Source organism: Polyodon spathula, chromosome 12 (genome assembly GCF_017654505.1).
Source record: "Polyodon spathula isolate WHYD16114869_AA chromosome 12, ASM1765450v1, whole genome shotgun sequence".
Lineage (NCBI taxonomy): Eukaryota > Metazoa > Chordata > Actinopteri > Acipenseriformes > Polyodontidae > Polyodon > Polyodon spathula.
The window spans coordinates 21314876-21459054 of record NC_054545.1 but is presented as its reverse complement, the minus strand read 5'-3'; the positions used below and the strand labels follow the sequence as shown (position 1 = coordinate 21459054).

The 144179-nt window shown below is 39.0% G+C and overlaps 1 protein-coding gene across 3 annotated transcripts; it reads left to right on the top strand.

The window, feature by feature from the left end:
• The first annotated feature begins 70654 nt into the window (after positions 1-70654).
• On the top strand, positions 70655-130593 carry LOC121324107 (SH2 domain-containing protein 4A-like). 3 transcript variants are annotated; one of them, XM_041265580.1, is made up of 6 exons: positions 70655-70947; positions 72247-72588; positions 88771-88915; positions 91251-91332; positions 102739-102880; positions 103550-103737. In XM_041265580.1, exons 2-6 carry the CDS (start codon positions 72408-72410, stop codon positions 103564-103566), a joined length of 567 nt encoding a protein of 188 aa, XP_041121514.1. In that variant the 5' UTR covers positions 70655-70947; positions 72247-72407; the 3' UTR covers positions 103567-103737. The 3 variants fall into 3 exon arrangements, with proteins under 3 accessions (XP_041121514.1, XP_041121512.1, XP_041121513.1); XM_041265578.1 differs by lacking the exon at positions 103550-103737 and adding an exon at positions 127560-130593 and having other exon boundaries at positions 70659-70947; XM_041265579.1 differs by lacking the exon at positions 103550-103737 and adding an exon at positions 127560-130593 and having other exon boundaries at positions 70659-70951.
• Positions 130594-144179: the final 13586 nt, after the last annotated feature.

The window sequence follows — 144179 nt, the reverse complement described above, 5'->3', positions numbered from 1 at the left end:
TCAAGATCTCTGTTATTTCTTTATTAAACTATGTACTCATCCAGGTAATCCTGGCACACACGCAATGAAAGCCTTGTTCAGGATGTCTGTTATTTCTTCATTAAACTCTGTACTCATCCAGGTAATCCTGGCACACATGCAATGAAAGCTGTGTTCAGGATCTCTGTTATTTCTTTATTAAACTTTATTAACCTCTGTACTCATTCAGTTAATCCTGAATGCACGCACACACGCAATGAAAGCCGTGTTCAGGATCTCTGTTATTTCTTCTTTAAACTCTGTACTCATCCAGGTAATCCTGATTGTGCACACACACGCAATGAAAGCAGTGTTCAGGATCTCTGTTATTTCTTTATTAAATTCTCTACTCATCCAGGTAATCCTGATTGTGCGCACACATGCAATGAAAGCCGTGTTCAGGATCTCTGTTATTTCTTTTTTAAACTCTGTACTCATTCAGTTAATCTTGAATGCACGCACACACGCAATGAAAGCCTTGTTCAGGATTTCTGTTATTTCTTTTTTAAACTCTGTACTCATCCAGGTATTCCTGATTGTGCGCACACACGTTCAGGATCTCTGTTAAAGAAAGCCGTGTTCAGGATCTCTGTTATTTCTTTATTAAACTCTGTACTCATCCAGGTAATCCTGATTGTGCGCACACACGCAAAGAAAGCCGTGTTCAGGATCTCTGTTATTTCTTTATTAAAATCTGTACTCATTAATCCTGATTGTGCACAAACATGCAATGAAAGATGTGTTCAGGATCTCTTTTATTTCTTTTTTAAACTCTGTACTCATACAGGTAATCCTGATTGTGCGCACACACGCAAAGAAAGCCGTGTTCAGGATCTCTGTTATTTCTTTATTAAACTCTGTACTCATTCAGGTAATCCTGAATTCTTTTTAAACTCTGTACTCATCAAGGTACCTGCACACACGCAATGAAAGCCGTGTTCAAGATCTCTTTTATTTCTTCTATAAACTCTGTACTCATCCAGGTAATCATGGCACACATGCAATGAAAGCCGTGTTCAGGATCTCTGTTATTTCTTCATTAAACTCTGTACTCATCCAGGTAATCCTGGCACACACGCAAAGAAAGCCGCGTTCAAAGAAAGCCGTGTTCAGGATCTCTGTTATTTCTTCTTTAAACTCTGTACTCATCCAGCACGCACACACGCAATGAAAGCCTAATCCTGAATGCACGCACACACGCAATGAAAGCCGTGTTCAGGATCTCTGTTATTTCTTTATTAAACTCTGTACTTATCCAGGTAATCCTGGCACACATGCAATGAAAGCTGTGTTCAGGATCTCTGTTATTTCTTTTTTAAACTCTGTACTCATTCAGTTAATCCTGAATGCACGAGGTAATCACACACGCAATGAAAGCCGTGTTCAGGATCTCTGTTATTTCTTCTATAAACTCTGTACTCATCCAGGTAATCCTGATTGTGCACACACACGCAATGAAAGCAATGTGTTCAGGATCTCTGTTATTTCTTTATTAACTCTGTACTTAAACTCTGTACTCATCCAGGTAATCCTGTGTTCAGGATCTCTGTTATTTCTTTATTAAAATCTGTACTCACACATGCAACACGAAAGCCGTGTTCAGGATCTCTGGTATTTCTTTATTAAACTCTGTACTCATTCAGTTAATCCTGACGCACACACGCAATGAAAGCCATCTAGGTAATCTTGATTGTGCAGCCTGTTCCGGATATCTGTTATTTCTTTATTAAACTCTGTACTCATCCAGGTAATCCTGGCACACATGCAAAGAAAGCCATATTCAGGATCTCTGTTATTTCTTTATTAAACTCTATACTCATTCAGGTAATCCTGATTGTGCGCACACACGCAAAGAAAGCCGTGTTCAGGATCTCTGTTATTTCTTTATTAAACTCTGTACTCATCCAGGTAATCCTGATTGTGCGCACACACGCAAAGAAAGCCGTGTTCAAGATCTCTGTTATTTCTTTTTTAAACTCTGTACTCATTCAGTTAATCTTGAATGCACGCACACACGCAATGAAAGCCTTGTTCAGGATCTCTTTTTTAAACTCTGTTATTTCTTTAATAAACTCTGTAGTTATCCAGGTAATCCTGGCACACACGCAAAGAAAGCCGCGTTCAAGATCTCTGTTATTTCTTTTTTAAACTCTGTACTCATTCAGTTAATCCTGAATGCACGCACACACGCAATGAAAGCCGTGTTCAGGATCTCTGTTATTTCTTTATTAAACTCTGTACTCATCCAGGTAATCCTGGCACACACACGCAATGAAAGCAGTGTTCAGGATCTCTGTTATTTCTTTATTAAACTCTGTACTCATCCAGGTAATCCTGATTGTGCGCACACACGCAAAGAAAGCCGTGTTCAGGATCTCTGTTATTTCTTTATTAAACTCTGTACTCATCCAGGTAATCCTGATTGTGCGCACACACGCAAAGAAAGCCGTGTTCAGGATCTCTGTTATTTCTTTATTAAACTCTGTACTCATCCAGGTAATCCTGATTGTGCGCACACACGCAATGAAAGCCGTGTTCAGGATCTCTGTTATTTCTTTATTAAACTCTGTACTCACACGCAAAGAAAGCCGCGTCCAGGTAATCCTGATTGTGCGCACACACGCAAAGAAAGCCGTGTTCAGGATCTCTGTTATTTCTTTATTAAACTCTGTACTCATCCAGGTAATCCTGATTGTGCGCACACACGCAATGAAAGCTGTGTTCAGGATCTCTGTTATTTCTTTATTAAACTCTGTACTCATCCAGGTAATCCTGAATGCACGCACACACGCAATGAAAGCCGTGTTCAGGATCTCTGTTATTTCTTTATTAAACTCTGTACTCATCCAGGTAATCCTGATTGTGCGCACACACGCAAAGAAAGCCGTGTTCAGGATCTCTGTTATTTCTTTTTTAAACTCTGTACTCATCAAGGTAATCCTGATTGCAGTAATCGCACACACGCAATGAAAGCCGTGTTCAGGATCTCTGTTATTTCTTTATTAAACTCTGTACTCATCCAGGTAATCCTGGCACACATGCAATTGAAAGCCGTGTTCAGGATCTCTGTTATTTCTTTTTTAAACTCTGTACTCATGAAAGCTGTGTTCAGGATCTCTGTTATTTCTTTATTAAACTCTGTACTCATCCAGGTAATCCTGAATGCACACACACACGCAATGAAAGCCGTGTTCAGGATCTCTGTTATTTCTTTATTAAACTCTGTACTCATCCAGGTAATCCTGATTGTGCACACACACGCAATGAAAGCCGTGTTCAGGATCTCTGTTATTTCTTTATTAAACTCTGTACTCATTCAGTTAATCCTGATTGCACGCACACACGCAATGAAAGCCTTGTTCAGGATTTCTGTTATTTCTTTATTAAACTCTGTACTCATCCAGGTAATCTTGATTGTGCACACACACGCAATGAAAGCCGTGTTCAGGATCTCTGTTATTTCTTTATTAAACTCTGTACTACTTATAACGAAGTAACTGATTGTTTCTTGCACAACGCCGTCGGGCCGTAAATCTACCAGTTTGATACTTTCTGTATGTAAACTCTTGTACTAATGGTAATCCATGATTGTTGGCGCCACACGCAAAGAAAGCAGAGTGTGAGGATCTCTTGTTATTTAATTAAATCTGTGGTATCATCAAAATCCTTGCGCACCACGCTAATCACGCCAACGAAAAGCGTCTAGAGGAAACAAGAAATAATTAGCGACATGAGTAGGTACACACTACTATATATGATACTTCCCGATAACTCATCCAGGTAACCGATTGTGTCGCAGACACGCAATGAAAGGCACGTGTTAGGCTCTCTGTATTCTATTAAACTCTGTACTATTCAGTTAATCCTGATTGTGCGCTACACGCAAAGAAACGGCTGTGTCCGGATCTCTGTATTTCTTATTAAATCTGACTCAGCCAGTAATCCTGACTTGTGCGTCACAACTCCGCAAAGAAAGCCGTGATCGGATGCTCTGTTATTTCTTTCATTAAACTCGTACTCATCAGGTAATCTTATTGTACCCCCAACGCCAATGAAACACCGTTCAGGATGTCTCTGTATTCAGTTATTAATCTCTTCTAGTATCCAGGTATCTGATTGTGCACGCACCGCAATGAAAGCTGCTGTTCAGGACCCTGTATTTCTTTTTCAAACTCGTACTCATCAGGAATCTGATGCGCTAACACATCGCACAAGAAAGCGGTGTTAGGTCTCTGTTATTTCTTTATAACACCTAGTACTGTATGTCCAGGTAACACCTTGGCCAGAACGCAACAGAAAGCTGTGTTTCAGGATCTCTGTTTTTCTTATAATATCGTACCATCCAGTATCCTGATTGTGCAACACACGCAAGGAAGCAGGTTCAGGATACTCTGTATTTCTTTCTTCAACCTCTGTACTCATCAGTAATGATGTGCACACACACGCAACGAAAGGACCGAACGTTACCAGACTCCGTATCCACACATCTGTATAAACATCTTTATTGCCCTCCTTCCCACACTGTAGTGCCATTCCGGTAATCCACTGCTACTATAGAGTGTCGACACGCCTACACACAAGACGCCGTAATAGACAAATACAATTTTGGTGTTTCGAAGAAATCATCTGTTATTTGTTAACTGTCTAGTGACACTGTCCTCCTAGTCGACTAAGCTGTTATTATATGCAATTAGTAGCTTGCCACCACAGTATCGCATGACCGCAACCAGCACAGTGTCCACCGGTTTGACTGCATCGGTCGTTCATGTCCTTTAGTAGAGGGGCATCGCTACGTACGTCGATGTCAGACAGAGTAATCCGCGAAAGAAAAAGGAAAATGAAGGAGTACAGCACGCACCTAACAACGCATGATGTAAAGCCAGTCGATCAGAGACTAGTCTCAGGGTGATTTGACTTTATTAACGCTGTACTCATTCAGTTAATCTGATTGGGCACCACGCAAAGAAGCCACGTTCAGGATCACGACTGATTTCTTATTAAACTCTGTACTATCCAGGTAATCCTGATTGTGCGCACACACGCAAAGAAAGCCGTGTTCAGGATCTCTGTTATTTCTTTATTAAACTCTGTACTCATCCAGGTAATCCTGATTGTGCGCACACACGCAAAGAAAGCCGTGTTCAGGATCTCTGTTATTTCTTTATTAAACTCTGTACTCATCCAGGTAATCCTGATTGTTATTTCTTTATTAAACTTTTTACACAGTTAATCACGCAAACACACAGCCGTGTTCAGGATCACTCTGTACTCATCCAGGTAATCCTGGCGCACAATGCAAAGAAAGCTGTGTTCAGGATCTCTGTTATTTCTTTTTTAAACTCTGTACTCATCCAGGTAATCCTGATTGTGCGCACACACGCAATGAAAGCCGTGTTCAGGATCTCTGTTATTTCTTTTTTAAACTCTGTACTCATCCAGGTAATCCTGATTGTGCGCACACACGCAAAGAAATTTCTGTTATTTCTTTTTCAAACTCTGTTATTTCTTTATTAAACTCTGTAGTTAAACTCTGTTCACTCATCCAGGTAATCCTGATTGTGCGCACACACGCAAAGAAAGCCGTGTTCAGGATCTCTGTTATTTCTTTATTAAACTCTGTACTCATTCAGTTAATCCTGAATGCACGCACACACGCAATGAAAGCCGTGTTCAGGATCTCTGTTATTTCTTCATTAAACTCTGTACTCATCCAGGTAATCCTGATTGCACACACACGCAATGAAAGCCGTGTTCAGGATCTCTGTTATTTCTTTATTAAACTCTGTAGTCATCCAGGTAATCCTGATTGCACACACACGCAATGAAAGCTCATGTTCAGGATCTCTGTTATTTCTTTATTAAACTCTGTACTCATCCAGGTAATCCTGATTGTGCGCACACACGCAAAGAAAGCCGTGTTCAGGATCTCTGTTATTTCTTTATTAAACTCTGTACTCATCCAGGTAATCCTGATTGTGCCCACACACGCAATGAAAGCCGTGTTCAGGATCTCTGTTATTTCTTTATTAAACTCTGTACTCATCCAGGTAATCCTGATTGTGCACACACACGCAATGAAAGCCGTGTTCAGGATCTCTGTTATTTCTTTATTAAACTCTGTACTCATCCAGGTAATCCTGATTGTGCACACACACGCAAAGAAAGCCGTGTTCAGGATCTCTGTTATTTCTTTATTAAACTCTGTACTCATCCAGGTAATCCTGATTGTGCGCACACACGCAAAGAAAGCCGTGTTCAGGATCTCTGTTATTTCTTTATTAAACTCTGTACTCATCCAGGTAATCCTGATTGTGCGCACACACGCAAAGAAAGCCGTGTTCAGGATCTCTGTTATTTCTTTATTAAACTCTGTACTCATCCAGGTAATCCTGTTGCTCATCCAGGTAATCATGGCACACACATGCAATGAAAGCCGTGTTCAGGATCTCTGTTATTTCTTTATTAAACTCTGTACTCATCCAGGTAATCCTGATTGTGCACACACACGCAATGAAAGCCGTGTTCAGGATCTCTGTTATTTCTTTATTAAACTCTGTACTCATCCAGGTAATCCTGATTGTGCGCACACACGCAAAGAAAGCCGTGTTCACACATTAAACTCTGCTCAAGGTAATCCTGAAAGCATGTGTTCAGGATCTCTGTTATTTCTTTATTAAACTCTGTACTCATCCAGGTAATCCTGATTGTGCGCACACACGCAAAGAAAGCCGTGTTCAGGATCTCTGTTATTTCTTTATTAAACTCTGTACTCATCCAGGTAATCCTGATTGTGCACACACGCAAAGAAAGGATTGCTACATGCACAATGAAACAGCCGTGTTCAGGATCTCTGTTATTTCTTTATTAAACTCTGTAGTCATCCAGGTAATCGTGAATGCACACATGCAATGAAAGCCGTGTTCAGGATCTCTGTTATTTCTTTTTTAAACTCTGTACTCATCCAGGTAATCCTGATTGTGCACACACACGCAAAGAAAGCCGTGTTCAGGATCTCTGTTATTTCTTTATTAAACTCTGTACTCATCCAGGTAATCCTGATTGTGCGCACACACGCAAAGAAAGCCGTGTTCAGGATCTCTGTTATTTCTTTATTAAACTCTGTACTTATCCAGGTAATCCTGGCACACATGCAATGAAAGCCGTGTTCAGGATCTCTGTTATTTCTTTATTAAACTCTGTACTCATCCAGGTAATCCTGATTGTGCGCACACACGCAATGAAAGCCGTGTTCAGGATCTCTGTTATTTCTTTTTTAAACTCTGTACTCATTCAGTTAATCCTGAATGCACGCACACACGCAAAGAAAGCTGTGTTCAGGATCTCTGTTATTTCTTTATTAAACTCTGTACTCATCCAGGTAATCCTGATTGTGCGCACACACGCAAAGAAAGCCGTGTTCAGGATCTCTGTTATTTCTTTATTAAACTCTGTACTCATCCAGGTAATCCTGATTGTGCGCACACACGCAAAGAAAGCCGTGTTCAGGATCTCTGTTATTTCTTTTTTAAACTCTGTACTCATCCAGGTAATCCTGATTGCACACACACGCAATGAAAGCCGTGTTCAGGATCTCTGTTATTTCTTTATTAAACTCTGTACTCATTCAGTTAATCCTGAATGCACGCACACACGCAATGAAAGCCGTGTTCAGGATCTCTGTTATTTCTTTATTAAACTCTGTACTCATCCAGGTAATCCTGGCACACATGCAATGAAAGCCGTGTTCAGGATCTCTGTTATTTCTTTATTAAACTCTGTACTCATTCAGTTAATCCTGAATGCACGCACACACGCAATGAAAGCCGTGTTCAGGATCTCTGTTATTTCTTTCTTAAACTCTGTACTCATCCAGGTAATCCTGGCACACATGCAATGAAAGCTGTGTTCAGGATCTCTGTTATTTCTTAATTAAACTCTACTCATGCAATTAATCCTGATTGTGCGCACACACACAGTGAAAGCTGTGTTCAGGGCTTCCATGTGTTTGTAAAAGTAGCGGTTACATGATTAGGGAGTGCCTTAAGCAGAGTTGTTAGTATTTCCGTTTTTTTTTTTTTTTTTTTTTTTTAATCTAAAATGTAGAATCTCCAATTATTTTAAATTTTCTTACAATTTGGAATGCCTAATTTTTATTATTTTTCCTTCACCGTAGTGATTCCCCACACAGCTCAGGGACCCGAGGCTCAGTGGATGTCCTCCGATCCCATGAGCCAATAGGCATACTTTTTACACCCAGGAACTTGACAGCGGATGCCCGCAGGCTACCGGCCTCTAGAGGACAAAAACCAGCCCAGCAAATCTCAGCCCCCTAGCTCACTCGGTGCCTGGTCTGTAGGGGTCGCCACAGAGCGGTGAAGAGAAACAGTCCAAGCCGGATAGCACCTCCCCAACCCCGGGAGCCAAAGCCAATGTGGTGCCTTTTACTAGGCGAGCCATTCGCGGACCCCTAGTGTTTCCGTTTTGATGATGCTTGGTGTTGACTAAATACGATAAATAGCAGTTCACGTTTACAATCACAGCTGAACTGAAATTTACTTTGGCTTTAAAAAAATAAAAGACCACCAATGTAGATGTATAACAGAGTAAGGTAATGAGACAAGCTTGTTTATTTTGTTTGCCAAAAGTAACTTTAATATTAATACTCCCATTGAAAATCGAACGTATTACCTCGTTATCAACAAAAGTAATATTATTATAGTAACGCAATACTTAAGTAACAATTTACCCCAACTAATAATAAACCAATGGATTGACAACTAGACTAGCATTAAGTGTTAATATTAATACATATATGGAGATAATAAAATACATGTAATAAATTAAATGAAAAATGTTTCGACTAGAAGTCTTTCTCAGTGTCTTCTTGAGAAAGACATCTAGTCGAAACGTGTCATTGAATTTATTATGTTTCTATCAGTGTTTGTGAATTTAGCACCACTGACTGTTTTGGATGGAGTACTATTGTTGTATAATTACTAATATTTGAGTTCTTCATAGTTCTGGTTGATAATACCATTGCTGTATAATTACTAATAAAAAAAAGTATTTTTATTCTGGAAGGGCAGGGAGAAAGTTTAAACTCAAAAGGACGAGTAAATGAAAATTTCAGCCCACGGGATTGTAAAGACCAAATACTTAGAAATACATTTTGTTTTAACAATAAGTTTAAATATACCAAATGTTTAGATAGATGAAGATTTCCCATTGTTTTGAAAATCAGTATTTGGTGTGAGTGAGTGTTAATATTCACTGGGGTTCGTGGAAACTGAAAGATTCAGCATGTTTGTCAATTTAAAATACATGTCTGTGATTACTATATGCACTACAATATTTGTACACAGGATTGCTATATGCACTATACTATTTGTATACAGGATTGCTATATGCACTACAGTTTTTATATACAGGATTGCTACATGCACTACAGTATTTGTATACAGGATTGCTACATGCACTACAGTATTTGTATACAGGATTGCTACATGCACTACAGTATTTGCATACAGGATTGCTCTATGCATACAGTATTTGTATACAGGATTGCTACATGCACTACAGTATTTGCATACAGGATTGCTATATGCATACAGTATTTATACACAGGATTGCTATATGCACTAGAGTATTTGTACACAGGAGTCCCAGACTTGCTAATACAGACACCATCATGCCATACATTCGGATATGCTGAACACAACTTCTGTCCTTGTAACAGGGGTGCTCTGTTATGAGTGTGGGTATCCGCTGATAGATGAGAGAGACGCAGGTTGGAGTTGAAAACGGCTCTCAGGCGTCCAGGTTTTATTAACAGTTTACAGGCGTTTGCAGGAGGTCGGTGGCCACCACTTGAGTACCAGCACTGGCAGCCCTGGTGCAGGAGGACATGCACACCAAATGTACATGTATAGAAAAATACAAAACAAAACACAGTGGGCAAAACAGCTAAAAATAAAAGCCCTCATGTGTTCAGTGCTGCTCCCACTAAAAGGGAGGTCTTGCTCCAGGAACCCATTTTATAATCCCCTAAAGGAATCCCTGTGCTACAGTAGAGCCCAAGGATCCCCATTAAACACGCAGTGGTCCTCGGTTTTGGTTCACTCACCCTGGATATACATGCAGTCATGCACTTCAGGCTAGTAGATGAAGAAAAGCAAAGGACTGGCTTTTCAGCCCCTTTTTAAAGGCATGTGGTCAGGGTTAATTGATAATCACTTAGTCCATCAACACCTGGCCATATACTACACATGAAGTTCAATTAAGCAGGGAGGCAATTTTAACTTCCCAGCCCCGCCATATCGACCACAGACTTTATTAGTAAAATTAAACAAATTATATTCAGCAAAGACAGGACAGAAATAAACAGAACAACAGATACAAGTTAGCTACTAAATCAGAAAAAGTAGGAATATGAGTAAAAGAGTATATATAAACTTATATTCTACAGAGATGAATCTAACTGTGATTGAATGGTTTGACTAGGGAGAGAAGCTTTCAGTAATACTGATGGACTCCAGTGGTTCCAAACGCAAGATGTGGATGACAGCAATTGCACTTCTCAATGTGAAGTCTTTAATTGCTTTTTTCAAAGAAGGGAAAGTCTGACTCATACCAACAGATAAACAAGTAGCAGGTATGCTACATGTTTTACTTGCAGTCATACATACACTAAAATGTTCTATGTAAATTAACAACTAACAAAAAAATCTGTAAAGTGTGCACAGCATATGCAAGGTACTATATAGTATCATAACACGTCAATGCGGCACCGCGAGCTGTTTTATTGTGTACTAAGTGGGCTACGGTATTTTAGCTATGCTAAAATCATTTAGTTTGAATTTAAAATAATCTTCTATTATTTTTGCATTACATGGTAATGTCTACAATGCAGCAGCATGATTTATTCTGTGTTATCTGTAGCCTATAGGCTAAAATAAAAATTAGATTTTGCTATGCTATACTGTACTACTGTACATATTTATATTTTTACATAATGTGTGCAGAGAACACGCTGTTATTTCTATGCAATGATTTCAAATAAATTGAGCATTATAAATATGTGTGCGCACATTCTTGTTTTAAAAAGAAAACACCATGTTATTTCTGACAACCTGTCTGTCTCTCGACATGTTCGGTTTAGTGAGGGACTGCTGTAATAAAATATGTCACTTGTTTCACCGCTAAAGTATGAGTGTCTGTTGAAGCCATTTTGTATCCATTGGCGTAGCAGTTTGTATACATTACCTAAAGCAGTTTAGACCGCATGCACACACCCTTCTTCAATCCTTAATGCTTTCTAGCCCTCCTGTGAAATAAACACCCCCATTCTGCTACGACATGGGCCTGCTGCAGCAGAAGGGAGACAGTAATGCCACATCTAAGATTTGAGTTAGCTCAGACAAGCAAAGCATACATTTACAAAAGCAAATGGGATACTTCTTACATCCAGTGAGGGGCAGAGTTGCAGGGCAACAGGTTATTGGTGCATTCATGTTTGCTATAATGTGTTTTTTTTTTTAAAACTGCACATGAATGTAGCTAATGCAAGTGTCTTTAATGTATGGATACTATCTGATGTATCAGAATACGCCTTGTGTATTTCATTGTAAGAATATGAAACTGTCTGAATCTAAAGCTTTAGTTTAGCTTTTACTTGTTTAAGAGCCTGCTCATACCCAGACATTTACTCTATAGCATTATATAAACATGTCAATCAAGGGTCAGACAAATCCAAAGGTTTGATACTGTATAAATGGATTGCATATGTACAAAGCATCTATGTTGCAAAGCATGGAGTGTTAGAGGACAAAACTATACATAGCTGAAGGCACGTCATCTGTCATTTACAATCTGCCTAAACTAAAATTGTTCATCCAATCAATAACAAATCCTCAAATGGTATTTTATTTTATGTTAGATATACAGTACATAGTTTATAGTATAAAACTGTGCAGGATTCCATTTTAAAAATCCTTGCATAGAATGTAGTTGGAGGGGCTGTGCTCCTCCTAACACTATTCCTATATTAAATAAGGCACACCTTGGCAACCACAACATGTTGTTCTCCCATGTGTCCAGCAGATGGCATGTCATGCTTGTGTTCAGCATTGGAGTTGAGCAGAATTTCATCCTGGCTTTGTGTGAATGCTCTGTGATTTCACACTAACTCAGCCAGTACAGAAAATATTGCCTTTGAAATGATCATTCTGTCACAGCACACATGTTTCTAAGACGTCCAGAAAGTTCAGGAGCAATATGATAGATAATAAGAAATGTAATGGAAACAATTATGAGCACAACATTTCAACTTCAAAAAGAGCAAAGAGAAGACCAACATAGGTTTTACATTATTGATACAAAAACATGTTGTAATTTATAACCATGTAAAGCAAACCAAAGATCATGAATTTAAGCATTCAATTAAAAAAACAAAGGGTGCCTGATGTCATATGCCATTGTCTATCCTTAATGTATGTTTATATTCAAATATGTTTCTAATATCTAAAAAATGAAAGTACTGCTGTAATATTTTAACCATAGGGTTTCTTCTCTACATTTCCGACACATGCATTAGACAACGGCTTGGATTGAAGCTTAGAAACTTATCTCTCCATTGTCAAGAGAATATGACATAGCACACCCAGTAGGAGGCGCAGACAGTGTCTGAAAAGGAAGAGTACATTCCAACCAAAATGCCATGCAATCTTGTTGGTAGTTTTTTTTTGCATGTCAAGTCCAAAATCTGTATCATATTTTTACATGACTTCTGTAGTGAGATCTCATCGCAGCTTCAAAGTAACAAAAAAGCAAGCAGCTCTTTCCTAACAAGTGAAAAATGCAAAAAAAATAAAAGAGCACTTGCAAGTTTCTTTGACCAAATCAAGAGAAGTAAGCATACACAATGACTAGGGCTACAGACCTATTCACATTTGTTTCATGACATATACTGTGACAATGTGGGGTATATCAACTTGCATGAAATCACAACATATAAGAACATAAGAAAGGTTACAAACGAGAGGAGGCCATTCAGCCTATCTTGCTTGTTGGGTTGTTAGAACCCTGGTCCTTGTTTCTTTTTTCAGGTCGTCCCCTGGGTTGTTTTGAATGGTTGATCACTGCGTTCTTCTTTGTTCAAACCTGGATATGCAGCTGTGTGGTCCAGTGGTTAAAGAAATGGGCTTGGAAGCAGGAGGTACCTAGTTCAAATCCCAGCTCAGCCATTGACTCATTGGGTGATCCCAAGCAAGTCACTTCTTGTGCCTCTGTCTTTTGGGTGAGATGTTCTTTTAAGTGACTCTGCAGCTGAGGTCTAGTTCACACATCATAGTTTCATGTCTTGTAAATCACTTTGTAATGGTGGTCCACTATGAAAGGCATTATATAAAGATTATTGTTATATGACATTCCTTTTAAACCAGGAATAATTCTGGTCACTCTTCTTTGCACTCTTTCTAGAGCAGCAATATCCTTTTTGTAGCAAGGTGATCAGAACTGAACACAGTATTCTAGATGAGGTCTTACTAGTGCATTGTACAGTTTTAACATTACTTCCCTTGATTTAAATTCAACACTTTTCATTATATGTCATTTTGTTAGCCTTTTTTATAGCGTCCCCACATTGTCTAGATGAAGACATTTCTGAGTTAACATAAACGCCTAGATCTTTTTCACAGGTTCCTTCTTCAATTTCAGTATGTCCCATATGGTATTTATAATGTACATTGTTATTGCCTGCATGCAATACCTTACACTTTTCTATATTAAATTCCATTTGCCATGTGTCTGCCCAGTTTGAATGCTGTCTAGATCATTTTGAATGATTTTTGCCTCTGCAACGGTGTTTGCCACTCCTATTTTTGGGTCATATGCAAATTTCACAAGTTTGCTTACTATACCAGAATCAAAGTTATTAAATGTAGATTAGGAATAGCAGAGGACCTAATATTGATCCCCGTGGTACTCCACTGGTTACCTCGCTCCATTGTCAGATTTTTTGCAGAGATAATGCAGATTTTTATTGCCTGAATGCATATCATTTTATTATATATATATATATATATATATATATATATATATATATATATATATATATATATATATATATACACACACACTCTGAGCACTCTGAGCACTCTTTTAAACTCAGGGGAGATGTTCAAGGAGGTCAGGTCCTGTAAGTGGGCTTGCAACATATCCAGATGACTTTTTAATAATCAAGAAAAACACACAGACTCTTTTAATTTGAGGTTTTAACAAAACAGAGCAGTACAAGTGCTCTTTTTGGTTTATTAAATACTTTAAATGGATTGAGTAGTTACAAGTTACTTTGGATCCCTGCTAATTGGCAGCCTGGGTGTTTTCAGTGTCTTTACAGGTTTAACAGCATTAGTACTTCAACATAGTAATACGAATATGGTTATTATATTAGCTCTTAGGCTATAAAATGCAAAAAGCTAAAAACACCCACCGCTAAATTCTAGAACATTTCATATATATGTCACTCTCTTAAGACTAAAGCATAATCTCTATACCTTATAGTAAAGAGATATTAAATTCAAATATATTCTTACCTTCCAGTATATGGACGTGTAGTGTAGGATATATTGAAAAATAAGGACTGTCTTCAAAAGGCAGAGTCTTGACTTTGACCAAACAGCAATCAGTTTTTCAGAGATCCTCAGAGCATGGCTCACAGAACTTGTACTTAACAGGCTGAGTGATATCGAATGGAGTCTTGCTCTGGGCTTATATAGGATTTTGCCTCCATTGAATACATCGGAAGTCCCAAGTAAATCTAATCATCACTCTGCCTTGACATCTTTGAGTTAATTATATCTAGAATGTATAATTATCTTTGAGTTAATTATACTTTCTAGAAGGATCTGGTCAATTCATTCTTCAAAACTGATTGGATATAACTTCTTGCCAAAAAATATTAGAACATGATTTCATTGCTTTTTTTTTCCCAACTCTTCCTGTTTCTAAAAATAGGAGGACCAAAGTTCACAGAATTCTTGCTATAATATAATACAAGTATATGTGTATATATGAGATATGTTTTTAATATGTAACACCAGCTCTATTTGATTATAATAAGCTGGGTCAAAAAACATATGTCCCTCTTAGCCACATATTATGTTACCTTTTCAGTGTGTTGTCAATGGACCAGTTTAACTTCATATACAAATGTGTGTTAACAAAGTATGGGACAAAGACTGCCTTTGAATAAACACACAGTGGTCAGCTTAGTTAGATTAATTTAAATTCAGGCTATATTAAAACATGTTAAATACAATAGCCTTATATTAACTTGTACCATGCTTCGACTAAACTTGACCTCTCTCTCGGTTTCTAAAAATTCCCCTGCACAAGCAGATTTCAGACACCCGGTTTACTTGCCAAGCCCGGTGTTTTAATTAATATGAAACTCCACTGTAAGCACTTTCCAAATTCACCACATTAAGTCATTTTTTGGCCAGTTCAAGAGATGCCTGGACCGGTATCTTTTCAGATAATACAAAAAAGCGCACATCCTAATTTTTATAACTAAATTCTCATTATTTTCTTATAATATAATGAGATACATACTCCTGTCTTTCTTAAAGCTCCTTCCGTTGGTTAACATTCAAGGCTGGCAAATCCTGCTTTCAAGAGTGTTACCTGGGCTGAGTGGCTTGTTTTGGCTTGCCAAAAAGGATGACGGACCTGTTTAAACATTAAATAAACCTAAGACAGTATTTCAGAACACCTCAAAGCCAAAAGCTTGATACCTGCAAAAACTTAAATCTTGTTAGCTGACCTCCCATTTCTACATTCTCATTCCCGTCGTCAGTGGGCAAAAACATTTTAACTTTACTCTGAGTGCCAAAAAGGATGATAACTTCACCAGAATTAAATTGCAAAAAAAAAACAATTTATTTATAGGAAACAAAAGAAAAACTAGAGAAAGAAATATGCCATGTGTCTCTCCAGCATCCACCTTCAACTTTAGCACTCCACCCCTATCTGAGCATTCTCAGGCCCTTATATATATATATAGAATAAATTTCCCATAAAGCAACTCATTTAAAGATACAGCTCATTTTTTTTAAATAAAAAAGAATACAGGTACAAAAATGCTTCATTAGCACCAGCAAAAAAAATGTTTTGGCCAGATTCACACACATAAGTTTAACCATACACGATATTCAATATATATTAGTGAACTGATATACAAATATATATATATATATATATATATATATTATATATATATATATATATATATATATATATATATATATATATATATATATAGATAATATATGATAAAGAAAAGTGTACTTTTAAGTATTAGCTATGACCTTTAACCTCCAAGGTCAGCAACCATTTTGTTTCTGCTGATGTGGCACTATCAGCCATCTTTACATGCTGAGGTATAGCTGGTGGCCATCTTTTATACAATGCTGACTGGCTACTATCAGCAACAAGGATTTTTGCACACATGAATGAAAAATACAAGCTTTGGTTTTTTAATTATATTTTCTCTTTGCTTTCTTTGCTGTTGCTCTCCAAGAATGGGGGTACACTGCAGTGATTTGGGAAAATAGGGGAAATGGTATGTAAGAATTCATTCATCATGCATATCACAAGCACACACACTTTTCATACAAGAAGAGAAGTAAGAAAGGTTCTTGGAGTCAACAAAAATACCTTGGTACCAAAATAAATTAAAAACCACTGTCACAAAGAGCCAATACCAAATCCTGTTTTGAGGTGCCAAAGACTAAGCCTCATCTTTTGAATATCTAATCCCTTCAAGAATTATACTGTGTGTCTGAGACAAACATCTTCAGAAAAAAATATTTATTTCACTTTCAAAATCTACAGCTTTTTCTGCAAATTACCTCTGTTTATTACTGCAGTAAAACCTTTATATAAACTAAACATGTATATTCATTGGTTTAATGTCTAAACGACACTTTATTTAGTTGGAGAAATTTATCTAATTCTTAAATTGATTTAATTAAATTAACATTATTTCAAATGTGTCTTAACAATATATTTACAATATTTTCAATGCCATGTTTCTGTTATTATAGCGTCTATGTTCTTTCAACAGTTTAACTTTAAATGGCATTATAAGCTGTATTACTAATTAAGTTACTTCATTATAACAGTTGCTCCTAGAAATGGTAATTTTATTTTAATGGAAGGTCCAGTTATTTGAATGGAAGGTCCAGTTATTTATATCTAAATACAGACTGGCATTAATACACCAGAATGCCATAATGATACAGTGACTGAACTAAGTCTGACCATCTTCACTGTTCATACAAAATCCATTCAAGGCAGGTTTTAAGACAACCTCTGCTTTATGCCAATTTTAGGATTGATTAACACTATCATAAGCATTTTTCAATACTCACTATTTCAAACCAATATCTAACTTAATGTATTAACATGTCCTATGCTTTCCATTCCCATCTCTTCATAAGAACATAAGAACATAAGAAAGTTTACAAACGAGAGGAGGCCATTCGGCCCATCTTGCTCGTTTGGTTGTTAGTAGCTTATTGATCCCAAAATCTCATCAAGCAGCTTCTTGAAGGATCCCAGGGTGTCAGCTTCAACAACATTACTGGGGAGTTGATTCCAGACCCTCACAATTCTCTATTTAAAAAAGTATCTCCTATTTCCTGTTCTGAATGCCCCTTTGTCTAAACTCCATTTGTGACCCCTGGCCCTTGTTTCTTTTTTCAGGCTGAAAAAGTCCCTTGGGTCGACACTGTCAATACCTTTTAGAATTTTGAATGCTTGAATTAGGTCGCCGTGTAGTCTTCTTTGTTCAAGACTGAACAGATTCAACTCTTTTAGCCTGTCTGCATATGACATGCCTTTTAAGCCCGGAATAATTCTGGTCGCTCTTCTTTGTACTCTTTCTAGAGCAGCAATATCTTTTTTATAGCGAGGTGACCAGAACTGCACACAATATTCAAGATGAGGTCTTACTAGTGCATTGTATAGTTTTAACATTACTTCCCTTGATTTAAATTCGACACTTTTCACAATGTATCCGAGCATCTTGTTAGCCTTTTATATAGCTTCCCCACATTGTCTAGATGAAGACATTTCTGAGTCAACAAAAACTCCTAGGTCTTTTTCATAGATTCCTTCTCCAATTTCAGTATCTCCAATATGATATTTATAATGTACATTTTTATTTCCTGTGTGCAGTACCTTCCTGCCAGGTTCTAATTAATTTCTATTATATATAGATAGGGGTCTACTTAAATTGCGGTAAATTTATGCATTTTTCACGGATAAGTTAAGGAATAAATTTAGGATTTCGCGGACCTGTTTAAACATTAAATAAACCTAAGACAGTATTTCAGAACACCTCAAAGCCAAAAGCCTGATACCTGCAAAAACTTAAATCTTGTTAGCTGACCTCCCATTTCTACATTCTCATTCCCATCGTCAGTGGGCAAAAACATTTTAACTTTACTTTGAGTCCAATAAAGAACCACACACCCTTGCAACCAAGGCCTTCCATGCAAAAGGATCTAATGACTTACAGCACAAAACGAATGTGCCAGAACCATCTGTGACACCATTCTTTACAGAGATATTGTGGCGTATATCAGCTTGCATGAAATCATTATATGAAATGATGCATGAAAGTTACAAAAAAGCCCAGGTGCATTGTACAGTTTTAACATTACTTCCCTTGATTTAAATTCAACACTTTTCACAATGTATCCGAGCATCTTCTTAGCCTTTTTTATAGTTTCCCACATTGTCTAGATGAAGACATTTCTGAGTCAACAAAAACTCCTAGGTCTTTTCCATAGATTCCTTCTCCAATTTCAGTATCTCCCATATGATATTTATAATGTACATTTTTATTTCCTGCGTGCAGTACCTTACACTTTTCTCTATTAAATGTCATTTGCCATGTGTCTGCCCAGTTCTGAATCTTGTCTAGATCATTTTGAATGACCTTTGCTGCTGCAACAGTGTTTGCCACTCCTCCTACTTTTGTGTCGTCTGCAAATTTAACAAGTTTGCTTACTATACCAGAATCTAAATCATTAATGTAGATTAGGAATAGCAGAGGACCTAATACTGATCCCTGTGGTACACCGCTGGTTACCACACTCCATTCTGAGGTTTTTCCTCTAATCAGTACTTTCTGTTTTCTACATGTTAACCACTCCCTAATCCATGTACATGTGTTTCCTTGAATCCCAACTGCGTTCAGTTTGAGAATTAATCTTTTGTGCGGGACTTTGTCAAAAGCTTTCTGGAAATCTAAATAAACCATGTCATATGCTTTGCAATTATCCATTATCGATGTTGCATCCTCAAAAAAATCAAGCAAGTTAGTTAGACAGGATCTCCCTTTCCTAAAACCATGTTGACCATCTCCCAGGACCCTGTTACTATATAGGTAATTTTCCATTTTGGATCTTATTATAGTTTCCATAAGTTTGCATATAATAGAAGTCAGGCTTATTGGTCTGTAGTTACCTGGTTCAGTTTTGTTTCCCTTTTTGTGGATCGGTATTACGTTTGCAATTTTCCAGTCTGTCGGTACCACCCCTGTGTCAAGAGACTGCTGCATGATCTTGGTTAGCGGTTTGTAAATTACTTCTTTCATTTCTTTGAGTACTACTGGGAGGATCTCAACCAGCCCAGGGGATTTGTTTATTTTAAGAGCTCCTAGTCCCTTTAACACTTCTGCCTCAGTTATGCTAAAGTTATTTAAAACTGGATAGGAACTGGATGACATGTGGGGCATGTTGTCAGTATCTTCCTTTGTAAAAACTTGTGAAAAGTAATCATTTAATATATTTGCTATTTTTTTTCTTCATCTACGATTTTGCCATTTGTATCTCTTAAACATTTAATCTCCTCTTTGAATGTTTGCTTGCTGTTGTAATATTGGAAAAACATTTTGGAATTGGTTTTAGCTCCCTTAGCAATGTTTATTTCTATTTCTCTCTTGGCCTTTCTAACATCTTTTTTGACTTGCGTTTGCAGTTCTGTGTACTCTTTCTGCGTACTTTCTTTTTGGTCCTTTTTTAAAGCTATGTAAAGTGCCTTTTTTTGCTGAATATTTTTTTAATTGATCTATTAAACTATTTTGGCAATTTAGTTTTACATTTAGATTTGTCTACTTTAGGGATGTAATTGTTTTGTGCCTCTAGTACTACATTTTTGAAGAACAACCATCCTTCTTCTGTGGGTGTTTTCTCTATTTTACTCCAATCTACTTCTGTTAGTCTCTGTTTCATACCTTCATAGTTTGCTTTTCTAAAATTGTAAACCTTAGCTTTAGTCATTACTTTTGGGGTTTTAAAAAACACTTCAAATGAGACCATGTTGTGGTCTGAGTTTGCCAGTGGTTCTCTGGCCTCTCTTTTAGTTATTCTATCTTCGTTATTTGAAAAGACTAAATCAAGGCATGCCTCCCCTCTAGTCAGTGCCTTGACAAATTGTGTTAGGAAGCAGTCATTTGTCATTTCCACCATTTCTATTTCATCCTTCGCGCTACCCACCGGGTTTTCCCATTTTATTTGGGGGAAGTTGAAATCCCCCATTAGTATGGCTTCTCCTTTGCTACATGCATTTCTAATGTCATTGTATAACAGATTATTTTGCTCACCTTCTTAATCTGGTGGTCTATAGCATGGTCCTATTATTATGCCCTTTAAATTTTTGTCTGTTATTCTGACCCATATTTATTCAGTTTTATTTTCTTTGTCCAGTTTTAACCCCTGGTCTTCAAGACTGTTTCTTATGTATAACGCTACCCCTCCTCCTCTTCTGTCCTGCCTGTCTTTCCTATACAGTGTATTTCCACAAATATTATATTCGTCCCCATCACTCTCAGACAACCACGTTTCTGTAACACCTATCACATCATAGTTACCTGTTAGTGCAGTAGCTTCAAGTTCTAGAATTTTGTTTCTGATACTTCTAGCATTTAGATAAATACATTTAATGGTTGTCTTACCTGAGTTGTTGTTCTTGTTTTGATGCGGTCTCCCTTCTGTTTTTTTGTTGATTTCTCTCCCCTTCCTTTCTAGTTTAAATGCTTCTGAACCTGCTCGAGGATCTTTTCTCCAAGTACAGTGATTCCCATGTTATTTAAGTGCAGTTCATCCCGTCTATACAGACAGTCCTCGTTGTAGAATGCGGTCCAATGATCAAGATAGGTGAAGCCTTCCCGTGTGCACCACATCTTCAGCCATGCGTTTTGATTAATTATTTCCAGCTGTCCATATGGTCCTTTGCAAGGTGCCGGTAGTATACCAGAAAATACCACAGTTTTGGTTTTCTCTTTTAATTTCCTTCCTAGCTCTCTGAATTTGTTTTGCAGGGATTTTGGTCTGTCTCTTCCAATGTTGTTTGTACCGATGTGGACGACTACTACCGGGTCGTCTCCTGTTCTTTCTAGGAGCCTGTCCACGTTCTCAGTGATGTGCTTGACCGAGGCTCCCGGAAGGCAGCACACTGTTGTAGTAAGGGGTTCCAAATTGCGAATTGAACTTGCTGTGTTTCTCAATATGGAGTCCCCAACAATCATGACCTCCCTTCTTTTTGCTTTCTGGTCACCACTGTCAATGGGGTCCTGGATGTTGTTCCTTTCATTCTCTTGTTGTTGGTTCTGCTCATCAAAATTCTGAAGTGACTCAAATCTGTTGGTTGTTTTGATTTCTGTTGGTTGTGTTTGACGAAATTTCTTTTTTTCCCTGCTTCTGCCTACCTGAACCCAGCTGTTCTGACCTTCTATCTCCCTGGTGGCTTTCAGTCTGTTAGGGGTGATGCAGACTTCCATGAATTGTGGGTGTGCCAGTTCCTCAATATCCTGTTGCTGTCTCACTTCTTCCAGCTCCATTTCTAGTATACTTACTAGTTTATGGAAATCCTGGATCGCGCAGCACTTTACGCACACTTGGTTTAGCTCCGTTGGGTTTTCTCGGATTTCCCACATCAAGCAGGTGTCGCAGATTACTGGCTTGAAGACCACGTTGAGGGTTTTTTTTTTTTGAAGTTTAGTTTCTTCTGCAGCCGTCAGCCTGCTTTCAAACTGCTTCTAAACTGCTCTGTACTTTTCCACGCCTGTACTTCTCCCACTCGCTGTCACTTCCACTCGCTGTCGCTGGGAAGCATTCAAAATGATCTAGATAAGATTCAGAACTGGGCAGACACATGGCAAATGACATTTAATAGAGAAAAGTGTAAGGTACTGCATGCAGGAAATAAAAATGTGCATTATAAATATCATATGGGAGATACTGAAATTGGGGAAGGAATCTATGAAAAAGACTTAGGAGTTTTTGTTGACTCATAAATGTCTTCATCTAGACAATGTGGGGAAGCTTTAAAAAAAGGCCAACAAGATGCTCGGATACATTGTGAAAAGTGTTGAATTTAAATCAAGGGAAGTAATGTTAAAACTGTACAATGATTAGTAGACCTCATCTTGAATATTGTGTTCAGTTCTGGTCACCTGGCTATAAAAAAGATATTGATGCTCTAGAAAGACTGCAAAGAAGAGCGACCAGAATTATTCCGGGTTTAAAAGGCATGTCATATGCAGACAGGCTAAAATAATTGAATCTGTTCAGTCTTGAACAAAGAAGACTATGCGGCGACCTAATTCAAGCATTCAAAATTCTAAAAGGTATTGACAGTGTCGACCCAAGGGAATTTTTCAGCCTGAAAAAAGAAACAAGGACCAGGAGTCACAAATGGAGATTAGACAAAGGGGCATTCAGAACAGAAAATAGGAGGCACTTTTTTTACACAGAATTGTGAGGGTCTGGAATCAACTCCCCAGTAACGTTGTTGATGCTGACACCCTGGGATCCTTCAAGAAGCTGCTTGCGATTCTGGGATCAATAAGCTACTAACAACCAAATTAGCAAGATGGGCCGAATGGCCTCCTTTTGTTTGTAAACTTTCTTATGTTCTTACACAATATTTCAACTGCAAAATGAAATGTCAATCCACATGTCTAATTACTGTTTTGTAAGAAATAAAAAAGAATGAAAAGTATGCTTATTAAATGTTTATAACATTATCATAAATCAAAGGAAGGTGAACTTCTACTTTCAGTTGCTGCTGTGGCATTTAGAATTGCACTCCCCAGTTCTGCACCAATCCCTGGCAGGTGAGGGAGAGCCTCCAGGAGGCTACACACAACTCCCACCTCCATTGCCAGGAGGCTACACTCCGCTCCCACCTCAACCGCCAGGAGCACAGCAGCAGGAGCTGCCTCTGCCTCCGCCACCTCCTCCAATAGAGGGTGAATGCCTGCTGGATCCCCATCCACCAGCATAGGGTGAATGCCTGCTGGGTTCCCGTCCCCCAGCAGAGGGTGAATGCCTGTTGGGTCCCTGTCCACCTGCAGAGGAAAAATGCCTGCTGGGTCCCCGTCCACCGGCAGAGGGTGAATGCCTGCTGGGTCCCTTTCCACCAGCAGAGGATGAATGCTTGTTGGTATCACTTCCCCCACCATCACGGGGAGAGGAGCTGGAGCTGCCTCTCCCTTCACCAGGACGACCAGGACTAGATGCTGGTTGTCCCCAGCAGCCTATGCATAGGCTGTTGAGGGAAGCACTGGGAAGAACCGGCTGGACGCAGTGGCCGAGAAGAGGGCCAAAACCCGCACCCCAGCTTGTCCTTACTCACCGCACATCTTTGCCCAAGGATGCCTGCCTCGCTTCGCCCAAAGATGCCTGCCTCGCTTCACCCAAGGATGCCTGCCTGCCTCGCTTCGTCCAAGGATGCCTGCTTCGCTTCGCCCAAGGATGCCTGCCCGCATCACCTGGGGTTGTCAGCCGCTCTGCATCACCTGGGGCTGCCTGTTGCTCTGCATCGCTTGTGGCTGCCAGCTCTGCTTCGCCAGGGGTTGCCGTCAGCTCTACTTGGCCGCAGGGGTCAGTGTGGCCAGAGCCCCACCAGAGGGAGCTGCTGGCTATGAAGAGAGGAAAGGTCAGGAGACCACCTTGCTCAGCAGCCTTTCCGCTGCTGGAATTGCCTCGGCTGAAGAAGTCAGTCTGGGAGCTGTCAGCATGCCTGCTTACAGCCTCACCATTGGCAGCATTTCCGTTGCCATTGGTACAGCGGGAGGAGACACTCGCCCCACTGTCAGCACGTTTGCTGACAGCATGGCCACTAGCAGCCTGGCTACTGGCAACATTGCCGCCCATGGACCCCTTAAAGTCCCTGTTCTTGTCCCAGGACTTTGAGCAAGAGTTTTGGGATTTTAAGGGGGGAGGTGGCCATTGAGGCCATGTGTGCTAACAAGGTGGGGGGGGGGGGGGGGGGGGGGGGGGGGGGAGATATGTGTCAATGTTGCCTGCCCCTGTGTGTATTTCGATGTTGTTGTTGCGTGTTGTGTGTTAATGTTGGTGTATAGTCATTGGTACACAGAATATAAATGAGTCTGTGGAACATGAGTTGTTTAAAATGTATATTTGTATTTAGGCACAAGGATTGCGCAGCATTTCAATTTCCGCCTGGAGGGCTATGGCTTTAAATAAATCACATTATCTATAGACAGCACAGGCATGGTTCAGGGCTTGAATTCATGGTAACCCCCTGGCCATCAGGACTAAAACCTCAGATTTGATATAAGTCTTACTCAGTACCACACTGGAAGGAGATATCCAGAAAAAAAAAAACCCATAAAAAACAAGAAATGCTTTTCATTTGTTTATATTCTATCGTAATTTTTCACCTTGTAGCACATGAAGAGAGCCAGATTTTTTTCCAGTGCTTCCCCAACATGTCTACTACACTGGATAAAAATTTGATTGAATAAAGGGATCAAATTCTACATGCGTTTCCCAAGGGTCCCCAAAACTCTCCAAAAATGAATATTGTGTAAATCTTTATGGCCAGTTATACACTAGTTTCTTGAGCAAGATCTAAAAGGGAGGTTACCTTCTGGTACCTCACATGCTATATATTGCCACAGGAATTAGATTTTGGAATCCTCTTTTTTACTTATTTGTCCAATATTTCATTCAAAAGGTGGCCTTTTTGGAGAGCTTTGGGGCGCCCAAAATGTATCCATGATGAGTATGCATGACAAATACTCTCAGTTCATATGCCACAACTGTCAGGCACATTGCTCTCACATAACTGTGTGTTTGTGCAGGAGAATGTTGCTACTGAGATTTTTTGTAGCTCTGAATTTTCAGTACCTGACTGTATTTTTGTTACTCACTTGCTTGAAAGTATGTAAATGTCAAGAAGCAAAATAATGAGGTGATTTTTTTTTTTTTCAAAATAGTGGTTACACTCATTCAAGCACTGCTGACAGGTGAACATATGTTGATTATTGGATAAAGGCATCTGCTAAATGTCTACAATAATAATAATAATAATAATAATAATAATAATAATAATAATAATAATAATAATAATAATGAGATTGCAGACACCTTTGCTGCTCTAAATCAGGCTGCCAGACTTAAAACACCTTGGTTCCTTTCATCTTTACTTTGATTGACATTTGAAAAACAAATGAACTGAGTGAGTGATTGTTGGAGCAGGCAGACAGCTTATCTTGAACGGCTAAGAAACCTACACTGTCTCTAGGTGAGTAACATCACTCCTTGTAATCATGGAAATATAAAAAAGTTTGATAAATCAATGAACATCATTGAGAAAATAATAAAGACCACTGGGAAGCAACAATTACTTTTGCAACTTGTATTGCATTGTAAAGATCAGGGACCGTATACAGCAGCACAGATGAGACATGGTGTTGCTCTTTACTATGCAATAAAAATTGTTAAAAAAAATGTTATTTCTATGTGCCCCTTGAGTCAAATGGTTGCATTTTCTAATAACATTTACAGTAAAAATGCATATTGAAAATTACAAATAATAATAATAATAATAATAATAAATAAATAATAATAATAATTAATTCACATGCAGTTGTGCCACCAATTGAATGATTGATTAGCAATCGAGTCTTGGTACAGCTGCATAAAAGCAGCATGTTTTCACTCACTCTGGGTTGTGTGTTCGGTGAGTGGAGAACGGGATTGGAGACAGAGGTAATAATCGTAGTAATAGTTAAAATACAAGCTCACAGTTTTTTGTCTGTATAGTCCGTATTGTTTGTCTCTATTTTGGCAAAAGACCTGTGAGTTTTGTCTTTACAACCTTTTATTTTCTGTCTTTTTCATTAAATGCTGAGCGAAACCAATCGCTCAGCTTCACCAAACTCCACCTCTCTGTTTATTTCCTGGTTCCTGGTTTCTGGTCTGATGTCACCCACTACAGCCGTCTTTGTGACAATCACCCATATTGGGCGTTTAATAGTTATGGATGATATATTCTGAGTTCCACGGCAAAACAGGGATATGGTTTATCAGCACTTCAGTGTTGCATATTCTCTAGGTTATTGATAGTCAGCTCGCTTATTATCACCATTTTTGTTCATCTGAAGTGATATTAAATGGGTGTCCTCACAACAAAGTGCCTTTTAAGCCAAAACACAAATGAAGCTCAGTACCAGTGGAATGCCATGCTTTAAAAAGACATTTGTGGAAGACTGCACATCCTTGACAGGTGTCCCTTGAACACACCCTTTGTGCTAGGATTTCAGTCACAGCTCCCTCACTGGCATACTTAATGACAAAGAACCCCTGAACAACTGATGTAGGTTTTCTCTGCGGCTTCCATGGCTTCTTTTCAAACAAAGCCTGTCTGCTGTATCATTGTGTTGGCACACTTCACCAGGAAGAAAATGAGGTTACCCTTGGAAACACCTTGTGAGGAATACAGCACACCTGCTATGCATATCAATGAAATGGTAATTGAATAGCTTGGAAAGTGTTATTTGGTTTATCAATATGTTATTTTTTTTCTTTAATGACAAAGAACAGCAGCCCCTGAACAACTAATACACTTTTCCTGAAGTTCAGTGAATAACTTACTGACAAAAGACTAGTTCAAGATCTGTAGTTAGCAAAGCCATGGAAGTCCAGGTTTGTGTCTGCAGCTGGAGCAAGGCAACAACAGTCAGGGGTTTGAAGATTCATCAAGGAAGAATGAAATGCTTGAGGGAGAAGGCATAAGGGCCTCGCATTGATCAGTAGTTCTTACGAGGTCGGTCAAGTCAGTCGAATGAAATCCAGCGACAGGAAGCAAACCACAGCTCGCAGGATATCACCACCCCTGTCATAGATGTGAGGAGTACTTGTGTGGATACAGCTAATGATGAACCTGGTGACTCTTGCAAAACCGGTCAGATGAATCAGCGTAAGAGAGAAAAGAAACTCAATGGGCACAAGCCTGGAGTTACATGGCCAAGAGCTTGTGAAAAAACTGCATAGGATACAGTAAACACGGATCTCTGTTTTACTAGAGAAAGGTTAAATGGAACAGTTGAAAAGAAGCTGGATAAATTTGAGGACATCATCTACGCATATGGAAATGAGAAGTTTGTGACTGAAAAAAGGAAGGAAAAAGTACAAATTCTTGGAAAGTCTAGATGGCAGCAAGAGATTGAATGCTTAGTTAGACAAAGGAGGCAGTTGAGGAAGCAATGGTGAAAAGCAGACAGTCAGAAGGAGGGACCCGATCTGTTACAAAGGGTCATAAAAGTTAAGCTTGCAATATTACACAAAGCTGAGTGCCTACGGAAATGCTACAAAAAGAAAGAGCATGCAAGAACTAACTTTTATAAAGATCCATTCAAATTTGTACAGAAGATATTCACCAGTGAGCACACTAAAATCCCCTAAGTTTGAGCTGGTGAGATATTTGGAGGAAACACATACAGATTCAGAAAGGCAGGAGCCTAAACAAAATTCTAGAACTTGAAGCTACTGCACTAACAGGTAACTATGATGTGATAGGTGTTACAGAAACGTGGTTATCTGAGAGTGATGGGGACGAATATAATATTTGTGGGTATACACTGTATAGGAAAGACAGGCAGGACAGACGAGGAGGAGGGGTAGCGCTATACATAAGAAACAGTCTTGAAGCCCAGGTGTTAAACCTGGACAAAGAAAATAAAACCGAATCAATATGGGTCAGAATAACAGACAAAAATTCAAAAGGCATAATAATAGGAGCATGCTATAGACCGCCAGATTCAGACGTTGAGCAAAATAATCTGTTATACAATGACATTAGAAATGTGTGTAGCAAAGGAGAAGCCATACTAATGGGGGATTTCAACTTCCCCCAAATAAAATGGGAAAACCCGGTGGGTAGCGCGAAGGATGAAATAGAAATGGTGGAAATGACAAATGACTGCTTCCTAACACAATTTGTCAAGGCACCGACTAGAGGGGAGGCATGCCTTGATTTAGTCTTTTCAAATAACGAAGATAGAATAACTAAAACAGAGGTCAGAGAACCACTGGCAAACTCAGACCACAACATGGTCTCATTTGAAGTGTTTTTTAAATCCTCAAAAGTAAAGACTAAAGCTAAGGTTTACAATTTTAGAAAAGCAAACTATGAAGGCATGAAACAGAGACTAACAGAAGTAGATTGGAGTAAAATAGAGAAAACACCCACAGAAGAAGGATGGTTGTTCTTCAAAAACGTAGTACTAGAGGCGCAAAACAATTATATCCCTAAAGTAGACAAATCTAAATGTAAAACTAAATTGCCAAAATGGTTTAATAGATCAATTAAAAAAAAATATTCAGCGAAAAAAGGCACTTTACAGAGCATTAAAAAAGGACCAAAAAGAAAGTACACAGAAAGAGTACACAGAACTGCAAATGCAAGTCAAAAAGGAAGTTAGAAAGGCCAAGAGAGAAATAGAAATGAACATTGCTAAGGGAGCTAAAACCAATTCCAAAATGTTTTTCCAATATTACAACAGCAAGAGAACATTCAAAGAGGAGATTAAATGTTTAAGAGATACAAATGGCAAAATCATAGAGGAAGAAAAAAAAATAGCAAATATATTAAATGATTACTTTTCACAAGTTTTTACAAAGGAAGATACTGACAACATGCCCCACATGTCATCCAGTTCCTATCCAGTTTTAAATAACTTTAGCATAACTGAGGCAGAAGTGTTAAAGGGACTAGGAGCTCTTAAAATAAACAAATCCCCTGGGCCGGATGAGATCCTCCCAGTAGTACTCAAAGAAATGAAAGAAGTAATTTACAAACCGCTAACCAAGATCATGCAGCAGTCTCTTGACACAGGGAAATTGCAAACGTAATACCGATCCACAAAAAGGGAAACAAAACTGAACCAGGTAACTACAGACCAGTAAGCCTGACTTCTATTATATGCAAACTTATGGAAACTATAATAAGATCCAAAATGGAAAATTACCTATATGATAACAGGGTCCTGGGAGACAGTCAACATGGTTTTAGGAAAGGGAGATCGTGCCTAACTAACTTGCTTGATTTTTTTGAGGATGCAACATCGATAATGGATAATTGCAAAGCATATGACATGGTTTATTTAGATTTCCAGAAAGCTTTTGACAAAGTCCCGCACAAAAGATTAATTCTCAAACTGAACGCAGTTGGGATTCAAGGAAACACATGTACATGGATTAGGGAGTGGTTAACATGTAGAAAACAGAAAGTACTGATTAGAGGAAAAACCTCAGAATGGAGTGTGGTAACCAGCGGTGTACCACAGGGATCAGTATTAGGTCCTCTGCTATTCCTAATCTACATTAATGATTTAGATTCTGGTATAGTAAGCAAACTTGTTAAATTTGCAGACGACACAAAAGTAGGAGGAGTGGCAAACACTGTTGCAGCAGCAAAGGTCATTCAAAATGATCTAGACAAGATTCAGAACTGGGCAGATACATGGCAAATGACATTTAATAGAGAAAAATGTAAGGTACTGCACGCAGGAAATAAAAATGTACATTATAAATATCATATGGGAGATATTGAAATTGGAGAAGGAATCTATGAAAAAGACCTAGGAGTTTTTGTTGACTCAGAAATGTCTTCATCTAGGCAATGTGGGGAAGCTATAAAAAAGGCTAACAAGATGCTCGGATACATTGTGAAAAGTGTTGAATTTAAATCAAGGGAAGTAATGTTAAAACTGTACAATGCATTAGTAAGACCTCATCTTGAATATTGTGTGCAGTTCTGGTCACCTCGCTATAAAAAAGATATTGCTGCTCTAGAAAGAGTGCAAAGAAGAGCGACCAGATTTATTCCTGGCTTAAAAGGCATGTCATATGCAGACAGGCTAAAAGAATTGAATCTGTTCAGTCTTGAACAAAGAAGACTACGTGGCGACCTAATTCAAGCATTCAAAATTCTAAAAGGTATTGACAGTGTCGACGCAAGGGACTTTTTCAGCCTGAAAAAAGAAACAAGGACCAGGGGTCACAAATGGAGTTTAGAAAAAGGGGCATTCAGAACAGAAAATAGGAGACACTTTTTTACACAGAGAATTGTGAGGGTCTGGAATCAACTCCCCAGTAATGTTGTTGAAGCTGACACCCTGGGATCCTTCAAGAAGCTGATTGATGAGATTTTGGGATCAATAAGCTACTAACAACCAAACGAGCAAGATGGGCCGAATGGCCTCCTCTCGTTTGTAAACTTTCTTATGTTCTTATGTTCTTATGTCAGTTCCTTCAGATATCCCACCTATCAATCCACGAATACCAAATGGAGGACTGTGCACCTAAGTGGAAAGAAGTAGAGCAAGTTGTGGAAGGACATCATCATCTCCATGGCCTAATGGAGTTCCATACAGTGTGTACAAGAGTGCTTCTGGAGTTCTACAAATCCTGTTGAAATTGATGAAAGTAGCATGGGAAAAACAGGTTGTACCAAGAGCACAGCGCCGAGCAGGTGGAGTCTTTATACAAAAAGAAAAAGATTCTACAAGCATCGGTCAGTTTCGTCCTATTTCCCTATTAAACATAGAAAGCAATATTTTCTTCAGCATTATTGCTGAGAGATTGTCAACCTACCTATTAAATAACTGCTTCATTGATGTTTCAGTACAAAAAGCAGGCATTCCAAGCTTCCCAGAATACTTAGAACACATCAGCATAATCTGGCAACAAATTCAATCAGCAAAAAAGGAGAGGAAGGAGCTCCATGAGACATTCTTGGATTTGGCTAATGCATATGGTTCAGTGCCACATGAACTTCTTTGGGCAGCATTTGATTTTTTCAGTGTACCGATGACAATAACAAATTTAGTGAAAGCCTACTTTGGAGATTTGCAATTTAGTTTTTCAACTTCAGAATTCAGCACTACATGGCCATGCCTAGAAGTTGGAATAATGGCAGGATGTACCATTTTTCCACTGGCTTTTACCGTGACAATGGAAGTAATTACACCGTGTAACAATTATTATTATTTTTTTTGTTCCTGGGTAGTAAGTGTTATTTCCTAATTGCTTATACCTCAAAAGTATAGAAAATGGCTGTTATTCCCCACAAACTTTGCTTTTGTGACCAGGACAGTGATATTTCAAAATATCACTATTTCCAATGGAAAAACGGGCAAATGTGTGTCTTTTCGTTCACATAAAGTCAGAAATAAACAACATATGAATCCAAATTAACATGTATTTATACTAAAGTAATACAAAAATGACTACAAAAGATTTAGAAGTGAGTAATTTTTCGAGATTTATGATTATATTGTATTTACAGTATAATCGTAATCTCGAAAAACTACTCACTTCTAAATCTTTTGTAGTCATTTTTGTATTACTTTAGTATAAATACATGTTAATTTGGATTCATATGTTGTTTATTTCTGACTTTATGTGAACGAAAAGACACACATTTGCCCGTTTTTCCATTGGAAATAGTGATATTTTGAAATATCACTGTCCTGGTCACAAAAGCAAAGTTTGTGGGGAATAACAGCCATTTTCTATACTTTTGAGGTATAAGCAATTAGGAAATAACACTTACTACTGGAACAAAAATTGTGTTACAAAGTGTTATTAGGACATCAAAATCGGTAGTGGGAGGAGAGCGCTTGGCTTCTGGAATGCGACTACCACCAATTCGAGCATACATGGATGACATGACAACAATGATTACAACAGTAGACTGCACTAATCAGTTATTGGGCAAATTAACCAATAACATTGAATGGGCACAAATGCAATTCAAGCCCACTTAATCAAGGAGCATCTCTATAATTAAAGGTAAAGTAGTAGATAAAAGGTTCTACATTAATGGTGAGGCAACACCAACAGTGTCCGAGAAGCCAGTGAAAAGTCTACAGAGATGGTACGACAAGGATCTAAAGGACACAGTTCATGTGGGAGAAGTTAGACAACAAGCAGTGGAAGGGTTGAAGAGCATAGACAGTAGCTCTTTACCAGGCAAACTGAAACTCTGGTACTTTCAGTTTGGTCTACTACCAAGACTGCTCTAACCACTGACTGTGTATGAGGTTTCCTTGACAACAGTTGAGAATCTGGAAGCTTTAATGAATTCATTCATCAAGAAATGGTTGGGAGTTCCACGCTGCCTCAGCAGAGTGAGACTTCATGGTAAAGGAATACTGCAGCTACCAATCTCTGCTCTAACCGAGGAGTTTAAGTGCACCAAAATCTGACTGGAAATGACATTAGTAGATTCACGTGACAAATGCGTAAGGGAGGCAGCACCTGTGTTGAAAACTGGAAGAAAATGGATGGCAAAGAAAGCTTTGGAAGATGCTAAGGCTGTCCTTTGAATCGGAGATATTATGGGGCATGGAAAGTTCAGCATGGAAAAGGAGATGTTGGTCTCAGTTCAGCTCCCCCTACACGGCACAAGGCAACCTCAGCTCAAAGGAGGAAGCTGGTAGTCAATGAAGTGCAAAAGCAGGAGGAGAGGATCAGGTATATAAAGGCCATTTCCCAGGCCAAGCAGGGAGAATGGATGAGACGGGAGAGTTTCAAACAACGCAAGATCGGCTGGCAAGACCTATAGACAATGGAACAGAGCAGGATAAGTTTCCTCATCAGATCAGCATATGATGTTCTCCCATCACCACAGAACCTAAACCTCTGGGTGGGTGAGGATCCCTTATGTCCTTTGTGTTTACAAACCATTCGGCAACTTGCTCGTTTGGTTGTTAGTAGCATTGATCCCAAAATCTGATCAAGCAGCTTCTTGAAGGATCCCAGGGTGTCAGCTTCAACAACATTACTGGGGAGTTGATTCTAGACCCTCACAATTCTCTGTGTAAAAAAGTGTCTCCTATTTTCTGTTCTGAATGCCCCTTTACTTGGACCCAAGCCTTGTTTCTTTTTTCAGGCTGACCAAGTAAGTTGCCAATACCTTTTAGAATTTTGAATGCTTGAATTAGGTCGCCACGTAGTCATTACAAGACTGAAAGACAATGACATGCCTTTTAAGCCCGGAATAATTCTGGTCCCTTCTTTGCACTCTTTCTAGAGCAGCAATATCCAGGTGACCAGAACTGCACACAATATTCAAGATGAGGTCTTACAAGTGCATTGTACAGTTTTAACATTACTTCCCTTGATTTAAATTCAACACTTTTCACAATGTATCCGAGGAAGTTAGCTTTTTTATAGCTTCCCCACATTGCCTAGGACATTTCTGAGTCAACAAAAACAACATTCCTTCTCCAATTTAATATCTCCCATATGATATTTATAATGTACATTTTTATTTCCTGCGTGCAGTACCTTACACTTTTCTCTATTAAATGTCATTTGCCATGTGAAGTTCTGAATCTTGTCTAGATCATTTTGAATGACCTTTGCTGCTGCAACAGTGTTTGCATCTGTTGTGTCAAATTTAACAAGTTTGCTTACTATACCAGAATCTAAATCATTAATGTAGATTAGGAATAGCAGAGGACCTAATACTGATCCCTGTGGTACAGATTTCTGAGGTTTTTCCTCTGATCAGTACTTTCTGTTTTCAGCATGTTAACCAGCTCCCTAATCCATGTACATGTGGTTCCTTGAATCCCAACTGCATTCAGTTTGAGGATTAATCTTTTGCACAACTTTGTCAAAAGCTTTCTGGAAATCTAAATAAACCATGTCATATGCAACCATTATCGATGTTGTATGCAAGTTAGTAAGACACGATCTCCCTTTCCTAAAACCATGCTGTCTTGAGGGTAATTTTCCATTTTGGATCTTATGAGCAACATTAAGGCACATTTTGACAGGATGTAAGATGGGTCTTAGCCAAGGATGGTTTACTTGGTGCCGTGACCAGGTGCTGCAATGTTTTGCCTTAGCATTGGAAGACAAGCGTAACCTGACCAATAAGAGGTGTCCAGGGCTAGTTGACACACAAAAGACAATATTCCTCTGTCCAGGAGAGCAACCATCAAGAAAAGGTGTTAAAACGAAGCCTTGCCCAATACAACTGGAAGCTGCTAGAGGCTGGAAAATGCTGGCAAATGTTGGTCAACGGTTTATTTTTCCACCTGAGATTGCCATCGTCTTGTGGTCTGGATCAGCACGCCTTGTTCATCTGGTAGAGTTAACAGTGCCATGGGAGGATTGTCGGATTTGTGTCACACAGTGAAAAACTTATCTAAGGCAGCAGAAAGGAGCAGCAACTGGCTGTGGTTGAGACGGAAAGATTCTGGATGGGGATCCAAGCTCAATAGAAAGAAAGCAACGATGATGTATGGGTAAGTAAGCTGAGTTGAGCTGAGTGGGGGATGGAGGGGGGTGATGCTGGGACACCAGAATCACTGTTGAACCCTCTTGAGGTCTCGTCGGCTAGTTGACGAAACACTGAGGATGTAAAGTATCAACCTGTAAACCACCATCCTGCTGTAAACTACCAACCTGTAAACCACCATCCTGCTGTAAACTACCAAACTGTAAACTACCACCCTGCTGTAAACTACCAAACTGTAAACTCCCATCCTGCTGTAAACTACCAACCTGTAAACTGTAAACTACCAACCTGTAAACTCCCATCCTGCTGCTACCAAACTGTAAACTACCACCCTGCTGTAAACTACCAACCTGTAAACTCTCCAAACCACCTGCTGTAAACTCCCAACCTGTAAACTCCCATCCTCCTGTAAACTACCATCCTGTAAACTCCCATCCTGCTGTAAACTACCAACCTGTAAACTTCCTCCCTGCTGTAAACTCCCATCCTGCATTTTTCTTTTTGGGAATATTTACTATAATCTACGTGGTAAAGGTCAACAACTACAATCAGCTGTAAAGGGTAGCATAGAATATAGAGGGTAGAGTGGTTTTAATAGAGCTGAGAATTGCAGGCCAGGTTTCACGACACCTGCACGCAGTACCCCCCCCCACCCCCCTTCCCCACCAATGTTTCAGAGAACCATTTTACACAAAAAGCGCAATCTGTGTATTCTTATGTTATTTGATCATTTTTCTTAGCGTATTAGTGTATGGAGGACATGGTAGTGAGGTAGTGATTGATTGATAGATGTCAGTGAATGTTATCCACTGTGGTGTATAGGTTGGGCAGGTATATTGCTGTAACTATTCCGGTATGATTATTGTGCTTACAACCGTTCAGACAGCAACCTCAACAGTGTACATTGTACTTGTACCATATTAGATACGAAATGTACTGTCCCCAGAGTGAAATGGTCTAACGCCAAAACCCCTTAAAAAGATGATTCAGCTACTTCACATGCACTGAACAGCTCCCAGATTCTTCACTACATAGGATAGGTGCAATATTCAAACATTTTATTTAATTGTTAGCTTAAACAAGGTGTTTAGTCTGAATGCCAATGCTACATACAATATCCACAAACACAAATGCATTTTCTTGAAATCACTCACCAAATGTTAATCTTACAGGGCCCAAAATCATCTTCAAAAAATCTACAAATGTTATGATATTTAATGATATTAAAGGTTAAAGGTAAAAGTTTCGATATTGCCTTTATCAGGGCATGCTTTTTTAACAGCAGTTTAGATGAGTTTCACTTTGAGCATCATTTAATGGTAGATATATAATGGTATGTATATAATTTATACTGTATATACAGTGCCGTGAAAAAGTATTTGCCCCCTATCTGATTTTCTGCATTTTTGCATATTTCTGACACTGACTGTTATGAGATATTCAACCAAAATCTAATATTAGATAAAAAGGACCCTGAGTTAACAAAAAACAGAACATTTTGATATTTATTTCATTTATTTATTAAAGAAAGTTATGCAACACCCAATGCCTTGTGTGAAAAAGTAATCACCCCATTAGACTCAATAACTGGTTACGCCACCTTTAGCAGCAATAACTGCAACCAAACACTTCCTGTAGTTATTGATCAGTCTCTTACAGTACCATGAAGGAATTCTGGCCCACTCCTTCATGCAGAACTGCTTCAACTCGATGACGTTTGTGGGTTTTCGAGCATAAACTGCTAGTTTCAGGTCCTGCCACAACATCTCAATGGAGTTTAGGTCTGGACTTTGACTAGGCCATTCCAAAACTTTAAATTTCTTGTTCTTCAACCATTCCAATGTAGACTTGCTTGTTTGTTTGGGATCATTGTCTTGCTGCAGCAAAGCATCCCCAAATCATGACACTACCAGCACCATGCTTGACCGTTCATATGAGGTTCTTACTGTGGAATGCAGTGTTTGGTTTTCACCAGACATAACAGGGCCCATGTTGGCCAAAAAGTTCCACTTTTGACTCATCTGTCCATAGAATATTGTTCCAGAACTCTTGAGGATCATCTACGTGCTTTTTGGCAAACTTGAGCCAAGCATTCATGTTCTTCTTAGTGAGCAGTGGTTTCCACCTTGCTACTCTGCCATGAATCCCATATTTGCTCAGTGTGTTTCTGATAGTGGAATCATGAACACTGACCTTAGCCGAGGTGAGAGAGGCCTGCAGATCCCTGGATGTTGTTCCAGGGTTCTTTGTGACTTCCTGGATGATTTTTTCTCCATTTGGACAATATGGCTCTGACTGTGGTTAGGTGGAGCCCCACAGCCTTAGAAATGGCTTTGTAACCCTTTCCAGACAGATAGGTATCAACATTTTTTTTTGTTCCGGTGGTCTTCAGAAATTTCTTTTAATTGTGGCATGATGAGCTTATAGAACCTATGTGCTGACAACTTCACTCTGATGGTAAAGCCAAAGTTAGTCAGATTTATATTGGGCAGGGCTGACCCAAATCAGCCTGATTGTTAACCAAAGTATTCAAACAGCTGTCCCTAATTAACCCTTGAGTTAACTAGGGGGGAGGGGGCTATAACTTTTTCATACCTGAAGATTGCATGTTTGAATACCTTGCTCTCCAAAGAAATGAAAGAAGAACCAACTCCCTCTATATACTACTACAACCCAGAAAAAGATCTGACCAAATTCAATAATAATAATGTGCAAAAATACAGAAAATCAGACAGGGCAAATATTTTTTCACTGCACTGTATTAGGAGTAGAACGACTAATTTAACGAATGGTTGAGGTAAAAACAGACAGAGGTTGACTAATCACCACACAAAAATAAAAAAGTCATGAGCTCTAATTGCAAATGTGTTTTATATTGTGGATGTACTGCTATGTGTGGACTATTTATTAATGTTTGTAATCACAGCGGCACTTCCATCCATGTGAAAATCACATGCTTCACAATAACAATTACTTAAAAATCACAGAAAGTGCCATTAGTCGACTATATATGCACAACAATCAATCCAATAACAGATCTTTAAGAAGTCCACAATGTAACAAGAGCCTTGGGGAATTGATTGATATTGATTGTATAATAGCTGTTTCAGAGGCAGCTGCCCTGGCAAAGTGAAGGGGATTTGAAAACTAAACATACTAGCAAACATCCTGTTTACTTGGAGCCAGCAGTGGGCCGCTTGTATGTTAGCCTGTTCAGAAACCTATCAGATGTGCAAATAACAAGCCCGCTAGATGTATACAGACACAACACTCTCTGAGTGATGCTCCAGATCTCTGCCTCATCCTTTAATCTATCATAGTCAGGCTTCTCCAGGAATGCATGCCAAGAGTCCTTCTGACAATCAGCAAAGGGCAAACATCTCTGCACTTCACTCCTGGCAGGCTTGCTGTAGCCTGCTGTCTGCCATTTCAAAATACAGCTTTTCTACCCAGATACAATACAATACAACTCATTTGAAAGATAGATAATTCCTTATGTACACGATACAAAACGATTGTTTTTATAACGATTATATAAAGGCTGTTCCTGTAGGTTTACACTTTCTCATGTTCTGTGGTAAGATTTTAAATGAGCTTTAAAATCTATTGCCTTACTTCTATTAGTAAAAACAAAATCATCATTGGTCCCCACTTTCCTTTCTGGTACCCAATTATTTCATGTGCTGTCAAATTTTGTCCAATGCTGCAATTAGACCATGTGACTTACAGTGCTACAGTGGCTCTCAAGTATTTATCGTATTGCAACACTTTATTTTCTTGCTTTTCTGTAAAATTAGATTTTTTAAGATGAATTGGTGAGGTGAAATCTGCAAAAAGTTGGATAGTAATTTTAGTCGATGATCATAAATTCTGCTTCAGTGAATAATGTTCTATTTATTTCCCACTACATCTAGCTTCAGCTGTTTCTGCCCCTCTGCAGCACACTCATGTCTTTTTTCTCTATCGGTGCTTGCACTGAATTGCTAATATATCTAATGTAGCGCTGTATTGACAAGGCAGTGCTTCTGTAGCTAAACCTAATTCTTAATGTCTGGCTATGGTGTGTGTGTGTTGAGCCCTTATTCTGTTAATTCTTTAAACTGTTAATTGTTAATTTAAGTTAAGTATTAATTAATATCGGGGTAATGTAAGTAATTTTTTTCCACGGGGGCCTCAGGATATTCTGTGACCAGGGCTCTGTGAGTTCTTAACCATGCTGCTTCAAGAATGCTGACAAGTACAAGATGAACTGAACATATGACACTGTCTTGGAAACTTTGCATTGGATACCTTTCAAATATTGGGTTATTTTAAGATTCTTCTGTTGACCTTCAAGGCTGTCCAGGGAACTGGCCCTAAATATTTATTGGACTTGTTGCATTCCAACATGTCAGCTATGCTCTTCAAGTGCAGAGCTGCTGGCTGTTCCCTTGACAAGGTGTGTCACTGTGATGTGGAAGGCAGGACTTTCTCCACTAGTGCTCCTAAACTTTGGAACTTGTTGCCACTAGTTGTGAGAGGCTCTTTTTCTCTTGAGAAATGTAAAGCACTGCTAAAAACGTAGCTGTTTTTCCTAGCTATTGGTAATAGGGAGTATTTTTTTTTTTTTTATGTAACTTGTTTTGTAATGTTTGTAATCATGTTTTTAATTTAGTTATGCATTGTACTTTGTATTTTGTTTTTCTTCGTGTAAAGTGCTTTGGGGCGGCATTGCCATGAAAGGGGCTATATAAAAATACACATTGATTGATTAAAATATTCTGCATCACGATGGGGTCATTCACAAGACAACCCCAAGATAAACATGAAAAGATGTTAAAAAAAAAAACCCAGTTATTATATCAATTCACGGCTCCATCCACATTCCCATGTAGCATATCACTGCCTCAGTAATGGAACTATCTATAGAACTGTCCGAGAAAACCAACAGATATTTAGCATTCTGGTTAACTCTCCTGGACTTCGAGATAGTGTATGTACACACCTGTGCCTGTTTAGAATTTCTATAGGTTTTACCTGACATTTAATCCTGCAATGCTTTTGTATAAAAAGCAATATATATATATATATATATATATATATATATATATATATATATATATATATATATATATATATATATATATATATATAATCGTGTTATTCCTGTGTGCATTTCTTTACTGCTGTGTGTATATATAAAGGATTCACTTTATTCTTTGCTGTGTGCATTATCTCTATAGTTGATGGGGCTATGAGATGCACGCTTTTTTCGGTTTCATTCGGCTCCCATTAGTTTATAACTCGGGCATTGTAAGATTTTCTCTGCTTTTTCCGGAGAAAAAAACACAGAGACCAGTGCTTTACATCTTTTTGATGATGTTGGACAGGGTCCGACATTGGATGGGAAAGGGAAAATTGCAAAGGTTTAATGGTAGTCTGATTTATATGCAGCCTTATTGACTCCAGTTAGGTGGAATATTTTAATTATTAATTGTTGTTGACCTTGTCGCATACAGTCATTTTATATATAATGATTTTTAATGTCTTTTTTGTTGTTTGCCAATAAATGTGTGATGACACTATGTAACACAATTTTTGTTCCTGGGTAGTAAGTGTTATTTCCGAATTGCTTATGCCTCAAAAGTATAGAAAATGGCTATTATTCCCCACAGACTTTGCGTTTGTGACCAGGACAGTGATATTTTGATATTTACCTATTTCCAATGAGAAAACGAGCGAATTTGTGTCTTTTCGTTCACATAAAGTCAGAAAAAAACAACATATGAATCCAAATTAACATGTATTTATACTAAAGTAATACAAAAATGACTACAAAAGATTTAGAAGTGAGCAGTTTTTCGAGATTTACGATTATACTGTAAATCACTTTCACGAATCAGCCCCCAAATGTAATCTCCCATCATGTTCTCGTTATACTGTACTTGGTAGCAGCGTTCAAAGTCCAATATATCCTGGTGGAAGTGCTCGCCTTGCTCCTCCGAGTACGCTCCCATGTTCTCCTTGAAGTTATCAAGTTAAGCATCAAGGATATGGACTTTGAGGGACATCCTACAGCCCATTGTGCCGTAGTTCTTCACCAGAGTCTCAACCAGCTCCACATAGTTTTCGGCCTTGTGATTGCCCAGGAAGCCCCGAACCACTGCGACAAAGCTGTTCCAAGCCGCTTTCTCCTTACTAGTGAGCTTCTTGGGGAATTCATTGCACTCCAGGATCTTCTTTATCTGTGGTTCGATGGAGATACCGGCTTTGACCTTTCTCAGACAGCTTAGGGAAGAAGTCTTGAAGGTACTTGAAGGCTGCCAACTCCTTATCTAGAGTTCTGACAAATTGTTTCATAAGGCCCAATTTGATGTGCAGTGGTGGCATCAGCACCTTCCGGGGGGGTCCACCAGTGGCTCCCATTTGATGTTGTTCCTCCCACAGAGAACTGGGTCCACTGTGGCCAGTCCTGCCTGTGGTAGTGCGCCTTGGTGTCCCTGCTGTCCCAAAGGCAAAGATAGCAGGGAAACTTGGTAAAACCGCCTTGGAAACCCATCAGGAATGCCACCATTTTGTAGTCTCCTATGACCTCCCAGCTGTACTCATCATACTTCAAAGCGTCCAGCAAGGTCTTGATGCTGTTGTAGGTGCATCGAGTGAGCCAGGGGAAGAGACGGGTACTTGTTACCATTATGGAGCAGCATGGCTTTGAGGCTCCTGGATGAGCTGTCAATGAAGAGACCCCACTACCCTCACTGGGAAAGTTGATGCTATACAAGTTCTCATTTTCATCTCAAGTTTCATCTGCAAACATATTAAAGAAAATGGGTGGAATGTGACTCATTTTGTGGCAGTGGTTTTATAACAAAAAAAATAAAATGACAGTTTGTCATGAATTTATAATGTGGAGTGTATTGATTTATACCGTGTGAAGCAGCTCACCAGTATGCAAGCCATGCCCAAACGCTATTTTTCCAGCATGGTCATGCGCTGCTGTTTAATCAATCAGAAGTTGTTATATTTCCAAGCAGTTTTATGAAATATGAATCTATTGTTCAGGCACCAAGACAATGATTACATTGCAACAAATTGTAGCACAAACTGGACAAGCTTTCTCCCCATGGCTAGACTTCATCTTTGGAGGGCTTCCACAGTCTTAGCAACCAATCTGCACCAAACACTATCAAGGTGATATGTATGTAATCTAAAATGTATTGCAGCAACACTATTTACCCACTTCAGCTCGTCACTTGCTCGTATTGATGTATTCGGAACAGTGTATAGAGTTTCTCTTGCAGCATTGCATTTAATGAGAATACATCACAGGAAACCTCAACAGCATCCTCAGGAGAACTATTGTGCAACATTGACTTCCATACATTTAATAAAGGCGGGTATGAACATGCATACCTATATTAATATTCACTTTAATACCAAGAATAATGCTTTTATATCTGTCTGCCTCATCTGTACTAACAAGCGCCAGCCAGCAGGAAGTTTAACATTTAACCCTTTGTGGTCCTATGTGGGACCAGGTCCGACATTACAATTTTCCCTTTCTGGTCCGATGTCAGACCTTGTCTGACATCCTCAAAAAGATGTCAAGCACAGGTCTCTTGTTGATAGCTGCTTTGCATCTAGTGCTCAAAGAATAATACAGACATTTGCAGAACCTTTTGAGATGTTATAGTAATAAAATAATGACTTGGATCGCATTATTGAGGAGTTTGGTGATAAAATGAGTGATCAGGAGATGATTTATCAGTATGCACGTCTATGAAGAGATATGTGATAAATACAGCGGGGTGGGTTGGCTGGAAATGCAGTACTGAGTGTCCTTTTGATATGCAGTGCCTTTTAAACCTAGTGTAACTGGCAGGTATTACAAGTGTAAACGAGCCCCCCCCCACCCCATGCTTTGATGTTCTGAGTAAGACTTAACCTCAGAGTAAGACATACATATCCCAGCATGCACATCACCAATTAGCATTTGTTAGCTCAGTGACAGATATATTTGTTGTCAGTTTACAGCACCGATATGGCAGTAAACATGTCAGCTCTTAATTTACTCAGTGTGGAAGTAAACTGCCATTGATTGGTACTCAGTTGTAAAAAAATAATGTACATTTTTTGTTGTGTATAGTGGCTCTCAAAAGTATTCACCCCCCTTGGACTTTTCCACATTTTATTGTGTTGCAACATGGAATCCAAATGGATTTAATTAGGAGTTTTTGCCACTGATCAACACAAAAAAGTCCATAATGTCAAAGTGAAAAATAAAATCTACAAATTGTTCCAAATTAATTGCAAATATAAAACAGAAAATAATTGATAATTGTCTCTCCTCTGACACTCTCCGCCTTCTGAGCCGAGAGTGGCTCTTTTATATTCGTGGCTGGAGCCTAAGTACCTATTAATAAATGACCTTATTAAGGCTCCAGTGACAATACCAAGGGAGATCTAGGTAAAAGGTTTTAACCCCACCCCCACGACTACACATTATAAGACTGGCTTTTTCTCTGGTCTCAAACAGTAAATAATAAAAGACGGACGGTGCTTGACCGCCCAGACATAAACACAATAATAATAACAACAAATGAATATATACATAATAAAACACACAAGCGGTGGGCACCCTGTCACAAGCATACAGTGCCCCCAGGTGACTGAATCTTGTTAGTGCAATAAGCTTCTGAAAAGGATTTTTATTTCCTGCAGTCCCTTATGGATCACTTTAAAAAAAAGAAGGTTATACATAAGGCCCCGTGAAATCATTTGTATTTTTTATAATTTTTTGTTTTATTTTTTATGTTTGTTTTATTATCTGTTTTATTACAGATACACTTTAATAAAACAACTCAAATAGATGTATATAAATAACAATAAAGTATGCAACATGTTTTAACTACATACATATTTTTTATTAAACATTATCTGCGTTTTAAAAAAAAAAAAACATTTTGATGTAAAAAGACCTCGCACAGAAAAATAATTGTTACCATAATTTATCAGTAGCGGCAGTAACTGTAGCGTATAATCCCCTATTCTTTTGAATTATCTGCCTAATTACAGTAAATACTGCCCATGCCCTCTATAAAAATACAACAAGATAAAATTTAAAATATATATTTACACTACCTTAGTATTGTGGGGCTGTCATGATAATTGCACATACAGCAATCTACCCATTAAAAAACCAATAGGAATTGTATTTCAATCCCACTGGACTGAAGCAGGACTCCAACTAGCTTGGGGGTTCTCAGTATTTAAACACTAAGCAAAGCCAATTAATTCATTCAGATTCATTCAAAACCAAAACAGAATTTGCTCCAATGCAAAGTTTGCAGCACTTGAATAAAAAAAAAGAATTAGCATAAAAATACAAAATATAAGCAAACCAGCCATATTTTCCCCAAAAGGAAAAGGAATAAACAGCTAATGCTTAATGACGGTGTCTTTCGACTCTCATTCCAGCCGACAGTTGCAAAATCTGCACATCATTATTTTGCCACCATCAGCTGCATACATCCCATCATGCTCAAATTCTTTGCAGTGTTGTTTAATTTTTCTGCGCAGTTTAGGCATTTTAGAAACAAACGTCTCTTCTCTTCCATCACAATTTTAATTCCCAAATGACTCGCTTCAAACTATACATCTGTGCAAATGTTAGTTAGAGCTTCCGTTTCCCTTGGACAGGCTCCGGAACTGCAGCCCCTGGCTCCTGTGACAGAAATACAAGGAATCGTGATTGTAAATTTCCCTCCCAACCTGTGAGGGCACTAAGTAGCGAGGACAGCATTCTTTGGACAGGCTGGCCTGACAGTTCTTTCCCCAGGTCAGTCTGGAAGAAGGCGAGAGTTGCAAGAACGTATTGATCTGGAAGGGAAACAATGCAGCAGCCGCAGATTGTAAAGTCAGCTGCGCTCTTTTACCAGGGTCATGCGTGACAGCATATAAAGGGGGTGGAAAATCGTGATCTGTTCCTTCGCATTGGTTTGTAGTGAGTAAGAACCAGAAGGACAGTAACAGTATATTTAAAACTGAAATTGTGAGTGTTGTGTTATTGTTTGCTTGTAATTATCTCGTCTTATCTTGTACGTTACCAGACAGTTAACACAATTCCGCAGCTGTTGCCAGGGGCCAGCACAAAACTGGACAACACTGCACCTTTGTCACAAATATAAACCTGTATCACCCACCATGAGTACTACTGCACGCACCCAGGACTGGTGACCGGTTGTATTATTGTGGGAATGATATTGTTTATTATTTGGGACTGTCTGTTCTTGTTATATTGGTGTGTACTGCCAGAGAACTATTGTTTGTCACTAGACCTGGAAATAAAATTTTAAAAATTCTAAAAACTGGATTAGAATTATCTCTGTCTGCTTCTTTCATGCACTGCATCACCTCTGCACCTGTCTACAATAAATCACTTTGCCACACTCCTTAATCCTCCTCTGCAACAACAAATAAACACTATATACAAAAACAATAAACAAAGCTCCAGCCATCAATTACATTTTCAGTGCAAGGGACTGTGCTCACGTAGCTGCATCCCCTTTGTACTACCCAACTCCTCTCTGCAATCGGTGCCCCGGTGTAATCAATCGTTGCCTGGCCCGCAGCTGATCTCTTGGGAATCATTTTGAGTAGTCGACCCGTCTATGGGGAGGTGTACTACCAACCTTACACAGTGCCGTTTCTGGTCGGAAGGGAGATTTACAGCACCGATTCTTTTTCTCTTTATCATAGGCCCGTAGGGTGTGCTGTTTTCCCTCATTCAGAGGTTTCAATCAACTACAGCGTACTTGTTGGTAAGATTTTGTAAACAGATTTTGTATCACAGTCAGTGATAAGCAGCACCTATCTTGTTGGCATTGTAATGCCAAGAGAGGTATGGTAAAGCATATTAAAGAACATTAAAACAATGATAAACGATGATAACTGCATAGTAAAATCATGAGAAAACTGCAAAATGATCATGGTAAACTTGTATACGAGTAGAGAGAAAGCTATACTGACCAGAACAATGTTAAGATATTTTCCAGGAAGGATATCGAGTTTGCTGCCTTTCTAATAGCTGCATATACCCTGCAACTACAGTAATACCTAATATATGTCAAAGACAAAGGCAATGTGGAACTGTTTTAGCTGCCCCTGTGATACAAAGCTCTCACTGGCTGAGAAAATGCATTTGATTTTGCACTGAAGGACACTGTAGTGAAACCAGAGACCTTGCAGCCCATTGGGTTCCTCCCCCACAATGGGAGACCTCAGAAGCTGAGACCTCACTCCAATTAAGAGAGCAGCTGTTCTAGAGGCTGAGTGCTGGAGACTTGGCACTGCAGTTTCTCTGTAGTATGTGGGTGATTTACTTTGGCAGCTGTTGACATGAAGTTAGAAAGAAAGAAGACACAATGCAGAACTAGGACAGACTGCATATAGGCTCCTGGTTTTAGGGTTCAAAATTATGTCAAAATGCTATTGATCTAAATAGTCATTCAGTACCTCTATTCGGGTATTCGTCCATTAACACTAGAAGGACCAGAGATATACTCATACCTAGAAGCCACGCAGGAGTCTTTCTGATGGCTGTATTCAAAAGACTGTAAATAGTATAACGAAAGGAGAAACAGTCAGATGTAATTCGTTTTATTTATTTTTTTATTAAAAGCATATATATATATATATATATATATATATATATATATATATATTTAATATAAAATAAATAAAAAACGAATTATATAGATGACGAAAATTATTTTTTTTATTTTGCTTAATGTAGACTGTTTTACACAAATGTTTTAGAATGGTTGTTCATGCGACATCAACTAATATATATATATAATTGTAAAATAAAATGTTTAGTTTTGGTCTTTTTACATTTATTTGTAGACTTGTCTGTTGTCAAAACTGTTGTATGTATTAAAACGTAATTTAAAACTGAAACAATTGCAGTACATTTTCAACTTTTTAACAGCAATCAGTTTATTATCAGATAAGCAAAAGCAACTGAACAATGTAGATAAATAAACATTTTACAGAAGCACACAGCACAAGAAGATATAAAAAAAAGTCTAATTTCTTTTACTTTTTTCGACAAAAGGGCATTCCTTTTTCTTGAGTATAAGGCTGTTCACAATCAACACAGATAATGCACTTCTCCACGCCACCTTTCTGCACAGGGCACAGCTGTCCGAAGTTTTATTTTTATTGCGCTTGCCAGCATGGCATTGGCATCTTTTGCGGCTCTCAATGGGGTTGCCAGCTTCAGCTGTGGGTACACGCTTGGCAGTCTCCCTTTGTTCCAAATGCTTCTTGTGAAGTTCCTGTGCTAACTGTAAAATATATTCTCTCCTTGGTAAATTCTTCTCCATGCACTCTTTGTAAAGTGCCCAGGAGTTGATGGCTGCTAGGTCCAATACATTGTAAAACACCTGAACAGACCACTGTTGGGAGCCAGCTTTCACAGAATACTTCCATGCCATCTGATCCAAAACATCCACTCCATATTTTGTTGCATTGTAAAACTCCACAGTCTCTGGTATTTATTTTCACTAGCCCCGATGCAAATCGACTGACCAAAGCAGCGCAGCTGGCAAGCAGACCCCAGCCTTCAAAAGGCTGATTGAAAATAATGAGAGTCAGTCTTTCACTCAGGCAGAGAGTAGAGACTAATCTGATTATAGCTAAACACATTGCAGACTAGTAAATAAAAATTATAAAGTAGAATACCGTTCTGTATAATTAAAACACAGTTGTTTTCTCTGTGGCTGTCAGTGAAACTGCTCCCGGGGCTTTTAGGTATAATGTAATATATCTCCTTTATTTCTGCACTCCTGTGTTTCATGCTTTGTGAGAATATTAACCCTTTCCGGTCCTATGTCGGGCCTGGTCCGACATCACGAAAATCCTTTTCCGGACCATTGTCGAACTCTGTCCGACATTGCCGAAAACCATGATCTAACACAGCATGCGTTACGTTTAAGCCAGAAAAAGCAGAGGCGAGATGTTCCCTAATTGTCTCTGATCGGAAAGAAGGAGGAGACAGCCAAATAGACCATATACAGGTTGAGTACAGCTGAATTAAACAGACGGAGACGCACAGAGTGAGAATGAGGCAGAGAAGGCAGAGAAAGTCAAGGCAGCCTGAAGAACTTGCACAGATGATTGATGACGCAGAAAGTACAGACGAAAGCAGTTTGGATGATGATTTTGATCAATCTAGTGACGAGGAAGTAAATATTTCTCTTACTGAGGACTCTGAGGAAAGTGACCATGAACGATGCGAGTGTAAAACTAACTGGACCGCTGCAAAACCTGTTACGTTACCAGAGATGAAGTCATTTTTTGGTGTTCTGTTGAATATTGGATGAATGTAAAAATGGACATTAAAGAATATTTCTCAGAGGAATGGGCTGACAGAAATTGAATCAAGAGATCACGTTTCTTGCAGATCTTTTGGATGCTACACCTTTGCCCTCCCCCCACCCAGGTGCCTCAGGCTGCTTTTGTTAGCAGAGGACAAAGGGTCAGGAATGTGACCCCCATTCATCCACAACTTAATTATCTGTGGCTCCCTGACAAGTTTTATCTCTGAAATACAGTACATTATTAGACTTACCGCCCGCAACGTGCACGCTCACACACACACACACACACACACACACACACACACATAACGTTGCATGAGCCAGTCACACGCAATGACACCTAATTTATCCACGGATTTCACACATGCATGGACCTACGTCCCCTCTGGCACCTGGATATACCACCAACTCAATATTAATCCAGTTGGGGGAGCTACTGACCTTTATTAATATTACTACAAGCAATTAAAATACAGTGACATCCAGTTATACATGTTAGAGGGCTTGGTACTAAATACAACTACATAGTACCAGGAAGGAGCAGTAACTTCTATACTTTTAGTTTTATTTTGCTTCTAATCAATGGACTACAGAGTTGTTTTCAGTCTGTCCTCTTGCCAGTTGTTAGCTGCTAGTACCCTGTATGTTATTTTAGTTCACTTTGTTTCAGAATACACTGTATGATCATGTATTAGATTTGAGAAAACTTTAACCCTCTATTTATCTATGTATCCTTCCTTAACCCTGTAATGTTTACAATGTTCTCTGTATATTGTTTTCTGTGTTGTATGTGCAAAGTCCTTTATTTGCAGCAATTTCAAAGAAAGTGTTCTGGTTTTTTACAAAAGCTATTTGATCATGTATTACTCATTTCCAATCAGACGCACTTAAGCGCATAAAATGCACATAAACACCAGTAATACTGCATATCATCTAGTATGTCTCCTGATAAACACTCATAAGAGCATGGAGATGTGCAATACCAGAGTGTGTTTTGTAAACACTTCAACCATACGTGTTTGCAATAAACCCCTTTGAACTGAATTGAAAATCAATGTCTTTCCTCGTCAGTGAGTTCACCACCAATCTTTTCTGGTGTTGTATGTTTTTGAATCTGTCCCCGATGAAGAAAGCTGAACAGCTTGCCTCCCGTCTGCCAGGAAATCTTTAAGAAGAGCCAGCCATGCGAAACTGGAGAAGCTCTTGCGGCTTCGTGGACATGCTGGAGGCGGGTCTGTAAAGCAGCCCCCATCTCTTCTAGCTGTGCTCTTTGCCTGAGGTTATCCCTAAGGGAGGCTCTTAGACCATTTCCAATGGTGATGAATATGCACCTGAGATCAACACCACAGAAAATAAAATATTAGCGAATGAACAAACCGTTTAATAGGTTTTGTGTGTCCAGTAGAGGTAAATCATGTTATAGTAAACATTGTAAAACGTATGGTATTACATCTGGTTAAATAAATCATGTATGTTAAGGGAATCCAGGAAAGGGTTCATGTTGAGCCTTGATGTTTGTTCTGTACAGCAATGGTTCCCAACCCTGGTCCTGGGGACCCCCCCTGCGCCTGCTGGTTTAAATTCCAACTGAGCTCTCAATTACTTAACAAGTTTAAGTTACTTATAAAATGTTACAGTTAATTTGAAATCTGCAAGTGTTCAGAGCTGAAAACAATTAAAAATGTCTAATGAAGCAAATGATCGGTTCAATTAAGGGTCTAGTTAATTTATTTAGAGCTCAGTAGCAATGAAAACCAACAGACACATGGGGTCCCCAGGACCAGGTTTGGGAACCACTGTTCTAAACTTGCAGGGGTCGCCACCCCTGGTCCTGGTGAGCTACTGGGTCTTCTGGTTTTCATTTCACCAAGCTCTTATTTACTTAATTGCACCAATTATTGGCTTAATTAGTCAAGATTAACAGGTGTTCCAGATCTGTAGCCATTGATGACATAGACACCTATAAGTTGGAGTCCCCTTGTCTAAAATCTATATAGCTGACCAAAAACTGAAATACAATAAGATACAATGTAAATGCTTGACACCTATAAGTTTGAAGATAATTGCACCAAAAGTGGGGAACCAAGATTTTCTATATAGTTGACTGGTCTAGAAACTAAAATAAATAATAGAAAGTTCCATAAGATACGTTCTTTCTTTTTTTTTTTCTTTCTTTCTTTCTTTCTTTCTTTCTTTCTTTCTTTCTTTCTTTCTTTCTTTCTTTCTTTCTTTCTTTCTTTCTTTCTTTCACAATTGCTTTATTGTGACGTTTGTGTGTGTGTTATTAATTACCTACCTATAACACGGCAAGGTCTATCAATGTTCAAATTTATTTAAATGAGTTTTTGATCAAGGTGAATGTGACAAAGACGGCTGTAGGGGGGACATCAGACCAGAAGAAACATGCAGTACAGAGAGGAAATGATAAATGGATGTGCTGTTGCGCTGTTTATTATTATAAAATAAAACAGGACAAAAAACAGGACACGGCACTGGCAGCCAAAACAAAGAGACAAACAAAAACGAACTACACAGACAAACACGGTGAGCTGAATTTATTATTTACTTTACGTTATTATTTTCTCCTCTCCACACCCGTTCTCCACTCACCGAACACACAAGCCCGAGTGAGTGAAAACATGCTGCTTTTATGCAGCTGTACTGAGACTCAATTGCTAATCAATAATTCAGTTGGAGTCGCGGTACAACTGCACGTGAATTAATAAAGTGCAATTCCCCATGCTCACATATTATTACATTTTACTTGCATGTGAAGTGCTGTGCAATCCTCATGCCTAAATACAAATATACATTTTAAACACTTGTGTTACACAGACCCGTTTATATCCCGTGTACCAATGACTATACACCAACATTAACACACAACATACAACACAAAATACACACAGGGGCGGGCACTTTGCCACAATGAAGCATTACCCATTCCAACTGAGAGAAAAGTAATGTACGTGTTTTAATTATAATCTGTGTAGTTTAATTGTGTTTCCAAAATAAACACCAAGACGTGTTTAATTTCTTGCTTAATGCTGTGGATATTATATATTTTTACAGAAAACTAAATCTAATTAAATCTAATCTAATATGTCTAGCTTTGCCTGGTGATAATGATCTATCTAACACTTTGAATATGCAGGCAAACATGGAATAAAAGGCTAATCAAACCTGTCTCTTTAAGATTTAATTACAATGGAACTACCCCATCTAGTGAGTGAAGGGGGATTAACACATTAAAGCACGCACAGCAAGAAAGAAAGAAAAACAACAATGTAGTTTAAAATCAATTAACACTAGAAGCCCCGTGGTAGTCATTTTGGCTGTTTTTGGTTTTAAAATGTAATTTTCTCCAGTCGTGTAACACATATATGGGGATGCGCGTTCATGTACCTTTCTGAGAGTATGTGTTAAATATTCTCACAAAGCATGAAACGCGGGAGTGCAGAAATAAAGAAGATATATTACATTATACCTAAAAGCCCCGGGAGCAGTCACATTGACGGCCACACAGAAAACAATTGTATTGTGATTATACAGAATGGTATTCTTCTTTATTATGTTTATTTACCATTCCGCAATGTGTTTATCTTTAATCAGATTAGTTTCTACTCTGCCTGAATGAATAACTGACAGTCTATCGTTTTAACCAGCCTTTTGAAAGGCTGGCACCTGCTTGCCAGCTGCGCTGCTTTGGTCAGTCGATTGGCATTGGTACAAAAGAAAATAAATACCAGAGACGGTGGAGTTTTACTACGCAACAAAATATGGAGTGAATGTTTTGAATCATATGGCATAGAAGTATTCCATGAAAGCTGGCTCCCGATGGTGGTCTCTTCAGGTGTTTTACAATGTATTGGACCTAGCAGCCATCAACTCCTGGGTACTTTACAAAGAATGCATGGATAAGAATTTACCAAGGAGAGAATATGTTTTACAGTTAGCACAGGAACTTCACAAGAAGCATTTGGAACAGAGCCAAGCGTGTACCCACAGCTGAAGCTGGCAACCCCGTTGAGAGCCGCAAAAGATGCCAATGCCAGTTTAGGGAAAAATGCCAATTTATTTTTATTTAAGTATAATAAAAATAAAACTTAAAGCTGTGCCCTGTGCAGAAAGGTGGTGTTGAGAAGCACATTATCTGTGTTGATTGTGAACAGCCTTAGTCTCAAGGTAAAGGTATACCCTTTTGTCAAAAAAAGTAAAAGAAATTTGACTTTTTTTATAACTTCTTGTGCTGTGCGCTTCTGTAAAATGTTTTTATTCTAAGTTTATTTATCTACGGTGTTCAATTGCTTTTGCTTATCTGATAATAAACCGATTGCTGTTGAAAAGTTGGAAATGTATTGCTATCATTTCAGTTTTATAAATATGTATGTTGTAAACCGATGTTTTTATTCACAAGGATCATATATATTATATATATATATATATATATATATATATATATATATATATATACACACACACACACACACACACACACGTATGCTTTGACTGTTCAGATGTGGTATACTCAATAAAAACAAAATTACATCGGACTGTTTCTCCTTTCATTATATTATTTGCAGTGTTTTGAATACAGCCATCAGAAAGACAGCTGCAGGGCTTGTAGGTTTGCGTATATCTCTGGTCCTTCTAGTGCTAAAAGAAAACAAGTGATTTGAAACAATTTAACATCATCTTGATTTAAAATCACTTTTCAGGGCACGAGCCAGGGTAATGAAAGGTATTGAAAAGCTCGGATCGGGCTTGAGGTGCCTGTGAAACTTGGGATTGAAAAGATCGGCTCGTGTTCAAGATGCTTTGAGGTTTGGGCTTGAGAGATAGGGCTAGGAAAGAAGGGTCCTCGACCATCGGGGGTCTTTGATTGATGATAACGAGGACTCAGCCTCAGGCCTGTTTCTCGGCAACCTCGAGGACCCAAAAACACATGATAAGCACCATCGGGCTATGAAGCTGGTTCTTGTTTTGATTAGGAACCTGAATGGAAATTACAGAAAAGAGTTCCCTGACTGGTCTGGAGCTACCCTTATATGAGTTGAGGTACTGGTTGCCAAAGCCGGGAGTGGAGAAGCACCCGCAGGGAACCAAGAAGAAGTAGGAAAGAGATGAGTTAGCTTAGGACTCTAGCTCTGGAAGTGAATAGTGGACCGCATCTTGAACATAGGCTGAAATAAGACAAAACCACTTGATTGAGGTGAGATAACGTGCATGAGCTGTGAAAAAATAGAGTGTGGCTGGTGGTCCCCTCTGACTCACACAGTGAGAACCTTCCTTTGAGCCTCGAGGGTGGCTGAAGCCTGACCCGAGGTTGGGAAAGTGTAATCACTAACCCCCTAAGAATGTTTCCCGGCTACCCACAGAACCCCACACCATGAGACAAACAAAGAGTACCAACGTATGACATATAAAAAAGATATAAAAGACAAAAAAGACAAATGGAATGGTTAGTTGAAAAAAAAACTTTATTAGGGGGAAAACCTCTGGTGACCCCAGCGGATTAGGTAGCCCCCCCCCACTCGGGGCATGCTAGCGATGGATTGGTGAGCAAATGAGATATTGGCAGCAGAAGAGTGGATATATGTGTCGACAGCCCAAGACCAAGGACCCATGATTGACTTTTGCTTTGGTGGCAGAACTGGCTGCTCCGGTTCTAAAAGAGTGTGGGGTGTACAACTGGAGAGAAAGACTTCTTTGGATATGAGGTAGGCTAGGGGAGTAGTGAACCAATGTCTTGTTACGATTGTGTGAGAAGGGTCGACAGAAGGAAAGGGCTCTTACAGGAAATATACTTGACCATGGAAGAGTAGGGGCATAAAGGAGATTTGAGTTTTGAGAGCTGGATGATTCATCCTTGATGAAGTTGATCAGTTTTAGAAGTACGTAGGAAGATGAAGAAATGAAGGTTGAGGACCAGGGAGAGGTTGTAGGAATGTATGCCCAGTGAGGGAACTTGGCAATTAATAAGACTGTAAACTGGAGTATCTAAGGAAGCCGAAAAATGCAGTAAAGCACAAGCCTTCAATGACAAGGTCATTGAAGGGAGAAAAACAGCCATTACGAAGAAGTAAGATTAATGAAAAGGGGCGCTCAGAACAATGCAGCTGGGATTGAGTACGCAGACGGGGGTGCTCAGAGCAATGCGGCTGGGATTGAGTACGCAGACGGCGGCACTCAGAGCAATGTGGCTGGGATTGAGTACACAGACAGGGGCGCTTAGAGTGGGACGGCTGGGATTGAGTATGCAGATGGGGGCGCTCAGAGCAATGCGGCTGGGATTGAGTAAGCAGATGGGGGAGCTCAGAGCAGCATGGCTGGGATTAAGTACACAGACAGGGGCGCTCAAAGGGGCACGGCTGGGATTAGAGTACGTAGATCGGGGCGTTCAGAGCAGCACGGCTGGAATTGAGTACGCAGACATGGACACTCAGAGCGGTGCGGCTGGGATTGAGTACGCTGACGGGGTGCTCAGAGCTGCGTGGCTGGGGTTGAGTATGCAGATGGGCTGCTCAGAGTGGTGCGGCTGGGAGCGGTGCGGCTGGGGAGCCCTGCCGTATCCCCCTCTGCACAGGGAAAGAGACACTCAGATCATTGTTTACTTTCACCCGGCTAAAAACATTCTTATAGAGGAGTCTAAAATTAGAAATAAAAACAGGGCCAAAACCAAATACTAATGGTCAACTCTGTCAAAAGTTTTTTCTTGGTCAATTGAAAATAAAACCAATTTCAATATTAAGAAAAGTTTGGACACATTAAAAATGTCTCTTATTAACCTCTTAAACCCCCAGCCTCCCACAGGCAATTTCCACCTGGAGGGCTATGGCCTTAAATAAATCACATTAACTTCCAAAATATAGACAGCACAGGCATGGTTCAGGGCTTGAATTCAAGGTAACCCCCTGGTCATTAGGACCAAAACCTCAGATTTGATATAAGTCTTACTCAGTAGCAGACTGGAAGGAGATATCCAGAAAAAAAACCCATAAAAAACAAGAAACTCTTTTCATTTGTTTATATTCTATCGTCATTTTTTCACCTTGTAGCAAATGAAAAGAGCCAGATTTTTTCCAGTGCTTCCCCACCATGTCTACTACACTGGATAATAATTTGAAACTGATTGAATAAAGGGATCAAATTCTGCATGAGTTTTTACAAAGCTAGGCCCAAGGGTCCCCAAATGAATATTGTGTAAAACTTTATTGCCAGTCATACACTAGTTTCTTGAGTAAGATCTAAAAGGGAGGTTACATTCTGGCACCTCACATGCTATACATTGCCACATGAATTAGATTTTGTAATCCTCTTTTTTACTTATTTGTCCAATATTTCATTCAAAAGGTGGCCTTTTTGGGGAGCTTTGGGGTGCCCGAAATGTATCCATGATGAGTATGCATGACAAATACTCTCAGTTCATATGCCACAACTGTCAGACACATTGCTCTCACATAACTGTGTGTTTGGGCAGGAAAATGTTGCTTCTGAGATTTTTTTGTAGCTCTGAATTTTCAGTACGTAGTTTTGTTATTCACTTGCTTGAAATTATGTAAATGTCAAGAAGCAAAATAATGAGGAGAATTTTTTTTTTTCAAAATAAAGTAGTTACACTCATTCAGCACTGCTGACAGGTGAACATATGTTGATTATTGGATAAAGGCATCTGCTAAATGACTAATAATAATAATAATAATAATAATAATAATAATAATAATAATAATAATAATAATAATGAGATTGCAGACACCTTTGCTGCTCTAAATCAGGCTGCCAGACTTAAAACACCTCGGTTCCTTTCATGTTTACTTTGATTGACATTTGGCAAACAAAGGAATTGAGTGAGTGATTGTTGGAGCAGGCAGACAGCTTATCTTGAAAGGCTAAGAAACCTACACTGTCTCTAGGTGAAATATAAAAAAGTTTGCTAAACACTCCCATGCAATAATCTCAATCAGTGAACATCAATCAGAAAATAATAAAGACGGCCGGGAAGCAACAATTACTTCTTGCAACTTGTATTGCATCGTAAAGATCAGGGACCCTATACAGCAGCACAGCACAGATGAGACACGGTGTTGCTCTTTACTATACAATAAAAATTATTTTAAAAAATGTTATTGTTACTGAAGAGGCTCCAATCCATCTTCAAATGCTGCTTCACAGACACTGAATCAGTGCTCTCCAACCCAGAAAGTCATTTTCGCTGTCACTTTCACACTATTATCCATCTGCTCCAAAACTTCAAAAAGACTGAATCGACTTCTTTTGGGATGCTTTGGAACATTGCTCACCATTTCGTTCGATTTTATAAATTTTACAAATTGAAAAATGATCAGAAAATGGTAAGAAACCTTGATCCTATGTGCGTAACACTGCGCTCTCGTTTGCAAATATGTGTCTTGTTTATATACACACATCGATTACTCTTCAATGGATTAGGCTACAAACATAGTCAAGGTATGAATGGACAGCTTGTGACCTCCCCTACAACGTGATCACCGAGATTTCACCATCAACAGATACATGTAATGCCAGAGCAGCGAAATGCACAGCTAGTCGATCGGAGCTGTTTTTGAACCGTGAGGTACTAGATACATTGCGAAGGGAATATCTCAGCAGTGAAATGGCGAATTCAAAAAATCAGCATTAAAGAGATCACTGAAGAAATCCACTGCTGCATGCTTGAGCTCCACAGGGCTGGAGACTTCTGGGCTGGAGACTTCTCTCCCGCAGGGCAGCCTCAGACAGCTCCTCAGCTTGCGCTCCGCTGTCTTCCTCTCCAGGCTGAAGGCGGCGGCTGTGGGAGCATCCATGTCTTTAAGTTCAGTGAAACACCTTCTCCTCCAGCAGGCTGCCCAGGCGCTGCCATCTCTCCTGCAGGCACCAGTACGCCTGAACATTCAATGAACATTCATCTGCCTCTCAAACTCCACAATCTCACTCCCTAACTCACTGACCACTGCATCTACTGATCTGGTGACACTATGGGTGTATTGCTGACAAAAATCTATAATATGGATTTTTACGATATTCCACCACTGCCTCAAACTTTTTTTTTTCTCCAATTATCCCAAAATGATTTAAAGTAATTGGTAAATTGTTTGTTAACAGTAGTTTTGTGTTAAAGTGCCAGTATGATTTTATTTGTGTGATGACAGCGAGTGGGAGAAGTACAGGCGTGGAAAAGTACACAGCAGTTTAGAAGCAGAAAGGAGAAATTGCATCTTTAATTGCTTTAATCAGAAAATAGAGGACATTCGGGAAACACAGCAGCAGCTCAAAGTCAAACAGCTGCATGTGTTTTTCTGATAACAAACAAGCTGAAACTCAGAGCAGCTGATTCAAATTCAGTGTCGTTTTGAGACACGGGCGAGGGGAGGAGCCGACAGCACAGCAGAACAACGCAGTTAAACGAGGCAGTCTTCCCAGCGAAGCACAGCAGCGACAGCGGGAGAAGTACAGGCGTGGAAAAGTACAGAGCAGTTTTGAAGCAGCACAGCAGCAGCTCAAAGTCAAACAGTGTGTTTTTTCTGATAACAAACAAGCTGAAACTCGGAGCAGCTGATTCAAATTCAGCGTCGTTTTGAGACACGGGCGAGGGGAGGAGCCGACAGCACAGCAGAACAACGCAGTTAAACGAGGCAGTCTTCCCAGCGACAGCGAGTGGAAGCGACAGCGAGTGGGAGAAGTACAGGCGTGGAAAAGTACAGAGCAGTTTCGAAGCAGTTGGAAAGCAGGTTGACAGTTGCAGAAGAAACTAAACTTAAAAAAAAAAAAAAAAAACCTCAACATGGTCTTCAAGCCTGTAATCTGTGACACCTGCTTGATGTGGGAAATCCGAGAAAACCCAGCGGAGCTAAACCAAGTGTGCGTAAAGTGCCGCGCGATCCAGGATTTGCATAAACTAGTAAGTATGCTAGAAATGGAGCTGGAGGAAGTGAGACAGCAACAGGATCTTGAGGAACTGGCACACCCACAATTCATGGAAGTCTGCATCACCCCTAACAGACTGAAAGCCACCAGGGAGATAGAAGGTCAGAACAGCTGGGTTCAGGTAGGCAGAAGCAGGGAAAAAAAGAAACTTCGTCAAACACAACCACCAGAAATCAAAACAACCAACAGATTTGAGTCACTTCAGAATTTTGATGAGCAGAACCAACAACAAGAGAATGAAAGGAACAACATCCAGGACCCTATTGACAGTGGTGACCAGACAGCAAAAAGAAGGGAGGTCATGATTGTTGGGGACTCCATATTGAGAAACACAGCAAGTTCAATTCGCAGTTTGGACCCCCTTACTACAACAGTGTGCTGCCTTCCGGGAGCCTCGGTCAAGCACATCACTGAGAACGTGGACAGGCTCCTAGAACGAACAGGAGACGACCCGGTAGTAGTCGTCCACATCGGTACAAACAACATTGGAAGAGACAGACCAAAATCCCTGCAAAACAAATTCAGAGAGCTAGGAAGGAAATTAAAAGAGAAAACCAAAACTGTGGTATTTTCTGGTATACTACCCGCACCTTGCAAAGGACCATATGGACAGCTGGAAATAATTAATCAAAACGCATGGCTGAAGACGTGGTGCACACGGGAAGGCTTCACCTATCTTGATCATTGGACCACATTCTACAACGAGGACTATCTGTATAGACGGGATGGACTGCATTTAAATAACAAGGGAACTAGTCTACTCGGAGAAAAGATCCTCGAGCAGGTTCGGAAGCATTTAAACTAGAAAGGAAGGGGGGAGAAATCAACAAAAAAACAGAAGGGAGACCGCATCAAAACAAGAACAACAACTCAGGTAAGACAACCATTAAATGTATTTATCTAAATGCTAGAAGTATCAGAAACAAAATTCTAGAACTTGAAGCTACTGCACTAACAGGTAACTATGATGTGATAGGTGTTACAGAAACGTGGTTGTCTGAGAGTGATGGGGACGAATATAATATTTGTGGGTATACACTGTATAGGAAAGACAGGCAGGACAGAAGAGGAGGAGGGGTAGCGCTATACATAAGAAACAGTCTTGAAGCCCAGGTGTTAAACCTGGACAAAGAAAATAAAACCGAATCAATATGGGTCAGAATAACAGACAAAAATTCAAAAGGCATAATAATAGGAGCATGCTATAGACCGCCAGATTCAGACGGTGAGCACAATAATCTGTTATACAATGACATTAGAAATGTGTGTAGCAAAGGAGAAGCCATACTAATGGGGGATTTCAACTTCCCCCAAATAAAATGGGAAAACCCGGTGGGTAGCGCGAAGGATGAAATAGAAATGGTGGAAATGACAAATGACTGCTTCCTAACACAATTTGTGAAGGCACCCACTAGAGGGGAGGCATGCCTTGATTTAGTCTTTTCAAATAACGAAGATAGAATAACTAAAACAGAGGTCAGAGAACCACTGGCAAACTCAGACCACAACATGGTCTCATTTGAAGTGTTTTTTAAATCCCCAAAAGTAATGACTAAAGCTAAGGTTTACAATTTTAGAAAAGCAAACTATGAAGGCATGAAACAGAGACTAACAGAAGTAGATTGGAGTAAAATAGAGAAAACACCCACAGAAGAAGGATGGTTGTTCTTCAAAAATGTAGTACTAGAGGCGCAAAACAATTACATCCCTAAAGTAGACAAATCTAAATGTAAAACTAAATTGCCAAAATGGTTTAATAGATCAATTAAAAAAAATATTCAGCGAAAAAAGGCACTTTACAGAGCATTAAAAAAGGACCAAAAAGAAAGTACGCAGAAAGAGTACACAGAACTGCAAACGCAAGTCAAAAAGGAAGTTAGAAAGGCCAAGAGAGAAATAGAAATGAACATTGCTAAGGGAGCTAAAACCAATTCCAAAATGTTTTTCCAATATTACAACAGCAAGAGAACATTCAAAGAGGAGATTAAATGTTTAAGAGATACAAATGGCAAAATCGTAGAGGAAAAAAAAATAGCAAATATGTTAAATGATTACTTTTCACAAGTTTTTACAAAGGAAGATACTGACAACATGCCCCACATGTCATCCAGTTCCTATCCAGTTTTAAATAACTTTAGCATAACTGAGGCAGAAGTGTTAAAGGGACTAGGAGCTCTTAAAATAAACAAATCCCCTGGGCCGGATGAGATCCTCCCAGTAGTACTCAAAGAAATGAAAGAAGTAATTTACAAACCGCTAACCAAGATCATGCAGCAGTCTCTTGACACAGGGGTGGTACCGACAGACTGGAAAATTGCAAACGTAATACCGATCCACAAAAAGGGAAACAAAACTGAACCAGGTAACTACAGACCAGTAAGCCTGACTTCTATTATATGCAAACTTATGGAAACTATAATAAGATCCAAAATGGAAAATTACCTATATGGTAACAGGGTACTGGGAGACAGTCAACATGGTTTTAGGAAAGGGAGATCGTGCCTAACTAACTTGCTTGATTTTTTTGAGGATGCAACATCGATAATGGATAATTGCAAAGCATATGACATGGTTTATTTAGATTTCCAGAAAGCTTTTGACAAAGTCCCGCACAAAAGATTAATTCTCAAACTGAACGCAGTTGGGATTCAAGGAAACACATGTACATGGATTAGGGAGTGGTTAACATGTAGAAAACAGAAAGTACTGATTAGAGGAAAAACCTCAGAATGGAGTGTGGTAACCAGCGGTGTACCACAGGGATCAGTATTAGGTCCTCTGCTATTCCTAATCTACATTAATGATTTAGATTCTGGTATAGTAAGCAAACTTGTTAAATTTGCAGACGACACAAAAGTAGGAGGAGTGGCAAACACTGTTGCAGCAGCAAAGGTCATTCAAAATGATCTAGACAAGATTCAGAACTGGGCAGACACATGGCAAATGACATTTAATAGAGAAAAGTGTAAGGTACTGCACGCAGGAAATAAAAATGTACATTATAAATATCATATGGAGATATTGAAATTGGAGAAGGAATCTATGAAAAAAGACCTAGGAGTTTTTGTTGACTCAGAAATGTCTTCATCTAGACAATGTGGGGAAGCTATAAAAAAGGCTAACAAGATGCTCGGATACATTGTGAAAAGTGTTGAATTTAAATCAAGGGAAGTAATGTTAAAACTGTACAATGCATTAGTAAGACCTCATCTTGAATATTGTGTTCAGTTCTGGTCACCTCACTATAAAAAAGACACTTTTTTAAATAGAGAATTGTGAGATGGGCCGTTGAAGCTGACACCCTGGGGGCCTTCAAGAAGCTGCTTGATGAGATTCTGGGATCAATAAGCTACTAACAGCCAAACGAGCAAGATGGGCCGAAGGGCCTCCTCTCGTTTGTAAACTTTCTTATGTTCTTATGTTCTTATGGACCGATGAATCAAAATTTGAAATCTTCAGTTCATCATGCAGGGTTTTTGTACGCCGTCGAGTAGGTGAAAGGACGGTTCCTCGATGTGTGACACCAACTGTCAAACATGGAGGAGGAAGCGTGATGGTCTGGGGCTCTTTTGCTGGATCCAGAGTAGGCGACTTGCACAGAGTGAGTGGCACCCTGAACCAAAACGGCTACCACAGCATTTTGCAGCACCATGCAATACCCTCTGGATGAATGCCTAGTTGGTCAGGGGTTCATCCTACAGGAGGATAATGACCCAAAACATACCTCCAGGCTATGTCAGAACTACCTTAGAAGAAAAGAACAAAACGGTAGGCTTCAAATCATGGAATGGCCAGCACAGTCTCCAGACTTAAACCCCATCAAGCTGGTTTGAGATGAACTGGTCAGAAGGGTGAAAGCAAAGCAACCTACAAGTGCAACACATTTGTGGGAACTTCTGCAACAGTGTTGGGAAGAACTTTCCAAACAATATTTGATTTCCATTGTAGAAAGTATGCCACGAGTGTGTTCGGCTGTTATATCTGCAAAAGTTGGCTACTTTGATGAGTCAAAAATTTAGATTAAATTTTGTTAAACAAAATGATTCCATGATTTCTTTTTTATCTTCAATTTTTAATTTGTTCTATGCTTTAATTTCAGGGGACATTGAGACATTAAACTGCGTAAATTTCAATAAAAACTGGAAAAATGGAGGTGTTCTAAAACTTTTGACTTGTAGTGTACCTTCTAGCAAACTCTAGCCAAGATTTGATGTGAGTTTTTTACAACAATGGCTTTCTTTTTGCCACGCTCCCATAAAGGCCTGTTTTCTGAAGCACCCGGGCTATTGTTGCCATATGCACAATGTCACCCAGCTCAGCTGTGGAAGACTGTAACTCCTTTAGAGTTGCCATAGACCTCTTGGTGGCCTCCCTGACTAGTGCCCTTCTCGCCCGGATACTCAGTTTTTGAAGACTGCCTGTTCTAGACAGATTCACAGTTGTGCCATATTCTCTCTATTTTTTAATAATGGACTTTACTGTGCTCCAGAGGATAATCAATGCCTTGGAAATGTTTTTATAGCCTACCCCTGACTGGTGCTTTTGATGAATCTTATTCTGGATTTGCTTTGAATGTTCCTTCATCTTCATGATGTAGTTTTTGTTAGGAAATGTATTAACCAACTGTGGGACCTCCCAGAGACAGGTGTATTTAACCTGAAATCATGTGAAACACCTAAATTGCACACAGGTGGACTCCATTCAACTAATTATGTGACTTATAAAGGCAATTGATTGCACCAGAGCTTATTTAGGTGTGTCATAGCAAAGGGGGTGAATACTTATGCAATCAATTATTTTCTGTTTTATATTTGTAATTAATTTAGAACAATTTGTAGATTTTATTTTTCACTTTGACATTATGGACTATTTTTGTGTTGATCAGTGGTAAAAACTCCTAATTAAATCAATTTTGATTCCATGTTTTAACACAATACAATGTGGAAAAGTCCAAGGCAGGTGAATACTTTTGAGAGTCACTGTATCTATAAACCATGTGATTTCTCTAAATGACTTCCTGTGAAAATGTTCTATGGTTTGAACAGACTTTCCGTCTTTAGAGTTCTTCAGATGAACAGGAAGCTATTTTGTGATGTCTGAAAATGATTTACAGATCTCTTAAATGGACAGGAAGTCTTTTAGAGCTATCTTTAAATGATTTAGAGACATCTTTAAAAACCTTTGTTTTATTTAAAAATATCTTAAATAGCAGTTTAGATGTCTGTAAAATACAATTTGGCATACCATTCTAGCAACACCAAAATGGTTTACAGATATCTACATATTATTTGAGATATCTTTATTTCATTTTTAGATAGCGCTAATTGATATCTTAAAATTAATTTTAGATATCTTAAAAACAGCAGAATGCAGAGATCTCTAAATGTTTTACAGATATCTTTTTATCTATTTAAAACAAAATTGTGGCTAAATGTACAAAAATGCCATCTATTGTATATGATGTGTCACTCATCTGTTGGATATGATGTGTCACTCATCTATTGTATATGATGTGTCACTCATCTATTATGAGCCCGCATCGCAGCCGTTGTGTGTGCTGGGGAGGCAAAATGAGCTGATTCCTGGAGCCAGCATTACACTTCAGCAACCAGCACCAGACAGAAGGATATCTACATCTTCAGATGGAAAGCAATGCAAATGAATGGAGATGCAGACGGATCACATTAGTTTACTGCAAAGCTACGTCTTAGTTGGTGCTTATCTTGGCGAGAGCCGAGTTCAAATCAGCATGAAGTTCAACATCTACTCTCACGTAATGGAAATCATGTATATGCTGTGTCACTCATCTGTTGTATATGCTGTGTTACTCATCTGTTGTGTATGGTGCAGGGTTGCACACTTACTTCAAAATCAAATTACTGCCCCTTTAGGCAGGGTCAGGCAATCTATTATCCGATTATCCTGCCCACATTCTCACATTCTCATCTGCTCCATCATAGGCACCTTTACTTAAACAGGTTCAAAGCAAAAGAAATAGCAGCAGTTAAAAGATAAGCTCTTGTAACACAAACTCTTTGAAGGGAGTGCATGTCTTGGCTGTGGCTAATAACATGCTGATGAAGCTGGCTTAGGTAAATAAAAGCATTCAAATCAATAGCTACAGGCATTTTGCCAACTGGTGTTACAATAAGAGGGTTGTACAGATTAGAAATCACAAAGCAGTGACATCAGTCGAAAAGTCTGTGTAATGTTCAGCCAAGTGGATGTGTGTGTGTGTGTGTGGTTGGGGGGGGGTGTGTGTGTGTGTGTGTGTGGGGGTGTGTGTGTCTGTGTGGGGGGGGGGGGGGTGTTTGGGAGGGGTGTGTGTGTGTGTGCGTGTGTGTGTGTGTCTGTGTGTGTCTGTGCGTCTGTGTATGTGTCTGTGTGTGTGTCTGTGTGGGGAAGGGGTTTGTGTATGTGTATCTTTGTGTGTGTGGCTGTGTGTGTGTCTGTGTGTGTGTGTGTGTGCGTGTGTGTGTGTGTGTGTGTGGGAAGTGGTTGTGTCTACCCCAAGGGGTTTGTGGTGTGTGTGTCAAACAGACACAGTGTGGCTGTGTGTGTCTGTGTCTGTGTGTGTGGGGGGTGTGTGTGGGTGTGTGTGTCTGTGTAGGGGTGTGTGTGGGGGTGTGTTTATGTGTGTGTGTCTGTGTGTGGGGGTGTGTCTGTGTGTGTGTGGGGGGGGGTGTTTGGGAGGGGGTTGTGTGTGTGTGTGTGCGTGTGTCTGTGTGTGTCTGTGCGTGTGTGTGTGTCTGTGTGTGTGTCTGTGTGGGGAAGGGGTTTGTGTATGTGTATCTTTGTGTGTGTGGCTGTGTGTGTGTGTGTGTGTGTGTGTTGTGTGTGTGTGTGTGTGTGGGGTGGGTGGGTTTGTGTGTGTGTGTGTGTTTTGTGTGTGTGTGTGTGTGTGTCTGTGTCTGTGTGTGTGGGGGAGTGTGTGTGGGAGAAGGGGTTTGTGTGTGTGTCTTTGTGGGGGTGTGTGTGAGAGAGGGGTGTGTGTGCGTGTGTGTGTCTGTGTGTGTGTGTGTGTGTGTGTGTGTGGGTGTGTGTGTGTGTGTGTGTGTGTGTGTGTATCTGTGTGTGTCTGTGTGTGTGTGTGTGTGTGTGTGTGTGTGTGTGTGTGTGTGTGTGTGTGTGTGTGTGTGTGTGTGTGTGTGTGCGTGTGTGTATCTGTGTGTGCATCTGTGTGTGTGTGCGTGTGTGGGGGTGTGGTGTGTGTGTGCGTGTGTGTATCTGTCTGTGTCTGTGTGTGTGTGTGGGGTGTGTGTGTGTGCATGTGTGTATCTGTGTGTGTATCTGTGTGTGTTGGGGGGTGGGGTGCAGATGATTGCAGATGAGCCCGTTTTTTTTTGTGTGGGGGTGTGTGTCTCGGTGTGTGTTTCTGTGTGTGTGTGTGGGTGGGGGGGGGGGGGGTGTGTGTGTGCATGTCTGTGTGTGCGTCTGTGTGTCGGGGGGGGTGTGCGTGTGTGCGTCTGTGTGTGGGGGTGTGTGTGTTTGTTTGTGTGTGTGGGTGTGTGTGTGTGTGTGTGTGTGTGTGTGTGTGTGTGTGTGTGTGTGTGTGTGTGTGTGTGTGTGTGTGTGTGTGTGTGTGTGTGTGTGTGTGTGTGTGTGTGTGTGTGTGTGTGTGTGTGTCTGGGTGTGTGTGTGGGGGGGTGCAGACGAGCCTGGTTATTTTGTATAGTGGTTAAGACATTTGCTTGCAGTGTGCAGGGTTGCCAGTTAGCGCAGAGCCTTGTATTATCCTTTAATTATCGTTCATTGTAACACTGCTTTCATAGTAGTATAAACAACAGATGTATTAGCCTACTGTAGACAGTAAGCAGACAGGGTTAGTTTAATAGAATATCCTAACATTCACAGGCTGTCGTGAATATCCATTAGCAGGCGCTCCATTGTCGCGATACTACAGTATTATAGTAGAGGCTAAGCGCTTTGCCATCCACAGACTGCATCTCAATGCAAGGACAATGTGGTAGCTGAAAGCTGAAAGTAACCCTATATGATTTAATTCCTCATAATATGCATTCCTTTTGCCTAGAGCATAGAGCATGGCAAAAACATGAGTTTCTTAAGTGGCATTGCTATACCACAGGACAGATGCTTTCCATTAATAGAAAACCTTCTGTAATCATAGGGTAGATGTACACTGGAGCTTTCATTGTGCTTCCCCACCCTTCAGGCTATAGTGTATATGATAGCCACAACAGTTCACAATACCTCACAGTGCAGTGTGACATATCCAGTGAGGGATAATAATATATGGATTTCAGTTTTGTTTTCTGTCCCTCAGGGCTTCTCAAGTGCTCTAACTCTCACAGTCACAGTATCATACTGTTCACTATATAAAACAAACTATTATTTCAGGTAGGTTTTGCTGTTTGTGGTGTAGGATGTGGTTGGACTAGAACATACTGCACCATTTTTACATATTTAAGATGCTTGTTATTACCTTATAAGGCCACCGAAATAACAGGTCTGCACACTAAGTGTTTCCTGTGGAATGTTATCGGTCTATAGAAACACCAGCAACCTGATGATAAAATGCCTTCATAACTGAACTGAACTGAAGTATAACACATGAGGGTACATGTGTCCCTTACCTAAGAACAGGGCTTGTATCTGATCAAAATATTAAATATTTGTAGTTATCTGTGTAGATTATTATTTGAACTTTTTTTAATAAAGAAAAAAACTGTAAAAAACTCTTAATCTCATTATTTTTATATTGGAATCAGTGCATTAACTCACAATGTGTATATAAACGTACACAACAATTTTGCACATTTTTAACTTAATCCTTATTTGGTGCATATCTATAGAGAGAGAAATATATTATTATAATCTAAGATATATATATATTATATATTTAGGTCACAGTTGAATTTGAGTCTCCACGTTTCTTATATTCTATATCATATAGAATAGAGAGAGAGAGAGGAGAGAGAGAGAGAGAGAGAGAGAAGAGAGAGAGAGAGAGAGAGAGAGAGAGAGAGAGATGAGGGCTATAGTGGAAAATTATTGACCCGAGGGAGACAGGGGGCTATAACGCCCGAAACTGCAGGTTGAGAGTATTGCACCCTGGAGGTAACAATAGTCTTCCTGAGGGGCATTTCATTTTCCACTATGAGCTGAGTCTGCAGTACATATTTAATATATGAATCAGTCAAAATAACGAGAGGGGCAAGGTTGGATAGTAAATATGACTTTATATACTGTAAAGCCATAAATAAGTGCAAGCCTTTTATAATGTGTTTTTTGAGTATGAAAAAAAGGAAACATTTTATTTACAAATATCTTCGTGTTGTACATATAATGAGTTAAATTTATTTTTGCTTTTATGATGAGGTTTTATCTAATCACAGACCAGAATTTCCAAGCACTGACTATATACAGTCAGCGCAGTGTAATTGCTTCTGATGATGAGGTTTTATCTAATCACAGACCAGAATTTCCAAGCACTGACTATATACAGTCAGCGCAGTGTAATCGGGATCCTGATAATCAGGGTTTCTGCTTAAATGGGATACAACTCCGGACGATAGTTCTTCCCAATAGAGCAGATGTGATTTAAGACATTGGGACATACCATGTCACTTCAGTTTAATTGGGACACAGTAGCGCAGTTTTCAAATGATGAATGGATATCGCTTTTCAGAGCAAGACAGAGCAGATACGTGATAACACTGTGAAGACAGACCACGTATCACAGTGCAGTCAGTGCAGTGATTACACTGTGAAGACAGACCACGTATCACAGTGCAGTCAGTGCAGTGATTACACTGTGAAGACAGAACACGTAGCACAGTGCAGTCAGTGCAGTGATTACACTGTGAAGACAGACCATGTAGCACAGTGCAGTCAGTGCAGTGATTACACTGTGAAGACAGACCATGTAGCACAGTGCAGTCAGTGCAGTGATTACACTGTGAAGACAGACCATGTAGCGCAGTGCAGTCAGTGCAGTGATTACACTGTGAAGACAGACCATGTAGCACAGTGCAGTGATTACACTGTGAAGACAGACCATGTAGCGCAGTGCAGTCAGTGCAGTGATTACACTGTGAAGACAGACCATGTAGCGCAGTGCAGTCAGTGCAGTGATTACACTGTGAAGACAGACCATGTAGCGCAGTGCAGTCAGTGCAGTGATTACACTGTGAAGACAGACCATGTATCACAGTGCAGTCAGTGCAGTGATTACACTGTGAAGACAGAACACGTAGCGCAGTGCAGTCAGTGCAGTGATTACACTGTGAAGACAGACCACGTAGCAGTGCAGTCAGTGCAGTGATTACACAGACCATGTAGCACAGTGCAGTCAGTGCAGTGATTACACTGTGAAGACAGTAGCGCAGTGCAGTCAGTGCAGTGATTACACTGTGAAGACAGACCACGTAGCACAGTGCAGTGATTACACTGTGAAGACAGACCATGTAGCACAGTGCAGTCAGTGCAGTGATTACACTGTGAAGACATACCATGTAGCGCAGTGCAGTCAGTGCAGTGATTACACTGTGAAGACAGACCATGTATCACAGTGCAGTCAGTGCAGTGATTACGCTGTGAAGACAGAACACGTAGCACAGTGCAGTCAGTGCAGCGATTACACTGTGAAGACAGAACACATAGCACAGTGCAGTCAGTGCAGTGAGTAATTGATTACACTGTCACTTGCGTAAAACACGTTGATCTCTTGAAGAAGGATGAGTCTACTATGGTTCTCAGGCTGCTGTTGCAAAGAAAGTTGGTGTGTCAACATTCATTTTGTTTAAGAATAAAAAAAAAAAACATGGACTTGTATTTTATATGATGTATTTAACATTTAATCATAATAAAAATTAAAAAAAAGTTTATCTATCTTTATATGGCTATGATGAGTCAAAGGGATTTCGGTCTGTGATTCAGCCTCCCGACAGTAGATGGCATCAAACCAACTCGGGACTTCCCTTACCAAGATCTCGTGACCATGGCAAAAGTCATCTTTTGAGGGGCGGCACCTTGGTGAGGGGCGGAAGTACGAGTATGTAAATTCCAGCCACTGGAGTCAAGTGAAGGATAAGGATACTTGTCAGTTGGGGATTGGTGTTCCACTGACTACAGAGGCGGGACATTACACACTAAAGGGAACGTACTACTGTGTTCGGGGTTGGTCCGAAAGTAAAATAGGAGGAGTAACGGGTGGAGGGAGAGACTGGTTTGGTGCAGCGGGATTTTTAAAACAAAAAACACTAACATTTCTTTTGTCTTTTTTGTTTATGTATGGTTCGCCACGAAGACAATTAAAGACGAGTCATCACGGTTTGTTTTGGATTTCACCCCTGCACTCCTTCCCTCACACCATTTTGTTTTCTTTTGTTATTTAATTATTTTGTTGTGTATAGATAATAAAAATAAATTATTTTATTTCTGTACACATAAATTACTGTCTGGACATTCCATTTAATACACTCTCGCCTCACAATGGCAGTTTATGTTTAATTTATTTATCTATCTTTATATGGCATGCTAGTTTGTTGCATATTAATCATTAATTCTGGTCATGAATGTTCCTATTCTATATTTAAAAACATATTAAGAATATATGTACATCAATATATGGATATGCTATGCAACAATCAAGTGGAATAAGATTCTATGGTCTGATGAGAACAAAATAGAGCTTTTTGGCCTCAACATTAAGCGCTATGTTTGGCGCAAGCCTAACACTGCACATCATCCTGAGAACACCATCCCTACAGTGAAGCATGGTGGTGGCAGCATCATGCTAGAGGTATGCTTCTCTTCATCAGGGCCTGGAAAGCTTGCGAAGATAAATGGCAAAATGGATGCAGCAAAGTACAGAAAAATCCTGGAGAAAAACCTGCTGAAGTCTGCAAGAGACCTGGGACTTGGCAGAAGATTCATCTTCCAGCAGGACATTGACCCCAAACATACAGCCAAAGCCACACTGGAGTGGCTTAAAAACGCAAAGGTCAATGTGCTGGAGTGGCCCAGTTAAAGCCCAGACCTCAATTCAATTGGGAATATGTGGAAAGAGTTGAACCTTGCTCTTCACCAATGTCCCCATCCAACTTGACGGAGCTTGAGCAATTTTGTAAAGAAGATTGGGCAAAAATTGCAGTGTCCAGATGTGTAAAGCTGGTAGAGACTTATTCAAATAGACTCATGTCTGTAATTGCTCCCAAAGGTGCCTCTACCAAATATTGACTCAAAGGGGGTGAATACTTATGCAATCAATTATTTTCTGTTTTGCGTTTGTAATAAATTTAGAACAATTTGTAAATTGTATTTTTCACTTTGACATTATGGACTTTTTTGTGTTCATCAGTGGCAAAAACTCCTAATTACATCCGTTTTGATTCCATGTTGTAACACGATAAAATGTCCAAGGGGGCGTGAATACTTTTGAGAGCCACTGTATATACTTTTATAATTAAGAGCTATGCACAGTATTCTGCATGGTACTAGACAATCATTAATGCCACTTTTTTTACTTTAAATATGCTCTAGAAAGACTAAGCCCTTGCAAGATATTGCTTGTCACATAATCTCTAACGCGTCATGCCTAGCACTTGAGGCAATTACAGCCTGGGAACAGCAGAGCAAAAAGAGAACAAAAGCACTGAGCAGAACTGGAAGAACAGGCAAAGTGACTTCCCTTTTACAGGGAAGTAAAAGACATTCATCATGCACAACTGCATTACTTTTTTAAAGTGCAGCTCAGCTCTATGCAGCTCTATGATTTGCTCTGTGTTTCACAGGATGCTGGTTGTTAGTTAATCCCCCAACTATTTGAGCCCAGCTCCATTTCCTGAGTAATTTATTGTTCCGCCTCACATTTAAATGAGAGGGCTGTTACTCAGAGCACATGGAATGCCCTGACGTCATTAGCTAGAACAGCTACAAAAGAATGAAAATACATCTGCTCTGCATTCTCTCCAGATAGTAACTCTGCGGATGTGTTCAAGTTGTTGTCTGGACTGCTGTGATTTCCGTAAGTAAGCATCTAGCACTTGCACGTTGACTATTACCACAAGAGCTTCTCAGTTGTGTGTTTGTGTGTTTGACAGTGATCGCGAAGGAGAAGGCTCATCTTACTGTTGTAAGCACAAAACTTAGTGAGAATTACAAAGTAACTTAACTGTAGTTGGCAGCTCCCTTCTTGTTTGACTGACAAGATTGGACTTGTGTTGTCTTGTTTGTTCTACACTGTTCTAGTTCTGGTCTCATTATAGAAAAGACATTCATAGCCACTGCTTTACAAGAGAAGAATCTGTTTACTAAGTAACAAATACTAGGCCAATAAGTGCTAATGTATGGGCATGGGGGGTCTTGTGAAAGATGCTTGTATTTTATTGTACTGTTACCTTCAGACTGCGATGACATGTTGTGTTTGTTTGTGTGTCTGAGTGTGTGTTGAGTGGATGGGTGGATGGCTAAGGGGGATGAGGCGGGGGGCTGTGTTATTGAACTGGCACACAAAACAGGCCACACGGTTTCCTGTCTAGGTATCTGTCTGTCTTTAAGCTTTCATATGATAATCTCTTCTATAATGATAGGATAAAAGCACTGGGACACACATAAAAGCAGATTCAGGAATAAAGTATGTAAAAATGCACATATTTGATTCTGTTTTTGTCATGTAGTACATTCACAAGTTTTTTGTCGAAGTCTTTATATAATAAATCATATTTCAATTATAATGATATATATAGACGATAGTAACATAGATTACGCTGTGTCTCGCATAGGTATAAAGGCTTATAAGTGCAAAAGTATTAGATTTCCAAATATATTATATATATACATGTTATTATTTAAGTTTACATTTACATTTATATAGAATATTAGAACTTTAAAATCAAATATAACTATATATAGTATATAAAATCATATCTATGCCGTATATAGCATATCTGATATCCATATAATATTGAATCCATATATAGATATCGTATCCTAGGTAAATAAGTGACAGAATATGTTTTTTACTTACAACTGTGTGTACCCACCTACATGTACAGTGCATGGCAAAACAGCCAGTACCTGCATGTGTGGTCACTGCAAAAGAAGCTGCAAAAGAACTGTGCATATGCACTGTTGTACAAACTGCATACAATGCCTCAATTCCAGCTTTATAATAGTTATACTATGAGAGGAGATCACTACAGAGCAGCTCCATTCACTTCTGCAGGGTACTTATTATATGTGGGTTTCCATTGCATCATGCTCTCTGCTTGCCAAAACACAAGCTACAGATTTTAATTTATGTTTCTAATTTTATCTTCTTTAGGTTTCCAGTCAATTTCAGACCTCAGAATTTTAGGCTAAGAGGAATGAAAACACTTCTGAAAGCTTGGATAAAAAAAGGATCCTCACTTTAAAGAAACCTGACTGGCCTCCTAAACTTATACAGGATCCATTTTAAAGAAAGGCCACACCACTGCTCTGAAAATGCTGCAGCAGATTTTAAAGGAGATGTACATAGACCCTGATGTTCTGGAGGCTCTGAACGAGGAACAGAAAAAGATCTTGTTCCTGAAGATGAGGCAGGAACAGGTGAGGCGGTGGACAGAAAGAGAAGAGAACTTTGAAAAGGAAAGAGAATTCTTAAATAGCCCGAAGCCGAAACAAGGTAAGGGGACATCCATTAGCTTTTCTTTGCTGTCAGATCTCCCGCTGTTAACTTATACAGTTGTTTTAAATGCTAGCTACAAAGAATTCAGAGCATGTACTAAATCATGCATGGGATTGTGTGGATCTGTGGGATGCATGGGATTAAGTGGATCTGCTGGATGCGTGGGATTGAGTGGATCTGCAGGATGCGTGGGATTGTGTGGCTCTGCGGCATGCGTGGGATTGTGTGGATTTGCGACATGCATGGGAAAGACTACACTGCACATGCTTTTGTGAAACATTTTGGTTGCTTTCTCTAGAAAAGCATGGGAAAACTGCACAGTTACTGTGGTAAGCTGTCCTGTACGTGTGTGCTGATAGACAAACACTGCCTTCTGTTTTGTCAACATTTTTGTTTCTATTAAAAATGAAAGTGTTCAGTGGTTTTAAAAAGCCACTACCCTTTCAAAAACAGAAATATACCTGAGTAACTTAAAACAGGATTGATCTAGAAAACAAGAAAAAAAATGCACCAGTTTACTGGGCAGGGCGACAAATATTATATTATAATAAGCAGTGCTCAGTGTGTTAGCCAATTGTAGCAAAGTGCTTCACTTTCTGAAGTAGATGTGTGAGTGTTATGCAGCTCTCCTCTTCTGTGATAAAATATTGAACTTGTCAGCTGGGAGACTGTGTCCCAGCATGTTAGTCAGCTGATATGAGCATTCTTAGACTTCTTATGGACTTATAAGGTAATAAAGTTATGTCAGTAAGGGCCCGCTGTACCCAAGTCAGCATTCAAAACAAAAGCATACAGCCTTTAGCAGCATTCTTAACTGGCCCTAGGAGTAGAGGCCCACAGAGGTACCAAGCATTTGTAGCTCTTTGCATGTTTTCAGTAACAAATGAATATCATCCTTAAGGGATGCTTTATATCCTATGTCTGCTCAATTTTTTATTATGTGGGTTTAATATTGTTGTCTTTTGCTATTTTCACCACGATCATTATTTATCAGGATTACTACCCAATGGCATTTTTCAATCACAGAGGCTGCTTCTGAAAAGACTTCCAGAAGCTTTAGAAATTTCCACTAGAGGTGTGCAACTCTATTTTCTGCCCCTCTACAAGTGTAACAACGGTGCATTAGTGCATGGAAAATCGCTATATAAAAAAAAACTGTCTGTAATAGTTGAAATCACACATAATATGATCTTAAAATGTTATGATTAGATTAAACACTTTGAACATATAGTTAAATAGTCAAATATCTCCCATAGGCTAGTGTCACATACCCAGATTAGCACTAACCTTGGATTACCTAATGATTATCTTAGTTATTGGAAATTAGTGCTCAGCAAGGTCTGGGAAACCACACATTTAAGATGTACCACACAGGTTTAAAATATGGCCCAGTGTACAGGTAAGATGAAGCTCCATCTCATTAGTGCTGACTGAACAGTAGCAGTTATTTATGGTTCACAGGCAAGTCAAGTGACATTAATCAAACATATTAATATATTATATATATATATATATAGATATATATTATATATATATATATATATATATATATATATATATATATATATATATATATATATATATATATATATATATATATATATGTATATATATATATATATATATATATATATATATTAGACAGTCTGGTTTTTAAGGAAGTACAGTGCAGAGTAGGGTACATTTCAGAACAATGTGGCTCAAAATAGCATGGCCATGGTGTTTAAGGGTGAGTCATGCAGTCAGGGGAGGTTTGAGAAAATAAAGGAGTGTTTTGCTCTGTGCAAACCTAACCTAAACAGACAGGTAGATCCAGATCTTGCTGTTCAGTGATTCACTGTTCCTGTAAAGACAGCTCATTATTAACATATGTGTGGTACAGCATTCTTTACACTGTGGCAGGGTGGAGAACCAATACCTCTGGTGAAAACAAATTACTTGTTTGCTATGGTTTCTAAATCCAGATCTGACTAGTCCAGTGAGGAAATCAAGTGACGTGCCATTTTGTTGACAGTTTAATGTCTTGTCTTTAAAAAAACAAAGACTCAAAAATTAGAGGAAGCTCTTTAATTACATAACTAACAAACATGTAAGTATGACTTGCTGTACTGACAGGCTCCACAGTATATAAGAACATAAGAACATAAGAACATAAGAAAGTTTACAAACGAGAGGAGGCCATTTGGCCCATCTTGCTCGTTTGGTTGTTAGTAGCTTATTGATCCCAAAATCTCATCAAGCAGCTTCTTGAAGGATCCCAGGGTGTCAGCTTCAACAACATTACTGGGGAGTTGATTCCAGACCCTCACAATTCTCTGTGTAAAAAAGTGTCTCCTGTTTTCTGTTCTGAATGCCCCTTTTTCTAAACTCCATTTGTGACCCCTGGTCCTTGTTTCTTTTTTCAGGCTGAAAAAGTCCCATGGGTCGACACTGTCAATACCTTTTAGAATTTTGAATGCTTGAATTAGGTCGCCACGTAGTCTTCTTTGTTCAAGACTGAACAGATTCAATTCTTTTAGCCTGACTGCATATGACATGCCTTTTAAGCCCGGAATAATTCTGGTCGCTCTTCTTTGCACTCTTTCTAGAGCAGCAATATTTTTTTATAGCGAGGTGACCAGAACTGAACACAATATTCAAGATGAGGTCTTACAAGTGCATTGTACAGTTTTAACATTACTTCCCTTGATTTAAATTCAACACTTTTCACAATGTATCCGAGCATCTTGTTAGCCTTTTTTATAGCTTCCCCACATTGCCTAGATGAAGACATTTCTGAGTCAACAAAAACTCCTAGGTCTTTTTCATAGATTCCTTCTCCAATTTCAATATCTCCCATATGATATTTATAATGTACATTTTTATTTCCTGCGTGCAGTACCTTACACTTTTCTCTATTAAATGTCATTTGCCATGTGTCTGCCCAGTTCTGAATCTTGTCTAGATCATTTTGAATGACCTTTGCTGCTGCAACAGTGTTTGCCACTCCTCCTACTTTTGTGTCGTCTGCAAATTTAACAAGTTTGCTTACTATACCAGAATCTAAATCATTAATGTAGATTAGGAATAGCAGAGGACCTAATACTGATCCCTGTGGTACACCGCTGGTTACCACACTCCATTCTGAGGTTTTTCCTCTAATCAGTACTTTCTGTTTTCTACATGTTAACCACTCCCTAATCCATGTACATGTGTTTCCTTGAATCCCAACTGCGTTCAGTTTGAGAATTAATCTTTTGTGCGGGACTTTGTCAAAAGCTTTCTGGAAATCTAAATAAACCATGTCATATGCTTTGCAATTATCCATTATTTCTCAATATGGAGTCCCCAACAATCATGACCTCCCTTCTTTTTGCTGTCTGGTCACCACTGTCAATGGGGTCCTGGATGTTGTTCCTTTCATTCTCTTGTTGTTGGTTCTGCTCATCACAATTCTGAAGTGACTCAAATCTGTTGGTTGTTTTGATTTCTGGTGGTTGTGTTTGACGAAGTTTCTTTTTTTCCCTGCTTCTGCCTACCTGAACCCAGCTGTTCTGACCTTCTATCTCCCTGGTGGCTTTCAGTCTGTTAGGGGTGATGCAGACTTCCATGAATTGTGGGTGTGCCAGTTCCTCAAGATCCTGTTGCTGTCTCACTTCCTCCAGCTCCATTTCTAGCATACTTACTAGTTTATGCAAATCCTGGATCGCGCGGCACTTTACGCACACTTGGTTTAGCTCCGCTGGGTTTTCTCGGATTTCCCACATCAAGCAGGTGTCACAGATTACAGGCTTGAAGACCATGTTGAGGTTTTTTTTTTTTATAGTTTAGTTTCTTCTGCAGCTGTCAACCTGCTTTCAAACTGCTTCGAAACTGCTCTGTACTTTTCCACGCCTGTATTTATCCCACTCGCTGTCGCTTCCACTCGCTGTCGCTGGGAAGACTGCCTCGTTTAACATGTGTTTCCTTGAATCCCAACTGCGTTCAGTTTGAGAATTAATCTTTTGTGCGGGACTTTGTCAAAAGCTTTCTGGAAATCTAAATAAACCATGTCATATGCTTTGCAATTATCCATTATCGATGTTGCATCCTCAAAAAAATCAAGCAAGTTAGTTAGGCACGATCTCCCTTTCCTAAAACCATGTTGACTGTCTCCCAGTACCCTGTTACCATATAGGTAATTTTCCATTTTGGATCTTATTATAGTTTCCATAAGTTTGCATATAATAGAAGTCAGGCTTACTGGTCTGTAGTTACCTGGTTCAGTTTTGTTTCCCTTTTTGTGGATCGGTATTACGTTTGCAATTTTCCAGTCTGTCGGTACCACCCCTGTGTCAAGAGACTGCTGCATGATCTTGGTTAGCGGTTTGTAAATTATGTCTTTCATTTCTTTGAGTACTACTGAGAGGATCTCATCCGGCCCAGGGGATTTGTTTATTTTAAGAGCTCCTAGTCCCTTTAACACTTCTGCCTCAGTTATGCTAAAGTTATTTAAAACTGGATAGGAACTGGATGACATGTGGGGCATGTTGTCAGTATCTTCCTTTGTAAAAACTTGTGAAAAGTATTCATTTAACATATTTGCTATTTTTTTTCTTCCTCTACGATTTTGCCATTTGTATCTCTTAAACATTTAATCTCCTCTTTGAATGTTCTCTTGCTGTTGTAATATTGGAAAAACATTTTGGAATTGGTTTTAGCTCCCTTAGCAATGTTCATTTCTATTTCTCTCTTGGCCTTTCTAACTTCCTTTTTGATTTGCGTTTGCAGTTCTGTGTACTCTTTCTGCGTACTTTCTTTTTGGTCCTTTTTTAATGCTCTGTAAAGTGCCTTTTTTCGCTGAATATTTTTTTTAATTGATCTATTAAACCATTTTGGCAATTTAGTTTTACATTTAGATTTGTCTACTTTAGGGATATAATTGTTTTGCGCCTCTAGTACTACATTTTTGAAGAACAACCATCCTTCTTCTGTGGGTGTTTTCTCTATTTTACTCCAATCTACTTCTGTTAGTCTCTGTTTCATACCTTCATAGTTTGCTTTTCTAAAATTGTAAACCTTAGCTTTAGTCTTTACTTTTGGGGATTTAAAAAACACTTCAAATGAGACCATGTTGTGGTCTGAGTTTGCCAGTGGTTCTCTGACCTCTGTTTTAGTTATTCTATCTTCGTTATTTGAAAAGACTAAATCAAGGCATGCCTCCCCTCTAGTGGGTGCCTTCACAAATTGTGTTAGGAAGCAGTCATTTGTCATTTCCACCATTTCTATTTCATCCTTCGCGCTACCCACCGGGTTTTCCCATTTTATTTGGGGGAAGTTGAAATCCCCCATTAGTATGGCTTCTCCTTTGCTACACGCATTTCTAATGTCATTGTATAACAGATTATTGTGCTCACTGTCTGAATCTGGCGGTCTATAGCATGCTCCTATTATTATGCCTTTTGAATTTTTGTCTGTTATTCTGACCCATATTGATTCGGTTTTATTTTCTTTGTCCAGGTTTAACACCTGGGCTTCAAGACTGTTTCTTATGTATAGCGCTACCCCTCCTCCTCTTCTGTCCTGCCTGTCTTTCCTATACAGTGTATACCCACAAATATTATATTCGTCCCCATCACTCTCAGATAACCACGTTTCTGTAACACCTATCACATCATAGTTACCTGTTAGTGCAGTAGCTTCAAGTTCTAGAATTTTGTTTCTGATACTTCTAGCATTTAGATAAATACATTTAATGGTTGTCTTACCTGAGTTGTTGTTCTTGTTTTGATGCGGTCTCCCTTCTGTTTTTTTGTTGATTTCTCCCCCCTTCCTTTCTAGTTTAAATGCTTCTGAACCTGCTCGAGGATCTTTTCTCCGAGTAGACTAGTTCCCTTGTTATTTAAATGCAGTCCATCCCGTCTATACAGATAGTCCTCGTTGTAGAATGTGGTCCAATGATCAAGATAGGTGAAGCCTTCCCGTGTGCACCACGTCTTCAGCCATTCGTTTTGATTAATTATTTCCAGCTGTCCATATGGTCCTTTGCAAGGTGCGGGTAGTATACCAGAAAATACCACAGTTTTGGTTTTCTCTTTTAATTTCCTTCCTAGCTCTCTGAATTTGTTTTGCAGGGATTTTGGTCTGTCTCTTCCAATGTTGTTTGTACCGATGTGGACGACTACTACCGGGTCGTCTCCTGTTCTTTCTAGGAGCCTGTCCACGTTTTCAGTGATGTGCTTGACCGAGGCTCCAGGAAGGCAGCACACTGTTGTAGTAAGGGGGTCCAAACTGCGAATTGAAATTGCTGTGTTTCTCAATATGGAGTCCCCAACAATGATGACCTCCCTTCTTTTTGCTGTCTGGTCACCACTGTCAATAGGGTCCTGGATGTTGTTCCTTTCATTCTCTTGTTGTTGGTTCTGCTCGTCAAAATTCTGAAGTGACTCAAATCTGTTGGTTGTTTTGATTTCTGGTGGTTGTGTTTGACGAAGTTTCTTTTTTTCCCTGCTTCTGCCTACCTGAACCCAGCTGTTCTGACCTTCTATCTCCCTGGTGGCTTTCAGTCTGTTAGGGGTGATGCAGACTTCCATGAATTGTGGGTGTGCCAGTTCCTCAAGATCCTGTTGCTGTCTCACTTCTTCCAGCTCCATTTCTAGCATACCTACTAGTTTATGCAAATCCTGGATCGTGCGGCACTTTACGCACACTTGGTTTAGCTCCGCTGGGTTTTCTCGGATTTCCCACATCAAGCAGGTGTCACAGATTACTGGCTTGAAGACCATGTTGAGGGTTTTTTTTTTTTTAAGTTTAGTTTCTTCTGCAGCCGTCAACCTGCTTTCAAACTGCTTTGAAACTGCTTTGAAACTGCTCTGTACTTTTCCACGCCTGTACTTCTCCCACTCGCTGTCGCTGGAAAGACTGCCTCGTTTATCCTCAGATACACTCAATAACTAAAGAAGGTCTATGACAGGGCGGAGGCCTTGCACATGTGTTGTGTTGAGTGGGCAGGGAAGGAACTACACTGTCCTTGCCAACTCCACATGATAATGTGATAATTGATGATTAATAAGGCTCCAGCCACAGCTGCATATAAGAAGCTAGAAATCCTTTGTTGGGAGAGGGAGTTTGGGTGTGCTGGGTGCTGTAGCGTATTGGGGCTAAATTGTGTATTAGTCAGTGAAGGCAAATGCACAGCCTAAGAAGTGTTTTTTTTTAAACCTTTTATTTTGGACCTTGTGTTTAACACTAGATGCCTCGCGGCAGTCATTTTGGCAGTCATGTACCTTTCTGTCCAAATATATTAAACATTCTCACAAAGCATGAAACGTGGGAGTGCAGAAATAAAGGATATATATATATATATATATATTACATTATACCTTTAAAAGAGATGTTGGAGGTTCCACACCCATTAACCTCTTCCAGAGCATCAAAGCAACACGATTATTCATTATCAAGACCATGCCTCTATAAGATAATTTTAACAGATGTCATCACCATCTTTGTAATCTTCCCTTCACATGATCTACTGCAGCACTCCCTCCCAGTTCTGTAATGCTACCCCCCCCCCCCCCCCCCCCATCAAAAAAGCATTGCTTATACCCCAATTAACTCAGGTAGATGACATTTTTTCACTAACTTCCTAACATAATGCCTTATGTCTTGATTACTGGTACTGATTACACAGCAACATCATTTGCACAGGCTACCACTTGAAATGCCTGATTTGGGACATTTGGAAAAAAAGAGGCAATTTAAGAGCTATGTAATTGTTTCTGAGGGGCTCACTATAGAGAGAATTTAACATTCCAGAGAGAGAGAGAGCATCCTTGGTGGATCCCTTTCTGTACTGAAAAAGGAGAACTTAATCCACCATTTATTTTTAGTTCACAAAATATGTTACTTCACTATAAAACCAAACACTCCAAAAATATTAGGCAAATGTGTTTGGTTTTCCCTGTTGAAAGCTTTATCTTGGAAGCTGGTATCAAATCTCGAATTAAAAACACATTGTCAAAAATAGATCTGTTGGGTACAGAGTATATCTGTTTTGGGTGCACAGTAAGTTCCATAACAGTTCTCAGACGATTGGCCAATGCGTTTGACAGTATTTTGCAGTTCGAACAAAGGAGACGTACAGGGCTCCAGTTCTTTGTTGCATAAATCTTTTTTTGGCAACAAAGCTTACAGCACAGAGGCAATTCCTTTTCTAATACGCTCTCCTCGAAGACTTCAGATAAGGCTCTCCCAATATGTGACCAGGGTGCTTTATAAAACTCAACTGGCTGTCCATCAATACCGCGACACTTTGCCATTATTGAGTTGTTGCATGGCCTTTAGTATGTTTGTGTTAACACGATCCCAGTCCTTAAAGGGTTAATAAATAAATGTAAATGGTGTTTAAAACTATAGAAATCTATCCATTCTGGCTAAGGATATCAGCTCTGGAGACCCTTTTGCCCAAGTGTATTGTCTAACATGATTCCTCCACGTATCCACCGTCTCATGAGCTGTTCAAACACTGAGCAGCTCTCTGACAGACCCGAGGTGAGGCATTGAACAGTTTCTGTCCAGCTGGTCATTTAATGTACAGTTAAAATCCCCTGCAAATAAAATAATTTCCTCAGACTGACGTTGTGTTAAAACCCCAGTTAAGGCCTGAAAGAATTGCACTCTTTCTTTCCCATCATTTGGTGCATAGATATTAATAAAAAAACAGCATTCTATTCCTATACACACAGATGTAACTAGGGGTGGGGGAGCGGGGCAACTGCCCAGGGAGCAAAGCCATGGAGGGCAGAAAAGTGACTTAAATGCATTGCCACTCGAGTAATAATTTTGTTCTGCTGTTCTCAATGTTTTCACTTGTCAGCTGTCAATGCCCCCCTAACATAGTCTGAAGATCGCATGCACCTCTGCACTAGAAAAGGGAATGCGTCACTTCATTACCAACGGTCTTAACGACCATGAACCTGGTTCTACACAAACCAACACCATAGCATCGCCAGTTTGTTATTATTATGGCATATCTTTGTCATTTGCTTCCCCTGCGGTCTGCTTATTTATTTATTTGCTCCGGCAGCCTTCAGGACCAGCACTACAGTAAAGTAATGAAATGTAAAGGAGTTATGTTTCATAACCTATGAAATAAAGTTAAACCAAAACATTATGACAGGATAGACAATAAGTAAGAAATTAATTTATAAGAAAATGCAAATAGATAAAGTGCCCTTAAAATTCACCATCCTGAAATACAAGATATAAATATGGTACCAGTATTTACTTATTGGAATAAAATTCAAAACAAATGCTCCCCCACCCCATTTGCTATTTTAAAAAAACACCATTATAAACAATATTATTTGAAAATTACGAAGCTCTATAATGCATTAAAATATGTATGTATAAAGATACACAATATCTAGTTATTATTTTTAATGATCTTATTTTTTTTGTTTAAAATAGCATACAAACCTACACAGTTCTTGTTAAATTCTAAATTGTTTTGGATCTTTAGGGAAATGGGAGAATTTTCTTTTTGTCTTGTGTCTTTCTAAGTATACTTCAAGCCATTAAGTCATTGCATCCGCGTTTGTGTTACGATTATTTTCAATCCATGCTTTTTTACAGTACCAATCAATGACTATGAGAAAAAGCCACCCATGATTTTAATTAAAAGTTATATATAAGAGGATATTAGAGATATTAAAGGATTTTGTAAGGGTTAATGTGGCTGCTAAAATAATCATACAGTGTTTTTATTGTTTACAGTGCTAAAATTCCACAAATGTGTGCCCTTACTGATCAAGTTTTAATTTGATCGGAAAAAAGAAAACTATTTAATCGTCCTTATTAGCTTGATCTCTGTCTTAGCTTTTACTGAACTCCAGTCCTGACTAACAAAACAAGACCATACGTAGAATAAACTCATTATCATTGGCTGATACTGAAAATGCGTGGATTGAATATAAACGTAGGGGAAGGAAATATAACCTTGCAATTAACACGTGTTAACAAATTCCTTTACATTTTAAGTAATGTCTTGTTCTCTTCAAACATGGTAAAGGAGAGATTCTGAAATTACAATAAGTAAATCAAAACTATCAAACATGAGTAAATATACCATCCCAACTTTTAACACACAAAAGAAAAAAAAAACGGGGTGGGTGGGGGGATTGGGCGCAAATATGATTGCCTGCCCCAGGCATTAAAATGCCTAGTTACAGCTCTGCCTATACACACCTGCACTTTTAACAAACACCCTTTAACCACCTCACTCACTGTAAAGGAGTCAAAAACACAAGTCTTAGAAAATTAAATGGCACTAAAATTGATGCCATGACTTGAATCCAGTCTGCTTTATTTGTATCATCAGCCTGGTTTTTTGGAGCACAGCGATACCAATTTTCTTTTGATTCAAGTAATCAAAAAGAGATTCTGTCTTAGCTAAATCTCTTCCCCCATTTATATTTAAAGTTCCTACATTTAACATCTGCATTGTAGGAAGAGGAGGAAACAAAAAAACATGTACAGGCAATAAACCATAAACAGAGAGACAAAAGCTGCAAACCTTACTCATTAAGTTCTTCCATCGGTCTCTTTCTTTCTTTTCAATCCCCAGTAGAGATGTATTGCACATTAACTTTGGCACAGAACTTAAAAACAGTTTCAAATCAGGGAAATGCTCAATTACGCTAACCCCTCGTCTGCCCTTGATCGTTTTTAAAAGCTTGAATGCTTCCAGCACTATACCCCCCTCGTTTGCTGACTAGCTGACACTCAGAGCTTACTGAAGTGTCAGAATCACTGTTACCTCCATCATTGTCCACGTGCTCACTGTAATCCCCTACACTGGCCACAGTGCTGTGTGTCATTGAGAGCAGCAAAGTCCTTTCTCACTTGTCTCTTTCATTTCCTCACACCCTTCCATCTCCTCACCGGAAACTATAAAGCTACAGTATCATCTTGTTCAGAACTTTCTGTTCAGATTCTGGGCTTCTACTCTGCTTATCACCAGTGGTACCTGCTGCAGTTTCCTGCTGTGCTATTTGCTCTGCCTCTGCGGGTGTCTGTTCAACCTTGTTTAAAGTTATTGTTTCTTTCTCTCCTTTATTCAATTTCTGAAGGTTCCAGAACCACAGCTTCCTCATTATCCACACCAGCAGACTGTAGGTTTGAACACAATGTGGTAAGTCTCTCTCATCACTGGTCCAATGCAGTTCTATGATTCGAAGGGCCAGCTTTTTGACTTGCTGGCGCAGCAGCGCCACCACTGGGTTCTGGGATTTCTTCTCCCTCGCTATCTGTATTCTCAGCAAACCGCTTGCAGTTCTTAGTTACGCGCCCTTCTCAACTGCATTTTAAAACATTTCAGTACATCAGTTGAAGCAAAAACTCATAATTACTTCCATCAATCTGAAACTTGAAAGTTATAATGAGTTCTGCATTTGGATTATTGAGAAGCATATATAACTGTCTTCTAAAGGAAACAACGTGTTTCAGTTCAGGAGACTTACAACTGAGAAACGTTGGGCTCAGACCTTTTACTAAAAGTTTATTTTTTATAAAAGGGGGGACATTGGAAATGATAAATTTTTTAGCTGGTACAACAAGAGGAACAACTGGAGTGAATGCTCCACCAATCACTAATCCCTACTGGATGATTTTATCAACTATTTCTTCACTACTGAGAAAAACACCAACATCTTTATTCATACGTGAAGCTGACTTAATCCAACTAGTTTTTCCAGTTCCATTGAAACGATGATATCGACTAAGATTGTTATTGAATATTTACGTGCCAGTTTTTCAAAATTAGAGCAGGACCCCCTGGGGACTTCCCTGGTCTTGGCCATAGCAGCCGCACCTACTGACAAAGTCAATGATCAACTAACACAACACCTATATAACGCAATTAAACCAATATAAAAAGAAATAAGGGAAAAACCCCACTTACTCAGAGCTACAAACACTCCCTCCCCATTCCTCCATAGTTAGACACACACACAGGGCCCAATATTTGAAAGGTTTGCGCACCGTGCAGAGGGGTATGCACGTCACAAATGGCCGTTGTGCCAAAATTGTGTCAAGTTGCCATATTAGAAATGTCCTTTTGCGAGTCACAATCCACTCTGCTCTGTGCAGAAATAAAATGTATGCAATAGGGGGGAGTGGCCGACAATATGCGTGATCCTGGTATATTCGAAGGTATGCGGCAAGCACAAAACCAGGTTTGTGATGCGCAGAATAAGGATTGTAAAGGGACTGCGTTAACTCCGCACACACTACCATTCCAGCACTGACTACAAACAGGCAACAATGGGAAACGTGGGTAGCATGCAGCGTGTTCGTCAACATGTGGATGTGAATGATGCAAGGCACACCGAGCAACAACAACCCCGACATAGGCGAAGATATGCTGAAAGGGTGCACCGGCCTTGGCACACATATGAGGAGCTCAGCAATGAACAAATCATGTCCAGGTATCATCTCGACCGAGACATGCTGACTCATCTATGTCACATGCTGCATGATGACCTGGCCAGAACAAACCTGAGCAGTCATGCCTTGTCTGAGCAATTAGTAGTGTCTGTCTGTATATGTATCCTGGCTACAGAGACCTTCCAGAAGGTAGCAGGTAATACAGTGGGGAGCACCCAGTCAGCCATGTCCTGCCCCCTTGACAAGTTCATAACCACATTGCTGCCACATGCTGAGGAACTGTGGCAAAGTACCCGCCCCTTTGTGTATTTTGTGTTATATGTTGTGTGTTAATGTTAGTGTATAGTCATTGGTACACAAGATATAAATGGGTCTGTATAACATGAGTGTTTAAAATGTATATTTGTATTTAGGCACGAGGATTGCACAGCACTTCACGTGCAAGTAAAAAGTAAGTGCAGTTGTACCGCGACTCCAATTGAATGATTGATTAGCAATCGAGTTTCGGTACAGCTGATAAAAGCTGCATGTTTTCACTCACTCGGGGTTGTGTGTTCAGTGAGTTGAGAACGGGATTGGAGACGGCGGTAATAATAATAATAAGAAATAATAGTTAAAATATCCACTCACCGTGTTTTGTTTAGTGTTAGTCCGTTTTGTTTGTCTGTTTATTTTGGCTACCAGTGCCGTGTCCTGTGTTTTTGTTTGTCTTACAACCGTTTATTTTCTGACTGTCTGTTCATTTATTAAATGCTGAGCGAGACCATTCGCTCAGCTCCACCAAACTCCACCTCTCTGTTGTTTATTTCCTGGTTCCTGTTTCTGGTCTGACATCCCCCACTCTGGCTGTCTCTATGACAGGAACATATTACATTCCCCAGTACCAGAGCAGACTGAGGAGATAATGGAGGGTTTTTTTTTTTTTTTTTATGAGATTGCGTAGCCTTTCTAGACACCTTATTCAGAAAAATTGTTTTTTATAGACAGACGAGTTGTAATTTTATAATCTATAATTTATAAGACAACGACTTGTGTGCCCAACAAAGCCTTTGCAAAAACTGTGCACAAATATATTAGTACTTGTATGACCCCAAACTGGTTGCCGACTATGCAATATCTTCCTATTTTTTATTTTTTAAGTTTTTTTATTAGATCAACAGTCAATGCCAGGATATTAGATACATATTATTTATTATCCTTTATTTAACTAGGTAGTCACATTGAGATTAAAACCTCTTTTACGAGTGAGACCTAACCAAGCAGGTAGCAGCAAGTCAATCGGAAAACAAGAACAAATACACAATAAAATACAATTAAGACACAAGCAAATCACATTTAAAACAATATATCACATTTAAAACAAAATACACAAAAGTAGCCAACTATTTAAAACAATTATAACTCTCAGAAATTAAATCATGCAGTTTACTCTTAAATTGCAATAAAGACAGCTAGGTCTGCAGCTTTAGTCTGGACTGGAACTCATTCCAGGGCCATGGGGCAAAGGAAAGGATCCTTTACCAGCCTCAGTACACACATTTGGGATTTTAAAATGCAAAAAAGAATGAGATCTGAGGCCATGGTTACTATGAGAAACTATAAGTTATTCATTTAAATAAGTATATTCATATAATTTACATTGAATAGCCTTATATACCAGAATATACCAGTGCTTCAACCTGCGTAAAGCCAAAGAAGTCCAGCCTACCAAATCGTATAATATACAATGATGAGTATTAAATCTTATATTTGTAATGTACCTCAATGCTGCATGATACAATGAGTTCAGTTTACCTAAAGTTGATGGTGATGCATCATAGCCAATTTGCAGCAAAAACATACAAGCAATAAGGCTCTTTTTTTGTTTCCATAACATACATAACATGTTCATACCATAGTGACATTTATAGCATATTCGCATGCCCAACAGACAAGTGTGGAAACATGCACTCACCTCTGTCCAGCACACTCCCTTCCTTCTGTTCCTTTAATATGGTCCTATTAGCATATGGTAATGCATCGGTAAATAGAAACATGAGATGCAAATGTGTTCTAGATGGACATTCAATATATACATAGCGCAATCAAATTTGAATTGGGCGAAAGCCCTAATTCATCTGAATATACCAATATCTGCACGATAATTGCGATCCGCTAGTTCCAATAACTGCTCACCGCTGGTTCAAATAGTGTTGGAGTAACAGTTGACTCTGGAATTGGGTACAATAGTACAAACGTAAAATAGTACAGAACCCCAACCCCCCCACCGGATGGGTGGATCAGTTATGTGTTTTCTCACTGTATTGATATGATGGACAGCGGTAGTGTGTTTACATATACAGTTCAATTCAAACGATGTAAATACAAAACACAAATATATTGCATTCACGTGACAGTGTCACACAGGACTCCAGAGTCAATTTTCACGACTCTTTCATAAAGACTTCAATCATGCCCCATGCCCCAAACTTGGTAACACAAGAATCCTACCTCTCACTTTAAACTGCTTATTAGTTTTAGGATGGGTAATGGGATGGTTTTAATAATAAAATATATTTGTGTTTTGTATTTAAATCATTTGAATTAGGCACTAATAGTATTCACTGTTATTGTTTTATTGAAAGAAAAATGAATAATTAATGCTTTAGACATATAAACGTCTTGCCTGTATGTGTTGATTTAAATTGTTTACTGAACTGACGAAGGCCAGTAGCCATCACGCGTCTGCATGAATTTGCTTCATTATTTTTTCATAATGATGTTATAATAATAGATATATAAGCTTAACAGCAGATTCCTGGTGAGTGCTTGGCTTTTTATGACATTCTGTATATTTACTTGACGCCTATAGCACACCGTCAATACAAGAACATTGCTCTATTAGCATGCTTCTATTTTTTCAATCTTCCTGGCAACGCATGAAGCTCTCCTCATGATATTCAGAGTGCATGCAGATGCCGCCATAGTTAACCCAGACCAATACATTAAGCGCAGTACAGAAACCAGAGTCAGTGGATACAGTTGGAAATTAAGTAGAGATAGACTCAGGACAGAGGGAAGGAGACACTTCTTCACACAAAGGTCGGTGAGGGGATGGAAGGGGTTACCTGGTCATGTTACTGAAGGAGACACTTCTTCATACAGAGAGTGGGGAGGTGATGTTATGGGTTACTTAGTTATTTTGCTGAAGGAGACACTTCTTCATACAGTGAGGAGGCGATGGAATGGGTTACCTAGTAACGTTGTTGAAGGAGACAGTTCTTCTTACAGAGAGATGGAGAGGCGATGGAATGGGTTACTTAGTTATTTTGCTGAAGAAGATACTTCTTCATACAGAGAGTGGGGAGGCAATGGAATGGGTTACTTAGTTATTTTGTTGAAGGAGAAACTTCTTCATACAGAGAGTGGGGAGGGGATGGAAAGGATTACCTAGTCATGTTAATGAAGGAGACACTTCTTCATACAGAGAGTGGGGAGGCGATGGAATGGGTTACTAAGTTATTTTGCTGAAGGAGACATTTCTTCATACAGAGAGTGAGGCAGCAATGGAATGGGTTACCTAGTCATGTTGCTGAAGGAGACACGTCTTCATACAGAGTGGGAAGGGGATGGAATGGGTTACATGATCATTTTGTTGAGGCAGAATCACTTGAATCCTTTAACATGACAAAGCTCTAAGATCAATCAGCCACTAGGAACCAGATGAGCTTAGATGGCCAAATGGCCTCCTATTCTTATTTCCTTGTGACCTTGCCTTGATTGTGTTATTTCTTGCAGCTTCCCCCAAGTCTGTGAGCTGGCTTCTGGGGAAAGATGGGGACGTGCATGTCTGTGTCATTGGAGATGCTACGAGGACCGAGCCGTACGACCTCATCTGCTCGCAGATAGATGACAAGAAAGAGATGAGCAACGACAATGCAAGGTAAAGTGCTTTATTGAATATAGACTGGAAATGTTTCCATCAATTGCCGTATTTCCCGACAACATGCCCCACATGTCATCCAGTTCCTATCCAGTTTTAAATAACTTTAGCATAACTGAGGCAGAAGTGTTAAAGGGACTAGGAGCTCTTAAAATAAACAAATCCCCTGGGCCGGATGAGATCCTCCCAGCAGTACTCAAAGAAATGAAAGAAGTAATTTACAAACCGCTAACCAAGATCATGCAGCAGTCTCTTGACACAGGGGTGGTACCGACAGACTGGAAAATTGCAAACGTAATACTGATCCACAAAAAGGGAAACAAAACTGAACCAGGTAACTACAGACCAGAAAGCCTGACTTCTATTATATGCAAACTTATGGAAACTATAATAAGATCCAAAATGGAAAATTACCTATATGGTAACAGGGTCCTGGGAGACAGTCAACATGGTTTTAGGAAAGGGAGATCGTGTCTAACTAACTTGCTTGATTTTTTTGAGGATGCAACATCGATAATGGATAATTGCAAAGCATATGACATGGTTTATTTCGATTTCCAGAAAGCTTTTGACAAAGTCCCGCACAAAAGATTAATTCTCAAACTGAACGCAGTTGGGATTCAAGGAAACACATGTACATGGATTAGGGAGTGGTTAACATGTAGAAAAGAGAAAGTACTGATTAGAGGAAAAACCTCAGAATGGAGTGTGGTAGCCAGCGGTGTACCACAGGGATCAATATTAGGTCCTCTGCTATTCCTAATCTACATTAATGATTTAGATTCTGGTATAGTAAGCAAACTTGTTAAATTTGCAGACGACACAAAAGTAGGAGGAGTGGCAAACACTGTTGCAGCAGCAAAGGTCATTCAAAATGATCTAGACAAGATTCAGAACTGGGCAGACACATGGCAAATGACATTTAATAGAGAAAAGTGTAAGGTACTGCACGCAGGAAATAAAAATGTACATTATAAATATCATATGGGAGATACTGAAATTGGAGAAGGAATCTACGAAAAAGACCTAGGAGTTTTTGTTGACTCAGAAATGTCTTCATCTAGACAATGTGGGGATGCTATAAAAAAGGCTAACAAGATGCTCGGACACATTGTGAAAAGTGTTGAATTTAAATCAAGGGAAGTAATGTTTAAACTGTACAATGCACTAGTAAGACCTAATCTTGAATATTGTGTGCAGTTCTGGTCACCTCGCTATAAAAAAGATATTGCTGCTCTAGAAAGAGTGCAAAGAAGAGCGACCAGAATTATTCCGGGCTTAAAAGGCATGTCATATGCAGACAGGCTAAAAGAATTGAATCTGTTCAGTCTTGAACAAAGAAGACTACGTGGCGACCTAATTCAAGCATTCAAAATTCTAAAAGGTATTGACAGTGTCGACCCAAGGGACTTTTTCAGCCTGAAAAAAGAAACAAGGACCAGGGGTCACAAATGGAGTTTAGAAAAAGGGGCATTCAGAACAGAAAATAGGAGACACTTTTTTACACAGAGAATTGTGAGGGTCTGGAATCAACTCCCCAGTAATGTTGTTGAAGCTGACACCCTGGGATCCTTCAAGAAGCTGCTTGATGAGATTTTGGGATCAATAAGCTACTAACAACCAAACGAGCAAGATGGGCCGAATGGCCTCCTCTCGTTTGTAAACTTTCTTATGTTCTTATATTCTTACGTGTAGCCTACAGTTCTGCAAGGTTAAAGAGTTCTACTTTCTTCCCAGTCATACACCTCCAACACCTACCACCAATATTACATCAACAGCCCTGGGTGATTGGTTTGGTGAAGTTTGGAAACTTCATCCCTCACGACTTGTGGGACGTGTTGCTCAGTAAAATATGTAACCATGCGGATGATGATTACCTACTCAGGAATACCAAGAGGTTAAGTGAACAATCAATGGGTAAAATGGGAAACAAATACCCTACCCCAATTTTATTTATCTGTCTGTCCCAATGTGTGTATGAAGGTAGTGAATTTATCTAATACTGTGCATGGGTCTGTTTCAATTATCTTAATGGTATCAGGTAAGTACTTTGTTCTAAAAGCCATAAACACTTTAACACAAACCTTTTTTGCACTGTATTTATATTAAGTGAATATTAAGATACCTTATCATAGAGTTAGATGGTGGTGGTTTTTAGATTGGGCATTGAATAAAGCCAATTATAGCATGTAAACTACAACGCATGTCTTGTGCATTTAATCTATAGATCATGTCCTGTGCATGTAAACTATAGATCATGTCCTGTGCATTTAAACTATAGATCATGCCCTGTGCATGTAAACTTCTCAAGACCTGCGATCTCTTCTTGTTCCAGAGCTCCTGTTCCAGAAACCTTTCAAAAAACAGAGTGCCAAATCAACACTACTCAGGAAGATGGAATACAGCTTAATTTTCAGGTTAGATGACATGGTTATTAATTACTTGTTCTTGCTGGTAACAGGGACTGGATATATAATCTGTCTTGTGTCCCAGTGTCTCTAGCTGAAGAAAATGTTCAACTGCTATGTTTGGGGATAATGGGCTTGTGACATGGTAGCATCACACCCCAGGCTGGCTACCTGCAGGAGACAAAGAGACAGAAAGCTGCAGTTAAACACATATGCAGTTTCAGCACAGGGCTACTTTTAGAAAGTTCAGATTTTTTTAAATTTTAGTTTTGATAGTGGATCTAGGAATATGTTCTATTTAATATTTGATAAGGTTATCTAATATTAGTTTAATAAAAAAAACTTTCTCTTTGAAAGTTTTTTTTTTTGTTGTGAACTGTAATGATTCCTCTCATTTATAACCTCCACCTATAGCAAGTAATAGCACGAACATGCCTGTTTGTCTCTCACATACAGTCGTGTGCACATTTATTAGAACACCCCATTACTTCTGTTGTGTTGATTTGTTGTGCATATGACATCAAACCACTGTCACTGAAAATCTTGGAAAATTGTCAAAATAGGCAAAGTAGTGATTGTCTAATTTAAATTGATGACTTTAATAGACAACACATGCAATGTATTTAATAGAGTAAGAAAAACGGAACACATACCCACAAATAATAAAACGCAGGAGACTTTTTAGAAGTTGATAAGATGCCTAATTAAAGCACAAAGTGGTCTAACATGTTCATCTGACTGTCTACTGTTTCTATATCACTGAAAATGCGAGCCTGGAAGGGCTGATTTGGTCTTTGAGTCTTTCTTGGTCTCCTGGAGAATGAAAGTGTCCCCACCATTTCAAGAGCGTCTTCCATGTTATTAACCATCCAGTTGCTTCCCCTGTTGCCCAACATGCTTTCAGCCAGTAACACTGCTGAGGTGAAATGACTTAGGAAGTACCAGGCAAAGGAACGAGACCTTTTTTAATGTGTAGGCCAGATAATATCATGCTTTAAAATAACAAATACATGATTACTAGAACCACGTTATCATATATTATACAGGTTTAAAACAGTTGTCGAAAAATGAGAATGTGTCGAATTACAGCAAAATGTAACCCCAAAGTCCAAAGGAATGTAGTGAGTCAGGCATGAGTTTGGTGCAGACTGGAGTGGACAGATCAAGGCAGTCACAGTGTTCACCATGTGGTGTCACAAGGCAGACATGATCAGTGTGTAGGGGTCCCTATGTTTCTTAATGGGGACCTGTATCAGGATGGCCAGGAGTCAAGCAGGCAAAAGCAGTCCCACAAACACCATATATTGCAAATGTTAGTGCTTTCATTCTTGTTAAACCACAAAGAATACAAATATTAATAAAATACCGCAAGCTTTTAGATTGGGAATGTACAGCTTGCTCTGGTAACGGTATCCTAATTACTGCTGGATCAGCTTCAGCCTACCCTACCTGGCTAGGTAGACAGCTTATCTTGAAAGGCTAAGAAACCTACACTGACTCTAGGTGAAATATAAAAAAGTTTGCTAAACACTCCCATGCAATACTCTAAATTAATGAACATCAATGAGAAAATAATAAAGACGGCCGGGAAGCAACAATTACTTCTTGCAACCTGTATTGCATTGTAAAGATCAGGGACCATATACAGCAGTACAGCACAGATGAGACATGGTGTTGCTCTTTATTATGCAATAAAAATTATTTTAAAAATTTTTATTTTTATGTGCCCCTTGAGAGTCAAATGGTTGCATTTTCTAATAACATTTACAGTAAAAATGCATATTGAAAATTACGCATAATAATAATAATAATAATAATAATAATAATAATAATAATAATAATAATAATAATAATAAAATAATAATAATAATAAATGTATTGTGGATCCATTATACTTACAAATCCTGAAGAGGCTCCAATTCATCTTCAAATGCTGCTTCACAGACACCGAATCAGTGCTCTCCAACCCAGAAAGTCATTTTCGCCGTCACTTGCACTATTATCCATCTCCTCCAAAACTTCAAAAAGACTGAATTGACTTCTTTTGGGATGCTTTGGAACACTGCTCAACATTTCGTTTGATTTTATAAATTTTACAAATTAAAAAATGATCAGAAAACGGTAAGAAACCTTGATCCTATGTGCGTAACACTGCGCTCTCGTTTGCAAATAAGTGTCTTGTTTACATATGCACATCGATTACTCTTCAATGGATTAGGCTACAAACAAAGTCAAGGTATAAATGGACAGCTTGTGACCTCCCCTATAACGTGATCACTGAGATTTCTCCATCAACAGATACATGTATGGCCAGAGCAGCAAAACGCACAGCTAGTCGATCTGAGTTCTTTTTAATCCGTGAGGTACTAGTCACATTGCGAAGAGAATATCTCAGCTGTGAAATGGTGAATTAGAAAAATTCCTTCGCTGTTTGACGGTAGGAAAACAACGTTTCTGATATTGAGTCAGCTTTTTTTTGCTGTTTTGCTTTTGTAATAATATTACAGATGATTTTTGAAATATGTGTAATTGCACTACCATGTCCCGCCCACGGGACACAGGGGGCATAAGAGGTTAAATGAGAGCATCATCGAGCCCACTGGTTCTGACATGTACCCAGAGATTGAAACTGTCCCTGATGGAGCAGAGCTTGTCTTAGAAGATAGCAGTGCCAGCTCGTCCAAAGAGCTTGAAAGTTCTGACGGAGAGACTGACTTGGAGGAAGAGGACGCCCAACACCCTATTGAAGACCCTGTGGTGGACACAGAGCCTAACGAGGGAGATCTCTATATTGTCGGAGGGTGGGGATCCAATAATTGAACATCGTGCTAAGAAAGAAGTGAAGCCTGTCATCCGTTTAACCTATGATGAGCCAGGAAACCCTTCTGATGCGCCTTTGACCTTAATACACCAGGGAATGGTCATTCAAATCAGTAGCAGCTATCCTGAAGTGCAATGTCAGAGTCAGTGCGCTACATTATGGTGCAATCCATTAGCAAAGTGTCACAATTGTAGTTGTAAAGACAACCGTCTAGCAAAAAGTTAAGTCTGATGGGGACATCCAATCATTTTAGAAGGGGGAGGATGTAGCCTTGCTGCAAATTTGCGCTATTCCTTTAAATAAAAATGTTGTATTTCTTGTAACATAGTTAGAATGCACCAGAATCACATTTATTAGCTTGCTACACCTAAACACAATTCTATTGGACAGGTGTCCCCCCTGAACCAATTAGCCAACAGGTAGTGGAATTTGGGGGTGGGACTTAGCATTTTGTTTGGGTTTGTGCGAGAGAGAGAAAGAAGGTTCGACAGTCACTATTTTATGGTATAGTCTTCTTGTTTATTATTAATGTACTTTTCTGTTGGCATCTGGAACTGTTGCTGAGACCCAGATAGCACTCGGGGTGACCAGGAGAAAGCTCCGAGTACCTCTGGCCACGTTGGAAAAGAAGATTTTTCAGCTGTCGTTGTGTTTATTGTGTCCTTCTACAAACTTATCTGGAAGCAAGAAACGGAACTGTGTTGCTGGTCGTGAGTACTGCTTGCATTCAAAACACAGTTTTTTTTTTTTAAAGTATAATTTTATTGCTTATTTGACATAAATAAGTGAAGGGGCATTTTGTTTTGTTTTTTTATTGCCACTACGTACCCGAGCGACGGTTCAGGCCTGCAACGTGATATTTCTGTTATTAGTGCACGTGGTCATTACACGTGAGTACACGTGTGTGTGTGGGCCCACTGTAGTGCAGTAGTTTAATTATTTTGTATAGCAACGCATATTATTTGAGTAAATATATTATTTGTAATATTGGTTATATGTTATTTATTTTAATACATAGCCTTCTTTCTATTGATTGTGTGTTTATGTTATTACTGATAATAATTCCTATTAAGGGGTACATGTGTATTTAGATGTCCCTTAAATAGGTGAAGGCACCACATTAAAAAACAGTACACATATATCTCTAACAGACTAATTATAATTTAAATAAGTATTGGGAACCCAGGCCTAGTCACTTCCCGTGAGTTAGGTATTGAGTACTCCAGGCACTAACAGGAGTGGGAGGGGCGTTACACATGCCAGGAGTTAAATAATATTAAAGCATATATCAGAATCGCATGAGCTAAACAAATGGGAGTAGGTCTTTCTCTGACCTTTCTAGACAATGTCCAGTAGTGTCCATTGGAAAACCAGAATACTGGTTTTGAATTCTGTTCCAGCAGAGTTACAGATCTTGCCTGGTCGTCTATAGGGAGCGTTCTGGTGTTAGGGTGGAAAATCAGCCCGACTGTGCCAGGTAGCCGGGCTGGGTTTCGCCTTGAGAGTTCATATTTTAGCTTGCCAGTATTGCCTTTTAAGGTTTAGCTGGTGAAAAGAGGCATTGGCTTGACAAAGCATGATGATCTTCGGTCCTTCTGACATATAAAGTAAGTGGGTTGCATCGGTTTGGTGACAATTTGGCATTTTAAATTGGGTAACAAAACAGGAGTAAAATTCTTTTATACAGAAAAAATGCTGCCAGTCACGTTCATATTGTTACAAGCCTCCTGTTCTGAAATATCCTTTCTGCAGCACTGTACCTTGAAGTGGCTGCATTTCTAACACATTTTAGTGCAGCTGCACACAGGAGGAAGAGTGTTCCCTGTCAGAGACGCTGGGGACTGCACTAGAATTTCATCCATCTGTGATTGGCCCTCACACCGTCATAGTCAATTTAATTCCTAGCTCAAGTTTTTCAGCCATCTGCTCAAGGGGAACAGCTACCAGCATTACTCCCACTTGTGTTCCACTCAGTGGACAGCTTTAATTTCTGTCCTGTGAAAGAAAGAAAAAAACAACTGCTAGAAAGGCTTTTAATAGTCAGTCATGAATTTAGGTTTAAAGCTGCACATTAATGACACTTCCCTGTGCAAAACAGAATGAAGGATAACTGTTCTGAATTCCGAAAACGAGGGCACTTGTTGGGGCATATGGGCCTTGTCATGTTTCAGTTGTTTGATTATTTCATTGACATGACTTGTGGGCAGCTGACCTACAAACTGATTTTTGTTTTTCTGTTCATTCTATCTGCATGTGGCTGTAGGCGTGTATGTACAAGCTCTTAAATTTTAGCTAACAAAACCATTCCAATAAATATTACCCCTTTTACACTTCCATTAGCTTTATAGGTCTCCAATGTGAAGTGTCATCTACCACACTGTAGAGCCTGCATCGACCGGCTCTATTGCTTATATATATACATACGCACACATACATTATATATATATATATATATATATATATATATATATATATATATATATATATATACACACACACACACACACACATCTTTTTTTTATATATATTTTTATATATATATATATATATATATATATATATATATATATATATACATGTGTGTGTGTGTGTGTATATATATATATATATATATATATATATATATATATATATATATATGTGTGTGTGTGTGTGTATCGTATGCAAAATCTTTCCAGTGCTACAGAAGGGTTGTCTAGTCTGTTTATCAAAATTATTATTTTTTTCTTTTTATTAAGTCTACTCCTCTTTTAAACTTGATACAACTGTACCACAGTTCTGAAGACATTGTCATGTAAAAATCTGAACAGAATTTAACATGTTTTAACTCTGTTCCGAAACAGAGCGACTAAACTGTTTAAATACTCAAATCCAGTCTGCAGAAGCATGGACGAAACTGCTCAATAACTCAAATCTGTGCAACACAACCCTGCTACTTGAATATACCAGCAAACCACAGGGAATAAGATTTTGCATGCATTGTATTGTAATACATTATTATCACATGTTTGGAATTGCCAATGTCATGTTTATAAATGAATGCTGATGAAGGTGTGATCTATATGGCTATAATAAGGAATACAGTGCTCAGTTAGGATGTGTCCACAGTGGCTTTAGGCAGTTTCCAGTCTCGACTGGTTGTAGGTGACCTTCTTTAGACAGCCATTAATCTAGCTAACAGTGGTCGGTCAGTGTGCAGGGCTGTTTCCATTGGGGCAATATCATTTAGGCTCAAAATAAATCACAACTTGACCTTACCCCTTACTTTTAATGATGTATTTTCAAAGTAAAAGACAATTGATAGCACTGTTGTTTTTACATTCAGGTAGCGTGTTAATCAATGTAATTTTTGGTGCATTGTGACAATGGGTTTGGCTACAGTAAGACAGTGCCAGCGAGTGGAATGAAGCCTCTCTGCAATCCTGATTGGAACAGCCCCCACCCCCTATTCTGTGTCTCTGTCAAGCAGGGGCTGCCAAGTGAGTCAGATCTTGTGCTTTTGTGATTGATGTCCACTGCTTGCTGGAACCACCACAATTACTACACTTGTGACCGAAGCTGGATTCTAAACCAGGTGTCCTGAGGTGCTATGCCAGTGAAAAATCTGTCAAAGTGGCGGTACTTTTGAAGATCCTTTCTTTGGTACATAAACAACTGGAAAAAATTAACCAAAAGAAATTACTTGTCATTAAAGGCATAATATCACTAATGGACTCTGCATTGGCTTGCTCTAATTTGTATTTTAATCTAGAGAGTAGCCCGGTAAGTATTAAAACATACATAGAAATAATGCAGAAATAATCTCATGATGGAGCAGCACAGACATGCACAGGAATCCTTGTTATTACAAACTCTCTTTATAAGGAACGTCACTCCCAATGTGAACATAGACTGAATGCCAACATCTAACTGAAATACATACTTGGCTGCTTTCAGTGGGACTCTGTATCACACTGACATCATGCAGCTTGATTCACAGGCTTGCAGAGATCCTGAATTTAAGAAACAAAAAGTACTCTGTCGAAACCGACGGTTTCATTTGTTATTCTGTTGTTGCTGCCTGAAGCTGTTGCTCGACAGTGTATTTTGAGAAAGTAAGGCGTGTTTACAGCACACAGGTTTTATAGAAGACTAGATACATTCTGTGATTCTGGAAGTAACAGATAGACGTAATAGTCTTTCTATACAATGAACTGTCAAAGTAAAAAAAAAACTACAAAACTTCCTATTCATAAGTCCTTCACATATAGTGCTTTGCTCCATGATTAGAGCTTCTGTTTTTAGGGTTTTATTTTTTTATGTATTTTTCAATGCTTATTTTTAGCTATTTTTGAGTTTTATGTAAATCTTTTTTTTTCAGGGCTTTCGTTTCTGATATACTGTATGAAGTTTGTGTTTTTGGTTACTTTGTTTTTTATTCTCTCAAAATATGTATAGTAGTAACTCAACAGTATTCGCACATTTAAGTTGTATCTTCTTTCCTTTGCTGTCTTTCACAAAGAAATCCCTCTGGTCACGGGCACATTCTTTTGGGGTTTTTATGTGCAGGCCTTTTTGTACATTTCTTCAGAATTCTGTTTTAAATCCTCTATTTTAACTGTAATACAGTTTTAAATCCTGCTAACAAGCCTCCATCCTGATTGTAATCTTGTTTTAAATCTCGCAAGTGGAGTCTCATAAGAACATAAAGTTTACAAACGAGAGGAGGCCATTCGGCCCATCTTGCTCGTTTGGTTGTTAGTGGCTTATTGATCCCAGAATCTCATCAAGCAGCTTCTTGAAGGATCCCAGGTTATCAGCTTCAACAACATTACTTGGGAGTTGATTCCAGACCCTCGCAATTCTCTGTGTAAAAAAGTGCCTCCTATTTTCTGTTCTGAATGCCCCTTTGTCTAATCTCAATTTGTGACCCCTGGTCCTTGTTTCTGTTTTCAGGCTGAAAAAGTCCCTTGGGTCGACACTGTCAATACCTTTTAGAATTTTTGAATGCTTGAATTCGCCACGTAGTCTTCTTTGTTCAAGACTGAACAGATTAAATTATTTTAGCCTGTCTGCATATGACATGCGTTTTAAGCCTGGAATAATTCTGGTCGCTCTTCTTTGCACTCTTTCTAGAGGAGCAATATCTTTTTTATAGCGAGGTGACCAGAACTGCACACAGTATTCAAGATGAGGTCTTACTAGTGCATTGTACAGTTTTAACATTACTTCCCTTGATTTAAATTCAACACTTTTCACAATGTATCCGAGCATCTTGTTAGCCTTTTTTATAGCATCCCCACATTGACTAGATGAAGACATTTCTGAGTCAACAGAAACTCCTAGGTCTTTTTCATAGATTCCTTCTCCAATTTCAATATCTCCCATATGATATTTATAATGTACATTTTTATTTCCTGCGTGCAGTACCTTACACTTTTCTCTATGAAATGTCATTTGCCATGTGTCTGCCCAGTTCTGAATCTTGTCTAGATCATTTTGAATGACCTTTGCTGCTGCAACAGTGTTTGCCACTCCTCCTACTTTTGTGTCGTCTGCAAATTTAACAAGTTTGCTTACTATACCAGAATCTAAATCATTAATGTAGATAGGAATAGCAGAGGACCTAATACTGATCCCTGTGGTACACCACTGGTTACCACACTCTATTCTGAGGTTTTTCCTCTTATCAGTACTTTCTGTTTTCTACATGTTAACCACTCCCTAATCCATGTACATGTGTTTCCTTGAATTCCAGCTGCGTTCAGTTTGAGAATTAATCTTTTGTGTGGGACTTTGTCAAGTCTCCAATAGAAATGTAGGAATGTGCTGTCACGCAGTAGTTGGGGAGGGTTTAAAGTATTCAGAATGAATCAATCATAGAAACAAGTCAGGAAGGCAGGACATTCCCCAGCAGCACTGAGAAATGTATTTATTATTGTTTTTGTAGTAGGTTTTATTTTTTAATGGGAAAAGGGTAACGTCAATGTGACTTGATTAACCATTTCCACAGTTTTTCCGGTGTTTTCCAGTGTTTATTGGCTACCCACCGATATCATTTTTTTTTTTTGTATCGGGGGTGTTTTATCGGTTAGAACCGAAAATCAGAAGCCCTAGACATAATGCAGTTCCATGACTAACTGTCTATTGAAACGATAACTGCTCTTATTGTGTCTCTGCACTCAAGTATATTAAAATAGTGCTGCTGGGAATTAATTGTGGTGCGCAGAGAGGCTCAAGACAGAGGGTGATTAACAAGAGTTAAATAAAATTATCTAAAAATAAATGATCATGTTGTGATTAATGGACAGTCCTGATTTGTACATGATATCATATTGCAATTGTTTACTCTCTTTTTAAATCAGAATGGGATTATAGTTAATAATTGGTCATTTATACTTCATTACCACCTTGCCGCGTTATATTTTCTGACTTACCTCTGCTCTATAGGAAATATCCCTTCCATATTGTAATATTAGTTTAGAACATAAAAACAAAGTTTAAAAATGAGAGGAGGCCATTCGGCCCATCTTGCTCGTTTGATTGTTAGCAGAATTGATCCCAAAATCTCATCAAGCAGCTTCTTGAAGGATCCCAGGGTGTCAGCTTCAACAACATTACTGGGGAGTTGGTTCCAGACCCTCACAATTCTCTGTGTAAAAAAGAGAATTTTCCTATTTTCTGTTTTGAGTGCCCCTTTGTCTAATCTCCATTTGTGACCCCTGGTCCTTGTTTCTTTTTCCAGGTCGAAAAGCCCCTTGGGTCAACATTGTAAATACCTTTTATAATTTTGAATGCTTGAATCAAATCGCTGCATAGTCTTCTTTGTAGAAGACTGAGTAGATTCAATTCTGTATATGACATGCCTTTTAAACCCGGAATAATTCTGCTCGCTCTTCTTTGCACTCCGTCTAGAGCAGCAATATCCTTTTTTTAGCGAGGTAATCGGAACTGAACACAATATTCAAGATGAGGTCTTACTAGTGCATTGTACAGTTTTAACATTACTTCCCTTGATTTAAATTCAACACTTTTCACAATATATCCGAGCAGCTTGTTGGCCATTTTTATAGCTTCCCCACATTGTCTAGATGAAGACATTTCTGAGTCAACAAAAACTCCTAGGTCTTTTTCATAGATTCCTTCTCCAATTTCAGTATCTCCCATATGATATTTATAATGCACATTTATGTTGCCTGCATGCAGTACCTTATTAGTGCAGTCAGGCTTATTGGTATGTACTTACCTGGTTCAGTTTTGTTTCCCTTTTTGCGGATCGGAATTATGTTTGCAATTCTCCAGTCTGTCAGTACAACCCCTGTGTCAAGAGACTGCTGCATGACCTTGGTTAGCGGTTTGTAAATAACTTCTTTCATTTCTTTGAGTACTATTCAGAGGACCTCATCCAGCCCAGGGGATTTGTTTATTTTAAGAGCTCCTAGTCCCTTTAACACTTCTGCCTCGGTTAAATGCTAAAGTTATTTAAAACTGGATAGGAACAGGTTGACATGTGGGGCATGTTGTCCATATTCTCCTTTTAAAAACTTTCTGTGTACTTTGCTTTTGGTCCCCTTTAAATGCTCTGTAAAGTGCCTTTTTTTGCAGAATATATTTTTTTAATTGATCTATTAAACCTTTTTTGCAATTTTTCTTTTAGATTTAGATTTGACAACTTTTGGGATGTAATTGTTTTGCGCTTCCAGTACAACATTTTTTTTTTAAAAACAGCCATCTTTTTCTGTGGGTGTTTTCTCTATTTTACTCCAATCTACTTCTGATAGTCTCTGTTTCATACCTTCATAGTTTGCCTTTCTAAAATTGTAAACCTTAGCTTTAGTCATTACTTTTGGTTTTTAAAAACCACTTCAAATGAGACCATGTTGTGGTCTTTGAGTTTGCCATTGGTTCTCTGATCTCTGTTTTAGTTATTCTGTTTTCATTATTTGAAAAGACTAAATCAAGGCATGCCTTTCCTCTAGTCAGTGCCTTGACAAATTGCAGTCGTTTGCTGACACCCTGGGATCCTTCAAGAAGATGCTTGATGAGATTCTGGGATCAATAAGCTACTAACAACCAAACGAGCAAGATGGGCCGATTGGCCTCCTCTCGGTTGTAACCTTTCTTATGTTCTTATGTCATTTCCACCATTTCAATTTCGTCTATCGTGCTCCCCAACAGGTTTTCCAATTTTCTCCCTTAATCAGAAGTGCTGATAATTATGAAATTGCAACTAGAGGAGTTGAGTTTACAGACGCTCCCTTAATGCTGATGCTGGCAATTCTGAACATGTGACAACTTCAGTGCATGTTTTTTTGACAGGAGAGATGGCTCACCGAAGAAAGTATGTTTGTAACTGTTACCATTCTAATATTACAAAAGCTACCAAGAGTTAAAGTAAATATTTTTTTCCCCATAAAAAATCACAGCAATATCTAAACGGAACATATTTAAACATTTATAATATTCAATCAAGTTAAAGGAACTCTGAGATCGATTTTCTAATTACATTTCATTAATAGCTATGTGGCAGGGTTTTCATGAGTTCCTGCTACTAATGCTACTAATGAATCTATGTGCTGCTTTCTTATTTTTGTTGTTGCTTTTATTGTTTGTAGACAGCAGAAAAGGAAAATGACACTGCAGATACAATTACAGAACTAAAGGATTCAGGGCTGTACTATCGATCACATCTCCAGCACAAGGAACCCCAGTCTCTGGCTCTCAGACTATTGGATAGAGACCATCAGGAAGAAAAAGGTAAGTAACCCCAGTTTAAAAGGTTGACAACAAACATGGGGGTGCTTTTTGAAGGATAATTATAAAATAGCAACTAGAGAGTGCTTAATGGAAAATTATACAAGAACGGGACACTGCTCTTCCTGTTTTTTTACAGTGGTCAGCCATTGTGTTATCACTCAATAACGGAACAGCAAATAAAGCACGGCTAAGAGATGACACAAATTAATGACACCTATTCTAAATCCACTGGTTACTGATACACTGAATGCAATGGTTATTAGGGTATCTCCCTCACCTTTCCAGCTGAGTACCAATCTATGGCAATTAGCTTATACATTGAGTGTTTTAACACTAGAACTGCCGCGGTTGTACTCATACCTAAAACTGTCGCCGGATGTCATTATTAAAATATTAAAATGACATACTATCATTTACAATGCAAAAGTTTTATTCAGGCACCTCGTAGCAAACATCTAAATGAACAATTTAACATGAAATAGGTTATTTTCTAACTTGCCACATATAAATAAAGCACTATTTCAAAAAATGAAAAACTATAATAAAATAAACATTTCAAAAGAAACAAGTGCTTGTAAACACTACATACAAAACTTTAAAAACAAAAGTAGTTTTTAATTTTAAATGAAAGTAACATATGTTTTCTCTTGCTTGTGTTTCTCGGTGCAGCACAGTATCCAGTTTGAGCTGCAGCAGCCTGCTGCTTTTGCAGTTTTCTGATTGATGTTTCTACCGAATGCTGTGGCTAGCTTCAAGATGAAATCTTTCTTACTGATATATTCCCCTTTGCTTTCCTTGTACAAAACAAAATAATTGATGGCTGCCAGGTCCAATAGAGATAACAACAGGCTATAGAATATTGTAGGTTATATTCAAAATAAAAACATGTATTGTTAAAGGCAGTCAAAATGACTGCTTTGGCAGTTCTAGGTGGGCGGGATTATAACTTCCTTATTTCCCTACTTTGAAACACGGTCACCTTATTTAATACATGTATTTAGGAAAGTCATAAACGGACAACTGCATAACTTTCAGACATGCAGAATTTAATTTGAAATCCTCAAACTGTCAAAATGACTGTTCTAGTGCTAAAAGCCCATACATTTTTTAATATTTATTTACTAATTATCTTGGGGATTATTGTGATGGGGTTGTGCTTGTTTACAGTAGAGTAGTCTCTATCTAAGAGAACACCCCTTGGGAAGCAAGCGAAGTGTTCTTATAACCAAAGTGTTCTCTAAGACATAGTATGAATCAATAAATATATACATATGTATCACTTATCTTGATGTATGTGCATCGACATATTAAATGAACTGAATAAGTAAAAGCAAAACAATAGGCAAGTGTATGTTAATAGATTATTGTAATAATAAAGTAACAGTAACAAATTAATGTTAATAAAACTAAAACAAAACAACATGGTCAAAAACCTTAAATCGCTATTGTAACAGAAGTACAATGAACCTTGGTTGTAAATCTCCCTCCCAACCTGTTAGGGTGCTAAGCGAGGACAGAGTTTTTTTATGGATGGGCTGGCTTGTCAGTTTTTTCGCCGGGTTGGGAGGTCGGTTAGTCTGGAAAAAGGCTGCATTCTTTTACCAAGGAGTCATGCGTAACAGCATATAAGGGGGGCGGAGAATCGTAATCTGTTCCTTCGCATTTGGTTTGTAGAGAGTAAAATCCAGAAGGACAGTAAAAGTGTATTGTTGCCAGAAATCGTGAGTGTTGTTTTTTGTTTGTTTGTAATTGTCTTGTCTTGTACCTTACCAAACAGTTAACACAGTTCCAGAGCTGTTGCCAGGGGCCGGTACTAAACCAAACAACACTGCACCTTTGTCACAAATAAAACTGTATTTGCACCACTAGCACTAATTAAACCTGTAACGGACTTGGGTATGTTTTGTGTGGCTGTATAATAATAACAGGATTATTATTTGCGGAGCAACACAGGGATTATAAATTAAGTAATACACACTGCTGTATTACTTACCTCCATTATTATTTACTATTGGTTTTGGCGTCAGGCCCTGGACTTAAATAAACCTTTTCATCTAGATTACAATTGTCTGTCTTTTCCTTAATAACCTGCACCTGCACACTATCAACTACTTTGCCACAGCTATGTACTATGAAATTATCTTGCTGATGTGTTTTGGGCTATCACAATGGCAGAAGCAAAAATAATGGGCGTAACTTAGGGTTAACGTAACATTAATAACTGTCAAACTAAATTAACACAGCACTCCTACACACGTTACAAAATGCAACTGCAATATACAAGGCATGCACGTTATTTAACAGAATGGTAAAGCAACTCACCAGAATGGGAAACACCAAACTGCTCGGCGACTTGCGTCTGATTCAGGTTTTTTCAAGAGCTTGAACAATTTCCAACTTTGTGTTGCAAGAAAAACAGCAGTGCATTTTGCTGTTTGTTTACATGTTATTTTGTAGCGATGAGGTGCACTAGTGGAAATCACAATACAAAATAAGTCAGTGATCTGATGGTGGTTCTGGAAAGATTTAATTAACCAGTCAGAGTCCCTCAAGACACTATCACTATTACAAGTCACTTTTATAGAAAACAGTACTGTATCCATTGTCAACAAATCGTTACCAGTGCCAGAATTGTTCTTTTAAGCAAAGTTCCTATTGCTTTAGCCAGAGCATTTACAGTGGGGAAAAATCTGTTACACCACAAGGGTGTTCCATTAGGCAAAGTATTCCCTTAGGAGGTGTTCCTATACACGGGAACTACTGTACATATTAAAGTATGATTGGCTAAGATAAGCTAACTATGATGAGAACAATCTAAAAGATGTACCACTTATTATTTGAGTGTGTTTGGGGAGTTTTGGTATTTATTGTGATGTAGATTTTTTTATTTAGTTTTTTTAATGAAAATACAATTATTTGCATGGTAGAGGATATGCATAAACTGAAGGACTTAACCAAATTACCCAGTATCAGCTAAAACATGTTTTAAGTATATTTCAAGAAATTATATTATTTTGGAAAAGCTATTAGGAAATCCCCTTTTCAAAGTGAAAGTAATATACATCTGAAAATAGTTGGAACGTTCCATCTGCCTGACCTCCTCACTCATGCAACACAGAAAAGCAGTTAGTTCCACTGCGTCAGAGACTGTGTCACACTGGTCCCTCCTCCTTTCCCCCTGGATCAGCTCTCTATCTCTAGATTTGAGATTGACAGTCCTCACTGCCCTGTTGGAGGAGCTGATCAATGTATGTTTTACATACATATTTACACTCTGAAGCAATAGCAAAAGTACTCAATTGTTCGTAGTCGGGGTGGAAAAAAAAATGACCATAATCGTTATGAATACTCGTTTGTACTCGGACACATGCCTAATTAATATTACTGTCTACTGAACCGGTTTTAAAAGTCCCAGCTCTTGAGAAAAACAAATGAATTTCGAGAGTTAACACTGCACTAAGGGTTTGTCAACTTAAACATATTATGTGGCAAGAATCCAGAGAATTTGGTGATAGATTTCCCTCTTAAAGGTGTAAACTAAGACTTTAAAAAACATGCTGCTACCTTTCATAAGCATATTTTGCTCAGGTAACACAGGAAGTGAACTTAGTGTTGTGACACAACAAAACACCTGGGAAACAAAAAGAACAACTGCAATCCAGTAAGGACCTTTTGAGAAAGTTACTAAGTGTTGGTCATTACTAGGGGTGTGCCAAGTAACGGGTATGAGCATGAATAATACACAAGAACAAATTCAGACTCAACTCAGTTTTACGGGCACTCCTGGTTTCAGTCTGATTATCTGTACTGGTTTTTCAGCTCATATGCACAAGTAACCCTAATGGCTCCTGTGTTAAGATGGGAGCTTTTTGGCCACTAAAAATGTTATTTGTAAGAAGCTGTTATCGGTACATTTGTTATAACCTGCCATCAACACGTAAAATTGGCTCTTTTTTATTATCTTAATAACAGAACACAATCTCCCATCAGAATTTAAACAGCTCATCATTGAACAAACCATTTTGAACTACTGAACAGATTGTAATTGTACTTTGTTTCACTACTGTGTATTCTGTAGTTGTGTATGTGCCACCTGCTATCTGTTGTACTTGCTTTAAAAACTACAAAGTCTCAAGAATGCCAGTTTTAATGCATAACTCTGCCTCCCTCAATCAGTTTCTCTGGGATCGAGTCTTGCTGTCCATTCCAGCATCTGACAGGGCAACATACCCTCAGGCACCTTTGAGCAAGTCTCTCCTGTTTGCTGTGCAATACTGGGATCTGTACAGAGTGTATTTGAAACACTGTTTCTCCTGTTTGCTGTGCAATAGTGGGATCTGTACAGTGTATTTTAAACACTGTTTCTCCTGTTTGCTGTGCAATACTGGGATCTCTACAATGTATCTGAAACACTGAGGTGCATTGGCACCCATTTTATGCTGGTAAGGGGCTATAGGTCGGTTTGATGGTGAATGTACTGTAGTAGCTGAGCTCATCCCATGAAGACTGTGAATGTGAGCTCAAGCAGCAGCTTGTTAATAGTTCTATGAAGCTGGAGAGCACTGCTCACTATTACTCTCAGGCGTCATATGATGTCAACTTGTCCTGATTAAAAGCAGGATGTGATTGCTGGGGATCCAAAGCAAGGCCTAAGTGTACATCAGCTTTAGAGTATCTGAAATGAGGCTGTACGTGCTCACTGATTCTCTGTCAGTTACTGAATAGGTTGAAAGGGTTTCTTAATCTTTTCAGTGCTCAGGAAAAGAGCCCTCTGCATTTTGGATCAAGACACCTCGACATTCCTTATGCTGCTAAAAGTAGAAGTTGTAGCAGCATGGAATCAACAATACAGATGTGGGCTCTGAAAAAAACAACTGCAATAGAATGAAACACTGCCTCTGTCTGGCCCCATTCTGGAATTGCAATATTATGAAATGTCACCAAGTTACAGAATTAAGAGGCAGGATAATAATGGATCTGGTTGCAAGATCGAAGACATTTTTTAGGAGGCCGTAAAAAATAATGACAGTAAGAAATTATTTTTATTATTACATTATTTATTATATACTTATTTGTAAGTGATTTGACACAGTTGTTCTGAAACTGAAGATGTAGCACATGTGGGTGATGTGTGGAGAGTGAGGAGAGGTTTAAAGTAGTGATTTGGTCCAGGTGGTTGATGTGTGCAGAGGTTTAGAGGAATGATTTGATCCAGGTGGGTGATTTGTGGAGCATGAGGAAAGGTTTAGAGGAATGATTTGGGCCAGGTGGATGATGTGAGGAGAGGTTTAGAGGAGTGATTTGGTCTAGGTGGATGATGTGTGGTGAGTGAGGAGATGTTTAGAGGAATTATTTGGTTCAGGTGGATGATGTGAGGAGAGGTTTAGAGGAGTGATTTGGTTCAGGTGGATGATGTGTGGAGAGTGATGAGGTTTAGGGTTAATGAGTGGGCCCATATTGTCATTAAGCGTTGTTTTTGTCTGAAAGGACAAATTAGAAATAATTCATACTACTCACAAACCCTTAAATTGAATGTCAGTGCTGTTTATTTCTGATTTGGTGACTTTACTGGGTGCTTTTGTGCTGTCTGAAAATATAAAATGAGTATCTTGTTAAAATCATTCATATTTGATCTGTAGTCATTTGTCTTTAACTTTTTCATCTGGTTGACATTGTAATAACACTTCACTAAAGTCTGACTCTTTGAAGGTGTGTCCATTAATCCACAAACTGTGCAGATTACAAATGATTGTTTAGTTAAAGGTTTATTCTGTTTTAATTAATACCAGCCAATTTAAAGCATGCTAAAGGGAATGCCTTAGGTCAGTGTTTGCCTAAGGCAGCGTTTTCACCCAAATGAACACAGTAATAATGAACTCATGACCCCAAATTATTCATTATTTTAACTGAAATACTTAACCAATCAAAAAGCCACATTTAGTTTATTTGTAAATACACTACACTATATAAGCATTCAGACTTTGATAGTTTTACGGTTTGCTAAAAGGTTTGCTTTTATCAGATTAATTATTAGTAAAAAATTGTATTAAACTAACATATTGTAACAACAAGACTGGTGATAAAACAATACATTGTTTACATAATTACTGCAAATGATTTGTACATGAATTATAATTATTTTGAATATAAGCACAAGATGTTGTATAGTGAAACTAAATCCTAACAGTGTGCACTGAATGTCATCTTTTTTAGATTGTTTGGCAACCCATCAGAAACCTTGTCACGACCCATGTTTGGGTTGCGACCATCACTTTGGGAAACGTTGCCTTAGGTTATCTGAGTATGTGCACACTAGTGCAGCTCAAAGTCAAACAGCCGCGTGTGTTTTTCTGATAACAAACAAGCTGAAACTCGGAACAGCTGATTCAAATTCAGCGCCGTTCTGAGACACGGTCGAGGGGAGGAGCCAACAGCACAGCAGAACAACGCAGTTAAACGAGGCATTCTTCCCAGCGACGGCGAGTGGAAGCGACAGCGAGTGGGAGAAGTACAGGCGTGGAAAAGTACAGAGCAGTTTAGAAGCAGTTTGAAAGCAGGTTGACGGCTGCAGAAGAAACTAAACTTCAAAAGAAAAACCCTCAACATGGTCTTTAAGCCAGTAATCTGCGACGCCTGCTTGATGTGGGAAATCTGAGAAAACCCAGCGGAGCTAAACCAAGTATGTGTAAAGTGCCGCGCGATCCAGGATTTGCATAAACTAGTAAGTATGCTAGAAATGGAGCTGGAAGAAGTGAGACAGCAACAGGATCTTGAGGAACTGGCACACCCACAATTCATGGAAGTCTGCATCACCCCTAACAGACTGAAAGCCACCAGGGAGATAGAAGGTCAGAACAGCTGGGTTCAGGGAGGCAGAAGCAGGGAAAAAAAGAAACTTCGTCAAACACAACCACCAGAAATCAAAACAACCAACAGATTTGAGTCACTTCAGAATTTTGACGAGCAGAACCAACAACAAGAGAATGAAAGGAACAACATCCAGGACCCCATTGACAGTGGTGACCAGACAGCAAAAAGAGGGGAGGTCATGATTGTTGGGGACTCCATATTGAGAAACACAGCAAGTTCAATTCGCAGTTTGGACCCCCTTACTACAACAGTGTGCTGCCTTCTGGGAGCCTCGGTCAAGCACATCACTGAGAACGTGGACAGGCTCCTAGAACGAACAGGAGACGACCCGGTAGTAGTCGTCCACATCGGTACAAACAACATTGGAAGAGACAGACCAAAATCCCTGCAAAACAAATTCAGAGAGCTAGGAAGGAAATTAAAAGAGAAAACCAAAACTGTGGTATTTTCTGGTATACTACCGGCACCTTGCAAAGGACCATATGGACAGCTGGAAATAATTAATCAAAACGCATGGCTGAAGACGTGGTGCACACGGGAAGGCTTCACCTATCTTGATCATTGGACCACATTCTACAACGAGGACTATCTGTATAGACGGGACGGACTGCATTTAAATAACAAGGGAACTAGTCTACTTGGAGAAAAGATCCTCGAGCAGGTTCAGAAGCATTTAAACTAGAAAGGAAGGGGGGAGAAATCAACAAAAAAAAACAGAAGGGAGACCGCATCAAAACAAGAACAACAACTCAGGTAAGACAACCATTAAATGTATTTATCTAAATGCTAGAAGTATCAGAAACAAAATTCTAGAACTTGAAGCTACTGCACTAACAGGTAACTATGATGTGATAGGTGTTACAGAAACGTGGTTGTCTGAGAGTGATGGGGACGAATATAATATTTGTGGGTATACACTGTATAGGAAAGACAGGCAGGACAGAAGAGGAGGAGAGGTAGCGCTATACATAAGAAACAGTCTTGAAGCCCAGGGGTTAAACCTGGACAAAGAAAATAAAACAGAATCAATATGGGTCAGAATAATGGACAAAAATTCAAAGGGCATAATAATAGGAGCATGCTATAGACCACCAGATTCAGAAGGTGAGCAAAATCATCTGTTCTACAATGACATTAGAAATGCATGTAGCAAAGGAGAAGCCATACTAATGGGGGATTTCAACTTCCCCCATATAAAATGGGAAAACCCGGTGGGTAGCGCGAAGGATGAAATTGAAATGGTGGAAATGACAAATGACTGCTTCCTAACACAATTTGTCAAGGCACCGACTAGAGGGGAGGCATGCCTTGATTTAGTCTTTTCAAATAACGAAGATAGAATAACTAAAACAGAGGTCAGAGAACCACTGGCAAACTCAGACCACAACATGGTCTCATTTGAAGTGTTTTTTAAAACCCCAAAAGTAATGACTAAAGCTAAGGTTTACAATTTTAGAAAAGCAAACTATGAAGGTATGAAACAGAGTCTAACAGAAGTAGATTGGAGTAAAATAGAGAAAACACCCACAGAAGAAGGATGGTTGTTCTTCAAAAATGTAGTACTAGAGGCGCAAAACAATTACATCCCTAAAGTAGACAAATCTAAATGTAAAACTAAATTGCCAAAATGGTTTAATAGATCAATTAAAAAAAATATTCAGCGAAAAAAGGCACTTTACAGAGCATTAAAAAAGGACCAAAAAGAAAGTACGCAGAAAGAGTACACAGAACTGCAAACGCAAGTCAAAAAGGAAGTTAGAAAGGCCAAGAGAGAAATAGAAATGAACATTGCTAAGGGAGCTAAAACCAATTCCAAAATGTTTTTCCAATATTACAACAGCAAGCGAACATTCAAAGAGGAGATTAAATGTTTAAGAGATACAAATGGCAAAATCGTAGATGAAGAAAAAAAAATAGCAAATATGTTAAATGATTACTTTTCACAAGTTTTTACAAAGGAAGATACTGACAACATGCCCCACATGTCATCCAGTTCCTGTCCAGTTTTAAATAACTTTAGCATAACTGAGGCAGAAGTGTTAAAGGGACTAGGAGCTCTTAAAATAAACAAATCCCCTGGGCCGGATGAGATCCTCCCAGTAGTACTCAAAGAAATGAAAGAAGTAATTTACAAACCGCTAACCAAGATCATGCAGCAGTCTCTTGACACAGGGGTGGTACCGACAGACTGGAAAATTGCAAACGTAATACCGATCCACAAAAAGGGAAACAAAACTGAACCAGGTAACTACAGACCAGTAAGCCTGACTTCTATTATATGCAAACTTATGGAAACTATAATAAGATCCAAAATGGAAAATTACCTATATGGTAACAGGGTCCTGGGAGACAGTCAACATGGTTTTAGGAAAGGGAGATCTTGTCTAACTAACTTGCTTGATTTTTTTGAGGATGCAACATCGATAATGGATAATTGCAAAGCATATGACATGGTTTATTTAGATTTCCAGAAAGCTTTTGACAAAGTCCCGCACAAAAGATTAATTCTCAAACTGAACGCAGTTGGGATTCAAGGAAACACATGTACATGGATTAGGGAGTGGTTAACATGTAGAAAACAGAAAGTACTTATTAGAGGAAAAACCTCAGAATGGAGTGTGGTAACCAGCGGTGTACCACAGGGATCAGTATTAGGTCCTCTGCTATTCCTAATCTACATTAATGATTTAGATTCTGGTATAGTAAGCAAACTTGTTAAATTTGCAGACGACACAAAAAGTAGGAGGAGTGGCAAACACTGTTGCAGCAGCAAAGGTCATTCAAAATGATCTAGACAAGATTCAGAACTGGGCAGACACATGGCAAATGACATTTAATAGAGAAAAGTGTAAGGTACTGCATGCAGGAAATAAAAATGTACATTATAAATATCATATGGAAGATACTGAAATTGGAGAAGGAATCTATGAAAAAGACCTAGGAGTTTTTGTTGACTCAGAAATGTCTTCATCTAGACAATGTGGGGAAGCTATAAAAAAGGCTAACAAAATGCTTGGATACATTGTGAAAAGTGTTGAATTTAAATCAAGGGAAGTAATGTTAAAACTGTACAATGCACTAGTAAGACCTCATCTTGAATATTGTGTTCAGTTCTGGTCACCTCGCTATAAAAAAGATATTGCTGCTCTAGAAAGAGTGCAAAGAAGAGCGACCAGAATTATTCCGGGCTTGAAAGGCATGTCATATGCAGACAGGCTAAAAGAATTTAATCTGTTCAGTCTTGAACAAAGAAGACTACGTGGCGACCTAATTCAAGCATTCAAAATTCTAAAAGGTATTGACAGTGTCGACCCAAGGAACTTTTTCAGCCTGAAAAAAGAAACAAGGACCAGGGGTCACAAATGGAGATTAGACAAAGGGGCATTGAGAACAGAAAATAGGAGGCACTTTTTTACACAGAGAATTGCGAGGGTCTGGAATCAACTCCCCAGTAATGTTATTGAAGCTGACACCCTGGGATCCTTCAAGAAGCTGCTTGATGAGATTTTGGGATCAATAAGCTACTAACAACCAAACGAGCAAGATGGGCCGAATGGCCTCCTCTCGTTTGTAAACTTTCTTATGTTCTAGTGTAACTCTAAAACTGAATCCACAGCATGGATTGACTTAGAAATATGAGATACTATAGCTAGGAATAACTGCTTTAATTAATCACAGCCAGTCCATTTATTTTGTAAATGAGGAGAGTTGGACAGTCTCTCATTGATGTGGTGGTTTTCAGTCTTTGAGGCTATGTAGGAAATTAAGCTGAGTGACCTAGTTTACAAATGATTCAGTGGGTCAAGGGTCACACAACACCAAGATAAAGATCCAGCTGATCGCTGCAGGAAAGACCATTCTTGTGGATGTGAGCGGGTGAGACTGTGTCCAATTTCAATATATAGGAGCTTGTTTGCTTCACTTGCTGGATGGATTTTGGAGTGTTTTGTGACTTGAGACTGGGTTCAACAAATATATCACAGCAGCCTTTTTTTTTTTTTTTTTACACGCAAGTGGAAATGTGGCATTGGTTTGACAAACAACAAGCTTAACCTGAGCCATTCTCTCTTCCAAATGACTGCTGACACAAACAGCTACCAAGCAGGAGTGTTTTATTTTTAGACATCCTGTGATTCAGCCTGCAGCCCTGACCTCTGAACCGTGTTAGAAATGAGGTTTGCTTTCAGAAGCTTTAAGATGGAAGAGTTTAACAAAGGGCTAGAGCCAGCGTGCTGCCTTCTCTTTGTCTACATGCAGGCATGCCGTCACTTACCCAACAACCTCTCTGCCTTTGGTGCTTGGATTTTTAAAGATTAGGTTCATTCAAATATAGGTTTAGTAACCTGGAAACAGAGAAAGAATATGTTTAATGATTTTACACATTATCAAAATATATTTAAATATATTAGGTTTACTTAAAGAGTAAGTAGCGGGTTCTGAAAAATATGGTGTTATACGTCCCCACTATTTTAAATGATGTACCTGTCATCTGTCTTCTTATTGTTAAGATCCTGACATCTTTTTACACTTAAAAGTTTAAAGTCTGTTTCAGGCTCTTTTCAAATGTCTGCTCCAGTGCACTTGGTTTTGAGCTCTGTCCTGTAAATCGCTGCAGGAAGAGTAATTATAAATAAATAACGAAAGTGCTGTAGATTTTTGGTTCCTTACCACATCAATTGTTACTGCTGTGTTAATTGTTTGACAATGTGGGCAGTAATCCTTACACTATCAATGTACTAGTGCGGACATTTTGAAAAGAGCTTTGAAAGGCAAACAACATTGTTGTTACGCTGGTATATTATTTTCGGAAACCGTGGGATATGAATCCTTAAACTCTTCCAGTACTCATTTTAAATGCATCTAAAAATTTAAACACCATAAGGTTTATATTAATGTATTTATTAATATACTAATATATATATATATATATATAGATATATATATATGATATATGATATATATATATATATATTATATATACACACACACACACACACACACACATTTTGTTATTAGATCTCCAATATCATCTGAACAATTGTATTTGACTATTCCCCCCCATTTGTTTCTCCAAGCCATCTGAAATTGTATTTGATTAGGGTGTTTTTTTTTTTGTTTTTTTTTGTAACTCTTCCAATATTGTAAAAATCTTGTGAAGATAGAGAATTAGTTTCATGGGAACTTCATTTGTTTACACAGACAAACCCATGTATAGTAAAGCTATGGATAATGAAACTCAGGGTACCTGCCTGTCTTTAAATTTGCCTCTGCCACTGTTCTGTGCACAGTGTGTGTAATGTGTTTTTCCTTTGTCTGTTGTCTGGGCTCTCAGCTGTCATTTCCCTGCAGCAGCAGCACAGGTAGCACAAGCGTGTCAAGAGCCCTTCTGTCTGTGTGTCACCTAAGACCCATCCCCCAGATCATTCCAGGCACATTAACATCTGCCACTGCGTCTGTGCTGCCCATCGCCCCTGCACTGTCACACCTCAGAGCCGGCCACAAACATATTCTTAGTGAAGCTCGACTCCTGTGAAAACCCTGTCCTCGCATTGGGCCTATTCTAATCATTCTGGGGGACTTTAGCAACATAACTGAATATGAATTTGCGGGGGGAAAGGATTCCTTTTGGAAAAACACATCTGTAATGAAACCTGAATTAAGCAGCAGTCCCCAAATTGACTGTAGACTGTAACTGCTCAAGATAGATGGCTGCTTATTTGAGGTGCCTATTAAGAGCAACCTATTACAAGCAACCTCACGGTTTTACACAACAAAACTTAGAGAGCATGTCAATGACAAAACATTCTAAACGTTTAAACCACAACATGTTCTATATCAGCTTTTCATCTATTTTTTATTTTGATTGAATGAGTCCTAATATGTTTCTCAGTGTTAGTGGCTCCCTCTCGCTTTGCTTGTGTACCTGACAGCAAAGAATGTGTGATTAGAGATATTATAAAAACACTAATAATATACTTGATTAGAGATAACCTCACTTATAAAAAACATGTTCTAAACGTTTTATAAAACCAACAACAGGTTTTCTATGATCAGCTTTTCATCGTATTCTTTTATTTGGGATTTGAACCGTGAGGTGTCCTAATATGTTGTCTCAGTGGTTAGTGGCTCCCTTCTTCGCATTGCTTGTGTACCTGACAAGACAAAGGGACTTGTGGAATTAGAGATATTAAAAAAATCACAATAATATCCTTGATTAGAAAGATACCCTTCAGCTTATGGAAAAAAAAAACTAATAATTAATGAATATAAATAATAAGGACACCGTGTATACAAATGTTTTATTTTTTTTCCGGTAAGTAAGGGTTATGTCCTAATGGCTTATGGCTCAAAAGTATAGAAAACGGCTATTTCCCACAAACTTTGCTTTTGTGACCAGGACAGTGATATTACGATTATACTGTTTTACAGTATAATCGGAAAGTCTCGGCAAAAACTAGTCAAGACTTTCTAAATACTTTTGTAGTGAAACTTTTTTGTATTAATTTAAGTATAAAAAACATGTTTAAAATTTGATTTGCATATGTTTGTTTTTTTTACTGAACCCTTTATGTGAACTAAAAGACACATTTGCCCGTTTTCCCATTGGAAATAGTGATATTTTGAAATATCACTGTCCTGGTCACAAAAGCAAAGTTTGTGGGGAATAATAGCCATTTTCTATACTTTTGTGGCATAAGCAATTAGGAAATAACACTTACTACTATTGAGGGGTTCTGGTGAAGATTGAGAGGTGATATACCATGGATCTCCGGTGTAGGAGGGGACATGAAAAATAAATTTTTGCAATATGGGTTGCTATGTTCTGTAGTGCAAGGAACCTGCCCTGATTTCTTTTTGCAGTTACTCCACAAAGGGAACCCATTGAACACAGAGGGCCCATGCCCTGCATTGTTTATGTCTTTATTCGCAGACTGATTCTTTTTCAGTTACTCACAAAGAACCATTGTGTGTTCTGTTCATACAGTACCACGCATCATTGAAAATTTTCTTATGAAGTCATTTATTCTTGTTTTACATATTAAACATTGCTGGTTCTGTGGGGAGTTTTGAATTCAAGGCTGGGTCAAGCTGTTATTGGCATGTCACACTGCTTCAAGTTGGCCATTGAAATATGAAAAATAAATACACTTTGGAAACACACGTACCATGATTTCCATAAAATCTGTATTGTTTTCTGAGCTAAAGAGAGCTTGGCAATGCCATTTATAATGCCAGGTTTCGAGGAGGGGGAGGGGGGCAGGGGGAGTTGTGTCCCTACATGTTAAAAACAACCTTTAGGAAGCGTAAAAAACAGAAGCGCACACAGGGCTTGCTTTCTGAAAAATGTCAATTAAACTATGGAAGACTGTAGCAAACAGACGTCAAACTAAAACATTTTAAAACAGACGCCTTTGGATTACTTGAATAACTTCAGTAACATGAATGCAAGATAGGAAACTTTCTACTGCTGTTGTCTCTGCAGGGTTGGGTCTCTATTGATACAGAGAAAAATTCATTCCTACAACGAGTGATGCAAGCATACTGTGGTAAAACAAAGTCTAGTATGCTTTCAACATCACACCTGTCACAGGAATAAACATCAAGACATGTACATGCACACACAACTCACAAAAGAAAATCTCACACCTACACTGAAATAGCAGAGGCATTCCTTTCACGTCTCTGGACTTTCAGTAAACTGCAAATTCCAGAAAGGTGTGACCCTTGGTGTCTGTCACTGTTTGGTTTTATTATGACGACATCATAAACGTTTCTTGTGTTCTCGGGAAACATGTAAAAAGTTACATAAGTACAAAGAGAAAGGGAACGTTGTATATCCCCACAATCTGATACTACCAGTAATTGATACTAAATCATTTGAATACCAAGTGTCATCACAATGTAATAAACAGGTGTCCTGATATGCAACAATGTAAAATGTGACACAGTAGAATATGGCACAATCGCCACATTACCTGAGGGGATAATAAGAGAGCTACACTAATGGAATCTAAACAAACAACTCCTTACAGTTTGATTTAAAGAAGGGGCTTCTCTGCTAAATCCATGTATTGTAGTAGCTACAGTGATCAAGAATTATAGCAATTTATCTTGAATAAAAAGCTTGGCTATTGTTCATTGTGGGACCTTTTATTTCTGGTGCATTGCCTTTGCAGATAATATAGCAATAGATTGCAAGCTTAATATAATTTACCTGAAGTTCGTGCACTTACAGGTTGTGATGCATCCTCCTCGTTCCCTGAGTTATTCAAGGCAGACATGAACTATTTGATAAAGACAAATTTATAGAAACATTACCCCCAACCAAAGAAATTCTGGAAATGCGTTTCCACAAGGAAATCACCAGTCTGGCTCCTGCTAATGTACCATGAATGAAAATGTACCTTCAGCATCTAGAGGCTGGTCAGAACTAGGGACGCACTGATAATCAGTAGCACCGAAAAAAAAAAACAATCGGCGATCGTCAACTTTGTTATTTTAGCTGAATGTTGTTTTAGAATTGAATGCTTTGGTCAGGAGCACTTACTATATTAATGATGCGAGAAATGCTGTGTAATGTACGATCCTCCTGCAGTAAATATGTCTCAGAAGTGTTTGTTTGATTGTTTTTTAATATCTGAAGACGACAACAATAGGATACAGAGTTGTGTGGAGCAGAACAGACTTGATGCTGCATTAAATCCAACGATGAACAGCGAGTAGAATATTATTCTGATGCTTTTTAAAAAAAAAAAGCTCTCTGAATATTTTCCACATCCGAACAGCAAAACAAGTCCTCTTAGTTAGTTAGCGCAGACTGCCAGGTTGCTACATTATTGTTGTTATTATTATTACACAATGTACTTCAAAATGGCCTTTTGTGATTTGTGTGCATTGCATAGACTATTTTTTTTTTCTACTGTACAGTATAGAAGTCATAATACAATGTTTGACAGCAAGTGGCTATAAAAGTTAATGTCACATTATATATTTTTTTCTATAGAAGTATTTTTACTAGTACAAATGCAAAATTTTATTTTTGTGTGACTGTGTTATAAAACAAATGTATAACTTGCTGTCAATTCACTGACAATAGCTTACCTGCACTGATCTATTATTATCGGTATCATATCAGCATCAGCCGATATAGGTAGATAACCATCGGCTAACAGAATCGGCCAAGAAAATCTTTATCGGTGCACCCCTAGTCAGAAGGTACCACCAGCCTGGACATATTACAGATTGGAAGCCTGTAGACAGCAGCCACTGATGCATGCACAGAGGCATGTGGCTGTAAGACAGAGTGCTTAGTAAAAATGTAGTTTCTCAGGACATATGTTGGACAGGCTGCAGACGGTGAGTTTGCTCAAGGCAAATTAACTTATTTAGAAACTGTTTCCTGAACTTTTAAAACGATGTGTTTCTCTTGTTAAAAGAATGCTGTAAAATATAGAATCTATCATCTCATGTTTGGAATAGCAAGATTTTCTGCTAACTCTGAATCCTGTAACACAAACTCATTGATGTTCTAGTTAATCTCTGTACTACCACATGGTGCAAGAGAAACTGAAACACGAATTCCATTACATTTAGTTGTAAAATATCTGCATGATAAGGGCAAAGTTACAAAAACACTGTCCCCCATTTCAGGATATGCAAAAGTATGGCACCAGACCAAGGGGCACAGGTGAAAATCAATCCCCATCTGTGGCTGGAGGCTGGTCACATACTAAACAATGCTGCAGTCCTACCCAGCGTCTAAGACTTCTGTAGAGGGGCGCTCGTTAAACCCCCAATTGGCCGAGACTTCACGCTGCCTTGGACCTGAGATAAGAACAAAGCATAGAGGTTAGTATAGGACTCGAGATGAGTAGCCACATCCCGAACAGAGACAGAGTATAGAACAGCCTTGAGTGAGGCAAGATAAGTGCAGGAGCTGCGAAAGAACAGTGTGTGGCCAGGGGTCTGCTATGACTCGCATGGTGAGAACCCCCCTGAAGGTCAAGGGAGGCTGAAGCCTGCCCTGATGTCGGGGAAGTGATGATCACTTGCCCCCCAAAAGGATGGACCCCCAGCTCCTCACCAAATCTCCCACACCGTGAGACAAACAAAAGACAGCACATGCCAGTGCATAACATAAACAAAAGACTAGAAGGACAAACGGGACAAACAGGAGGATGGTTAGTAAATTTAGTAGGATATGACTGTGTGTATACCTGCTGCTCAGTGGAGAGGAAAAAACCCCTGAAGCTAATTAGGGGAAAACATCTAGTGGCCCCGACAGACAGGTAGCCCCCACTTCAGGCATACTAGCAATTTTGTAATGGGCTGCGACTATTTCGGAGGGAGATGAATGAACATAAGAATCCACTGCAGAACAGAACCAGCGCCCCATGGTCTTGATCAGGCTCTGATTGATGCTGGCCCTTGCAGCAGAGGTGGCTGCACCGATACGGAATGAATGGGGTGAATAAAGTTGAGGAGGGAGGCCTACTCTGGATAGGAGGATGGAGAGGTGGGTTGAGAACCAGAGACGAGTGACGATAGATTGGGAAGAATTGATGAATAGAGGGTCCGGGGGGGGGGGGGGGGGGGCAGGGTTTCCTGCAGTGAGAGATATCTTGACATTGCTGAAAAAGGGCAGATAGCACACTTGGTCCTTGAAAGCTGAATGAACTGACCATGCCAGAGTTGGTCTGTCTTTGAAGTGCGCAGCCGAATAAGGAAATAGGAGTTGGAAATAGAAGAGAGGTCACATAAACGAATACCCACCGAGGGGAAGCATGAAGCTGAGGGAACTGTGAATTCGGAGCTTCTGAGAAAGCCGGAGAAAGCTGTGAGGCAGATGATCTCCGTGTGTGTGTGTGTGTGTGTATATATATATAAAGCAGAGTAACGGTACCTCTACCGGTCAGGATTCAAAACGAACATAGACAGCAAAGGTGCAAGTGATCAGGGCTTAAATAGAAAATAGGGACTAATTGACAGCCCCCTGCTGCATGCCTCCTGAACTACGCAAGCTAACATTTAGTAAAACTGGTAACCAGTATTATATTAAGCTGGAATACACCTGCACTCAGTTGTTGTGCTGGGGCTGGAGCAGTTGCTGCCTGTTTTACCTGCTCAGACTACATGCTTACAGAATGTCTTGGTATGACTGAATAGATACAGGAATTGTCAGCTCTTAAAATATGCAAATAAGTGGGATTCATATAATATGACCCCCAGCAATATGCAATTGTGACCTCCAAGACCGGTACAGCAGTAGAATATAAGAAAGTTTACAAACGAGAGGAGGCCATTCGGCCCATCTTGCTCGTTTGGCTGTTAGTAGCTTATTGATCCCAGAATCTCATCAGGCAGCTTCTTGAAGGATCCCAGGGTGTCAGCTTCAACAACATTACTGGGGAGTTGATTCCAGACCCTCACGATACTCTGTGTAAAAAAAAAAGTGCCTCCTATTTTCTGTGTTTTTCAGGTCGAAAAAGCCCTTTGGGTCGACATTGTCAATACCTTTTAGAATTTTGAATGCTTGAATTAGGTCGTCGCGTAGTCTTCTATGTTCAAGACTGAACAGATTCAATTCTTTTAGCCTGTCTGCATATGACATGCCTTTTAAACCCAGAACTGAACACAATAAGATGAGGTCTTACTAATGCATTGTACAGTTTTAACATTACTTCCCTTGATTTAAGTTCAACACTTTTCACAATGTATCTGAGCATCTTGTTGGCCTTTTTTATTGCTTCCCCACATTGTCTAGATTAAGACATTTCTGAGTCAACAAAAACTCCTAGGTCTTTTTCGTAGATTCCTTCTCCAATTTCAGTATCTGATATTTATAATGCACATTTTTATTTCCTGTGTGTAGTACCTTACACTTTTCTCTATTAAATGTCATTTGCCATGTGTTTGCCCAGTTCTGAATCTTGTCTAGATCATTTTGAATGACCTTTGCTGCTGCAACAGTGTTTGCCACTCCTCCTATTTTTGTGTCGTCTGCAAATTTAACAAGTTTGCTTACTATACTAGAATCTAAATCATTAATGTAGATTAGGAATAGCAGAGGACCTAATACTGATCCTTGCGGTACTCCACTGGTTACCACACTCCATTCTGAGGTTTTTCCTCTAATCAGTACTTTCTCTTTTCTACATGTTAACCACTCCCTAAACTATGTACATGTGTTTCCTTTAATCCCTACTGCGTTCAGTTTGAGAATTAATCTTTTGTGCGGGACTTTGTCAAAAGCTTTCTGGAAATCTAAATAAACCATGTCATATGCTTTGCAATTATCCATTACTGATGTTGCATTCAGACAAGCTAGGTGCTTACTACTCCAAATGAATTTAATTGTACTCGCTGCTTGTTGTATTAAACCTCATACAGGCTAGAAACACACAGCCGTGAGAAAGCATGCTGGTACTTTGACCTCTGTAACCCACATTCTGAACTCATTGCGGCTGAGTTCTGGTTTTTCACACTGGCGTTTTCTGTTTCCGTTCTCTGAGATTTAATAAGCACCCTCCTCTCTCTGTGGGGTTTACATCCCATACAGGCACAGGGAAGAGGAGGGGCTCACAGCATCGTGGTTAATCCCAGCTCTCTCTGCTTACTCGTTCCGTTTGAAGGTTTCCATGGTGACTCATAGCTAGTACAAATTGGAAAGGTAGGCTGCAGGCAGAAGCACTTGTAAGTCAAGCGTCTCCATGTTATGAAATATGAATACTGGGATACATGCTGTGTGCCTGTACAGTGGATTGAGTCTTTGTGTATTTATCATGTACAATGTGAAATATGAATTATATTAAAAACAAATATTAATTAAAACACAAATATATTGAAAACAAAAACTAAAATATATAAGGAAACAAAAAATAAAAATGTTCAAAGAACAAAAAAAAATCACAAAGCATCTTGCTTCTTTGTTAGTCAGTCTGTGTTGCATGTAGTCATTTTTAAATGTGTGTTTTGTTTTGTGGATTGAGTCAGGATTGGAATCCCCTGGTACTAATTTAATTTGGGACACCTGCCTCTAATTAGATAGGCAGGCATTTAAAGAATTAGATATAGGCATGGCAATTGTAAGAGGGCTGTATTTATTATAGATATATATATATATATATATATATATATATATATATATATATATATATATATATATATATATATATATATATATATATATATATATATATATATATATAGATATATATATATATATATATATATAATATATAATATATATATATATATATATATATATATATATTATATATATAATAGATGAAGGCTATATTTACACCCTGAGCCATTGTAAAAAAATAGCATTATACCACAGTAGTCACTACCATCACTACTGTGGTATTATGTGGCATAATACCACAGTAGTGATGCCAACAAGTGATAATTCCTCTAGAGGAAAATATACTTGAACTTTGAACCATTCCACTTCTGAGACCATCACTTTCAATTCAAACGTTTTAAGTGGTTTACATGGGAGATATAGTGGTTGGGACTAGTGTTCCATCTATAGACAGTTTTCCGACTTAAATATTTTGGGAACTGTGAAAAAAACAGTTGTGTGTGTTTGGACTGTGTACTGCAGCATCAGTGAATCGAGAGCTGATTTTTGTTAGAAAAAAAAGCTTCTTGCAATTTACAATGCAAAAAATAGGCATTTATTTCACACTGAATTCATGTTTTTATCAACGCTGTGCATTTGATTACTATGATTGGTGTTTGAATCATACTACAATGACCTAGGACAGTGGCATGTATGATGTTACCATATATGCATATCTATGATGGAACAGGCCTTCACATTTCCTTAACAGCTAAAGAGATCATTTGTGTTTATGAAAATCATTCTAACAAGGGTCTTGAATTCATTGTAAATTCATTGTTTCTTTTTAATGCTTGCCAGTTTCCTATACACAAATCTAAGTTTTCAAATTCTATTCCCAAATGCAGAATTTTCTAAGAAGAATTTAAATATTATTTAGATTCTTTAAAAGAAACAAAAAACTGTAGAAGTCTGATTACAATAAAACATTATAATAAGATTTTTTTTGTTTTTCTTTTTTCTTCTTTTGTAGTACTACTATTTCTATATATAATCAGTGGCTCTTCAAAGTATCCCCCCCCCCCCCCTTGGACTTTTCCACATTTGTATTGTGTTACAACATGGAATCAGAATGGATTTTGCCACTGATCAACACAAAAAAAGTCCATAATGTCAAAATGAAAAAAATCTACAAATTGTTCTAAATTAATTACAAATACAAATAAAAAATAATGAATTGCATAGTATTCACCCCCTTGAGTCAATATGTGGTAGAGGCACCACTGGCAGCAATTACAGCCATGAGTCTATTTGCATAAGTCTCTACCAACTTTGCACATCTGGACACTGCAATTTGTGCTCATTCTTCTTTGCAAAATTGCTAAAGCTCCGTCAAGTTGGATGGGGACCTTTGGTGAACAGCAATGTTCAACTCTTTCCACATATTCTCAGTTGGATTGAGGTCCAGGCTTTGACTGGGCCACTCCAGGACATTGACCTTTTTGTTTTTAAGCCACTCCAGTGTGGCTTTGGCTGTATGTTTGGGGTCATTGTCCTGCTGGAAGATGAATCTTCTCCCAAGTCCCAGGTTTCTTGTAGACTTCAACAGGTTTCCGTCTAGGATTTCTCTCTACTTTGCTGCATCCATTTTGCCCTCCATCTTCATGAGCTTTCCAGGCCCTGACGCAGAGAGGCATCCCCATATCATGTTTCATCGTAGGGATGGTGTTCTCAGGATAATGTGTGGTGTTAGGCTTGTGCCAAATATAGTGCTTAGCATTGAGGCCAAAAAGCTCTATTTTGGTCTCATCAGACTATAGAATCTTCTTCCACTTGGTCTCAGAGTCTCCCACATGCCTTCTGGTAAACTGTAGCTGAGATTTGAAGTCAGAGTTTTTTTCAACAATGGCTTTCTTTTTGTCACTCTCCCATAAAGGCCAGTTTTGTGAAGCACCTGGGCTATTGTTGCCATATGCACAGTGTCTCCCAGCTCAACCGTGGAAGACTGCAGTTCCTTTAAAGTTGCCATAGGCCACTTGGTGGCCTCCCTGACTAATGCCCTGCTCGCCCAGATACTCGGTTTTTGAGGACGGCCTATTCTAGACAGATTCACAGTTGTGCCGATTTGCTTTGAATGTTCCTTCGTCTTCATGATGTAGTTTTTGTTAGGAAATGTACTAACCAACTGTGGGACCTCCCAGAGACCAGTGCATTTAACCTGAAATCATGTGAAACACCTTAATTGCACAGAGATGGACTCTCAACTCATTCAACTAATTATGTGCCTTCTAAAGACAATTGGTTGCACCAGAGCTTATTTAGGTGTGTCGTAGCAAAGGGGGTGAATACTTATGCAGTCAATTATTTTCTGTTCTATAGTTGTAATTAATTTAGAACAATTTATAGATTTTATTTTTCACTTTGACATTATGGACTTTTTCTGTTGATCAGTGGCAAAAACTCGAAGTCGAAGGGGGGTGAATACTTTTGAGAGCCACTTTGTGTGTGTGTATATATATATATATATAGTGTTATGATTTAGTTTGTAACTTTGTAACTCTCTTCTGCCTGTAATTGTATATATGTTATACAAGATACAATTTATTAATAATTTGAAGGTATCTGATTATTTCTACGTACTTTTACAAATGTAAAGAAATTCCAAAACTTGGGTTTTGTCATTTTTAGGTTAACTTTTTTCTCCAAGTATAAAATTTATTTTAAAGGCAGTATAATATGAAAATTGCACGTTCCTTTCATTAGCGTATCAACATAATTTTAAAAGGTTTACAAAACTTGAACAGCCTGCTCAACATGTCACTCAAGGTTGTTCTAAAAAATCTGTTTTTGCCTACTTGTTACCTTTTCTCAGCCAATGCAATATCTTCGTTTAGCTGTACCCGAGGAAATGCAGTGAAAACGAAAGCAGCCATATTTAGCTGGAAACAAGGTATTGTCAGCACAGCTAAGATTTTAGTTTCACTTTGAAGGCAGCAGGCGCTTACCCTGATTTTTTATTTTTGCTTGACAGATGCCCTTATGCAGGGTGAGTTACAGATGTAACAAGATTACAATACAGCTAAGAAAAAAGCAATACAGCTTTTTTGTTTGGGGATTTTTTTAGTTTCTGTTTGCTCTTTTTTGTCAAATGAAATGGTTTTTGCAGTTATTGTGCACGGTGTGTTTTTGTAGGTTGTATGCATATGTGCTTTTTATTTGTAGTGTATACGTGCAGCTGTTATAAGCAAAAAATGTTCGCCTTGCTTCACTCGGCACCATACATTTTCAGTCTTGGCTAATTTGCTTTGCTCAAACCCCGGGGAGATATTTGATGTGTTCAGAGTTTTCACTAATTTAAATCATGTTTGTAATGTAGACTGTTTCCTGTGACGTCAGACATTTTGGTACTTGCCTGTCCACCCAAGTTGGAGCCCTCCCAAATTTCCATTCCTAGCTACACCCCTGCCCATAGCTATTAAACACTCCATTTGTTCATTTTATTGTAGTATTTCCAACCCCTCAGTCAAGAATTTATCGACTGCTATTCAATAAATCCATTCATAGCGTGTTGATTTTAAAACAACGATTGAGTACCAATCAATGGCAATTCCCTTCCACATTGAGTGTTTTAAAAGCCAATTGGAAGATGGTATTCCTCTCACATAGTCTGTGACCTCGATACACCAGTATGACAGGAACAATATTAACGAAGAGAGGAAAATAACCTTCCAATTGGCTTTTAAACACTCAGTGTGCAAGTGAAATGCAATTGATTTTACTCAGTTGTAAATGTGAGACAGCTTCTTTTGTTTTGAAATGATCACGTTCTGAATGAGATTCCAATAAAGAACTCCAGTCAAATATGTACTCTAAAAGGTCAATCATTTATTGCCCTATTTTGAGTCCCTCGGGGGAGGGGGACATCTGAAAGGAGCAATCCTAATTTACCTATTCTAATCAGCATGATATTTAACAACTACTGTTGTAACAGAAAAGCAAACCTGTCAATATAAAAATAATCAATAAAACATGTTTGTGCAAACCCCACAAAAGCACCTGATACAAGTCCAGCATGAAAATATCAACCTTATTAATGATTGTTATTATTGTATTCAGTTTGAATGAAAAGGCTGCCCTCTTTATTTATTTGTATTGTGATCCTTGAGCTGAAACAGAGCCGCTTCAATATGTCATCTATAAACAGCTGCTGTGGTTGCAGGGACAGACTGAGTGACCTGACCATTAGTTTGTAAGGGGCTTGTGTGTTCCTGCTTCTAACACTGCCTGTATGTAATGCAAACTAACACAACTGTAAAACAACAATACAGTAAACAGAAACCAAAGGATTATCAAATAGGACATCAAAAAGTTTCAAAATTATCTATTCAAGGAAAAAAATGCATACTGTGGTTCCAAGTGGACTAAAATGGAAGACAAATCCCCCTCCCCGGTTCATTCTGCATTCATTTATTTTGCCAGCATAAGCCGCTCTTCAGTCATCTTTACAGACTCTCCAGCATGGACCAGCTGAAACCAGTACCCCCAGGTGCCTAGTGTAAGCAGTGCTAGTCATTGCTGGCCATTATCATGCAGACTGCCTATTCAGTTTGTGTTTTATTCTTTGTGTGATCACTGACAAAGTCACTAGCCATTACTTCACTTACTTTCTCATAAGTTTTAGGTATGCATTTTGAAGTTATGGCTGTGTATTTACATTGCTTTGTTATTTGTTTAATACAACAGGCCGAGATATCAAGATTGTGCCAGCGGCTCGGAGACCAGTGCTCAGCTCTGACAGTGAAGAAGCCAATCAGTCTCCAGACAACCCAGTGGCCCAAGGCCGGGTAGCTGAACTGCGGAAGAATTTCAACCATTTACAAGTAACCAGTGGAAAAAACACTCTGTCTCACGTGAAGCCACCCCTTCCAGCAAAACCAACCACCTTTCAGTTAATGTCTTCAGCTGGATTCAGGTAATTCCAGAGTGGTAGCGCAAGCAAGGACTTTATGTACTTTAGGTCTGGCTCACAACAGCCAACTGTACAAGGGAACAAATGTGGGTATCTGTGGATTTACTGCATTCACAGAGGAATAATATGCAATAATGAGGGCCAAACACTGTGGGAAAATAGAGGCCAACTGTGGCTTCTTGTCTGTCTTTACTGGGCCGATTTCACAAAGCTTAACCCATCATTTGTTTAAAGAAAGTTTACTTTATGAATAACGTTAACTGTTCTAGACTGTTGCTAGAAGTTTCAAGAGTATTACTTTACATTTGATATCTTCTATGTTGAATGTCATGGTATATTTTTTCAGCAACATTTGGTTACAAATACTATTTCCTATACCGTACAGCTGAATGACAGCTGAGGAATGTTTTTAGTTTCAGTTGATTTGTGGCCCATGATCTGTGAATAAAAATATCAATACAATCTGAATGATGTTGAAAAATACATTGTTGAGCGAAATCTAAAATAAATGATATGTCAGTGGCTGGAAAAGCGTGACTGTAATCCACATTGCTCAGGTGACGTGCTTCTTAAAAACTACACGTTAAAGTGTTGGAAATTGGGGCCATTGTTTTGTTCAGATGTTTTTGTGCTATTGATAATATCATTCACTTCAGATGTTCAGATCTAATTTAAAGCACACAGCAATAAGAGGATGTAATTTCACTTCAGTGTTCCCTTCCAATCTGTGAAGAGACCGGATATGTTGTTGTATTGTAAGCACCCTCCCTGTGTTTCTAAATGCCTGCTTTTATTGCAACCAAAGAGATTGCCGCTTGCGACAGTTTTGATGTGAATGCGCTGGTGGAAGGATTAGCACACCGTTATTATTGAAAGCTGCCTTGTAATAATGGTGGAGGGTCTTTTCTGTTTTGCACTCTCTTTCTGCTCCTGGGAGTAAAGGTCACCTCCTCAGGGAAGTGCCAAATACATTCTGACCACCAAAGAACAGGCCCAGCTTTGAGCAAATTAAACCAGCTGTGCACAGCAGCGGTCACCGTGGAGACAAGAGAGGCAGAAACTAAATACTATATAGCGAGCCCTGAACACAAGGGACAACACAAATCTGATCTGAAATGTGGTAAAGGGACAATACATAAGCACTGTGCAATGCATGCTTCTTAATTACAAATATAGACTGCAGACATGTGCAGGTATGAAAGAAATGAGAAATTTTCAAATACATTTCCTTATATCCTGTTGACATGTATAAGCAACAAAGCGGATTTTTATGGCAGTGAAAAAGGTCTAATTACAAAGTTGCTAACACTAATTTAAAGCACAAAAGTGGCCTTTGTTTTCGCCCATTTTAAGGACATGTAGCTATTAAAGCGATTGAATGTTGATTCTGAACACTTCCAGTGTCTGTTTCTGTAACATTAGGATGTGTACATGTTTTCTTTATTGCCTATTCTAGCTGGCTGCCATTTTGCTATATGATGAATCAGGAAGGGTTCAGCAGAGTTGAAGCAATATTTGAAAACCATGAATTAAAATTGGCAAAACCACACAGACTTGCAAGAAGCCATTTAGAATGTGCAATAAATAAAAATTACACAAAATAATAACATCAGGGGTCAGAATGATTAAAAGCAATATAAAGGTGAGTTTTTTTTTCTTCATTTAAGTCACATCTACAGTGCAAAGCAGCTCAGGTCTAGCTTAATCTGAGCAGCTACTGCATAGAACAATGTATGTGCCCTCTACCTGCCATGTAAATGTGAGGGGTGTTCTGGTGCTCTTATTTTCTCAGTAATTCCCTTTCAGAAAGCTTACGTTGTTTGGCATTGATTAAATGGAATAAAACAGGTTGGTTACACAACACAAAACAAGCAGTCCTTGATCGAGTCACAATCAACACCAGTCTTGCAGTGGATTTAATATAGCACCTGCTGAGATCAACCTGATTAGATTTAACATGTTGTTATTTGTCATACCTTTCATTTATCCTTTTGACATGAAATAGTTCTGATTTCACTTGTTTCCTTAGAATTGTGTCATCTCTGCAGTGAATTGTGGGATTGTAGACCTGGGCAAAATGTAACCTCTGATTAAACCTGACAAGGAAAATCCAGTTTGCCCAGCAGAAGCTCAAGTTAGGACTAGAAAGGTCACATGTACGTGACGAATCAGTGGCATTTGCTAGTTGATATTTTTCATTGTCAGTTTGCGGCATTGGTATAGCAGTAAAAATATCAGCGCCCAGAGTGAAAGGCTTTTAAATCACTCAGTGATTAAGTTATTTGACATTGATTTGGTATTTAGTTGTAAGGTGAGGATGGTAGGTTTTCATGCACATTAATTAATAGATTTGTTTGGTTTGGTTTAAACCTGCTGACACATTTTTTTAAAGGGAATAACTGAGTAGTAAACATGAAAGATATGTAACAGTGCAACACTGACTGTGACCAAGTCTGTCTGTCTGCCAAGTGTCTAGGGTTATAGTACTGCTACAGAGAGCTGGGAAGAGCCAAGTTTAACCCATTTAAGTGTTTGTTTTGCTGCCACACCTGAAAATCTATTAGTGGCCAGGTGTTACACAAAATTAGAACTGGAAATATTTTAAAAGGAAAAAACAAATTGTAAATAATGTTTTTGCTGGTTTTATGTTGTAAATATTTAATTGTGTTCACTGTACACTTTTATAATCTAGAAATGGAAGAATGGGATAGAGTTAGCTAAGGAACTGTACTACCACCACATGCTGTCTTGTTTTGTTACATCTTTTACTTATGCACGCCAGGAACCAAATAAAAATATGTTTGTGCACCATGTGCTTTAAAGAAATTGTTTCTTTTATTTGTCTTAATATTTTGGTGAGAGTCTCATGAGAGGCAAAGGACAAGGCACTGTCAACACCCAAGCGTCATGAGAGCCTGGGTGATAAATTCTTACCTGAACACTCCCTGTCTCATGAGAACCTCTCCTCACAGCTCTGTAAAATCAATCCTGCCCTAAACACTCCCTGCCTCATGAGAGCCTCCACTCACAGATCTGTAAACTTAATCCTGCCCTGAACACTCCCTACCTCATGGGAGCCTCCTGTCACAGCTCTCTAAGCTCAATCCTGCCCTGAACACTGCCTGCCTCGTGAGAGCCTCCCCTCACAGCTCTCTAAGCTCAATCCTGCCCTGAACACTCCCTGCCTCATGGGAGCCTCCTGTCACAGCTCTCTAAGCTCAATCCTGCCCTGAACACTGCCTGCCTCGTGAGAGCCTCCTGTCACAGCTCTCTAAGCTCAATCCTGCCCTGAACACTGCCTGCCTCGTGAGAGCCTCCTGTCACAGCTCTCTAAGCTCAATCCTGCCCTGAACACTGCCTGCCTCGTGAGAGCCTCCTGTCACAGCTCTCTAAGCTCAATCCTGCCCTGAACACTGCCTGCCTCGTGAGAGCCTCCTGTCACAGCTCTCTAAGCTCAATCCTGCCCTGAACACTGCCTGCCTCGTGAGAGCCTCCTGTCACAGCTCTCTAAGCTCAATCCTGCCCTGAACACTCCCTGCCTCATGGGAGCCTCCTGTCACAGCTCTCTAAGCTCAATCCTGCCCTGAACACTGCCTGCCTCGTGAGAGCCTCCCCTCACAGCTGTGTAAACTCAATCCGCCATCGAGTCCACTGGGGTCTAGTTTGGATCCAAAGAGTTTTAAGTGAAGGATTCCAGAGGGGAATGACATGAGAGGATAATGACTAGAGACCTCCTGATTTTCTACTGTAGCCCAATCAAATTGGAAATAAGTGTAGCTGTTTAGCTGCCTGTTTGTTTCAAAAGGAAATGTGAGCGCTGTGGTGTAAATGGGAGGGTCAGTACTCCCCCTAGTGGACAATAGTTAAACAATATTCATCACAAATACAGGTAACAGGATCTATTAGCAAAGGAATAACTCATGAGTCATTTTAGAGTATTTTTTTTTTTTTTTCCAAGGTTCTTTCTTTGTGAATGACGCCCAATGTTATTACTTCAAGTGAAATGTAATTTTAAATACAAAATAATGATAGTATACATGCTGGTTAAGGAACACTACACCCCTTTTCCTAATGGGCTTGCAGAAGGTTCTGCTATGTTGAACAGACTATACTAAAAATCAATTTTACCTGCACGTTCATGTAAATATAGTTGTTTTGTTAATGTTATTATCTGTCTCAGTCAGTTATGCATTTTGTAGACTGTAAGTTTACATGCACTGCTTTAGACATGTTTTTTTTTTTTTTTTCTAAACCGATGCTATTTCTTTTCCTCGTCTCTTGTTTAATGTAGTGTTGATTGTTTCATTGGAAGTTGGAACTTGATAAGCATACTCATTTAAAAAGGATCAAACAAGTGAAAATAAACACAACACCTGATGACCCCTGTGTGCGTGTTTATTCAGTGTAGATGAAGACATTACAGTGGGATGAATGCTAAGTTCCTTAGACAAAATAGCATCTTGAGGCATATGAGTAGAACAGAAGTAAGCCTGACTATTATATGCAAACTTATGGAAAGTATAATAAGATCCAAAATGGAAAATTACTTATACGGTAACAGTGTCCTAGGAGACAGTCAACATAGTTTTAGTAAAGGGAGATCGTGTCTAACTAACTTGCTTGATTTTTTTAAGGATGCAGCATTGATAATGGATAATTCCAGAGCATATGACATGGTTTATTTAGATTTCCAGAAAGCTTTTGACAGAGTTCTGCATAAAAGATTAATTCTCAAACTGAACACAGTAGGGATTCAAGGAAACACATATACATGGATTAGGGAGTGGTTAACATGTAGAAAACAGAAAGTACTGATTAGAGGAGAAACCTCAGAATGGAGTGTGGTAACTAGTGGAGTACCACAGGGACCAGTATTAGGTCCTCTGCTATTCCTAATCTACAGTAATGATTTAGATTCTTGTATAGTAAGCAAACTTGTTAAATGCAGTAGCAAAGGTCATTCAAAATGATCTAGACAAGATCAGAACTGGGCAGACACATGGCAAATGACATTTAATAGAGAAAAGTGTAAGGTACTGCACGCAGGAAATAAAAATGTGGATTATAAATATCAGAAACTGAAATTGGAGAAGGACTCAACAAAAAAGACCTAGGAGTTTTTGTTGACTCAGAAATGTTTTCATCTAGACAATGTGGGGAAGCTATAAAAAAGGCTAACAAGATGCTCGGATACATTGTGAAAAGTGTTGAATTTAAATCAAGGGAAGTAATGTTAAAACTGTACAACGCATTAGTAAGACCTCATCTTGAATATTGTGTTCAGTTCTGGTCACCTCGCTATAAAAAAGATATTGCTGCTCTAGAAAGAGTGCAAAGAAGAGCGACCAGAATTATTCCGGGCTTAAAAGGCATGTCATATGCAGACAGGCTAAAAGAATTGACTCTGCTCAGTCTTGAACAAAGAAGACTACACGGCGACCTAATTCAAGCATTCAAAATTCTAAAAGGTATTGACAATGTCGACCCAAGGGACTTTTTCGACCTGAAACAAGGACCAGGGGTCACAAATGGAGATTAGACAAAGGAGCATTCAGAACAGAAAATAGGAGTCACTTTTTTACACAGAGAATCATGAGGGTCTGGAATCAACTCTCCAGTAATGTTGTTGAAGCTGACACCCTGGGATCCTTCAAGAAGCTGCTTGATGAGATTCTGGGATCAATAAGCTACTAACACCCAAACGAGCAAGATGGGCCGAGTGGCCTCCTCTCGTTTGTAAACTTTCTTATGTTCTTAAATAGAGCAAGCATGACAGGACTGTTCCTGAAATAAACAGCACGGAAAGGCAAGCACTACACTATAGCTGTACGGTCACAATTCTGTCAGAATTTCAGCAAAGACCCTGTGAGTTTTTCTGTGAAACAAGGTGCTTGTTTGTGTATTATGGGGCTTCAATAACTAGGAATACATCTTAGATTATACTAACCATAGTAATATATTTAACATAAAGTATATTGAATATAGAGCAACTCAAAAATATATTACAGTGCCTATAGGAAGTATTCACACCCCCCCCCCCCCCCCCCCCCCCCCCCCCCCCGGACGTTTTCAGTTTGTTGTGTTACAACCTGAAATCTTGATGCATTTAAATGGGATTTTTTTCCCTTTGATTTACACAACCTACTTAACACTTTCAATGTGTGAAAAATGGGGGGGGGATTGAAAAAAAAATACATTAAAACCTGAAAAGTCTTAATTAGATAAGTGTTCACCCTCTTTGATATGACACTCCTAAGTAAGCTCAGATGCAACCAATTGCCTTCAGAATTCACACAATAAGTTAAATGGAGTCCATCTGTGTGCAATAAAAGTGGTTCACATGACTTCAGATTAAATACACCTGTCTCTGTAAGGTCCCACAGTTGGGTAGTGCACTCAAAACAAAGATACTACCATGAAGACCAAGGAGCTTTCAAAAGAACTCTGTGATACAGTTGTGGAAAGGCACAGATCAGTGTATACACTGTTTTTCAGTGGGCATGTTTTTTTTGTTGTTTTTTTTTAAACCAGTACTTATATATACATAAAAACAAAACTAGCCCTATACAAGATTTCCATTACATGCGAGTAGATGCTGAACTTCATGCTGATTTGAACTCAGCTCTCGCCAAGATAAACACCAGCTAAGACGTAGCTTTGCAGTAAACTAATGTGATCCATCTGCATCTCCATCCATTTGCATTGTTTTCCATCTGAAGATGTAGATATCCTTCTGTCTGGTGTTGATTGCTGAAGTGTAATGCTGCCTCCAGGGATCAGCTCATTTTGCCTCTCCAGCGCATCACAGACACAACGGCTGTGATGCTGGCTCCGGGGATCAACCCAGTGAGGTCTCCCAGCCCAAAATCTTATCCTATAAGCAAACCTATAACCGTAGGCAAACAGAAATAAATGGATGCAGTCAATAACGCTATATTACATTTTACATTTAGAAAACCAATACACATCAGAAAGTTTAAAATTTTTGGTTTTAACTACAGGATTGTAGGTAAAAACCTGTAACCTCTAACCAAAAACAGTTTTTTTCTTTGGGAACAAATGTGCTATATGTCCATTTATTTGCCAAACTGTGTTTACTACCAGATCTAGGCTTTTTATTTCATGCCTACTGTGGCAGAGCAAAGCTTTGTCCTTTTTAAATTGGCAGGGATGGAGTTAATTTCCCCTACCTGCCTGGGTTTATTATGTTCAGGTGGCTGATTAGTTGATTAAATGATTAACTTAATTAACGATCAATCAGCGCCCAGCCACCTGACATAAAAGGAGGCCTCTACTTCTCATTTGGGAGGAGGGAGTTGAGGTTGGTGGTTGGTGGTTGGTGGTTGGTGGTTGGTGGTTGGTATTTGGTATTTGGTATTTTGAATCCAGTGAAGGCATCACCCAGCCTGGAAACCTTTATTTTGTAAGTTTTGCTTTATTTGTGTTTAAATATCTTTATTTTTTGCCATTGTGCCCTTTTATTTTGTGTTTTTGTAATAAAAGTAGTATTTTTTTTGAACTGCAGTCTGTCTCTGGGCCTCTATCCACTCGCCAGCCTGTCACACCTAGCTGTTTGATATTCACAATTATGCAAATGTGATGAAACAGTTAACCCTTTCAGTCCATTTACTCAGTGCTTGTCAGGCGGGTCAGGTCCAATTTATTTTCACACACGCTGTTTATTTTACAGGCGCTGTTTAAAATATTTTTTTCAGCATAAAACAGGTTTAAAAGGCATTGAATTGCAAAAGGACACTCAATACCGTATCTCCAGCCAAGCCCCAGCCCTTGTTCGCTGTATTTTCACACACCTCTTTATAGAAGTGCATACTGATAAATCCTCTCCTGATCACTCGTTTTATCACCAAACTCCTCAATAATGCAATCCAAGTCATTATTTTATCACTGTAACATTGATATTCTTTGAGTACTGAACGCAGAAGCAATTATCTCCTTTGTTTATGTCCGTGTTATCTCTATAGTGGATGGGGCTATGAGATTCGCCCTTGTTTTCGGCTTCATTCGGCTCCTATCAGTCTCAGTCGGCCATTGAAAGGTTTTCTCTGCTTTTTCCAGAGAAAAAATGACTAGAGACCTGTACTTTATGTCTTTTTGATGATGTCGGACCTGGTCTGACATAAGACCTCAAAGAATTAACTAATACTCATGAAAAAGTGCTTTCCGGTGTGAAATGCAATTTCAGGTACAATACAAGACTTGATGACCTGCCGACTGTATTCTAGCAGTGGCTTTCTGTCTGTGTATGCAAGAACCTTTATGTACAGCCTGCTATTTATTACAATAACAATAACTCCTCCCTTTTCAACGAGCATGAACAATCGATTGATGTCGGAGCAGAACTCCATACCATGTGCAGTTGTTTTAATCCTGTTGTTTTTTTGTTATAACAGCATGAATTAACTGTGTGTTTAGTTTAATGCAGAACCTATCCTAGTAAAAGTATACTTGTTACTCGGCACTCTCCAAATGTTTAGTAAAGAACATTCTTGATCAGAAGTGCTGACACCCATTTAGAGCATTTGTCTATAAATCTGACATACCTAGACAAGATTATTCATTTGACACAAATTAGATAAATGAGCAACTTGTGCATTTTGTTTTATTCATTTTTTTTATTTTTTTATTTTAGAGCCTTCACTTTTTAACCACCAATTTTCTCCCTAATTTAGGATGTCTAATTATTGTTTACCCTCAAAGTAGCAATTCCCCACACAGCTCAGGAGAACCAAAGGTTCAGTGGGTGTCCTCAGATCCCATGACCAGGCCAGTTTCCTCTTTTACACCCAGGAACTCGAGAGCAGATGTCAGTGAATTACGGCCTCTGAAGACAAAGGTCAGCCCTGCAGGTGTCTGTCTGAGCTCACCAGGTGCCTGGCTGGCAGAGCCCACTGTAGTGTGATAAAGGGAAATAGTCCCTGTCGGGTTTGTCTGTCGGTTTCATCAGAGCCAGTTTTACACTCCCTCAGGAATCTCCAGCAAAGACTGGTGACTTCGCACAGCCAAGTCATGAACATGTGCTCCACTGATTGTATGACTCACCCTGCACACCACGCCACATGCAGAACATTTTGTTATTCCTCAAGCCATATGTAAATTAAATGTATTCATATCTTTGTATGTATCTTCTTCTATATCTGTCAAATATTGTTGTAAACAATAAACTATAATATAAAACTACATATTAAAACTTAGGCAAATATCTGAATAATTGTAGCTACCACTATATATTATAATGCTTTTGCAGCTACTAAAGAGTGTCCCAACACTAAATGACTGTGGCTTTCCTCATAGTTAACCCAATTAAATGTCCTCCTTTTGCCACTCAGGATGACAGGATAAAATGCTTCAGAATGTCAGGAACAGACGACTGTAGTGAGCACACCACAGATACCATGATGTGAAAGAAAGGCCCTGTTGTATGCTGAGAGACAGCAGCACTGTTCTCTTCTTGTGGATGTCTGAAAACAGGTCTGGCAAGGGCCAGAGCTCGAGTCTGACTGAACTAAAGCAGCCAGGCAATTTAACAATTAAACATAGTATTACAGCAAGAGAAGATCAATTGATTGCGGAACAGAAAGAGCTCCATGTGACAGACTGCAGTGTCTGCATGACAGACAAAGCCCAGGGCCAGCGCACACCTGCTATGTCTTAGTACATGATTCATTTGACTCAAGGCAGAAGGCTGCAAGTGAGAAGAAAACTATAAACCCTTTCCAAATGTGGAGATCCTACAGTACTAAGAAAAATAATGAAGTTATTAATAAGAACAAAACATAAACAAAATAGTTGGGCAGCATTTTGTTCAACTACAAAAAAATAAGTTTGTGCACCGTTCAGCTGCAAGCAAGGTAAGCTTTGAAATTGTAAGATTTCAAAATTGCACCACTACGATCACCAGGGGCCAGTTTTTCAAATCTTTTAATCTGGATCAAACTGATCTGGATTTTGTAATCCTATATTTTGTGATCGAGCTTACTTTTATCTGGATCATTTTGATCCAGTTTTTCAGAAAATGTCACAGCTGGATTACATTTATCCAGACAACAAATAATCACGATTATGAAATCCAGTTTTTTGATCTTTAATAGTAGGCTATAATATATATATATATATATATATATATATATATATATATATATATATATATATATTATATATATATTATATATATAATCCCCGTAATTTACTTGGGGGACGGGGGGTTCACGTCCCACCCAGTATTTAAAGGAGCTCAATCCGTCCCCCCCAATAATGTATGCGACGGTTACTTTAAATTATAAAGCAGACAGAGGAGAAAAGAATGTTGATGCTCAGCGTATCAGAACGAAGAAAGTATGGGGAGGCAGGGCTGAGCATGAGCATGAAAAGAGTGAGTCTGAGGTGAACGTGGGAGAGGAGAGAAGAAATAACAATTAGTGTAACTAAATAGGTATGATTACTAATATAGCCAACAAGGTTATAAAATCTAATTTATTTTTTTATATTCCCCTGTACATACCCTTGTTAAATCCCCCTTGTTTTAGTGTAGATACCAGATAGTATTTTTTTTTTTGTTGTTGTTGTCACGTCGTCTGGAAGACTCCTCTGTATCGGTTAGCGCTCAGGGCGACCGGCAAGCTCAGCGCTCCACCGATAGAGGGAGAATAAAGAGGCTGCTGAGAGCCCTTTATTCCACCGCCATCTCCTTGGACCGATGGTAAATACGATTTACTAGACGTAGTACTACGCTGCCTGAAGGGGTTTTAATAATCTGTGTATCTCCCCTATGGAGATGAATACTACTGACCAGTGGTAATTGTGTAAAGAAAAAAAAAAAGTCCTGTCAGCAAGTGTTTATTGTCTGCCCTGTATATAGTCTATATATACTCTAATCTGCTACATGGTTGTTTTATTATCAGGGTTGCCTGTCCACCACATAATATTGTATACATTTTTAATTTAATTAGTATTAGAGAGAGAGAGAGAGATTATTTTATCTGCCTTATTTACCGGAATATAGTCCGGCTGTGCTATTGTCTCTAGACTCCCTACTGTTCAATATTTCACCTGGTAGCTTTATTTATTTATTTTTGTGACACAGCCGATATAATTATTATAATAATATTTGTATTTGAGTTTATTTACCCCCCCCCCCCCAACATCGAGTAAACATTGTTTATTTCAGGTGGAGTCACTGTGCTTTTTATCAGGTCGTTAACTTTCCCTAGCCGGCAGCATTATAGTTAACTGGCTAGCTAACATTAACAGACTTAACGTTATGTTTGTTTGCTAAATGCATGAGTTGACATGAAACTATGTTACAATCTGCTGGCTAGATACCGTTTGCTAATGTTATCAAGTTCAAATTCTGTGTTTTTAAATAGAATACTGTAACATTAACGTTAGCTAACAGCATGCCTCTTTCAACCTGTTTAGCTAGCAGGCATGAATGTTAGCTAGCTAACGTTAACATAAATAAGAACATAAGAAAGTTTACAAACGAGAGGAGGCCATTCGGCCCATCTTGCTCGTTTGGTTGTTAGTAGCTTATTGATCCCAAAATCTCATCAAGCAGCTTCTTGAAGGATCCCAGGGTGTCAGCTTCAACAACATTACTGGGGAGTTGATTCCAGACCCTCACAATTCTCTGTGTAAAAAAGTGTCTCCTATTTTCTGTTCTGAATGCCCCTTTTTCTAATCTCCATTTGTGACCCCTGGTCCTTGTTTCTTTTTTCAGGCTGAAAAAGTCCCTTGGGTCGACACTGTCAATACCTTTTAGAATTTTGAATGCTTGAATTAGGTCGCCACGTAGTCTTCTTTGTTCAAGACTGAACAGATTCAATTCTTTTAGCCTGTCTGCATATGACATGCCTTTTAAGCCCGGAATAATTCTGGTCGCTCTTCTTTGCACTCTTTCTAGAGCAGCAATATCTTTTTTATAGCGAGGTGACCAGAACTGCACACAATATTCAAGATGAGGTCTTACAAGTGCATTGTACAGTTTTAACATTACTTCCCTTGATTTAAATTCAACACTTTTCACAATGTATCCGAGTATCTTGTTAGCCTTTTTTATAGCTTCCCCACATTGCCTAGATGAAGACATTTCTGAGTCAACAAAAACTCCTAGGTCTTTTTCATAGATTCCTTCTCCAATTTCAATATCTCCCATATGATATTTATAATGTACATTTTTATTTCCTGCGTGCAGTACCTTACACTTTTCTCTATTAAATGTCATTTGCCATGTGTCTGCCCAGTTCTGAATCTTGTCTAGATCATTTTGAATGACCTTTGCTGCTGCAACAGTGTTTGCCACTCCTCCTACTTTTGTGTCGTCTGCAAATTTAACAAGTTTGCTTACTATACCAGAATCTAAATCATTAATGTAGATTAGGAATAGCAGAGGACCTAATACTGATCCCTGTGGTACACCGCTGGTTACCACACTCCATTCTGAGGTTTTTCCTCTAATCAGTACTTTCTGTTTTCTACATGTTAACCACTCCCTAATCCATGTACATGTGTTTCCTTGAATCCCAACTGCGTTCAGTTTGAGAATTAATCTTTTGTGCGGGACTTTGTCAAAAGCTTTCTGGAAATCTAAATAAACCATGTCATATGCTTTGCAATTATCCATTATCGATGTTGCATCCTCAAAAAAATCAAGCAAGTTAGTTAGGCACGATCTCCCTTTCCTAAAACCATGTTGACTGTCTCCCAGTACCCTGTTACCATATAGGTAATTTTCCATTTTGGATCTTATTATAGTTTCCATAAGTTTGCATATAATAGAAGTCAGGCTTACTGGTCTGTAGTTACCTGGTTCAGTTTTGTTTCCCTTTTTGTGGATCGGTATTACGTTTGCAATTTTCCAGTCTGTCGGTACCACCCCTGTGTCAAGAGACTGCTGCATGATCTTGGTTAGCGGTTTGTAAATTACTTCTTTCATTTCTTTGAGTACTACTGGGAGGATCTCATCCGGCCCAGGGGATTTGTTTATTTTAAGAGCTCCTAGTCCCTTTAACACTTCTGCCTCAGTTATGCTAAAGTTATTTAAAACTGGATAGGAACTGGATGACATGTGGGGCATGTTGTCAGTATCTTCCTTTGTAAAAACTTGTGAAAAGTAATCATTTAACATATTTGCTATTTTTTTTTTCTTCCTCTACGATTTTGCCATTTGTATCTCTTAAACATTTAATCTCCTCTTTGAATGTTCTCTTGCTGTTGTAATATTGGAAAAACATTTTGGAATTGGTTTTAGTGTTCATTTCTATTTCTCTCTTGGCCTTTCTAACTTCCTTTTTGACTTGCGTTTGCAGTTCCGTGTACTCTTTCTGCGTACTTTCTTTTCGGTCCTTTTTTAATGCTCTGTAAAGTGCCTTTTTTCGCTGAATATTTTTTTTAATTGATCTATTAAACCATTTTGGCAATTTAGTTTTACATTTAGATTTGTCTACTTTAGGGATGTAATTGTTTTGCGCCTCTAGTACTACATTTTTGAAGAACAACCATCCTTCTTCTGTGGGTGTTTTCTCTATTTTACTCCAATCTACTTCTGTTAGTCTCTGTTTCATGCCTTCATAGTTTGCTTTTCTAAAATTGTAAACCTTAACTTTAGTCTTTACTTTTGGGGATTTAAAAAACACTTCAAATGAGACCATGTTATGGTCTGAGTTTGCCAGTGGTTCTCTGACCTCTGTTTTAGTTATTCTATCTTCGTTATTTGAAAAGACTAAATCAAGGCATGCCTCCCCTCTAGTGGGTGCCTTGACAAATTGTGTTAGGAAGCAGTCATTTGTCATTTCCACCATTTCTATTTCATCCTTCGCGCTACCCACCGGGTTTTCCCATTTTATTTGGGGGAAGTTGAAATCCCCCATTAGTATGGCTTCTCCTTTGCTACACACATTTCTAATGTCATTGTATAACAGATTATTGTGCTCACCGTCTGAATCTGGCGGTCTATAGCATGCTCCTATTATTATGCCTTTTGAATTTTTGTCTGTTATTCTGACCCATATTGATTCGGTTTTATTTTCTTTGTCCAGGTTTAACACCTGGGCTTCAAGACTGTTTCTTATGTATAGCGCTACCCCTCCTCCTCTTCTGTCCTGCCTGTCTTTCCTATACAGTGTATACCCACAAATATTATATTCGTCCCCATCACTCTCAGACAACCAAGTTTCTGTAACACCTATCACATCATAGTTACCTGTTAGTGCAGTAGCTTCAAGTTCTAGAATTTTGTTTCTGATACTTCTAGCATTTAGATAAATACATTTAATGGTTGTCTTACCTGAGTTGTTGTTCTTGTTTTGATGCGGTCTCCCTTCTGTTTTTTTGTTGATTTCTCCCCCCTTCCTTTCTAGTTTAAATGCTTCCGAACCTGCTCGAGGATCTTTTCTCCGAGTAGACTAGTTCCCTTGTTATTTAAATGCAGTCCATCCCGTCTATACAGATAGTCCTCGTTGTAGAATGTGGTCCAATGATCAAGATAGGTGAAGCCTTCCCGTGTGCACCACGTCTTCAGCCATGCGTTTTGATTAATTATTTCCAGCTGTCCATATGGTCCTTTGCAAGGTGCGGGTAGTATACCAGAAAATACCACAGTTTTGGTTTTCTCTTTTAATTTCCTTCCTAGCTCTCTGAATTTGTTTTGCAGGGATTTTGGTCTGTCTCTTCCAATGTTGTTTGTACCGATGTGGACGACTACTACCGGGTCGTCTCCTGTTCGTTCTAGGAGCCTGTCCACGTTTTCAGTGATGTGCTTGACCGAGGCTCCCGGAAGGCAGCACACTGTTGTAGTAAGGGGGTCCAAACTGCGAACTGAACTTGCTGTGTTTCTCAATATGGAGTCCCCAACAATCATGACCTCCCTTCTTTTTGCTGTCTGGTCACCACTGTCAATGGGGTCCTGGATGTTGTTCCTTTCATTCTCTTGTTGTTGGTTCTGCTCATCAAAATTCTGAAGTGACTCAAATCTGTTGGTTGTTTTGATTTCTGGTGGTTGTGTTTGACGAAGTTTCTTTTTTTCCCTGCTTCTGCCTACCTGAACCCAGCTGTTCTTACCTTCTATCTCCCTGGTGGCTTTCAGTCTGTTAGGGGTGATGCAGACTTCCATGAATTGTGGGTGTGCCAGTTCCTCAAGATCCTGTTGCTGTCTCACTTCCTCCAGCTCCATTTCTAGCATACTTACTAGTTTATGCAAATCCTGGATCGCGCGGCACTTTACGCACACTTGGTTTAGCTCCGCTGGGTTTTCTCGGATTTCCCACATCAAGCAGGTGTCACAGATTACAGGCTTGAAGACCATGTTGAGGTTTTTTTTTTTTTTAAGTTTAGTTTCTTCTGCAACTGTCAACCTGCTTTCCAACTGCTTCGAAACTGCTCTGTACTTTTCCACGCCTGTACTTCTCCCACTCGCTGTCGCTTCCACTCGCTGTCGCTGGGAAGACTGCCTCGTTTAACTGCGTTGTTCTGCTGTGCTGTCGGCTCCTCCCCTCGCCCGTGTCTCAAAACGACGCTGAATTTGAATCAGCTGCTCTGAGTTTCAGCTTGTTTGTTATCAGAAAAACACACACAGCTGCTGCTGTGTTTCCCCAATGTCCTCTGTTTTCTGATTAAAGCAATTCAAGATGCAATTTCTCCTTTCTGCTTCGAAACTGCTCTGTACTTTTCCACGCCTGTACTTCTCCCACTCGCTGTCGCTTCCACTCGCTGTCGCTGGGAAGTTAACATTAGCTGTCTGGCTAATATATGTTTTTAGCGAGCTAGCTATGTTCTCATAATCATAACTTCCCCGGTCTTTGTTATAGTGACTGCAATACAATGTCCACGTCTGCCAAGCGGAAAAAGTCGGACATAAGGAATTTCTTTCATGGAGTCAAGTAAGTGCAGTCAAGCAACATTATCTAGGACACTCATAGAAGGCAGTTACCTAGCTAGGAAGCTAATTAAGTGCTTTTTGTCTTAATTTTTATATGGTGTAACTGCAGAGCCCATAATCTGGACATTTTAACATTAGTTTGGTCACTTTCTTAATCTATGATCATGTTAACTGTAGGATGAAGTTCAGCAGGAGAGGGATGCTATAAACAATGAGAGAGAGGAAAGTCAAAGGGGGTAGTCCAGTTTCTCAGGTGAGGTTGTATGTGCACTACACTAGATCTCATAATAAATCTTTACATCTTTTGAGTTTGGTCACTGTCTAAATCTGTGGTCATTTTAACCTTAGGATGAGGTGCAGCAGGAGAGGAAAGCTAGAAACAGAGAGAGAGATGAAAGAGCAGGCGGTAGTCCAGTTTCTCAGGTGAGGTTTTATGCACGTCACACACACATTTTTGAGTATTGGAGGGCATATGATCATTTTTCTATGAACTTGTTTATTT

Excerpts from the sequence above, each read along its gene's own strand:
- LOC121324107 (XM_041265578.1), top strand. The coding sequence starts at position 72,408 with ATGCTGCAGCAGATTTTAAAGGAGATGTACATAGACCCTGATGTTCTG. Across the intron at positions 88,916-91,250 it reads ATGAGCAACGACAATGCAAG|AGCTCCTGTTCCAGAAACCT; the intron begins GTAAAGTGCTTT and ends TTCTTGTTCCAG. Across the intron at positions 102,881-127,559 it reads AGACCATCAGGAAGAAAAAG|GCCGAGATATCAAGATTGTG; the intron begins GTAAGTAACCCC and ends TTAATACAACAG.